This window comes from Mustela nivalis, assembly GCF_964662115.1.
Source record: "Mustela nivalis genome assembly, chromosome: 5".
Classification (NCBI taxonomy): Eukaryota; Metazoa; Chordata; class Mammalia; order Carnivora; family Mustelidae; genus Mustela; species Mustela nivalis.
This window is the reverse complement of record NC_139024.1, coordinates 74,548,075-74,652,402: the sequence shown is the minus strand read 5'-3', so window position 1 is coordinate 74,652,402 and position 104,328 is coordinate 74,548,075. Positions and strand designations below refer to the sequence as shown.

The window sequence follows — 104,328 nt, the reverse complement described above, 5'->3', positions numbered from 1 at the left end:
AGGGCTTATGGGTTCCAAATTAGAAAATATACCCGCAGTTGATGCTTATTATTTGCACACTCCATATCTGTGAATTTTCCTCATTAAGTCATTCCAGACTTAGGCAGAGCCCGGGGAAACTTGGGCTGGCAGGCATGCCTACCTTTCTAGCTGAGGTCAAACAAGGCGAAGCTCTCTCTTGTTTCAGTAAACAACTGCCCTTTTCATACACTACAGATACACCATTTTTGTGCTTTTCAGGGGAGGGGGCTGATTTTGCTATTTAAAATGGCTCACGTGAAATGTTGGTCAGTTCAGTAAGCTCACCGGGTTTCACTCAGGTGTCAGTTCTAATGATGACGGCCCTGAGCTCAAAGTTCATGAGTCAGCAATACCTAAATACGTTATCTTTAAACAGAAACCCACATAAAACAAGGTTTTATATTGATCATTTAACAAAAATATTGAGTACAGAAGGTCACAGGATCCAAACTCCGTATTTCCATCAGGAGCTAGGGTTCTGGTGCTAAATCCAAATGCACCCTCCTTCCTCCCTCCCTGGGGATCTGCCCTTGGCCCCCTGGGCTCGAGGACCCACTACAGCGGGGTCAGGCCTGGGCAGGGCCTGAGAAAGGCGCCCGCGGCCAGGGGTGGGCGCCCTCGGTGCCGCGCGCGGAGCGGCCGGCAGGTGGCGCCCGGCGGCGGGCTCCTTCCCCGCGTGGTCCCGGCCAGGTGGACTGGACGCCGCGGCGCTAACCACAGCGGCAGTGCAGGCGGCCCCCGGTCCCCCACCCCTTCCCCGCAGCGCTCGCGACAAGTGCGCAGGGGAGGGCGAGCGCGTGCGGCGGGGCCAGCTGCGTTCCGAGCCCGGGCACCGCCGCCTGCTTCTCTGGAAGCGCCTGGGAGCCCCGCGGCGCGGAGTCCGAAGACGGCCACCATGGAGGCGCAGGCACAAGGTGAGTGGTCGCCCATCGCCCTGAGGGTCGCGTCCTGGCGCTCAGAGAGGCGTTTCCCGGCACCACGTAACTTTGCTCTCGGACGGAGCGGATGGGTGCCATCTCACACGTCCGCCACTCTCCGCTCCTGCCCGCGCCTGCGGGATAAATCACTGCTCCCCAAACTCGGGATTTGCTGTGAGGCTGGGGCCAGCAGAGATGCTAAGTGGAGAGGTCTCTCCGCTGGAAATGCGCCCACAGAGTGCTCGACTTCTTTTCCCAGCCAATGCCCCCTCCTCCCCCTCCCCCGCGTTCCCAACCTCGCGAGTGCCCGAAGGACCTGTTGTGCAGGGTCTGGAATCCGCGAGGCGTTCCCCTTGCCCCTGGGGGAACAGGAAGGGAGCGCGACTCCTCTTGGCCTGAGCCGTGGGCTGGCGTCCCGTCCCGAGTTCGAGCTGGGCGGCGCGCGCTGGGGTAGGGGCTGCGCGGAGACCCGGGGCTCACGGCTGCGCCAGGGGCTTGCCCAGCCCGGACTTGCCTTCTCAGGAGGGAGAGCGTTACCCGCCCGGGATCTCCAAGCGATAGACGCGTGTGCCCCCGTTTCCCAGGGTCGGGGAGCAACCTCTGCCTCCTCGCCGGGCGGGGCGCGCAGGGTCCCGGGCCTCAGTCCGGCCGCCTCGATCCCCGCTCCTGGGGTCGCCCGCTGTAGGAGCCCCGGCGGCGGCGTCACCAACGGCAGCCTCGGGTCTTGGGGTCATACTGGGACCAGGGGTAGGGAATCCGTATGAAACTGTGCGAAAAGGGGAGTACATGGAGAGAGAAGCAGAGGTGGGCGGATGTCTAGCTGGAGTCTGGTGAGGAAGGACAATGACCGTGGAGTCTACACTGGGAACACCACCAAGGAGGGAGGGATGCGGAGTTCAGCCCTCTTTAGCCTTTAAAACAATCATCACTACCTTTCTTCCACACTGCAAGAAATACTGTGATGGCTTTTAAAATAGAAATTTAACAAAAAAAAAAAAAGGGGGGGGGGCAAAATAAAGGTAAGAAGAGGTTCCAGACCCTTTCCCGAATGAAAGGGATTTGGTGGGTGCTTGGGCCTGGCTGGAGTCGTCCAGCAGGTTTGCTGCCAGGATTACAGTTGCCTGAACAGTACGAACCATCCTGGTGTGTTCCATCAGCCAAGATCCTGCCCATAAAGCTGCTGCTCCCAGTGTTTTTTATTCCCCATTATCTCATAGGAAAGGAGAATTCAACCAAGGGCAGGGATTGTTGGTCAAATTCAAAGGCAGTGGTTGGTCTGGAGGCCTTCTCTCCTGACCTGAAGCAGGTGGGAACAACACGGGAGCTTTCCAGCCTGCCTTGCAGATAAGAATTATTTATTTGCAGAATGTTAAATACCGATCCCAGAGCAGTCGAAATGGAATGATTGGGGCCTGGGCATGGGTGTATTTGAAAGGTTCCCAAGTAATTGGTTATTCATTGAGATTGGAGAAAGACTCATCTGAATTGTTAAGACAGCTAAACTACAGGTCAGAGCCATGCGTGTCGTTGGTTTGTTTTACTTGAAAGATTTACTTGCCAAATATCCCAGTGCTTTCCTTTTGCCAAGTACTGTGCTAGGGGAAGCAAACACAGACTTGGTTTTTGCTTCATGACATTTATAGTAGAGGAAGTAAAAGACATTAATTTGATAGTTACTAATAAATAAAGTGTAAAATCGCAGCTGTGTTAATGTTATAAAAGAGGGCCACATAGTGCCCGTGAGAGCCTGAAAGTCTGGCCTAGTAGGTGATAATCAAAATAGTGACGATTGTTTACCATGTCCCTGCTTCTGTTTGTGCCTTTTCCACTTGTTGACTCACTGCTTCAAACAGTCCCATAAGGTCGTGTTCTCATTCCCGTGCTCCGGAGAGGAGAGAAGCAGAGCATGTGAATTCCTCTAACATCAAGTAGGCAGTGAGTAGCAGAGCCCGTGCGGTGACTGCCTGTCCCCACTCAAGGCCTGCCACTTTTAGGGAAAACTAAAACTGAAGTCCCCATTTATCTCCCCCCTACCCTCTTTGCCACTCTTTCTTCCCTCTCATGAGTGGGTGGACTCTGAAGGGGTGAGGAGCCCAAGATAAAGGGCAAGTGAAGTTATCCTCTGGAGATCAGGACTAGGGTGATGGCCAGCCAGGGAGGAGAGAAATGAACAGGTTTAAGAACTACTTAGGATGAAAAATCAGCTAATTTGGAATGGGCCTGTAAGGATGGGTGTGAAGGTGACTCTAACTTTATACTTTTACAACCAGATGGATGATAATTTGCCTCTTAAATCCTCATTTTCCCAGTACTTGGAGTTCTTCACTTTCAGACTTTTTTGGGTCATTTAAGCAGCAGACCTATTAAGTTCTTTAAGAAAACATTTCATAAAATGTTTATAGTTTAGATGAATGGGAAAATCTTACCCCTTGACACATGTTTCTGGTCAAATGAATTGCCTGTTAGATTCTTAGAGACTCATCTGGTTTCCTAAGGGTGAGTTTCTATCATCGGCACAGTTTATTTTAGAATTACCTCGAGTGGGGATGGCTTATCTTGTTGCCTCTTGATCTAAAAACAAGCAAAATTGAGTGAGATGAAGTAGGCGGTGCCGCTGGGATGTTCCCTTGTACTTCCTAGGAGATCTGCAGGTGCTTAAACATGGTTTGTATGGATAGCTCGGTAAATGCAGCAGCAAGGTCTTTTAGAAATTTTTCCATAAGTGAAAAAAAATTTCCATAAGTGAAATTCTGCAAATATGTACCTTGACTTTATAAAATAATAGATTACTTCCAGCAGAATAAGAAGACATTCTGGGAAGCCGACAGAACAGAAAACATAGAGTTGGGATTATGCACAGAATGATCCAATGAGAAGGAGCTGGAGAACAGTGTGGAATGACAAGCCTACAGGAAGCCAGCATTCTCAGTTGCTTTCCTGGTACTAGAGAATTTTGCATTAATAAAAATGATATATTAGAGAGCGGCTTTGGTTAGGAATGTAGCATTTTTTTTTTTTAAAGACTCTATTTATTTTTTTGACAGACAGAGATCACAAGTAGGCAGAGAGAGAGGAAGAAGCAGGGTCCCTGCTGAGCAGAGAGCCCGATGCGGGGCTCGATCCCAGGACACCGGGATCATGACCCGAGCCGAAGGCAGAGCTCCAACCCACTGAGCCACCCAGGCGCCCCAGGAATGTAGCATTTTTGTGAAACATATGACAATTCTTTGAAATAAAAATTCCTGATTTTTTTAAACTACCTTTCAAGATTTCATGACTTTAGGAAATAACTTTGTTTTTGTCTTTCCGAGTGTCTTTAATGTTAAAAGGAAAATTTTCTCACTTAACACTTGCATCTATTTAGGTTCATAATTGTATTAATTTTGGGGTGCCTGGGTAACTTAGTCACTTTAGCCTCTGCCTCTTGATTTCGGCTCAGGTCATGATCTCCGGGTTCTGAGACTGAGCCAGAGGAGGGCCGTGCAGAGCCTGCTTAAGACTCTCTCCCTCTCCCCTTGCCCTTCCCCTGCTCTAAAAATAATTTTAGAAAATAATTTTATTAGTTTCCTATGACTGCTGTAGCAAATTACTACAAATTTAGTGGCTTAAAACAACAGAAATTTATCCTCACGGTTCAGAAGCCTGGAAGTCCAAAATCACTATCACTGGACCACAACTGAACTGTCAGGTGGGCTTTGTTCCTCTAGAGGCTCTAAGAATTGATTCCTTGCCTCTTCCAGCTTCTTTCTGGTGGCTCTGGCGTTCGTTGGCCACATCACTGCCTTGGAGGTCACATTGCATTCTGTCAGATCTCTCTCTGTCTTTTATAAGAATGCTTGCGATTTCATTTAGAGCTCATCTGAATAATCCAGGATAATCTCCATTTCCCAAGATCCTTAAATAATCATATCTGCAAAGACCCCTTTCCCATATAAAGAAACATTTACGGGTTCCAAGGATGGGGACCTGATACATTGGGGGTCATTATTCAGCCTACTACAGTAATTATTTTTTATATTCAGAGAGTCTACTCAGGAGGATTCTCAGAGATCTGTAAATGACATTAAGTTATAAATGTCAGATAAATCTTACCTGTTTCCAAATTCCATAAAGTGAAAATATCATGTATAACGTCCATTATAATTATACTTTGTTCACAGGACATTTATTGATACCATCATGTTCCAGGAAGAACTTACAGCAGTTTATACATGTGTAAAAAAAACACAGCAAGATAATCTAAATTAGAAACAGGTGAATGAAAATAAACAAGTATCAAAACAGAAAATGAGGCAAGGAATGAAGCCGTAGAAAACTGAATACAGTTATATCCTTTTTCCTTAATATTGCATGGAAGACTAAGTCTTGCTTTGTAAACAAAGTACGTTATTTTGTTAGAAAACAATAAAATAATCCCTCTTCTCCATGCCAAATAGCAACAGGCTAAGTCTCTTATAGTGTAGGGATCATATTACTCGAGGAAAATACTTGTTTTGGATATTTCAGGGGCTATAATCATAAACCTCAAACTATGGGAGGTAGGTGTTACATATTTTAATTTATGATTTTTAAAAATTTTTTATTAAGAGTATTCTTACTGCCTTTAAAGCTACCTCCTGTAGTTTTATTTTCCCTCCAAAAGTGTTAATATAGGGAGTATTGCATCTATAATTAGTCAGTCATTTGCAGCAAACTTCTACTGTTATTTTAATTAAAGTTCTTATAAAATCTAATCATAAAAATGATAGATATTAGAGTATATTGGAACCTATTTTGAATTTTTGCTCTAATATACTTCTTGTTTTCTTAATACTTTGGGTAGGTAGAATCTGAGAAGTTGCTTCAAAAAACTTATAAGCAGGAGAGTCCATTTTTGTGGCCTGTGACAGATTTGATTCTTGGTGAGATGCAGTAAATAATAAATAAGTGCCTTGGCAAATATTGATTTGCTAAATATTTCAACACGTATTTATTGATTACTATAGTAATAACAAATACCCAACAAGCACTTACTACTGAAAGGCAACAGATGTTATAGTTAGGATTCCAGAATCCAAGCAAACTGCCTGAATTTTAGTTCTGTCATTCTTCTCACTCACTATTAATATGACGGGGGACAAGTTTACTTGATCCCTCTGGGCCTTGGTGTTCCCATACTTAAAGTGAGAATAATAATAGTAGCCATGTTGTAGGATTGTGTCAAGGATTTAATGAGTTAATACATGTGAAATGCTTTAAAACAGTTCCTAGCACATGATAAATACTAAATAAATGTTGGCTGTTGCTTTTAGTGGCCAAGAACTTTGCATGCATTATCTTATTGAATTCTTATAGTAATACTATGGGATAGATACCATTACCTTTTTTTTTTTTTAAACATTTTATTTATTTATTTATTTGAGAGAGAGAGAGTGTGCAAGAGGGTGAGGGAGAGAGAGACAGGGAGCACACTCACGTGTGTGCACACATGAGGCAAGGGTTGGCGGGGGGACAGGGAAAAGGGGCAGAGGGAGAGCCAGAAGCAGACTCCCCACTGAGCCGGGAGCTTGATGTGGGGCTCGATCCCAGGACCCTGGGATCTTGATCTGAGCCAAAGGCAGATGCTTAACTGACTGAGCCACCCAGGCACCCAGATACCATTATTTTTTACTCATTTTGTAGACACGGAAATTAAGATCAGAAAAATTAAGTGTGGAAGGAAGAATTCACCACTTCACCCCTACACTAGCCCCGAGGTCATGTGCGGGATGGCATATGCCAGCAGAAGGTGAAGATGAATTTGACACGAGTCATCTTTTTAGGGAGGATCTCTGGGAAGAGCCGTCCCCGTGTGTATGCACACAGAACTGATGAGATCGCACATCTCCATCCCAGGGGGAGTTTTTGAATACTAGAATGCTGATTAGAACTAACTCACACTGAGGGGGACAATAACAATAATATTTTAATGGTGTTTTTTGTTTTAATGCCAGATACCATGTTATACACTACAAAATTGTGTTGTTTAATAAATAAAATGAAATCCCGAGGAAGGTAATGTTATTTCTGTTTTACAAATGAGGACACTGAATGACAGAGTAGTTACCCAACGTTCTCTAACTCATACAGCTTGGACGTGTTGGAGCCCAGATATGAAATCCGGAAGTGTGACTTCATACACTGGGATTTTAATTACTGTTCTGTACCATCTCCTTAAATTGGCATGCATAAGCAGTCAATGTGCAGAGTTACAAATCATAGATTTTGCTTTATATTCATACGGTCAAGGGGGTTTTTAAAAGGGCAGTACTTAGTTGCACTGTCTATCCTACATATGAGCAGGGTCTAGGTGTGAAAGAATATGGCCAGAACTCCTGAGGTCTGCAAGAATAAGCCCCATAATATGGCAAGCTGGGGCCGGGGACCCCGTGGGGTGGGGTGGTAGGGTGCTCCTTTATGAACGAACAACCTACTGTTTTAGTTCTGCTTTCAAGATGAATTCTGTAAGTCACAAGCCATGTGATGCTTAGAACCAGTATAGAATTTTATTATTAACTGCAAAGACACTTCAGATATGGAATGCTTCAGAGATGTTAACTCCACTTGGTGTTCCTTCATATCCGTAATCTCAGGACTGTAGAATAATTGAGAGCCATTAGGATCTGCACGTTTGTTTCCCGAAAGTAGGATGCTGGCTGAAAGGACTAGTTTCTCAAGAAACACCAAAAAGGGAAAGATCTTTACGGTGTCCCCAATATTATTATTACTTGTTAACGCGAATACGTTTCATTTATTTAGCTGGTTCCCAAGCCGTTTTGCATAATGCCTACTTTAACAAGGTACCTAGTGGGAAAAATGAATAGGCAGTGGGTTTGTCCTTAAGGAACTGTAGCAATTTCTTTGTTAAATTTTTGTGGTCTAAAGTGGCCAAAAAAGAAGGTATCAGCCTCGGCTGTCCCCCCCAGCTTGCTCTCCATCTGTGCACATGTTCACTGCAACTGCAGGTCTTGAATTGTCCCCAACACCTGGAAGCTGTCTCTTCCGTTCACTGAGGTAGGATGCAGTGAGGAGCACCAAGAGGGCGATCCCAAACTGTGGATGTTCAAGCCCGTCATTTTATCTCCCATTGGAAGTTTAAGAAATGCAGTGCGGTTTATTTAAAATATATGTATTAAATTAGGAATCATCCTTAATGCACCAGGGAAGGCCGCAGAACATTTTTAAATGAATTTGAGTTGTCTACAAGAAAGCTTTGGGTCCTCAAGGAAAGATAAATTTTAAATAGTTTCTCACAGCATGAGTCGTTTATAAGTGTTGCATTTTGATGCAGAGGAGATGAAATTCCCAAAATACAACCACAAATCTTCAAGAATACCCTTTCGTCACCAACATATTGCTTCCTTCCCCAAAGACAACAATCTGGCACTTAGCTATTTGTGCTATGGCCAGATAATGTACCGCGCGCCGAAAATGTATGTGTGTGTTACGCCTCATCTCCAAATCTACCTGTGGTTATTTGTACCCTACGAATTACATTTTCCTGATGTGTATCTAAAATATAGAATCCTCCAAACCCTTGAAAATTGCAAAACACATTTTTCTTATAATTAGCCTTTTCTTTTGTCAATCGCGAGCAAGCGCCTCATGAAGGATCTTAGAAGCAGAGTGGATTCATTCAAAAGAAAAAGCTTGGGTGGTGGGAGAGGTTCTCTTCAGATCTCTTGATTTCCGAGTCTTGAGCTGTCAGATATTTTTTTCCTATGATTTCCACCCCCTACCACACACATACTGAAAGTAGCAATCATGAGAGCTACAAAGAAAATTGTCTGTATTTTCCCACCATTTTGGCTTCCAAGATGGATTCCTTTGTACCTGAAGGCATCATGGAAAGATGGCTCCCTTACTTAAGAGTTAGGGCAGACCGGGAAGAAAGTGCAGTCTTAGGCCTCTGATAATTCCATTTTTGACACCCCAAGGCCCCTCCTGGAAGTTTCAACATATCTGTGTTTCCTGCAAAGTTTCTTTCAAAAGATCCTCGGTTCCTCACAATTTCCCCAGGCCGAGAAACGCACTGTGGGCAAGGAAAATACCTCTTTGTCATGGGCCTTCTGTGTACCAGGTAGGGTTCATTTATGTGGCGTTTGCTCCTCAGATCCCCAGAGCGTGCTCTCCAGGACACGGGCCTTGAAAGAAGGAAGCATATTGTGAGGATTAGACCTTGCATTTTTTCCACTGCAGCACTTTCGAGAATGTGTGGAAATAAGAACGCACATTCAGAAATTTTTTGAAATGTGATCTTGCTAGTTTGAAAGATCTGCATGCAGAACGTGCTAGGGGGAGTACCCAGCAGCCAGAAGGTGGGTGGTTACTTTCTGGCAGTGCCACACAGGGGCACTCGACATACTCTTTGGCACCTTGGAGAAGAGCCTGGCCCCTCTGGCCAGAAATTGTATTGGCACCCACCAGAGAGGAAGGCCTTGTATTTAACCAATAAACAATCTAATGTGTTTGAAAAGCAAGTATTGTATAGGGAAAAAAAAGCAAGGTGGATTGGGTAACAGTAAGCAGATGGAAAACACATCTGAAAGGAAATTCAGGGATGCTTTTGCGAAGTATTGGCAGCACAGTATTGCCTGCCTCCCCCCACCCCCAAGTAAATTCTTCGGGTTATTGATGCAGGGCCCTTGAGCACAATGGTCAAGAAAGAATTCTTGAGACGTTTTAGGTTCAAAAGGTGCTTTTATTCTAGCACAGGGACAGGACGTGGGCAGAAGCAGCTGCACTGTGACTGTGAGGAGTGACTCATAGAATTTAAAGTTTTGCGGGGTGGGTAGAGATCACGTATGTCTCTAAAAGGATTTCTCCATGTTAAAGAAGTGTTCTAGGATCCTGGAGGTCTGGTACCTCAAGGTAAGGCTGCTTTTAGTCCCTAGTGAAACATCAACATTAAGGCAGCTATGGGTTCTATGAGGAATGTCAGTCACACTCAGCTTGTCTCAAGTTGTAAGGAAATTTAATTTTCACTACATTTCTCTTGCCTTTGTTCTCCTCAACAGTTATGTTATGGGGTAGCTCCTTTCTTCATTAAAGAGTTCTGAGCAAATAGTTGATCTGTGGTATCTAGCACTACCCTTTTATATCCTGCTGTTGATGTGAAATGTTGGGGTCTAGGAGCTAATGGTTCAGAAAGAATTCTTGGGACGTCTTTGTTGCAAAAAAGGTGTTTTTATTAAAGCACGGGGACATGACCCGTGGACAAAAAATGCTGCACTAGAGTTGTAAGGAGTGACTGGTTATATACTTTCAAGTTGGGAGAGATTAGGGATAGTGTAGATCTCTAAGGGATTTGGAAGCAAGGTTTCCAGGACCTTTAAAGGTCATTTATTACTCTCTGGTAAACTTGTGGTCGTGAGACCCTTTAGGTCGTGGACCATATGCTTGGAAGGTGATTGCTAACTTATATCTTGGTGAGGGCGGGGCAGGGGAGGTGGATAGAGGTAAAGGAAGTTTCCAAAGGGATTTTCAGACATTAAAGAAGACTCCTGGTGGGGGGGCGCCTGGGTGGCTCAGTGGGTTAAAGCCTCTGCCTTCCGCTCAGGTCGTGATCCCAGGGTCCTGGAATCGAGCCCCACATCAGGGGGGGTCTCTGCTCAGTAGGGAGCCTGCCTCCCTCTCTCTCTCTCTCTGTGTCTGCCTCTCTGCCTACTTGTGATCTCTGTCAAATAAATAAATAAAATCTTAAAAAAAAAAAAGACTTCCGGGATCTTGGAGGTCAGACTAATGTCAAGCTCAGGTTGGCTTTTGCCTCTAGCAAGGCATTAACATTGAGGCACTTGAGTTCAGGTAGGAAGGTCACTTTGCCCTCTCAAGTACTTGTCAATGGGGTATACGTTGTAAGAAAAGTTAATTATTTTTCTTTCTGCCTTTCTTCTCCACATCATTATCCCAAATCTTACAATCAGATACAGATATAACTTTTGAAGACCTTTGCTAAGGGAGGCTATTATGAAAACAAAATTCAGCTGAGTAAATTTGAAGATCTCATTGACGTGTTTTCAACAATACATGAATTGGGCAGGATCCCAGCTAGCAAGCAGAGAGGGGCTCTGAGGAGCTGTATAAAATGGAAGGCTTTTATAGACAGAAGGGGTTAGGAAAGAAAAAGGAAATTTCTAGCTAAGAGTGGATTGTTTCAGGCAAGGTCACCTTCCCCATCTGTGGGGGTCGGAAGAGGTCCATCGGTCAGATTACCCCACTAGCGCTGAGCTCTGACTCAAGCCTTACTCCTTAGAGGTTACCTTGCTAGACGAGGCTGAGACTGCAGTTAGCTTAGGTATTCCGTCTTGATTTGCTGATGTGGGGTTTAGCAACAGCGACTTCATTTAGGCCTGTCATCTCCTTAACGGCGTATAAACCCATTTCTGTTTGGCTTCATCCCACATTTTGTGAACTTATAGTTAAATACGCTTGTTCGCGAGGAGCCAGGAATTTACAACATACACAGGTACAACAACTACCTTCCTGTGGAGATCTGAGCTCTGGAAAGGAATGAACTTGGTGCCAGTGTTCTGTTTGATTCCCGAGGGGCTCAGTGCCCTCTGTTCTCCAGTGATGCCCTGTGCCCAAATCTGCGGAGCTGGCCTCTGTCCTTCGTAGAGTTTTGTGTTTCTACTCAGCTCTTTTCCAAGGCTGAGGGAAAATAAATACTCTAGATGAATGTAATGGGACCTGTTATATTGCCGGAGGCATAAAGGTCCCATAATAGCTTTGAATTTGGGTTCTAGTTGATTTGAGGAAAAAGGGAACGAGCTCTTCCTCTTTTTTAAAAAATTATTTACGATTTATCTTTTTTTTTTTTAAAGATTTATTTATTTATTTGAGAGGGAGAAAGAGAATGAGAGCAGGCATACATGCCTGTGCCAGTGTGAGCAGGGGAGGAAGCGGGGCAGGGAGAGGGGGAGATGGACGGGAAAATACTGGAGCCTGAGGCAGGACTCAATCCCAGGACCCTGAGATCGTGACCTGAGCTGAGACCAAGCGTTGTTTAACAGACGGAGCCACCAGGTGCCCCAATTAGCTTTCAATCTTAAAATAAATATCCAGTGATCAGTTCTCAGGCCTCATCTTGGTTGACCTACCAGCACAAGCCCTGTCTCAACCTCTTTGCTTTCTGTCTGCCCTCTCTCTTGTGAGTTGCTCAGGACTCATGGTTTTAAAATTCCATCCAAACACTAAGAGCTCCCGAATTTCAGATTCCCTTCAACTTCATGCTACCCACTTGATATGTCTGCATGAATGTCTAATAAGTATCTCGACTTAACATGACTACCACTGAACTTCTGGTGTCCTTCCTCCAAAATATCACTAGTTCTCCCAAAGTTACCCCTTTGTCAGTTAATGGCAACCCCGTTTCAAATGCAGAAGCCCAAAGCCTGAGAGGTTTTTGCCTGGGGCGGGTTTTCCCTATCATAACCCATCTTTAGTCTGTCATGCCAGAGCCACTAACAAAATACATCTCCAGTCAAACAACTTCCCACCCTTCTGTTGATAGGGCCTTGGCCCAGGCTACCATCATCTCAGCCGGTTTCTGCAAGACTTTCCTAGCTGGGCTCCCTGTTTTGGCCCTTGCCTATCTTCAGTCCATTTCCAACATGGTTACCAAAGTGATCTTCTCAAAACATTTGGTCCCGTGCCACTCCTCCTTTCAAAACTCTGCAATAACTCATTTTTCTCACAATGAAGGGCAGAATCCTGACACCAGCCGAAAGGAAGGATGCTGTGTGATCTATATTCCACTTTCTCCCCTGTGACTTGCCTGACTCTGTGTCCCCATGCCCTCCTGCTTAATTCTCTTTACTTGGTCTTCAGCGCCTTTCAATTTACTGATCCTTCTGCCTCAAAAACTCTTCCTTGAATACCTTGCTGGCTTGTGTCCTCATCTTCTTGCCAATCAATGTTACCCTGAGGCCTGGCAACTGGACCCCTGTGGTCAGGAGACCATCCTCCATTGGTTTCTCAAGTTTCTGCACAACTGATCCTCTGAGCAAAGGCCTTAACAGCTAATTTTCTCTGCACAATCTTTTCAGGAATGTTTTGCATAGCAGGCGGCCTTGGAAAGTAGAAACTCTCCCTTATGGGCAGATTGATTTACTGTCCGGGATAATAAAGATCAGGTCTCCCTCTGGATCAGGTCTAGGGCCGATGGGCTAGCAGCCACCTTATGAAATCAGGGCCTCAAAATCTCAGTGTTAAGTTCCTGAAACACACCCCACTGTGTAAACAGGCAACACCTGACCCTCCTCACGTCACCCTTCTGCAGTTAGGGCTCAGGGAACTGATGCAATGATGTACTATGGCCATTGCTATTGCTGTGAATACTTGTCTCTTTTTTTCCCCTTGATCCAGGCGTCTGTGTCTTTCACCACGATCTTTGAAACTGACAGGCTAATTTGCTAGCTTGCAAGTAGGGTAAAATCTGACCCTTCACAATTCTTGACCCCTGTCCTGAGCCATTAATTTAGAGGGCCCTGCTTTAGCCTTTGTCTGAACCCTGTTGAGAATGTCTATAGGCCCACCTAGAACCTATGCCTCCTTTTCTAGACCACCCTCTTGATACCTGGGACTCCGGAACTGTCTGCCCAAAAAACCTTGTGTGTGTTACCAGGCTTGCACGTGCCTTCCTTGGGCAACCGTGCTATCAGGATGTACATTCCTAATCCTGAGGGACTGACAGCTGGCCACTTTGGGAGGCGGCACTGGGAGTGGCTTGGACAGGCTAGGGTACAGGTTCTTGAAGGGTGATCCCTTGACCAGCACCACCAGCCTTGCCTGGGAAGAAATGCCTTGTTAGAAATGCAAATTCCTACCCTAGACCTGCTAAATTAGAAACTTCGGGGTAAGACATAAGACATCTGTGTTTTAGCATACCATCCAGATGATTCTGATGCACACGCCTTGTTTCCAGTTCTGTTGTTAACTCATGGGCCCCCCTACTGGCGCTTGTGGTGGACAAACCCTCAGATGACCCCAGGCATTTCGGACTTCTGGTGTTCACACCCTTGTATAATCCCTCCCCCTAGATTTCTGGCAGGACCTGTGACTTGCTTCTAACCAATAGAATACAACAGACATGATAGGACAGTACTCCCTTGATGATGTTGTTTTAATAAGACTGTTCTAGTGCACTGGAGGCAAGACTCTCCTTGTGGATTGATGAGGTACGTAGCCATGTATTAAGGCGCTGTTCCTGTCTCAATATGGGAAGTTTGTAGTCAGTTAGGTATTTTTATTTTCAAATGCAGGTCCTAAATTTTTACTCCAGAGGCTGGTATTTCCCATTTACTCGATTACTATATACTATTTCCTCCAGTTGGGGAGAGACTGTGGTCCTGTGAGTGGAAGCCAAGAGGAATAAACTAGATGAAAGGAAAAGAAAGGTTGTGTCCTATAAAGGGACTCTAGCCTGGGGGTGGGGAGCATGGATGTAGTCACAAAAATTTGGTTTCATGTCCCATTTCAATCCGTTCTTAGTCATCTTCGTTAACTAGCTCATCTACAAAGTGGTGAAAGTGGCAGCTGCCCTGTGGATTTTGTGACTACTGAGACAATGCATGCAAGGTGCTTGTGACCCTACTTGGGTCCTGTTACAACAAAGTGAGACTCATTTATTAATTCCTCCTGAAATATGCATCGCGCACTCTGAGTGCTGAGCGAGGGGACAGGGAAGCAGGTGAATGAACCAAAGTCCTTCCTCTGTGAACCTACTGCCCTATTTTTGTTACAGCTGTTAGACGTCAAGCTACTACCTTTAATGCATTCCTTTATTGAAAAATTCTTTGGGTTTTGTACACCACCTACCTCAAAGTTAAAAATAGCTTGCTGGAGCTAAGGCAAGATGAGTAGGTTGAAGTTAGAAATATAAATTGATAGAATTTTGGACATCTGGCCCATGTGCAAAGTTGTTTTCTGAAGCACAAGTTGTACCTACTAGAGCACCCTGAAAGTGGTTAAATATTTTATTTATTTTTTTAATTATTTATTTATTTTTTAAAAATTTTATTTATTTGACAGAGACAGAGATCACACGTAGGTAGAGAAGCGGGCAGAGAGAGGTGGGGAAGCAGGCTCCCTGCTAAGCAGAGAGCCTGATGCGGGACTTGATCCCAGGACCACGAGATCATGACCTGAGTCAAAGGCAGAGGCTTAACCCACTGAGCCATCCAGGTGCCCCAGGGGTAAATATTTTAAATGGTTGCTCTTTTGGTCCTTCTTTATTTACGCTGATGAAAGCTTAACGATGTGCATAGCAGACCTACAAAGCAACATTTATTGTTTGGACACATTCTGAGGATGAACAGGTTAAATTTTTGTTGATGTTCCCATGACTTCTCTCATAATAATTTAATAAACCTTTGGGGAACATGCCGCAGCGCTAATCTCTTCAGTTAGCAGATCTCATTTCTGGTCTCTCATAGCTTGGAGGCTAGCTGTTAGCGCACAGCCGTGCTGAAGGAATGCAAAACCATGGAGAGAGGTGTGTGTTCTGGATGGCAGGACTGAAAATTCTGCTGTCTGTTGCTTAGCAGCCTGTTGGAGATTTCTCTGTATTCTGAAAAGCTTCTAATGACAACTGTAGATTTCTGCTCCTGCCATTTTAAATATTAATTTTTAAAAAAGGCACAAATGTAAAGTTTTAATATATAGATGTATATACATAGACACACACACACACACATTACACTTACAAATGTGACCTGTTACTATCTCCTTTACTCTGCCTTATTTTTCTCTGTAGCCCTGTGGCATTTAACGTTATGCATAATTATTTTCTTTTTCTCCCAGTGAGCGTTAAAGTCCTTCTGGTCAGGGTCTTTGACTGTTGTCTTTATGGTCATATCACCAGTGTCTAGAAAATGGCTCTTTCGTGGATAGCACTGTGTCAGTACTTATGGGGAAATGATGAATGAATGGTGTTGAGTAAATACCATCATGTATGACCCTGGCAGGGTGTAATGGGGGGGGGGGTGAACATTTCAACTTTTTATAAAAAATTAACATTTTTAAAAATTGTATTATAACTTCTCATAAAAGCTCCCCAAATTGAAGAAGAGCTGAGATGGTAGTAAGAGGTCTCAGTACTGCTCCGCTGTCTTTCAGTGTCATTCCTGATGTTGACATCCTGGAGATGATCATTAAACTGAGGAGTCGGGCTATGTCACTGTAAACGCAGAAGCGGGAATAGAACTGAGTTGCTCCTCTCAAGGAGAGGGGAGTGACCGGGATCTGGAGTGGGTCAGGGGGATCTAGAGGGACATGGGGTGGAAAGGGCACACCGAAACTTAGTCGTAGAGGGACAAAAAAATAAAGAATGTGAGAGAAGGAGTTGCCTGAGGACTGAGGACGGGAAACTTAGAACAAGAGGTTCTTCTAATGATGTTGGCCCAGGAAACATATAAATGCCATCCTAGCTTCCCCTGTGATAGCGTTAGAAAATTCTGCATTGCTCATTCACATTTAATGTGGGAGTAGAGTTTTGTTATGGGACAGCACAAAAGAAGAGGTCACTGGATACCTGATGTATATTTTACCCAAAAAACGGTATTCCATTTCTCCCAACCTCCCCTCGAACAAATACAGAGCAAATACTGAGACTCTCCGTATGAGATGTGCAGATGAACCATATGCTTGCGTGCCCATGTTTTCCTGGCTGTCCTAGTGTAGGGATTCCAAGAAGGTGGAAGAAGGAGGAGGAGGAGGAGAGCTTCAGCCCAATCCCACGGGGAGTGGTTTGCCTGAGAAGCTGATTTTCAAAGCAGTTGAAAATCTTGGGTCAGCAACACCTGTTCAAGTTATTTTAACTGGACAATTGAGAGTCTCTTATAGAAATAGAAGCTACAGGGCGCCTGGGTGGCTCAGTGGGTTAAAGCCTCTGCCTTTGGCTCAGGTCATGATCTCAGGGTCCTAGGATCGAGCCCCACGTTGGGCTCTCTGCTCAGTGGGGAACCTGCTTCCTCCTCTCTCTCTGCCTGACTACTTGTGATCTCTATCAAATAAATAAATAAAATCTTAAAAAAAAAAAAAGAAATAGAAGCTACAATGATTTGGTGACATTTTCTTTTATAATGTACATGTGGCGTGTATTGCTTAGCAGATTTATAAAGTAAATTTATTTATTTATAAAATTATAAATAAATGTAAAATCTATAAATTTGTTTATGCATATATAAGTTATAATTATAAAGATTTAGGAGAAGATACGTCTGTAATCTTGTATTGCCTAAAAACATTCTGCAGGCTGCAAGTAGTTACTGAATGAAACTTGAAAAATGCTTATTTCCTTCCCTGAATCTGCCACTTCCCTCAAGACCTCACTGATAGCCTGCTAGGGTTTGAAATATTGATGAATATGAGCCCCATTCATCTCCAAATTTCACTGACCTTTCACTGGAGGGTATTTTTAGCTTTGTCGAGAATTTAGGGCAGAGAAAATCTGCAGAAATATCAGGTTATGTGGATATTCTTTCCGTTTCATAGAGCTGAAGATGGATTCTGTAAGATGAATATTTGAGTCATCATTCATCTTAGGCTAATTAAAGTAGCATAGCTCCCTGATAAGTAAGGTGCCAAGAAGTTCCTGAGTAAATTAAAAACATGTCAACATATCCTTCTTGTAAAATCTAATCTTTTTTTTTTTTTTTAAATTTTATTTATTTATTTGACAGACAGAGATCACAAGTAGGCAGAGAGGTAGGCAGAGAGAGAGAGAGAGAGGAGGAAGCAGGCTCACTGCTGAGCAGAGAGCCCGAGGCTAGGCTTGATCCCAGAACCCTGGGATCATGACCTGAGCCGAAGGCAGAGACTTTAACCCACTGAGCCACCCAGGCGCCCCATAAAATCTAATCTTAATACAAATGGATATAATAATTTTGATAACTAATTACTTGTTTAGATCCTATGTAAATACTGTGAATGTGATATTAAACTGTTACTGACATCCTAGCGCATACGGTTAATGTTGCTACTAATACATTAGTTTTTTGAGCCGTGAGACAGATTCCTCAACACATTGGTGGAGTGGTGATGTTCTCTTGACCTGACTTGCTGGCTGGCTCCCCATGGACATTATCCACTGACTCTCCACTTTCCATTTTCCCATGCAAGAGTGTTTGCTCATGTGGTTTCACTCGCCTCAAATGCTGTTCCCCCTCATTTTGACTTGTCACATCCCTCTCCACTGATGAGCTCCTGGTTTTCCCTGTGCAGGCTATCTCCCCTTTTCTCAACCCCTGCTGCATTATGTCCTTTAGAACAGGGTCATCATTTAGGATTCCAGGGACTTTCATGCAATCTCATGTTGTAGATGAAAGCACTCCCAGAGATGAGGGGATTGACCTAGACTAGTTGCTCATAAGTGGGGACACCAGAACAAGGGCTTGAGTTTTCTGAAATTCTCTCTGTGCACATGCAGCCTTTCACCTTCTGCAGCTAGCTACGGTGGTTTGTCCCTCTGTCCTGTTGAAAAGACTTTTTGAAAGTTTATTTTTAATTTAAAAATTAAAAACTTAATTTAAAATTAAAAATGTAATTTAAATTTAGAATTAAAAGTTTAAAATTTAAAATTTATTCATTAAAGTCAGATTCAGAAAACGTACTTCTGAGTACAGCTTGCCAATCTTACTCTATTGGTAAAATTAGCAAATGTTAATAAAGACTTTTATTTATTTTTTTAAAGATTTTTCTTATTTATTTGACAGACAGAGATCACAAGTAGGCAGAGAGAGGGGGGGAAGCAGGCTCCCTGTTGAGCAGAGAGCCCGATGCGGGGCTTGATCCCAGGACCCTGGGATCATGACCTGAGCTGAAGGCAGAGGCTTTAACCCACTGAGCCACCCAGGCACCCCAATGAAGACTTTTAAAGGAACTTTATAACTGGTGTACACATTTAGTTGATCCGCTCAACTTCATATTTAAAGACTTAAGTTTTCTAATTGACTAGCCTTCCTGAGTACTTAAACCTTCTAAATCTAAAAATCAAATACCTAAATATAGTAAATCTAGAATTCTCTTAAATTTCCAAAATCACTTATAAACTTAGCCAAATTTCCACTTAAGTTACATTAAATCAGTTATCTAATCAAACAATTAAAATTGTAATTATAAGCCAAATAGTCTCTCAGTAGACCAAATTCTTTCAAACATGATATAAAATACCAAATATTCAGATGCCATTTACATAAACAGAGTTCTTTGATTTTGGTTTTATTCATTGTTTTTAAATCCATTCATTGCTTCATTCAGTAATCACTTAAACTATCTGTGTACAAGGCATTGTTCTAGGCTCCAAGAAAACATGAATAAAAAAAAAAGAAAATTTCTGCTCTCAGGTAGTTCACGTTTCTGGGAAAAGGCAAAGAATAAACTACAGAAATTAATGAAAGATGTAGCATGCTGGATGTTGTTTTGTGCTAAGGAAAAGAATAACTTGGGAAGGGGAGGCTGTGAAATGAGGGTAAGTGGAACAGTGGTGGTAGTAATTCTCTGGGATTGATACTCTCTGCACAAAGACACTAGGGTTGACTGAGCCTCCTTTCCAGCAGACGGGTGGCTTTCTGAGTGCTCTTGAGAGTGTGTGTACGAAGCCCAGCGATTTGTGTTGAGATGTTGGTGACCCTGGTGAATAATTGTTGGAGTCGTAATTGCCGTGTCTGTAACTCCATGACTTCTCTTGCGAAACCTGCTGCAGCCTCCACATCACTTGATTGCATTGTGCATTTTTTTGGCTCTTACAACTGTGGAGACCTTTGATATACCCCCGAACTCCTTCATATTTACTTCAGGCCACTCCATCTTTACAGACATGTCTGACTGAATTCCAAGCATCCCTTGTGGTTGTGTCCCTGTAGGTTGGACACAATGTCCTCAGTCACTTTCCTGATGAACTTGAGCTCTCCAGGAGACAGTGAAATTCCAGAGGCAAAACACTGTGCGTCAGTCAGCTCTCTTTCTTTCTCCTTTATCACCATGCACTGTGGACCTCCCCAAGCCCATCCTCATTGCTTGCTGTCCAAGGCAGGATAGCACAGCCCAAGGACACATGCTTGTCCCCCTCTGCCTCCCAATTGTAGGCAGCTGCTCAGAGACTAGAGTTTCTCAGTGTGAATCGAAATTATGGTCACCCTCCACCCCCACAGGCCTCAAAGCCCTTGGTCAACTAACCAACAATTTACGAATGCTAATTTTCCTTCATATTAGTGGTTGGACACTTCCTTGAAAACTCGTTCAAAGCATTTTACAAGCAGATCGTCCTTTTCCCATTTCTGTTTCTATTCCTGTCATTTCCCCTTGCATTTCTTTTTTCTTCCTGTTTCGTTATTTACAATAATGAGAATTATACTACTCTTTTGTTTTTTACAGTGCTGGTAATTTCATTGTCCCTGGTATCTATTTAAGGCACAAGTGCTTTTTCATCGGATAAAGTTTCAAGGTAGCAGAATGATCTTCCACTCCCTTCTTTTCACTCTAGGGTACTGACTTACTTTTTTTTTTTTCCTTCTGTTTCTTCCATTTACCCCCTCTGAATACTCATGATCTTTTCATGGACAGAAATGCTGAAAAGTGAGCTCGTATTGGAAGAGTCTTTTCTGCTCTCACGCATGATACCGTTATCTAAGCGTTCTAAGAAATATTTGGTAATGGTTTTAACAGGGCTGTGTCGCTCTGGAGAGCAGCATCTTACGGATGGTCTGGTTAAGAGGGGGCGGGTGGTGTTTGAAAGCCCTTTCAATGAGGAATGCCGCCTTCTCCATGGAGTGTGAACATCCTTGAGTCCAGCCCTGGATCCAGCTCTGGTGCCACCCTGATACCACCTTTTTCCTCACCTTGAACCCATAGCTCCTGGAACTGCTTTTCCTCGGTCTGTGCTCTATCGTGTGGGTGACTGTATACTCAGAGTCTTTGAGAATCAACAGATGGCTCGATTTAACCTCTGTCTTGTAAAATAACCACTGTCCAACCGCTCTACTTTATTTTTATATAATTATTAGTTCCTCATATATAATATTGTAAGCCAGTTTGACTCCTTTAGGAGGGAAGGAAGGGGAAAAGAACAGCAGGCTTGTACTGTTACTCTTTCAAAGACAGATTTATTTGCAAGTGAGTATTTTTCCACCATTACCTGCCACCTGCTGTGGTTAATTGGACACAGTTAGTGCCAAGCATGGTTTATAACTTTTTTTAGTTGAGTAAAATCTTCCTTTAACTTTGAAAGTCCTGAAATTATGGACACATTAGAATTTTCAAATTAAATATGGTACATAATTTTTCAGGAAACAAACAATATATGTATATGTATATATATTTATTCAGTTGTTTCTTGATCAGAGAACATAAAAGAGAGTGTTAATTACCACATTCTGGATAATTCCACTTATAACTGAAAACACAAAATGAGACTGTTTAGCATCTACATGAGACTCCTTCCTGGTCCTTCTAATGATATATTCAGGCATCAAGAATGTTTTGTTTTACTTGCTCAGAGTTCTTTTAAATAAAGAAACAGAATCCTACCAGCTTCTGCTCTGGGGGCCCACAGAATCACAGCCAAATGACTCGCTGTTAGCATAGCCCTTTATATTAGCTGAATGCTTTCTGGTACATCTAATTGTGAGTATTCATGGTACTTTCTGGTAGTATGAAGGAGGCCGGTGTTGCTCTTGTGCAAATTAGAAGGCTAGAACCAGGAAAGGGGAAAATGAGGGCTTAGAGTAATCTTAGAAGTTGGGTTCAAGTCTACTGTTGGTTTTTCTCTTTAAGATCTAGAAAGGTGAGGGGCATCTGGCTAGCTCAGTCCGTGGAGTGTGAGGAGGCTCTTGATCTTAGGGTTATAAATTCAAGCCCCACTTTGGTGTGGGCACCATAATAAAGATACTTAAAAGTATCTTTTTAAATTTTTTTAAAGATTTTATTTATTTGAGAGAGAAAGAGAGAGAGAACACGAGCAGGGTCGGGGACAGATGGAGAGAGAGACGCAGACTCCACACTAGTCAGGGAGCCTGGTGTGGGACTCAATCCCAGGACTTGAGTCAAAGGCAGACGCTTCACCAACTGACCCACCCAAGTGCCCCCAAAACATACATATTTAAAAAGAAGATCCAAAAAGGTGAAGAATCTGATGGCAGTGAACCAAGTAGTGAATATTGTGTCATAATTTTTAAATTTATGCCCTGTAGTAATTAATTAGCAAACCTGATAATGTGTGATCTAAATGATTAGCAGACTTAATGATAACAAGCAGATGTATAATGATACCAAGACCAAAGTTCAGGAAAACAAAGTGGTCAGAATCCAAATCCCTCTTCAGGAAAATTTAGGAATAATCAAGAGAACTAAATAACACATTCGACAGAGAACTAAGGGTTCAACAGGGTTGAACTGAGAACTAAGGCAGCTGGGGAGTTCGGTGATTGTGTCGAGGCCAACAAGCTATTTTACTTTATTATGTACGTGCTGTCTAGTTTCTACAGAAAAAAAGAGGGGGAAGAAACCAAACTGAGATTTAATCAGCATCATGGGATTTAAGTTTTAGACTATGAATCTCTATAGTATTTGGGTATTTTCTGCTAGCACTGAGGGCAGACCTAGTTAAAAGCATGTATTATTTTATGATATTTATTTACTGACAAACATTAGGTGAACATCTTCTGTGAGCTATGCAATATATAGATTTTGGGGATATGATGAACTAGAATAGACTCTCTCTTCTCCCAAGTTGGCAAAGGCCAAGATTCTCTGGGAGACCTAGAGTGAGTCAGTATTGGATAGGCTACTGATTCCTGGGTCTAAGGAGTCCCTGGGACATTAGGAAGATTCGGGGAGCACTTTGGAGTCATTTGGAAAGTTGACTTTGGACTGCCCCTTTTCTGGTGACTCTTGGCTAGATCACCCACTCGGGGCAATTCTTATGGACAAGGCTACCTTTAGGACACTGATGTAGGAAAGATGTTGGGTTTCAGAGCTAACTGCCAAGAAAGAATTGCTAGCTATTGTTAGGAAAAAGTTATTTATTACTGTCTAAGAAAAGCTTAGTCATGAGACTCCTCAGATGAATATTAGTGGGTCATATGCTTGGGGAATGGTTACCAACCTATATCTTGGTATGGGGTAGATATAAAGGAAGTTTCCAAAGGAATTTTTAAAAGATTTTATTTATTTATTTGACAGAGAGAGAAAGATCACAAGTAGGCAGAGATTCAGGCAGAGAGAGAAGGGAAAGCAGGCTTCCCGCTGAGCAGAGAGCCTGATGTGGGGCTCAATCCCAGAACACTGAGATCATGACCTGAGCCGAAGGCAGCGGCTTAATCCACTGAGCTACCCAGGTGCCCCATCCAAAGGAATTTTTTTATGTTAAAGTAGACTTACAGGATTTTAGGGGGTTGGGATAATGTTAAGCTAAGGTTGCCTCTTGCAAAGTATTGCCACCGAGACAACTGAGTTCCTAGAGGAATGTCACTCTGCCTGTCTTAAGGACTTGTCAGTGGGCTGTAAGTAATAAGGAAATTTAATTTTAATTTTTGCCTTTGTTTCCCACATCGGACAGGCCTGGGTTTAGGGAGGTACTACAGTGCTCCTCTGCAGCTGGACATTCTAGAAACCAGTTAAGCATAATGACCAGCGTCGCAAGGCAGGTAGGCGGGCAGAGATGCTGAGTCACTGCCAGGGACTTTTCTTTTTAGCCAATATTTGCGAATGTGTGTTCCTTGGCTGGGCGTTGTACAATCCAATTTAAACAGCAACTGTGACTTCTCTGAGGCAGATGTGCAAACATCAAAGCCTATACAGACGTGGGGAAAGTCTGTAAGCCCCGATCAAATGCACAGTACTGTGTCACTTTTGGCCACGTTGAAATCCAAGCTGCCTTTTTTGGAAGTCGTGAGCTGAAGTCGTGAGCGAAGTGTTGTAGGAGTGCAGTTTGAGAGGGTGAAGTGGAAAGAAGTGGCTCCCTCTGTAATAGAAGATTGTTGAGGGGGTGGTTTTTGAGAGTTGGTTGAAGGTAGAAGGGGAGGGAACCTGCCATCTGGATCTGTGATGACATTCCAGGTGTTGGTATGGCTGCTTCTTAAAGTAGCCTTTGCTTTTGGAGTACCTCAGAGCATGAAATTAATTTGGCTGAGGCAGCTGAGGGAGCGGGGTTGGGAGGAGCACTGGCTTGGCTGTCAGATGTCATCATCCCTACAGTTTCCTCTCCTTAGAGCCAGGGACGGTGGCTAAGGACGCATTGTCCTATAGGATCCCATTTAATCTTCTCCAGAACCTAGCTCCACAGTAGGTGACCGTGTCTCCACCTCACAGGTGAGGAAACTGAGGCTGAGAGAATTTAAACATCTTGTGTACCAAGGACTCAAGAATCACTGTGTGGGTGCACTTGTGTTTATATGCCACGTATGAATACACACATTTATGTGGTGGGGATTAAGCATGCAAGGAATGTTATTTTTGAGTACTTCATGCCAATCACTGTGGTAAAAACTATGAGGACAGCCAGAAAGACCACGTCCCCCCCTTTTTTTTCCCAAGTCCCCTTTTTTGAGGGGTTTCTGAAAGAATCTAGCATTTATACAGTAAATAGGAATGAAAAGAAAATAGAAATGAAAAATAGGAGTGAAAAGAATACTTGCAAAGTAGCATTAAAGGTACATGTAGAATGCTAGAGCATCCAGAAGGTTTGGGTCCCTGTGCAGGATAACCTCTTGGAGGGGTGAGCTTGGACCCAGGTTTTTGTAATACGAAATGATGGGATATAAACTTGTGAAAGGGAAAGAGTGCCTCGTGCCTTCTCTATTCAAGGGGGCTTGAAGAGAGAAGCACATCTCGATGTTGTTGAGATATCTCTGTATGACTCCACTTGCAAGACCTTGAAGGAAGTCCTTTTAATAAAAACCATGAGGAAAATGCCACTGAATTGTGTGAGAGGAAAACTGGAAAACATTTATAAAATCTGTGACAGTAGAACAGTGAGACAGGGATCAAGTCTTAGTAGTCTTTTTTTCTGCAAAGCCCATTCCCTGGCCACGTGGTTGACACTCAAATGTTGGTTCAGTGTAAACGAATAATGATAATGATGTTTAACACATGTGCTAAATAAGGATTCTTGACGTAGCAGAGACATTGAAAAGGAAACTTTGCCTAAAACCAAAAGTATTAAATTATTAAGATCTCAGCAAAAATTGGAAGTTGTGTGGGGAGAAAGATCCAGAAGTATCACTCAAGTTCCAATGGCAGAAGACAAAACCCACTCATTTATTTTAAACATGAAGGAATTTGCTACAAAGCCATGGTAAATGGCCACAGAATCTTTGTATTGCTAAGGTAGTAGACTCTCAACTTTCAGGAACAACTCTTAAAGCTACTCCCCAGAACTGGGGCCAGTGTCACTGCTGCCATAGCCACCAGTAAGAAGCAGTTGGGATGAAGAAGCCTCAGACATCGGGTCGTGCCCTGTTACCAAGCTGCTGCTCCTGCTGTTGGCTCTAGAACCCCACTACACCTACTCCTGTTGTACCAGTAAAGTGGATGGGTCACTCCATGAAGTTAGTGGGGAGACTGGTATCTCAGTCACAGAAAGCCAATGACTCCAGACTGTGTTTGGCTGCAGGAACAGCAGAAGTGGCAGAAAAGCAGCCTCTACCTAGCTGTTCCCACAAATCCCCTGAGAGGGGCACCTAGGTGGCTCAGTCAGTTAAGCGTCTGCCTTTGGCTCGGGTCATGATCCCAGGGTCCAGGGATTGGCAGCCATCAGGCTTCTCCCTCTCTCTCTGCAGCTCCCCCTGCTTGTGCTCTCTCACATACATGCTTTCTCTCAGATAAAACAAACAAACACCCAAATCTCCTGAGAAAGTTTCTGACTGACCAAACCGAAGTTACATGGCTCTGAGATCATCAGCTACTGGGATTTTGCAGTCGAGGCAGTCATATCCACATACAGGAGGAATCAAAGCGCAAGGAGGAAACAATGTAAGAATAGTATGTCTGGAAGGAAGAAATAGTTGTCATTTTGTTTGTGTAAGATAGCAAACACTTGCCTTTATCTGATTCCTAATATTAGGCATTTTGTTTTCAGATGATTTTAATACAGGTATCTGTGAAAGGAAAGCAACAACTTGCAGAATTGAGAAGAGTAGTAGGATTTTTAAATTAACAAGGAAAGAAAAAATGGAATGAACAGAAATGCTACCAAGCCAGCAAAATAATAAAATAATAATAATAATAATATGAAAAGTGTAAATATAAAATTAGAAAAAATCAAATGCACCATTGTTACATTAAAAAATTAAAAAATAGGGCGCCTTGGTGGCTCAGTGGGTTAAGCCTCTGCCTTTGGCTCAGGTCATGATCTCAGGGTCCTGGGATCAAGGCCTGCATCAGGCTCTCTGCTTAGTGGGGAGCCTGCTTCCCCCCCACCCACCCACTGCCTGGCTCTCTGCCTACTTGTGACTTCTCTCTCTCTGTCAAATAAATAAAATCTTTTTTAAAAAAGATTTAAAAATTTTTCAAAATAAAAGGTCTAAATGTGCCTATGTAAAGAGAGGGACTGTTGGGTTAACAATAAAAGTGTGGGGCGCCTGGGTGGCTCAGTGGGTTAAGCCGCTGCCTTCGGCTCAGGTCATGATCTCAGGGGTCCTGGGATCGAGGCCCGCATCGGGCTCTCTGCTCAGCAGGGAGCCTGCTTCTCTCTCTCTCTCTCTCTCTGCCTGCCTCTCTGTCTACTTGTGATCTCTCTCTGTCAAATAAATAAATAAAATCTTAAAAAAAAAACATAATAAAAGTGTGGGTGGGAGTTGCCACAAGAAATATACTTAAGCAGTATTTTTTAAGGGTTGAGGGTAAAAAGGGATAAGTATGAGGCAAAATACACAAGGCAAAGAACAAACAAAATAAAAAGATAAAGAATAATAATTACATTGGAAAGAAAGCACCATAAAGTAAAAAGAGGCACAATTTGTAAAGCCACAAACCATGCCCACATGGCAGAGCAACTAGAATACAGAATCAAAGCTCTATGATTGCAGAGAGAACAGTTTGCTTATTCTGTTTTATAGTGGTGATTTTAATGAGTAGGTAGTAGATTAAAGGTAACAACAGAAAGACCTCGAACAATCCAACTAAAATGACTTAACAGGATATAGTATAGGACTTTATGTTCTTTCCCTAACTCCTTTGGTGCCACAAAACCCTTAGAAAAATTAGTGAAGAAAAAAAAATTAGTGAAGTATTTGGCCCAAAGAATAGCTTAAAAAATTAAGAACTTTTATAGACCACATTTTTTAAATTTATTTTTTATTTTTTTATAATCATACAATGTATTTTTATCCCCAGGGGTACAGGTCTGTGAATCACCAGGTTTACACACTTTACAGCACTCACCATAGCACATACCCTCCCCAATGTCCATAACCCCACCCCCCTCCCCCCCAGCAACCCTCAGTTTGTTTTGTGAGATTAAGAGTCACTTATGGTTTGTCTCCCTCCTGATCCCATCTTCTTTCATTTATTCTTTTCCTACCCCCCAAACCCCTGATGTTGCATCTCCACTTCCTCATATCAGGGAGATCATATGATAGTTGTCTTTCTCCAGTTGACTTATTTTGCTAAGAATGATACCCTCTAGTTCCATCCACATCATCGCAAATGGCAAGATTTCATTTCTTTTGATGGCTGCATAGTATTCCATTGTGTATATATACCACATCTTCTTTATCCATTCATCTGTAGATGGACATCTAGGTTCTTTCCATAGTTTGGCTATTGTAGACATTGCTGCTATAAACATTCAGGTGCACGTGCCCCTTCGGATCATTACATTTGTATCTTTAGGGTAAATACCCAGTAGTGCAATTGCTGGGTCATAGGGTAGCTCTATTTTCAACTTTTTGAGGAATCTCCATGCTGTTTTCCAGAGTTGTTGCACCAGCTTGCATTCCCACTAACAGTGTAGGAGGGTTCCCCTTTCTCCACATCCTCTCCAGCATCTGTCATTTCCTGACTTCTTAATTTTAGCCATTCTGACTGGTGTGAGGTGATATCTCCTTGTGGTTTTGATTTGTATTTCCCTGATGCCGAATGATGTGGAGCATTTTTTATGTGTCTGTTGGCCATCTGGATGTCTTCTTTGCAGAAATGTACAGGCCACATTCTTTAATGATTATCCAACAAAAGTGGAAATACTTAAATATAGCGCCAGTTTTTAACAAATTGGTAATTAAGAAACACACTTGGGTCAAAGATAAAATCAAAATGAAGTTCTAAACTACCTAGAAAAGAGTGAGAAGGAGAACTCTGAAATCTGTGAGACACAAAGTAACTAAAATCTATGAGACACAGTAACTACAAATAATGAAAGTTTATAGTTAAGAAGCTGGGGGGGGGGGGTCCACAAAAAGAGAATTTTAAAACCTGAAAGCAGAAATTAATGAAATCGAAAACAACAATACCAAAAATAGTATAAAGGTTAAATATACCCAAAAGTGAATTTTTGGAAAGACACTAATCTTTTGAGAACCTGTTTCCAGAAAAAGGAGAACAAAGAAATGAAAAAAGAAACAGAACTTAAATATTGAAGAACTTTTAGGAGTCGGCAAATGCCACGTATCAGTTTTTGGAAGCTAAATTTTGAACCTAAGACACGGATCTGCCAACATTTTCTATCAAGGGACATAATAGTAAGCATTTTAGGTTTCTGTCACAGCTACTCTGTCCCATCACTATAGCACAAAAGGAGCCATAGACATTATGACAACAAATGGGTATGGCTGTGAACCAATAAAACTTTATTTACAAAAATAGACAGTGGAGTGTGCCTCGGTAGCTCAGTAGGTTAAGCGTACAACTCTTGGTTTCCGCTCAGATCATGATCTCAGGAGTGGTCAGATGGAGCCCAGAGACTAGCTCCTCGCTCAGCATGGAGTGTGCTTGAAATTCTCTCCCTCTCTCTCTCTGCCTCTCCCTCTGCTCATGCTCATGTGTGCACTGTCTTTCTCTCTCAAATAAATAAAATCTTAAAAAAAAAAAAAAAAGGCAGTGGGCCAGATTTGGCCTGCAAGCCATAGTTTCCTGATCCCTGAACCAGAGGAAGTATAGCACTATATAAATTATCAAAATCAACCTAAGGAGAATTTAAAGCTTCAATAGATGAATTAATAACTGTATTTAATGTAAACTCATGTAAAGTCCCAACAAAGATATTTGAGAGTTAGATAAAATGCTCTTAGAGTACCTATGAAAGCTAAATGTGTGAGATTAGACAAAGCGTATGATAAAGACGACTGGGTGGAAGTAGGAGTTGCATTATGGACTGTTACTGTATACCACAAAGTCACTCTTATCAAAGCAGCATGGTATTGGCACCATAGATTAGTACCACAAAGTGGAGTCCAGAGTGGATCTTAGAATATGCCAGAATTTAATGCATGCAGTTTCAGTGAGAAATATGCTTTATTTAATAACAAATGCTGGTACAGGGGCGCCTGGGTGGCTCAGTGGGTTAAAGCCTCTGCCTTCGGCTCGGGTCATGATCCCAGGGTCCTGGGATCGAGCCCCACGTCGGGCTCTCTGCTCTGCAGGGAGCCTGCTTCCTCCTCTCTCTCTGCCTACCTCTCTGCCTACCTGTGATCTCTGTCTGTCAAATAAATAAATAAAATCTTTAAAAAAAAAAAAAATGCTGGTACAGCACTTGTTACGACTATCTCAAAAAAGAAAACTAAACAAAAAAAAGCTTGGTGCTTATTCTGTGCTTTACAAAATTTATATATTTGAGAATTTTTACTAGAAAAATAATACACACAAGTATTAAAAGAAAAATGAGGTGACTTTGTACAATGTAACAACTGGAGAGAAACTGTTTTAACCGAGAGAGGAAACACAGAAGGTCAAAAAGAAAAATAATTAAAAAACCGAAAAATAATAAACATTTTATCCCATATAAAATTTAAAAATATTTGATGGCAAAAGATATTATCAAACCCAATAGGCAAACAGTAGGTGAGGGAAGAATTTCATCATATAAATTAATACCAATAAAAAATGAAAAAATCTAATAATTTTATATGCCAGTAGAAAAATAGGATAAAAAATAATTTGGATTCATTTTATTGAAAAGCAAATCCCGTTTGGCCAACAGCATATAAAGAGGTGCTTAAATTAATTATGCTAGGGAAATGAAGATTTAAGTAACAGTATGATACTGTGTTATACACATTGAACAGGCAAAAGTTAAAAGTTTAGTAAGTAACTCAAATTGTTGAGAAGGATGGAAAAAGTGAATACTTCCAAGTGTTGCTAGTAGAAACATGAATTGTTCCAGTCTTTTTAGAAAACAATCAGGCAACAGCTACTAAAATTTAAATTCTCCTCTTGGAATTTTTGGCATTAAAGCTACCTTACAGAATGACTCATGGACGAGTATATCCCTTGCAGCACTGATGATAGTTGGCACCTCCCCATCCAGAAATACCTGAAATAAATGTCCATTAAATGTGCAATGTTTGAATACATGTGGTATTTGCTTATGATAAAATATTCAGCCATCGCTTAAAAGAGTGAGTGATAGCTGTATTGTTCGGCACATAGATTCATTATGAATTATTAAGTAAGAAAAGCAAGATGCGGGGCACCTGGGTGGCTTAGTGAGTTAGGGTCTGTCTTCAGCTCAGGTCATGATCCCAGGGTCCTGGGATTGAGCCCCGCCTTCCCTTCTCAGCTGGGAATCAGCTTCTCCCTCTCCCTTTGCCCCTCCACACTTGTGTTCTTTCTCTCTTGCTCACTCTCTTTCTCACATAATTGAATAAAATCTTAAAAAAAAAAAAAGCAAGAGACAGAAGTTTATATGAACACAGTGCCATTTTTGTGAAACCATTGGCCACAAAGTGCACCTGTATGTGTAATTCTATAAACGTGCATGGACACACATACATACGTATGCATGTTGCCAAAGAATAAACAAAATCTGGTGTTATCTGAAATCCAGGAACTGTTAGGTGTACCTTTATTTTTATACTTCCTCATAGACCAAGTTTTTTATGGTATTGTGGAGCAAAGGGTTTTAGCTCTCTCCAAAGGGGGTTGGAGAGAGTTAAGATTTCATATTTAAAAATAAGTAAGAGATCCTGTTTGGGAAGTTTCTGTTGAGAAGGTGGCCAAGTTTTTAGGCATCACCTATCAAATAAGCTATCTCCCAATTACCTAATTCTGTTGTACATTCTGCCAAAACCTTCCCAGCTGGTTAGGTTCTGAAACAAGTTAGGATAGCTGAGAAAACCAGTGATTTCAGTGGAAACTTTACAGTGCCTCTCCCTGGTAAGATATCTGCATCATCAACTTGTTATCCAAGTGGAAAGGCACATTTTTATCCTTCAGTGGATCTGTCTTCCCCGTGATAAGTGCTGATTTTTCCTTTCACAGCTGTGTTCTGAGTACAGCTAAAAGTGGATTCATTCATCCTATTTATTCTCCCCCTTACCTTGATGGAAAAGGGGAATTTTATCAGTAGAGTGGGAAAATATGGTTCTTGTATTAAACAGTAGAATTAAATATCCTTCGTGGTAGTGTTTTCTAAAACTTTTCAAACCTTGTTACAGAATAACAAATACATTTTACATTACCTTCTGTTATGCTGGGGGTGTGTGTGCATATATTGTATGTGTATGTGTGTGAGTGTGTGTGTGTGTGTATAAAATGATTAACTGAAACAAAATTTCATAAAATATTACTTGCCCTTATTATATGCATGCCTAATAATTTTCACTCTTTTCTAGTCTACTCTGTTTCTTTAAAAAAAAAAAAAATGGCTGTCACAGCCCATTAAGTTGACTTAATGACTCCCTAAATGGTGTAGTGACCTGCAGTTTGAAAAAAATACCTCATCAAGGGAATCTTATCAAAACTGCATGCATGGCCTTCCATGGTCAGGATATTTCCACTGGGCTGATAAGGCAGTTAACTCAGTGCAGTCCAGGTCCATCCCTAGGCAAGCTTTGCTTCATTTTGTATATGCCAGTATGGCTAGTTTATGCAGAAGACATTCTGATAAATTTCATAAGGTAGTTTTAAATCTTAGGCAAAGCATCATGATACTTTCAGAGAATTAGCTTAAAATGGGGGCATAGACTTTTTCTTATTGGTGATAGATGCCTTAGGTAACTAATTTGGCCCCAACAGTTGGAACTGTCATGAGAAGGTTGGTCATCTAATTATAAATAGAAGTCATCTCAGTTGATTTTACCTCTGTCCTAAGCATTCGTGGATGACCTTTGCCACTTAGACTTTAAAATTCTGTGCTCGAGTTAGAAGAATTTCATACCAAACTAAAGACCAAATAATTCTGTTCTTTAAAGTAATTACCCTAGTTGGGCAAATTGCTAAGTTAATTCTTAGGACCAGTAGAGATCAGGTGTGTGCTCTGTTCCAGAAACAGGATTTATGTGATCAAGAGCACAGAGGTGGCTTCTGTGCAGGCATTTTAAAGTGAAAATATTAAAGTAAAACCCGACTCATACTCTGACTGCAAAGAAACCTGGTCTGTGTTGTATCTACCTGGGTTGGGAGCAAAGAATTTCAAAAAGAAGACAGAAAACAGACTCTGCCTATGGCATCCTTTAAGGCTTTCCTAATTTAAGAGGTGATAGAAAACATTATTAGATATTCATTAAGAAGGAAAGGCTATTTTATCCTGCCATTAACTTGATTTTTCATTCTAAGTTATTTTTTCCTGTAGTGGTTACCATTGATGCCTTTGATTTTGTGGGTGCCGTCAAAAGATAGCTCATTACGTGAGGAAAGAGCCAAGATGAGGACTGGCAATCTCCCTCTTCTTGGTACTTTTCCATAACTCCTTTCACCAATGTCACTGTGATTTCCTTTTCACTCTGAAGTAGGTCCACATCTGATATTGCAGGAACTTGATTTTATTTCCTTTCTACATGAGTATTTAAGATAAATAGAGCCATTTTTTTGGTTTTATTTAGTAAGCCTCACAGAAAGAAGAATATAAAGTAAAAGCAATAGCCACAATAATTTACAGTTGACAAAACACATAACAGAAGGAGTATGCTGAGCTATAGATAGTCACACTGTAGATCCTTCTAAAACTCCCCATCCATTTTCCTTCCCTCACTAGAACTCTCTACCAGCTCAGAAGTAGTGGGGGTTAGGATAGGCAGGAAGGACAGACAGAGCTGTCTGCTCTGAAGACATGAGTCACTTTCTTTCTATAGCCAGAGACAGCTAATGTCAAAGTAAGTGGAAGTGCCAGACTGGAAATAGTTTCTGTGAACTGTATTGGCCATAATTTGAACTCTTTCTACCAGCTGTGACTTTGTAAATGGCAAGAATTAATACGCTTCTCGTGGCTTGTAGGGCTGTCAAAAAGTAAGACCCCAAACTTGGGAGCAGTTCCAAGTGTGGCAGACGATTACCGCTGGTGCTCCATCTTCAGAATAGGTCCTAGGGCATTTTCTCTGAAAACAGTACTGAAGGAGCTGGCACGTGGGGGGTGCCTACCACAGACTAATGACAGGAAGTCAGTGAGACGGAGAGCCATCAACAGTACATCACCATTCTTTAGGGGTTTTATGACGTACTCAATATATTCTCTTTCGTTGTACCAAGGGAACCATATGGAACCATCCATTACGGCTCTCTCCATTCTACTTATTGATTAGGGATTTGTAGTACATTCTGTGATGTTTTGTGGGATCTTGATATGATTTTAAATTCAGTTGTCTTCCAAACTGTAATTAATGTTTTCTTAAAAATTGAATATTCCTCACTGACCATGATATTTTGTTTTGTTCTTGACGTATACTGATGTATGTGTGTGTGGGTTTGGTTATTTTGTTCAAGTTGTATTTTCTCCATTTCTTTATTCACAGTCATATTCCTAGTGGGTGATTTTGCAGAAGAACAAATTGTCCTTTGACACTTGTGTCTCACTTGGTTTATGTGTTTCTGAGGGCACAAGGGGCAGCTTCTCCACACCGCCTTTCTAAATGAAGAAGTGAGAAAACAGATGTCTGTTTCCAGGTTCCGTCAACATACGGATGTAATTCTTTTCCTTTCATTTCAAAAGAAAATGGTGAAGGGATAATGAGGTGTTCACTGCGGGGTGAGTGGTATTATTTCTTGTAACTGAAACAGTGTGGAGTAACCTCACTGCCTTCAGGTATCACTGGTGCGACGTTGGAGGTACCCGAGAACAGCAGTGTTTTCCATTTGGCTGGATGTTGTCACATGTGGTTTGTCAAAATAGAAAAACAGGGCGCGGATACTCTAACTGTAAGACCAGATGTGCTCTGAGCGAGTCTGTCTCCTCATCATCTGAGGGAAGAGAAAGTTCCTAACAAGGGAAGAAGTGAACAACTGTGGGGCATCTCAGTCCTTCGTAGTCTGGAAATGTCAGGTACCTGATTTTTCTCCCTCCATCTGTTCATCAGACTACAGCAAAGCTCATCATGGTGAATATTACTTGCTACTCTAAGGCAGAATTAAGAAGAGTCATGAAAGATTTAGAAAGCAAATTGTGAACGAAGCCTACTGGGTAGCCCCCAGCTTTCCTGATGACTCCTGGAATACGCTGTTGGAGAAGAAAACTTTTCCTCTGGTCATGTTCCCTCAGGGCCTTTGTTGTAGGAAAATAGTGTGTATGTGGAGAGGAGAGGGTGAGGATGGCTTCGCCTCCAAGTGGAAATTTTTGTTTTCCTGAACTTGGCTAGCCCTCAGGACACCAGACATGGTGTTTTGCTCTAGGCATGGGACTGTCACCTGGTCAAGTTGACATCTGCCCTTCGTGCCAAGGGTTTCAGAACTCAGCTGATCCTAGCAGCATGAAGTTCTCTTGGGTTAATCCATAGCAATCAAAATTTTGAGGGGGAAAAAAAAAAGAAAAGAAAATCCTGCTTTCCCTTACCTGGCCATAACCTCAGCAGGATCCCAACTTGTACATACTATTAACTCAAAATAAAACGTACTAAGGGAAGGAGAAACAGACATGCCAATGTGGTGTGGCTCCTTCAGGCTTTGTCCCTCTGATGGAACAAACCCTGCTGCCAGTAGGAGACCTGCCGCTCACACTTCATAGGAAACAAAGAAGGGGTTGGTTTTTGTGCAAAAGCACCTGACATGAGTCTCCCTGCTGCCCATCTTCATTTCTAAGGAAACAGGCATCGATTTTAACCCCCTTCGTTAACTTGTCAGCTAGAGCTGAGTCCACTTTTTTGAGCTTTAATAAGAACCTAGAGAGAAAAGAATCGGTCGTGGTTGCAAGCAGCAGCCAAGCTCTTTGCCCTGGCTGGATCTGCTCTGACCCCATGGGGCTTGCCTCCCCCGTGCATGCGACACACGCATATGCTTACTGACACAGCCTGGCCCATGTGTGGCCACTCCAGGGAGAACTGCATCTGTCACATGTGTCCCTCCTGACTTCTTGAAAGAGTTCATGAGCATCCGTGTCGTCCGTGGCCAACATTTAATTACAAGGGCACTGACAGCAGTTCAGCTCTGCTTGGTGGGTTGTTTACAATAATTGTTGCTAACATCTATTCATTATCCTTACGTGTTAGACGTGGTACCCAACGGTTTACATCCTTTCATCTCATTTAATCCTTCAGCCAAAAGTTAGAGATAGTTTCTGTGATTCTCTCTGTTTTACAGAGGAGGACAGTGAAGCTTCGGGAACCTAAATAAGATACCCAGGATGGCATTGTTAAGACTAGATTCAGGCTGAGCATACTCCAGAGACCATCTTCTTAAATCATCCTGGGGAGGGGGTGTACGGCAGAAGGACTTTGGGAAATTTTCTCCAGGTGCTTGTGTTAATATTCCCCTTTCCCATTCCCATGTTCCCCCTCCCCTCCTTTTCCTTATTCTGAGGGTGCTGGAGGAGGTGGGGGTGGGTGCTGCCTGTTTTTACCATTGAAGGTCATGGCCACACTGAGTCACTATCCTAGAGGGGTGTGGTATTGCCCTCAGGAGTACCGTGATGGGAAAGTAGCTGAGAGCCGTCCCACTGAAGGAAAAGTCTCTGGGATCCAGTGGACTGAAGGGGGGCTGACAAATCCCCAGACCATTTCTTCTGTGATTTCCTGTGCGGAGCATTCTCTCTGCAATGGCGTGACTTCAGGTGGTCCGAGTAGCTGCAGCGTATAAAGAACAGAAGACAACGCCCATGTATATGAAAGACCTCGATGTATAAAAGCTTGAAACATATATGAAAAATGCATATGTGTGGAAACATACATATACAAAACATATACATGAAAAATATATCCATATATGAGAAAATACATATCAAAAATATATTTAGACTCTAGGTATGTATTTCCTCCTCTCTGAGTTCCAGCATCAGTGTTAGTGAGGGTGCAAAGCTATTTCACATTCATTATGCAGCAGCAATTCCTGGAGCCCTGCAGAGTGAGCTGTGGAGTGGGCGGGATGAAGCCGTGGCGGGGCCTTCGAGGAGAGCACGACCCGAGGGCTTTTGTTTTTCTTGAGGATAATAACACTGACAATTCAACTGGCAGAAGAGTTCTCTTAGATCATTATGATTCAGACAGACAGAGAGTTCTGTGGGAAAAAAAAGCTCATACAAGACTTCATGCTTTTTGGCCCGTGAGAGCTGACTGGAACCACCTTTGGAGTTCCAGGTTATTTACTCAGTTATAGGATTAATATTAAGTGTGACTATTTCATGTACCTTAGCAACTTCTAGTTTACAGTCAATTAGAAACGGCAGTTGATGGCAGGGAACAATTTGGAAGAAGTACTAACTCTACATTCTTGGCATTTGGGGGCTTTTTGTTAAAGGGTACAGAGCCTTACAACCTGGTCCCTGAAGTCCTCCATTAAGTAATCCCAGCACCAGGAAAGGACGGGTTTTTTCCTTAAGCGCATCTCTCATCATGTCGTTCTCCTGCTCAGAAACCTTCTACGTTCCTCCATTCCTTGCAGTCAACTTTACATGGAAGTCAAGGCTCTCCTTGATGTAGACCAGATGTCCTTTGAGGCACATTTCTTACCAGTTGGTCAAGCAGCTCTTCATTCTTTTACCATACCCGAGCTTTCTCGGTTTCAGCACTTACCACGGTCCTTCCCTACAGGAACTCCCCTCTCATCTCTCATCAAAAATCCTCTTCACGGGGCACCTGGGTGGCTCGGTGGGTGAAAGCCTCTGCCTTCGACTCGGGTCATGATCCCAGGGTCCTGGGATCAAGCCCCACATTGGGCTCTCTGCTCAGCAGGGAGTCTGCTTCCTCATCTCTCTGCCTGTCTCTCTGCCTACTTGTGATCTCCGTCTGTCAAATAAATAAATAAAATCTTTTAAAAAAACAAAAACAAAAACAAAAAACCTTTTCTCCTGTAAGACTAAACTCAAATAACATTATCTCCATGAAGACCTTCAGGATTAGGTATGGGAATAAAACACTTCTTATCTGTGCTAATGGTGTCCTGTTTAGTTAGACGTTGGCCAAAGTGTTTAATACATTCTTTCTCGACTTATAGTTAGTCGGGTACATTGAGGATATCTACTCTGTTCTTTGAGAGTAAGAAGCTTGTCATGCATTTTCTTTTTTCTTTTTTTTCTTTTTTTGCTTTACCCTTCAATGAAAGAAAGATTTCATAGTAAATGAGTAATTTTTACATAGTGTAACATTAAGTAAACTTTAGCTCTATGGAAAAGGCACTTACAGGGCATTCCCTGATAACAGCAGATTAATCAGCATTGTCACCTTGAGTTGCTCTAATCAATACTTTCATTTTTTTATACTTTGGTGCAACAAGGAGGTTTAAGATTAGGGCTTTGAACTGGCTATTACCTCTCCCTGGAAACCGCTTTTCTTTTGAAGTTTTACATGGCGGCTGTTTCTTGGAGTCAGCACAACTGACCCATTTAAAGAGAGCTGTTGTTGGTCTTGCGTTGCAACAGAAACCCTGTGCCCCGTCACTGCCCCCCTGGTGTACTATAGGCTCTACCATAACTAGGGAAGTTGCTGATCTGCCATCATGTGTCTCAAGCTTCATGAGAGCAGAGGACCTTGTCAGCTCTGATAATCATTGTATTTCCAGGACGTGGAATGGTGCCAGACTCAGGTGGGTGCCATTTAGGTCATATTATTTTATTTAAAAATCTGTGGTCTTCAACGTTGGCTTCCCATCTGTGTCACCTGTGGGACTTAAAAAAAAAAAAAAAAAAAAAAAGCACAGATGTTCAAGGTTGACCTCAAAGATTCCAACTCATTTGGCCTGGAGTGATGCCCTTTAAACTTGGCTCTAAATGTGTGAATCATCAAAGGTTCTGGAAAACAAGGAAAGATAAACTTTCCATAGCTTCCAAAGCTGTGGTTGTTTTTAAGACTTTCTGCATTTTATTTTAAATCCTCATCTCAGATCCTTAATCCTTGTGACTGTCATGGAGAGATAATCAGGAGATCAAACATGAACTCACATGAGCCACAGGAACATCTGGGGCACTTCCCAAGTTTTAATTATGGTTTGAGGGATGTAAGAGCTTAATGATAGTTTCAATGCTGAAACAAGTTTGGGGATGTTGCCCTACAAATAAAGGAAGTGTAAATAATTATACTCTGGACTTCAGTTTCCTTGCAAGACCCGCAATTACCAGATTATTTGAAAGAAATGTACTACATGTTACATGGCTATTTTTCTGTTAGCTCATATAAAGTACATGTCATTGAATACCTTGAAACAATGCTGATTTCATCTATAATATCTACTTTGGTGTTCATCAGAGTCTATTAAAACTGTACCACAGACTTCCCTGAATATACAGTTTTTCTTTTTTCCCCTCACATTTATGTTTTTGATATCGGACTTTCTTCTCAGACTCTTCCTTTCCCTCCTCACCAGAGTATCTAAACAAATTTATGCCGTTCCGTCCCTCTGATTTTAGACATCAGACACAGAGGTGAAAGTGCATAAGAATCTCACGTAGAGCCACACACAGTTTGGTGGCAGAGTCCAGCACTGGAATTCCGCTTCCTTCGTATCAAAGTTGTCCTCATATTCCTAACTCACTAGGCAGGGAAATAAAAACAACAACCTTAAAACTGTTTCTCAGAGATAATTTGGCTGGTTCGGTACTTTTTTTTTTTTTTAAGATTTTTATTTATTTATTTGACAGAGATCACAAGTAAGCAGAGAGTCAGGCTGAGAGGAAGGGAAGCAGGCTCCCTGCTGAGCAGAGAGCAGGATTCGGGGCTCAATCCCAGGACCCTGAGATCAAGACCTGAGCCGAAGGCAGAGAGAGGCTTAACCCACTGAGCCACCCAGACGCCCCGGGTTCGGTCCTTTTAATCAGAACATCCCTATGGTGATCTTCCACTGGTAATCTCCAGAAAAGATTTTCTCAACCTTTTCTAGACCCCAAGGAGCAGCTACATTTAATTTATAACCTGAAAATATTTCCTAAAAAAAAATCATAATCATGCTTTCTGAAATTTTATTTCATCTTTCTTATTGCTTGCTGAGAAAAAAAAAAAAAAGTACTTTTCATTTTTAACACGCCTCCTGATGTGAACAATCTCTAGAGATGTCCCTTTCCCAGAATAAAATCTGTGTTTATGTGTTATCACTCTGACCTTCCAAATCCTTGAATCATTTTACTTTTTCATCTTGGTAGGTCTTTTTCTTCATAATCTGTAATTGAATACTTTAAAACACCTCACATTTACCACTGGCTCCAGTTCAGTAGAGAGCAGTGTGAATCAAGTCCACAAGTTCAGAAACGCAAGAAAGGAAACTTCCCTTATTTTTCTGCATCTCATTGTTATGTCTCCTTTGAGTTCTTTTTCTTCCAAGGAGAATTTTAGAGAAATGTGTGTCCCCCACATCAGGGACACTCCCATCTGTCTCTCCCTGCCTGGCCTGAGAGTAAAGGGTTTTTTGAGTGTCAGGTGCCAAAGTCTTAGAAGGCAGAATAATGGGAAGGATTTTTTTTTTTTTAAAGAAAAGTCTATTTCCTTCCCAAAGTAGGATATAATATAAATTCTAATCAGGTATGCATACTTGGTATTTCTAAAATAACATGTAATTTAATAACTTGTTAAAGTTAGGCCACACTTCAGAAACAAGCAGCGGTACCTTTCAGTGATTCCTCTGAACCAAGCTGTACCCCCAGAAGGTTATAACCACCTGCCGTGTGGCCTTTCCTTTATTCTAGCGCTAAGGATTCAGATGGATGGCAGGAACTGAGTCAGCAAAAGCGGATATAATTGAAGTAGCAGAATCCAAAGGGACGTGAAGCCCACTAAACATCAGAGGGGAAGAGCTGTGCCGTCCAGTCATGAGAGTCTAAAAAAGGTGTTTGGGTGTCCATGGCTGGAAACCGAGTCATTGGTGTCTCCGGAAACAAGGAGCTAAACAGGAAAGATGAGGAGCGTCTGAGCAGAGTGAGGCTCATAGGCTCACTGCCGGCGAGGCTGGCCAGAGCGTCTGCAGCTCGAGGTCAGTGTGCGGTTGGCCAAGAGATCAGTTAGCCCAGCGGCCTCTGAGTGAGCTCCTGGCTCCAGTTCAATAACTAAGGGGTGGTATCTGGGAAGGTCAACACTGTCGATGCCCTACCAGGAACTAGGATTATACGCAGGGCTTCAAGCCCAGATGCTGGCTCTCTGCCCCATCTGAGTGTGATCTTGAACTCTGTTTTGCTTCCTGAAAGAAGGAGTCCAAGGTCTGTCTGCCTTCAGGGACGGAAGATCAGCAGTAAGTTTCCACTGGATTCCAATTACAGCAGGGGCAATGTTCTCAGCCTCTTGGAGGCTCTTCCGGTGCTTTTAACTATCTAAGGCAATTTGAAGCTTCTGTGTCTGCTTAGACAGTAGGTATGTTGTACAGTGTTTGAAAACGGTGGCAGTGGGTTAAGTGAATTTTCACTAGAGATGGAAATATTGCAAAGTTCCCCTCCTTTACATTCCATCCCCACTCCCTTGTAGCAGCTTCCCCGGTGCTCTCCCTGCACACACCTGCTTGCATGCATGGGAGAAGGGAAATGGGTTTACAAACAGATGACAGACTTCCAAAGTTGGGAGGTCCAGGGACACACAAAGATGATAGGTTGCCTGGGGTGCCCGGGTGGCTCAGTGGGTTAAGCCTCTGCCTTCGGCTCAGGTTATGATCTCAGCGTCCTGGGATTGAGCCCCGCATCAGGCTCTCTGCTCAGTTGGGAGCCTGCTTCCCTTCTTCTCTCTCTGTCTGCCTCTCTGTCTACTTGTGATCTCTCTGTCAAATAAATAAATAAAATCTTTAAAAAAAAAAAAAAAGATGATAGGTTGCCTGAATATAGAAAAAGCAGGGGACCCCAGCTCACCACTTTGTCTCTGAATATCAGTGTTCTTCAGTGTATAAGTATAAATCAGGGATAGTGATACCTGACCATATGAATTAATGTACATGACACCCCTGGCTGGCGCCTGACATGTGATGAACATAAGTGTCCACTCCCTACCAGCAGCTGTAATTGTGGATGTTGTCTTTGTGCCCAAACAGAGCTTCCTCAATAGTTCTCATCTGAATATGGGTTTGCCCTGCCGGGAACATTGAACAATGCCTGGAGATGGTTTTATTGTTGTTTTGTTATTGTTTTGTTTTTTAAGACTTTATTTATTTGAGAGAAAGCACCCACAAGCCAGGTGGAAGGGCAGAGGAAGAGGAGAGGGACAAGCAGACTTCCTGCTGAGTGCAGAGCCTGCCAGTTTGATGCGGGGCTGGATCCCAGGTCCCTGGGATTATGACCTGAGCTCAAGTCAGACACCCAACAGACTGAGCTACCTAGTTGCCCCTGGAGACAGTTAATTATCACTGGCGGGGAAGGGTCCTACTGGGATTTGTCTGGCAGAGGCCCTTCATATACTGCTAAACATCTCACAGCACACAGGACAGTCTCCCACAGCAAACAACCCTCTGGCCCAAAATGTCCAATAGTGTCAGTGTTGAGAAACCTGTCGAGGGACGAGGAGGTTGACTTTATCCTTAGGGAAAAGAACATGTTAACCTACTAACAATTACTGACCTCTTCTGGCATTTAGAAACAAAGAGCCTGTCGAATCTAGACCTGCTGTGAAACTGAATCTCATTCTGATGAAAGAACACTTCTTAATTGTAACCAGAAAGTAAAGTTTTTGTTTGTGTTTTGTGTTCTTATTTAAATAAGCAGTTCTAACCACTCAACTCATTTGTTGAACTATGGATCGAAAGATCTAAGGCCGGATTTTGTTCATTTTAATCTTTACCAATAATACAGCCTAAAAACTATTTTGCTAGATTTGTATGATTGACTAAATAATTATGTCTGCATGACACCTACAACCAAAGTGTTAAATTCTGTGTGTAGAGACTTAATGTCAACTGAAATGCAACTCTAAAGGAAGAAGAAACCAAGTTTAGCTTGCCTTAAGTATACAAGTGAAATGTGCTAGAATCGAGTTCTTATGTCACAAGATATTAGAAATCAGATATTGATGTACATTTTAAAATATTTAATTTATAAGATTGCTTTGGAGTCAAGGGCCAGTTTTAAAGGTCGACTTTCGTTGTATGTTTATGTTGTTCTGTTGTTAGGCGAAGCCTCCCTGGTGGGGAGATTACCACCTAACTGCCTTGTCGGGCTACCTGGAACACGGGAGAGCCCGCGGTCATTGCCAAGTGTAACAGCTGCTAGTCTGTGTTAACCTCTGAGATCCCACCTTTCTAAAGGAACATGCATTTCAAAGCCACTGGTTATTATTACAACCCATTTTAGTTTTAGACTTTTGGTTTGTTAGTTTTGTTTCCTAACTGGGAAGGATTTTAAAAGAGGACCCAGGCCCCTTCCCGCTTCTATGTTTAGCATGCCATAAATTCCATTAATAAATTCTTGAGAGTTTGCTCTTCTGTTTTTTAAAAAATAGTACTAGTGTTAGTCATCTGTTAAAAACATGTCGAAAATGGATTGCATGTGTATAAAACTATACTAGATTTGAAGACATATTTTCTTTGAAAAAACTTGCACTCAAAATACCAAATATTTTCAGAGAAGAGAGACAGAAGGTATACACAGTTTCTTAGCGTGAGATGGGTCATTTAACGTGACCTCATTTTTAAAGTTCCTTGGTAATCCTTTTATCTCGGGTGAATAAAGGCTGTGTGTCTGTGAGGGTAGGTAGTCAAGAAGCTTCTGGTGACTTCTGATTGCAGTGGGGATGGGAGCACTGAGAGACACAGAGGGCGGGAACTTTAGGGCTGTGTGTCTCTGCCTACCTGGTCACCAAGCACACGGTCCCTTGAGCCACCTTCTAAAATCTTTGGTTAGATCTGGTTTGCTTGGTTTGTATCACCCACTAAGTATCTGAAATAAAATCGTCATCAGTGATTTAGAAGATTGTACATTTGCCTCCCATTTGTACCAAAACAGTTTAAAATGAAATGAATTAATGCTTTGTCCATATTTTGTACCTATGTTGTCCTTTGGTGATAATATTGAGAGTTAAAAAGATTCATCTAATTCTTTCTACTCTTGTTTATATAAAAATCTATCTTGGGACGCCTGGGTGGCTCAGTTGGTTAAGCGGCTGCCTTCGGCTCAGGTTATGAGCCCAGTGTCCTGGGATCGAGTCCCACATCGGGCTCCTTGCTCGGCAGAGAGCCTGCTTCTCCCTCTGCCTCTGCCTACCACTTTGTCTGTCCATGCTCGCACGCTCTCTCTCTCTAACAAATAAATAAATAAAATCTTTTTTTAAAAAAATCTATCTTTTTGAACTGATTTTGTAAAAATGGTCTTTACTTTCCATTTTAATTGCAATTTATAGTTTCTCTTCCAGAACTGTGATACTCTTGGTCAAAAGGAACTCACTGATCCTTCTTTTTTTTTTTTTATCTGTACTTGGCTGGAGGGTCCAATAATCCTCTGTGATTCATAGACCGTAAAATTGTACTTAATTTTATTCAATGTTACATTTACTTATTCATCAGATAAGTTTGAGCACCTGTTATATGCTACAGCAGTGCTAAGTGCTAGAGATTCCCACAAGATAAAATAGTGTCTCTACACTTGAAGAGGTAGTTCATAGGTGAGTCCTCATCAGCACTAAATTCAATATGGCACATGCTCGAACCAGTGAGAGCAGGTTAAGAGAACGTGAGGAAGCAGTTACTTGAGAGAAAGGCTTCACAATGTAGAAACTATTTGATCTGGGCTTTCAGCATGAAGCCGGGTTGGATACATGAAGATGACAGGAAAAGCCATGACTTGCCAGAGAGTAGTGTGAGTAGAGGAATGGGAGCAGAAAGCCCTCAGTACTTTGAGAGCGATGGTGAACTGGTGTGGCTGGTGAGGAGACTGACGGGAAAGGTTGCAGAACCCTGAGCTCAGGGGCTCTAGCTTATACCCCGCTTTGCTAGGAGGGTTATATTCCATGGGTGCCAAGTGATAAGCCGGCAGAGGCTCTACTGTGATGTAGATAGACCAGGTATTGTCAGTGGGATAGGTGTAACACCCCCCCCCCCCAATCTGGACCCATCTCCCTTTTTTTCTTATCATGTTTACTTTAGAGATTTTGAAGTATACGAGGGAGTTGTTAGGAGTAAATGAAAAAAATTAGCTATAGGTTGATTCACTTACCAGTTACGTTCATTTAAAATTTTTTGTGGCTTTTTCTCCTTGTAGTCTTTTTCTAGGCATAGAAAAATATGCATTTTATATAGTATTTGATACAAAACTTGAAACTAAATATTCACATCTTTTTTTTAGTTAATATGATATTTTGAGCTTGTAATATTATCATTGTTTTTCTGGAAAATGACTTCTTATGATACATAGTGTTCCCTGTATGGACTTAGAAAGTATATAAATAATCCTTGTTTTGGGGAAATACAACATATTTCACCTTGTCATTATTTATCTTCAGTATTTGTCTTCAACGTGGTTTGCTGAATATCCCAGTTAATATGGGTAAAGCAGAATAATCCAACAGTGATATGGTAAATTTGTTTACTAATTCAGCTGGAAAAAAAGGTAATGAATAAATGTTGGTTGACTTGAATGGAAAGGAGGCATTTGCTTGGATGGTAGTGAGGGTAATTTGAGCTAGATGTTAGGAAGGACTCCCTAACTATAACAATTGTGAGACAGTATTTGTGATCACGGGACTCTTGAACCTATAGTCTCATTCTGCAGATATTTTTAAAATAAACAACGAGTATTTAACTACTATCTTTTTTTTTTTTTTTTAACCATGATTGAATAGATAGTATCTTATGGCTGTTCTTGAGATTTTCAACTTTTGTAATCCTTTCCATTTTTGCTTATGTTTAAAATTTAACAAAATAGAAATTTTGAAGAAGTTTAGCAGTTACATGCAATCTTAGTCTATTCAGGGTACTATATCAAAAATACCATAGAGCCGGTGGCTTAAACAATTTATTTCTCAAAGTTCTGGAGGCTGGGAAGTCTTGAGATCAAGGCAGCGGCAGGTTCCATGTCTCATGAGAGCCGGCCTCTTGGTTCGAAGATGGCCTTCTTTTCTCTGTGCTCCTGCTTAGCAGAAGGGGCTGGGGAGCTCTGTGGGGTTTTTTTGTTCTGTTTTGTTTTGTTTTTTAAATAAAGGCATTAATCTCATTCATGAGGTTCATGAGGTTCTACCCTCATGATTTAACCACCTCCGAAAGGCCCCAACTCCAAATACCACCTTGGAGATCATGAGTTCAGCAAATGAATTTTGCAGAAACACATTGTGTCCATTGGGCATGCTCACTGTAATCAGTCTAGTAATCCAGAGGTCTGTAACACAGTTACCGCCTTTTCCCTAGCCAGTCTCACTCTTCTGCAGTAACCAGCATTAACGATTCTGTATGTATCTTTTCTCACAGTTCTCGTGCCTATACAAACATATGGACGTTGATATTTATATGAGAGCACAGTACTGCGTACTGGTTATTCACCCCAGGGGAGCGGAATACTGTGTACTAGTATCCCGGAAAGACTCCAAACACTTCTTTTCATTGTGCCTGGGTATTGGAGTTGCAAGGAAAACAACACAGCCAAGCAGTGGATGGAACAACGCTTTACTTACAGAGAAGAGACTGAGCTGGATCAATGTCAAGAACGTGCCTCGCTCCCTCAGCCAGCAGCGCCCCCACCCCCCACCCCGCTGCACCCACTGCCACTGACTCAGGGTGTTGGCCATGTGCAACCCTCTTGTTTATTTCCACCACGACCAGCAACCCCTCCCTTGAGTCTGAAATACTGAAAGTCAGGGTGTGCCTCATGGCCAATGATGTGCAAATTTAGGCAGAGCAAAAGGACACTTCCTGAGCCTAAGATTAGGAAAGATAAAGTGGTAAACCCTAGACAGGCTAAGTGGGGGTCGGAACACTGCATGCTTGAGACTGCCTTTCCCAGCAATTTTTATTGCTCTCCCAGAATGTAGCATGTGTAAACAAAACAGAAGCCACTTGGCTTTACACATTTAGCAACATGCAGTGACCATTCCTTCTGGTCACTGCATGTCAATCCAGTTCATTATTTTTAATAACTGAAAAATAGTATGTGATGTGGGTCTTCTGTCCCTGTTTCAGCTCTTCCCCTTCTGATAGGTGTCCACATTTTTATAGTTTTCTACCACTACCAAGAAGGCTGCGGTTAAGTTTTTAAAACCAATCTAATTAGGTCTGCTTTTTCCCCCCTGTTTCTCAAGAATGGGAAGGCAAGGTCAAAGGCTCTTCCAATCAGCAGCACATTCCAGAAGCTGAAGATGAATTAGAGGACCTATTTCTCTGCAACCTTGCCAACACAGGCTGTTCTCCAACTTTTGCATTTTTGCCAGTCTCTCAGATGAAAAATGGCACACCTTTGCGATTTCATTTTGCATTCTCCTTATTTCTGATAAGGTTGTCTTTTCATATTTTATTTAGCCATTGCATTTTCTTGTATGTGACTTGCCTTAAATTTTTCTAATTCTTGCACATTTTATTTTTGCTGAACATTTCGTGATTCAGAAATGCATATTTCTATCTCCTTTAGCATTTATTTTTCTACCCAGATTTCAGGAGAAAAAGAGATTTTCCTCCAGGGCATTGTCAGTAGCACCTGTTTGAAATGTTAAACATTTGATAAGCAAACCCGGAGAAATGTGGAGGTTACTGAACTGATTGCTTAAAGGGGAAACTGCATGCACAGAACTCTGGCCAGTGCTTTTTATTTATTTATTTATTTATTTGGCCAGTGCTTTTTAAATGGCCAGGCTTCTGACAAGAATGTACAATGGGAAAGGACAGTCTCTTCAATAAATGCTGGGAAGGCTGGACAGCCACATGCAAAAGAATGAAACTGCTTTCTTATAGCATACACACACACACACACACATATAAGCACAAAATGGATTAAACACCTAAATGTGAGACCCGAAACCATAAATTTCCCTAAAGAAGACATAAGCAATAATCTTTTGGACATCAGCCTTACCAACATTTTTCTAGACATGTCTCCTCAGGCAAGGGAAATGAAAGCAAAAATAAACTACTGGGACTACACCAAAATAAAAAAAAAAAAAATTTGCACAACAAAGGAAACCATCAACAAAACAAAAAGGCAACATGATGAATGGAAGAAGATACTTGCAAATGATATAGCTGATAAGGGATTAATATTCAAATCTATAAAGCACTTATACAACTCAGTAACAAAAATAAGCCCTCCAAAAATCTGATTAAAAAATGAGCAGAGGACCTGAAGAGGTATTTCTCCAGACATACAGATGGCAAACAGACACATGAAAAAAATGCTCAACATCACTAATCATCAGGAAAATGTAAATCAAAACCACACTGACATATGACCTCACACCTGTCCAAATAGCTAATATCAAAAAGACAAGAAATAACAAGTATTGGCAAGAATGTGGAGAAAAGGGACCCCTTGTGCTCTATTGGTGGGAATGTAAGTTGGTGCAGCCACTGTGAAAACAGTATGGAGTTTCCTCAAAAAATTAAAAATAGAAATACCATATGATCTAGTAATTCCACTGCTGGGTATTTACCCAAAGAAAATGAAAACACTAATTTGAAAAGATAGTCATTGCAATATTATTTACAATAGCCAAGATATGGAAACCACTCAAGTATCTATCAATAGTTGAATGGGTAAAGAGGATGCGAGGTGTGTATGTGTGTGTGTGTGTGTGTGTATTCATAAAAAAGAACAAGATTTTGCCATTTGCAACGACATGGATGGACCTAGAAAGTATTATGCTGAGTGAAATAAATCAGATAGAGAAAGACAAATATCATATGATTTCACTTAAGTGGAATCTAAAAAACAAATGAACAAATGGAAGCAGAATCATAAATACAGAGAACACACTGGTGGTTGCCAGAAGGGAGGGAAGGGGATCGGTGAAATAGGTGAAAGGGATTAAGAGGTACAGACTTCCTTCCAGGGATGGGTCTAGCAAGAGGTTTCTGTGGCTGAGGTCAAAGAGGTTGCTGCCTGCATTCTCCTCTAGGATTTTGATAGTTTCCTGCCTCATCTTTAGCCCTTCCATTCATTTTGAATTTATTTTTGTGTGTGGTGTAAGAGAATAGTCCAATTTCATTCTTCTGCATGTTGCTGTCCAGTTTTCCCAACACCATTTGTTGAAGAGACTGTCATTTTTCCACTGGATATTCTTTCCTGCTTTGTTGAAGATGAATAGACCACAGAGTTGTGGGTTCATTTCTGGGTTTTCTATTCTACACTTAGAGTGGTAAGCATAACTTAATGTATATAATTGTTGAATTACTAGGTTGTACACCTGAAACTAATATAACACTACATGTCAACTATACTTGATTAAAAATAATAAATAAAACCCAGATGAATAAAAATAAATGAACAGAGTACTGAGAATGGCCAAGGTATCAACTGACAGGGGTCCAAGCTACACCCCCACCTCTTAACCCTCACAGTAGTCTTCATGTTGTGTAAGGACTAGAGAACTCTAAAAAGCTAAGATCCATCTTAGGAGGACTTTCTTACCATCCCTTTCTTTAAATATGCTTTGGGAATGAAAGTTACATTTTGCTGTGCTTCATGTTCACAGCAGATGTCTTCCATTGCAAAGTAATGGTTTTACTATTCTTCCCAAACTCATCCTAAAAGATAACCTAGCACTTAACGAAGACCAGTGGGCAATCAAGGAATGACAGAGGATGAGACTGTAGTTTGTCTAGCAAAGCTGTCTGCATGTACAGCTTGTGTCTGTCTTGCCCCGCTCAGGGACTGGAGGAGTTGAGAAACTGGTCCCAGACTGCTGACTGTATCTTGAGTATCTTAGGACAACTCACCAAGTAAATGATTATTTCTGATGGTGTGAGGGCGGGGGGAGAGAAGACATTTCTTTCTTTTTTTTTTTGCACAGGAGTGCTACTTTCTGTTGATGAATTTGCATTCAGAATAATTTATTACCCTAGAGTTTTCTTATAATAATAATAATAAGGGAGACTTTCTCCCTTGCTCAAGGCAAAAATCTAAGGCTGGGTATAAAATTCAGAGGTTTATCTTCTGTCCAGATTGGCTTCCCTTTTCCACATTCCCTGAGGGATAGATTTGAATATGTGTACATGGGGTGACAGAGGGTGAAGTGAGGGTGTGGATACAGAGAAAAAGATGATTTAAAGGTTAAGATGGTCTGCCAATTTTTGGTCTGTCTATACACATTGCTGCAGTTTTATTTTTCCTCATGTTACGTAGGTGTTTATGCAAAGAAGGAAGTTCCTAGAGTCTATCCATCATAAACTTAGGTGTGTTTTGTTTTTTCACAACTGTTTGTTTAGTTTTTTATTCACAGATTTGTGGCTGCTGTGACTTTATTTTTGGATTGTTTAGGTTGGAGTTCCAGATTTATCCAATGTGCCTCTATTTTCTGTGGGTCAAACTGTGCCTTTAAAGAGTAGCAAATAAAGGTTTGAAATGGGAAGAATATCTCAGGTTCCTTAATCTTATACTTGAAATTAGATGATTAGAGGAGCTGAGATTTGTGATAAGTAGTTTACATCTTTTAATCGAAAATTGGCTTAGTGTTTTTCTCCATGGTTTTGAGTGTGGTTACTGAAATGCTCATAACTAGGAGAAGCCATTAGTGTGGATAAGGCCATGTGACCTCATGTGAAGAATAAAAGGTCAGGTCTGAGCAGCCTGCTCTTTGATTGTGCTTCAGGTTGGCTCCACTTGGAGTGAAAATCAGAAGCAGCCCCTGGAGGAACACATCTACCCCATCTTCTGTAAGAAATTTAAGCTTCTTTATTTCTGGCTTTTATTTCAGAAATCCGGATATCTTCTATATTTGTTTACTTAATCTACTTATAAAATAGTTTTTACATTTTTTTCTACAGTATTCACGTTAATTAAGTTTTCTTTTACTGATATATTCTAAACAGTGTAAGTTAACATGGAGATTGGAAAGTATAACACAATTATATCTTGGTGACATGAAGAGACATCTTTCTAGCACAAACAGTCCCAGATATATATCAGTTTTCAACTTGCCAGTATGTTGGGTAAGTTTCTGCTCTCAGTGTCTATTACCAAACCGCAAGACACATTCTGGCATCACCCATCATGTATTGAAGAACCTAATTCATCTTAATCTTTCTCACTTAACTTATTGTAGCTTTTACAAGGAAGTAGACTGAGATGTAGACTTTCCAAGGCCTTAGAATTTGCTTTATCTGGGAATATAAAGGTCTAAACTCTAGTAGAACATTGACAAAGCAAAGGCTAGTTTTTGGCTTAATGTATTCCTTGAAGGGACTAGATGCAGTAACAAAATGGAACGATAGTACCAGTACAGCTGATGTGTGCTGATTGTTAATTCTCTGTCATGTGTCATTTGCTACTCCTGTCAATGGCCATTACATTGATTGTAAGTTTTGGTCATTTTAACTTCAGCACTACGAAAAGAGAGATGCTTCCCTGGCTGGGTATTAGATTTAATTTGTAGACATTTGAGTAGTACATATGGAAGGTTGATGGCTTGTTAAATTATTCCACAGATGTTTATTGAGCATCTAGAATTAACAGTGCATACAGTACTTCATAATCCAGAGAAAAGAAAGACAGTGAATCATACAACTAAAATATAGTGTAAATGCTACAATACTTGAAGTCGTCTAAGTCTTTATTCTTCCCAATGTCCACTAAATAATCCTTTGCTGTTCATTTTGTTTCTGAAGTAGGTTTTGTTCTTAGTAAGTAAAGAGCACTGAATTTGCCATAAGACATTTGGTCTACTTGGCAAGTCAGTCTCCCAGGAGATCTGTTAGTAGAAACTCATCTAAGAGGCTGACCACCACTATGTGAACTGGTGAAATAAAATTTCTGGACCTAACACCCCACAGATGACAGTTTAGAATATGACATCTCTCAGCTATACAACCAAACTGGGAATTCCAGCCTAAATGACCAGCTGATCTTACACAATAATTGAAGCTGTGTGTGTCCTAATGCAATGACATTTTCTGTAGTTAGCCCAGTAAAATGATGCCATGAAACAAGCCATTCCCAGGGCCCTGGACAGTGCCACCATGGCCATAGGACAAGGAAATTCTGTCCATTGCCCCAAATTACCACAGTTCTCAGTGCCTTCAGGAACACCTAAAAGCATGAGTGGCGCATAAGACCCATAAAGTCTTGGATAGATGGGTCCAGTTCAGGCTCTCTGACATGAGTAGAAGTCCTTGTCAGACCTTAGGCAATAATTCAAGTTTATATGCAAACCTAATTTGTTTGAGTTTCTTGAAGATAGCTTGCCTTCTGGGGCCATGTTCTTAAGCTTTATGCCATCTTTAGTATTTTGGTGACCTCATCAATACACAATGAACCTGAAAATCTTTTATCAATGGTATCTTTCCCCTTGTAGTCAGAAGACATTCACCTTGCATATATGGATGAATGAAAAATGGATGAAAATGTCTTTGTAGATCTCTATCTGTAATGTCACATCACTTCCATCTTTAGCCGAAGATAGGTTTTGGCCAGTCACAGGTTTTTGTTTAGGGGATTAGAGTCAATTTTAATCAGCATCTAACTATGTGGATTGTTACCTAAGTAACATATTTGGAAAAAAAAAAAGTAAACGGATGAAGTATAAGAATTTAATTTAAGCTACTACAACCTCAGAAGCATCTTCAAGTAAAATACTTAGAAAAAAAGCATAAAATCTTTCTTTATGTTTAGTATAGTCTCAAACTGAGCATTACAAAGAAGACTTCTTTTTTTAGCTACATTATTAAATGAAACCAAAGCTTTAGAAAACAATGCTATTAATAGTGGTGACTCATATGTTCTTCATATTTTAAGAAGGACAGTAAACTTTAGAGGACAGAGTCTGAAAGATTTTCTTCACAAAATTGTTTAACTATAATTATGGTAGTATATAGTATCATGTGTCTTCAAGCAACTCATAATGCAAGTTGTAATATAGATTATACTCTGTACAATATTTAGTAGTAATTTATATATAGGAATGTATATAATGACATATATAGAATGCAAAAAAGTAAAAATTTTAGATCAGTTTAAGGCACACAACATGTTACTTATTCTCCTAGTGTCGTTGGCAACTTTGTAGGATTCTTAGAAGGGAAACTGAAGATGAAGGGGGAAGAGGCTTTTGAGGGTGAAAGAATGGCACAAAAGCATAGGACTGAATAGAACATAACCGGGGACATGGCGTATGGCAGCCTGGCTGGTTACAAGACCTTCCTGGGAAAATCATAGTCAGGCTAGCTAGCATCCTTACTTTCAGCCAGCCGCAGGAGGTTTTGGATGCTCGCGTAAGAATTTTCAAATTTAGGCTGGAAGCAGTTCCATCCATTGAATATTTTTTGAACTGAATTTTGACAAGATGAAAGTAATGTGTTCAAAATATTAATTTGAGTGTTGTGTAGATTGGGTTGTGTTGAAAGAGTGCAAGCAAGGTGATAAAATTTAGCTAAGAGGGACGCCTGGGTGGCTCAGTTGGTTAAAATTTAGCTAAGACTGTAGTACTCTTAAGTGTGTAGTGATAAAAGCCTAAATCACTGTCATGACAATGAGAGTTTTTTAAAAGGTTAGACAAATAGGACACATAATGAAAAGATATGGAAAGAGCATCAAGAGGACTTAATAGTTTGACTTTCTATTCCAAGGGATTGATTCAAGAAGCATTAGTTGAGCAATGCCTGCATGAGAGATTTGGGGAGACGAAAGCCCACCCTGGATTCTTCCCAGTGCTTGGTAGTAGGAAGGCTGCATATTTTAAAGTTACAGACCTTGGCCTTTAGTAAACCTCAGTCTTGCTGAGCAGGTTTTATGGCGGTTTTTCTGAGTTGGGATAGAGAGACATTTTAGTTCCTGTCTGACTTGTGCATGAGGTGTTATGGTCAAGTTGAGAAAGTGTGAACTCTGTAACCTGATAGATTAACCTTCAGATCGTAAATCCCTCACTCATCAACCATGTGAGATTGGGTTAACTATTTGACTTTCTGAATAATATTTCTTAATTTGAAAAATGATAAAATACCACCTGTAGAAGATGACTCCCTATATATCTTGCATTCTGCCTGTCTTGCAAACAGAGATGCTGATTGCCTTTTTTTCTGGACAATCTTTTCAAGAATATTTGTACCAGATAGCCTTAGAAAATAGAAATCGTATCTCCCCAGAGCAGAAGACAGGTTTGGGTACTGTCCCATGGAATAAAGATAGTGTCTCCCTCCACGGCAAATATTGGGCAGGTTTGCTAACTGCCAATTATAAGATTTGAATTCCCTGAGAAATTCCCAATGTCGTTTAGCTGTGATTCAAACCCACTGTGTGAGCATTTTCCATCCAGGCACCTCCATGTCACCCCCATGGGACTTATGGCAAGTGGCACAAACCAGAAGGTGATGTTCATGTGTTCATGCTGCCTACTGTGCTATAAGCTTCTGATCAGGAGCCTTGGGTCTTCTGCCAGCGTCTAGGAGACTAGCAACCTAAGTCTTTAGGTTATGAGTCGGATAAAATCTGAGACCTTCTATCCCAGTGCTATCTGCCTAATGTGTTTCTGGGGAGGATGTGACAAGATAAACTGTGTCACACCTGCCATATACCATGTGGTTAGAAAGAAAGCATTTATTCTCCTTCTTCCCTTAAGAGAGTAATTGACCAGCTGCTGAGAGAAGGTTCTCACTGTGACAGCAGCATTTAGTCCCTTTTAAATACGGTTTCCAGGTCAGGGCACACCCTTTGTGTAGTATTGGGACATATTTTGACGTGATTCTGTGAGGGGGACCCCAAAAATGTTTGAGAACAGAAGATGAGTCTGCTGCCTGGTTGCAGTTGACAGTCCGATGTTCTTCACCAACTTCTCTCAAGGCCAAGAGGTGACACAGGGAACAGCAGGAACAGCCTGATAGCAATTCTATGTATAGTTTATTAGGACTGAGCTGGGACAAGCAGAGGTCAATATGGTACATCTAAGATGGTCATCTCTGAGGAAGGAAAAAGGGTGGGGCATGGGGAAGAAGGAGAGAAACTACTGTCTCTCAGAGAATCCGAAGGAGAAGATGGGATAAATTGGCCCTGTGAGAAGAGTTGATTGTTCCCAACAGGGACTGACCAAGGAGAGAGTATCACCCTTGCAGTCATTTGAGTTTCTCTAGTGACTTCTGCATATGTGAGTGTGACATTCAGGTGATTGATCCTAAGTCGCTTTTTGAGAGACATCCTCTCATGGGCAGCTCTAAGCATAGCTTGTACACTCTGCTCTTAGCTGTGGTCCACCCTTAGGAATGCAGGGCTGGAAAGGTAAACAAAACTGGCTTTATGTCATTCACTAGCTTACATTCTGATACAGGAGATAAGACATGGAGTGGAATCAACTCAACACAAGGGGGACAATAGTGAGTGCCTGAGAGTGGTACAGTGTGATGATGAGACCAGTGCTGACAGCATTGCCAAGGGAGAGAGTGGGGCCAGAGCCCTTGTGGTCTTCAGAGTCCACTCTAACCCCTCACTCCAGGCCCCTCAGTCTGACCAAAGATGGCAACATGTAGTGCAGGAAGCTTTTACATCCAGAGGGCATGAAGGAGCAGGCAGGTTTTTGGCTGTGGCCCGAAGCCAGTAGGAACCTCCACAGAGCTGCTGTAGGACACTGCTGAGAACTTCTTCCAGGCTCTCAGAATATGTCCCTCATCTCTGACCCAGCTTTTCTTATTTTCCAGACACAAACTTAAACTGTGATATGGACTTTACCTGTGTCAGAGTAATTGGAAAACAGCCCAACTTGTTTTAGACACTTTCCTTTAGGCTTATCTCTGGCAAGCCCACCACCACCCATGGCTACAGAACAGCATGGAACTGTGGTCCTGACTTGGCCTGTGCTATCAGGAGGCACCAGCTGTGAAGAGGCACCAGCTTTTCTCTGGGCCTGCATGAAGATGTTTTCAGATAAGCTGTGGAAAAGCCAAACCTTATGGACCAGATCTGCCTTCAAAATCCAAATAAAGACCCTAGTCCAACAATTGATAGTTACAGTTGCATCTGTTTCAGAGAATCCTACTGCCTGGAACAGTGCTGCTAGGTTTGTAAGTTCTGGGTTGGGTGTGGCTGAGTGACTGTTGCCCACCCACCCCCCAGCTCACCACCCTCCCACCCCCTAGCGTGAAGGGGGCAGAGCTCTGGATTAGCAGAGTCTAGCTTCCTAGACCATTGATCTAGGGAAGATCTTAGAGACTCTACAGATGACGGAGTGACATCAGGTTTAGAGGAAGCTAGGGGCAAAAATGATTTATCCAACTTTTAATTAAAATTTTTGAGGTCATTGACTGCAAATCATTGACATAATGGAGCTAAAACTTGGTAGAGTTCATAATGATCTCTTTTCCCTGAATTTGATTATATTATTGTCTCTGTTCAATTCAAGAGTTTGTGTGTATGAAAAAGAGAAAGATGTTCAGACTAGGTCAAATGAAAATGAGGTTTATTTTCTTGATGAGGAGGAAGCTCAAGGAAATTCAGAAGTCAAACAACTGGCCTCAGGACAAGCAGGTTTGTAAGTTCCATGAAAGTAAAGACCTGCACAGCACTCCATAGGTGTTCAATAAAGCTTTGTTGAATGGACGGCGAATGACAAACACAGGCAGCTCTGAGGAAGACTTAGGCCCACATTCTACCAGTTCTGCTAGTACCTGATTTAACCTTGATCCACCAACCCATCCATTGTCTCATGGTTTAAAATCTCAAGAGAGGAATTGAGAGGCTGCCTCTGAGTCAGGCATTCATCCTAGCCGGTGAAGCAATGGCCAGAAAGGGTAGTGCTATGTGAACATAGAGCTCCTTCTAGGGAGTGGACTAAAGGATAAGCAGAGCATGGCGACAGGGTTCAATTTTCTCTAGAACATTCACTTTGTGTTTGCGCACTAGCTATACTGGTATTACTTAAGGTACTTATGTGAGTGACTAGTCTCTGCGGTGAAAATTTTCTCACATTTTGAGGACAGAGTAGTAGCTTCTTTTCTCTCTCTCTCTCTCTCATAGCACTGAATTTTCTAAATCTGATCAAGGAAGAATTCAGTCAAGTCTGACCGGACTGAGGGCTAACCAGTGTTAACCAATTATTATTTACCAGCCATTGTGCTAGTATTTTGCAAAACTGTAACTCCTGACAACCAGCTCTTGTGGGCAGACATTATTATCCCTGTCTTACATCTGAAAAGACCAGCTTTCAGACAATCATGGTTAGAATTGAAAGGGGTGGAGCTGGGTTCTTCCTAAGATTAGTTTTCCCCAAAGGGGTCTCTTCCCAATAGACTATATTCTTGCAATCACCTGATGAATCATTAATCAAACTATTGGGATGAATTTGCCAGGACAAAGTCTAGGCCCTTCCACAAGCCATTAAATAGTCAGCTAGAGGAAAAGAGGCTGAAGGAGCATAGCATGTATTTGCGTATCCTCCTGTGGATCAGATAGGGGTTTGGGCAAACCAGTTCCAGACACATCATAGGATCAGTTGGGGACCTTTGATATGGTCGGGTTTCAGTTGCGATTTTAAAAACACGAGAAAGGGGTGCCTGGGTGGCTCAGTGGGTTAAAGCCTCTGCCTTCGGCTCAGGTCATGATCCCAGGGTCCTGGGATCGAGCCCCGCATCAGGCTGTCTGCTCCGCGGATAGCCTGCTTCCTCCTCTCTCTCTTTCTACCTGCCTCTCTGCCTACTTGTGATCTCTGTCTGTCAAATAAATAAATAAAATCTTTAAAAAATAAATAAATAAATAAATAAATAAATAATAAAAACACGAGAAAGTTTTCTGGGGCACCTGCCTGGCTCAGTTGGTGGACCTTGATCCTGGGGTTATGGGTTCGAGCCCCCACATTGAATATAGGGATTACTTAACAATAAAAATTTTTTTTAAAGTCTGGGAAAAAAATCAAGTTGCAAAATAGTGTGATCTCATTTTTTAAAAATACATATTTATTTAAATAATCTCTACATACAACATGGGACTTAAACTCACGGCCCAAAGATGAAGAACAGTATGCTCTTCCAACTAAGAGCCAGCTAGGCACGCCGATCTCATTTTTAATTGTATAGATATATCTAATTATATGTGTATATATGAGATATATTCAATTTTATATGTATATATTCATATGTCAGATTCTTAAAATCTAAGATGTCAAAGATTTTAAGATTCCTATTGTTTTATATCACTACAGGAAAAAATGCTTCTAATTAACGATAAGACACCATTGATTGTAAGAGGCATCCCAGTTTCAAAGATGTTAACATGTGGGGGAAATGTGCTGTAGATACAGGAAGAAATCTGCAAAGATGTACATGAAAATTTTAGGGGTGCCTGGGTGGTTCAGTGGGTTAAGCCTCTGCCTTCAGCTCAAGTCATGATCTCAGGGTCCTGGGATCGAGTCCCACATTGGGCTCTCTGCTCAGCAGTGAACTTGCTTCCCCCTCTCTCTCTGCCTGCCTCTCTGCCTACTTGTGATCTCTGTCTGTCAAATAAATAAATAAAATCTTTAAAAAAAAAAGATGTACAAGAAGATTTTATAGTGGTGATCTCTGGGAGACAAAAGTATTGTCTTTAATCATGGCTTGTCTTTGTATGCAAATTTCCTACATGCCATGCCTTCCCTGCTCCATCCTTCACCCCCACTCAAGGGCCAGGAAGGTGATCTCACCCTTGGCAGAACCAGTTATAAAATCTATTGGCATGTCATGCACCAGGGTTCAAGCCTTGGTTTTATGATGTGGGGGTGTAAAGCTCCCATTATTCTTCTTAGCATTTGAAGCCACTGCCAAAACTGCAGGGCAACAGGAAAAAACACATTTAAAGCCTTATATACGAGATATGTGATTCAATAATAGGCTAGATCCACGTTGCTAGTAAATGAACGGAAGGCGTTCAAAGATGGAGGTGCATAAGAAATCATATTTAGGTTTTGGTGGTGAGTTTAATAAGTGTGCAGAAAGGATTCCAATAAATAAACTTGTTTTATTTATATCTTTAATTTCCACCCCTCCTTGAATGAATATGTTAGTTTTTTGTGCTCTTGAAGATAACCATAAATCCAACAGTGAGAGTAGCTCAATAGTTTTTCCCAGAGAGAATAAATGGAGATATTTTGAAGTTTTATGTGAAAAGAATGCCTGGAGTTATTTTTGCCAAACATCATGATGAAAATATAAGTAAGTAATAAACACTACAGTCTTAGATTTATTATTTAAACCGGAGTGAATTTTCATTTATTTTATTGCATTCTTTCTTTTTATTAAGTCCTGAAATAATTTTATATTCTTTTTGAAAATACGCACTTTTCTTCCTTTGTTTGGTTCCACAGCCATATTTACTCCTTCATTCCTTAGTATGGGTGCATACACACATACGTGCAAAATTATCTTACCATTTAAAAGAAATTTGGCAACTTTTATATATTTGCCAACTACACAGGATAGGGTCGTTCGTTCGAAATTATGGTTTGTAATTATTTTAACTCCTAGCCGTCTGTACTGTTTTAATCACGTGCTTGCAGCCATGACCTACTCCACTGGAGAGCTCTGCAGGATGCTTTGAAAATATATCGATACTGGGGCATCTGGGTGGCACAGTTCGAACCCCCATAGGCTCTGTTCTCTTGGCATCTGCTTGGGACTCTCTCTCCTTCTCCCTCTGCTCCTCCACCTGCTCTCTCTCTCCCTCTCTCTTTCTATCCCAAATGAATAAATAAATCTTAAAAAGAAAGAAAGTATATTGATGCCAGTGGGCGATCTCTCCTCAAGGTTGAAGAAGGCATTTTAATTCAAAGCTCTTTTCTTGATTTGTACTTGCCAACATTTGTCTACTTTACTTCACATAGTTGTAGAACAGGGAAGGACATAGGCCCTGGAGTCAGACTAGTCTGCCTTAGAAGTGAAGATTTTCAAATGAGTCAAACCTTGAACCCAGGATCATAAGTGGGGATCTGCCTCAAGAAGGCTGGGACCAGCCCACAGTCCCTTCTCTGCTGGGTGTGCTTCAGTGGGTTGTGTCATTCAGCCCTACAAGTGGGACCTGAATGAGTCATTGTGGCCATTTGTAGGAGTGGCGAAAGCAGGCATGAGGTAGCATTTGACATCTACCTTGGGACCTGCCTGCTTCCAAATTCTGTGCCTGGCCAATGGAAAAGCACAATTCCTGCTTGACAGTCAGACCTGTGGATATTTGTTTACCCTTATTAAAATATTTGTATATTTTATTGTGTATAAATGAAAGAAAAATGTCTGTCTTTAGGTTAGATCCTATCACAGGATCACAAAATGTATTCACACTATGTTCTTTTTTCTTTGGTGAGTGAGCTTGAGCAGGACAGGGGGTGGGGGGGCAGAGGGAGAGACAGAATTTCAACCAAGCTTCATGCTCAGCACAGAGCCTGACATGGGGCTGCATCTCATGACCCTGAGGTCATGACCTGCACCAAAATCAAAATCAAGAGTTGGACCCTTAACCAGCTGAGCCACCCAGGTGCCCCCACACTCTATCTTGGTGTACATATGTGTAGCTCCTTTTTTTTTTAACCTGATCTGGGTAGGAGCCCTTCAGTTTGGGGTGGTAGAAAAGAAAAATAGGTTTAGTCCATTCCAATGGAATAATTTAAAAAACCCCTTTAAATAATATTTGTTTCCTCAGTTAAATTGCCCTCTAGCTCAGATTTCTCCTTTTTCAGCCCCCTCTTTCCCTTGTCCTGACTAAGGAGGTAGCCAGTATGTGAAAACAGGAAGGGTCCATGTAGGGTTTGTATTCTCTGCTGTCCCATCAACTGGGACCCTGATGTCCTCTGATGCTGACATTTTCTGTGGATATTATTCAGGAGCTTGTCTTCCTCCATGGGGTTTGGGCCCAGTAGCTCTCACAAGCTGATTCAGCCTCAGTTTGCTTCTCGTTGGTGGCAGATTCTCTCCACCTCCTCCCTCCAGACCTCTAGCCAAGGCCAGCAACTCCAGCCCCAGCTGCAGGGGAACCAACCCCTTATCAAGATGACAGCTCCCAGAGTGGGGTGTTCTAGACCCCTTGCATGGTTAACTGACTGCAGAAGTGTGAATCGGGAAAGTAAACACCAGGGGCTGGGGCCCAGCCTCCCAGCCTCTGTTCTTTTACAGGGATGTGGCTACGTGCGGGATGGCCTGAAAGAGATTTTTTCCAGAGCCCAAAAAGGAGATTGGGACAGGCTTCCTGTGCCAGTCAGAGACCAGAAAGAGGCCCATGAATGGCATGCTCAAAAGGGGTGCCTCATTCAAGGGAGTTCAGTGAAGGGACTGTTGGAAAGAGAGGAAGAGTTAAGGGAAGCCAGGAGGGGGCGTTGAAGTACCTCAGAAGGACAGCAGCAGGAAGGCCCTACAAGCCATAGGCTGGAGGAGGGGCTCAAGTTCTAGGAGCTTGACAAGGGCGAGCTGTAGAAGAGGACGATCTAATAGGACTGTGGGCTTTGGTAGTGAAAAAGCTGAAAGGGGCAGAGCAGCCTGGCAGGGAGGGTGGCAGTGCCTACCCCTGTCTTCTGCTGTCCAGTGTCCCTCTGGGGCTCCCCACTGGTCACTATAGGGTAAGGGAATCATATTGATGTCATCCGTAGGTCAGTCTCCCAGGGTGCAGAACAGAGTGGAGAAGAGGAAAGAATGGGTTTGCAGCGGGCCAACAGAATCTCCATCGTTCTGGGCCAAAGCCCAGCAAGAAAGATTGAACATACACATCTCACAGCATCTCTCTCCTCCCCTCCCTCTTCCCACCATCCCCCAGGGATAGAACAAGAGACACATGCATCCTTAGTAAATCCTAATACACTGTGTATTAGGGGAACTCCCTGGCCCGCATGTCCTGGGCTTGGCTTCTGATATATGAAGAGGAAAATAAAAATATAAAGAACATCCCCTTCTTAGAAAATTGCCTATTTTGCAAAACTTTTGTCTTTCTGGCAAATCTAATTTCAAATGCCAACAGTTTAAATGTGAGTCTTTTTTGTGTGTTTCTCTTGCTCTTCTGCCTCACTTCAGATAGGTGGATGCCTTGATTAGGATTTCCTTGCTAGGAAAATACTATATTCTTGGAGAGGCAAAAGAGAATATAAAGATTTTACTTTGATTATTTATTTGACAGAGACACAGAGAGGGACCACAAGCAGGGGAAGTGGGAGAGGGAGAAGCAGGCCTCCCACCAAGCAGGCATCCTGATGCAGGGCTCTATCCCAGGACCCTGGGATCATGACTTGGGCCAAGGCAGATGCTTAACAACTGAGCAGCCCAGGTGCCCCAGCAAAAGAAAATATAGCACATTAATATTTTTTAAAGATTTGTTTATTTCTTTTAGAGAGACAGAGAACAGGTGGGGGGGGGGCGTGGGGAGAGGGAGAGAGAGTCCCAAGCAGACTCCATGCTGAGCAAGGAACTCAACGCAGGGCTCCATCTCCGGACCCAAGATCACGACCTGAGTGGAAACCAAGAGTAGGCCACTTAACTGACTGCACCACCCATGGGTCCCAACATGTTAATATTTTTTAAAATGAGTACTCCAAATTTCATCAATATGCTGGTCTGGTCTCACTTAATGAGGTCTATGTTCTTTTCCTTGGAAACAACTTATTTCCTGGACACGAGGCCTTGCATTTCCCTAAATTCAATAGAGCTTCACATCTCAACCTATTATCAACTAAAATGGGTTTTGCATTACTGCTTTCTCTAGGATATAGGAAGATACTAAAGATATCTGTTGTCTTGAAAGGTCTAAGAAGCTGCCGTCTGTTCCCGGTACATGTCCTCCCACACTGCCAAGAGAGGGGAAGATGGAGAATTTGCGCATTAGCTAAGTTTAAGCAGTACTTGTTCGATTCCTGGGTCCGGCTGAGTGAGGGAGCCAGGGTAATTTAGAGGTACCTACCATGGCTCTTCTTGCTCCCTAACCAGTAGGGCAGGGGGCAGCCGACCTTCTGCACCCATCTCTTAAATCGTGTTTGGAATTGAAGCATTTTTTTTTTTTTTTTTGCTGAGTGTGGAGCCGGAGGTCAGGCTCAATCTCACCACCCAGAGATCACAACCTGAGCTGAGACAAGAGTCAGTCACTTAACCAACTATGCCACCCAGGTGCCTCCTCCTCCCTCCCTTGCTATTTCTCAATGTACATAGTTGTTCTAGGACTTTGACTGAAAATACAACAGCTGCATGTAAGCATAAATATTGACTAGCAGAAATAAATGACAGTATTTCCTCCCTTTCAATAACCTGCTTAACATTATTGTACTGAGTCTACAGATAGTCTCAGGTTGCAGGTGTCTGCATAGAGCTGACACAGTCTTTCTGAGGGATCATTAGTAGTGTTCAAAATGTTCATGTCCTTTGATTCTGGAATCCAGTGTATAAGAAGTCATCCAGATTTTGCCTAATGATTTTACTAGATGTTCACTGTAGCTTCCCAGTAAACAGGGTAAGTTGTCTATCATACATGAGGTAATACACCGTGTAACCATCAAAAATATGTGAATATGGCTGTGTTTTTAGACATAAAGGATATTCATGATATTCTGTGGAATAAATTAAGTTCACAACAGTAAGTGCATACAAATATAACAAGAAAATTTATACATATGCATAGAAGAACTGATCAGAAAGAATGGACCAAACTGAGAGTTATTAATGGGTAGTGTGATCAACAGTCATTTTAATCAATAAGAGATACTTTTATTTTTCTATCTTCTACAATGAACAGGTATTACTCGTGAAAAAGAAAATTACTTAGCTTTGAAACTGGCATCTGGGGTAGGTAGGTGGGACAAGAATCTGATGAACTTGGATCGGCAAGAGGCCACTTTCACTGATGCGTGTCTCTTTATCATCAGTGACACAACTGTTGACTCACACAAAAGGATGTGGGTACAAGGGACTCAGGAGTGGGGCCAGCTTGAGAAGACCTTTGCAGATTGGTTCATATTTTTATTTTCTTTACCTAGAATGTCCTGATAGTGAAGGATAATTATTTACCTTTCCTTTTGACTTTAGATAAAGTCGGTTTTTAATTTCTTTCTCAAATAATAATATCTAGACGAAAGAATATGGACAAAATAAGCTTAAAGTGTAGAAAACACTCCTACATGGAAATCCGGTGTCCCAGAAATGGAGCATTCCCATTAGCCCTGTAGAGATCCTTTGTAAGTTCGCTGTTCCCATCTACACCCACTCTGCCTCAGAGAAAACATTGGACCTGAATTATTTTTATCACTGTCTTGCTTTTCTTTATAATTTTATTTCTAAACAATGTTTTATTTAGTTTTGCATATTTTTGGTCTTTGTACGGGTGAGGTTATACTTTATTCTTCTTCTGCAACTTGTGCGTTTCACTCAGTATCTTTTTCCGGAGTTTCCTCCATGTGGAGTGGCCGCAGCTCACTCACTTTACTGTTGTCAATCGTGCGGGCCTCAGCGTGGTACACTTGTGTATTGTCCTGTTGATGGACTTTGGCATGATCCACAGTTTTTGAACCATGAAAGTTCTTATTGATGGCCTTGGGCGTTCCTGTATGAGTGTCTCAGGTATATCCATCGGTGTAGAAATGAACTTACTCGATCATGTTAGATTATTTTCCAAGTTATTTGTCTCTCTTTATATTCTTGCCGGGAGAGTATGAGAGTTTTCTGTCCTCCATGTAGTCATCAACATTTGGTAATGTCAGACTTTGAACTTTTTACTAATCCAATGGTTGTGAAGTGATTTAATTTGTATTTCCCTGAACATTAGTGGCATTCAGCATGTTTTCTTGGGTAACCATTTGTGATTTCTTCCTATAGCAAATCTGTTTTGGGTCTTTTGGGCTGTGTTTCTGGTGGGTTATTTCCTTTTTCCTTTTTTTTTTTGCCTAGTTTGTAAGAATTCTGTTTATTCTGGGACCTCATCTTTTGCTAGTTATACATATGGGAGATATCTTTTAACTTTCCATTTAGTGTGTGTGATGAAGAGACATTTGTCCTTTTATTCACCTTTTTTCATGATTTGCCTTTTCTGCATCTTGTTTAAGAAGTCCCTTCCTACCTAGAGTTTCATAAACCCTACTCTCTTCTAAAATGCTTATAATTTAATCTCTGAGAATTATGTGAAGGTGTCCAATTTTCTTTTTTCTACACGGATAACAAGTTGTTCTGGGACAGCTTACTAAAAGGTCTTCCTTTCCCCCACAGATGTATATAAACGCTAGCTCCGTCATAGCTCTTGTCCTAAAGGAAGCTTCCATTTATGTGGTGGCCTGTTGCTAGGTCCTTCAGAGAATGTATGCATTTGGGTTTTCTGGATGCCAGGGGAACATCTGCAGGGAATGTCTATTTTTTTTTTAATTTTTATTTTTTATTTAATTAATTTATTTATTTTACAAGAAGGCATTTTTCCTCACATAACAAGTTAGAAGTGGTACTGTTCGGGGTCATTGTGTGGCCCAGTGATGTCCTCAGGAAGCCAGGTGCTTCCCTGTGTCCCTCTACCAGCATCAGCTTGTGATGTCCTCTCACAGCTGCTGCTGGTCCAAGTTCCGTATCCACACGATTTCCACGTGCCAAGTGGAAGTTAAAAAAAGTTACAGTGCTGTCTTCTCTCCAGCTTCTTTTGGACCACCCATGTAGTGTGCATTCAGCTCACACACAGTCCCGCCAGGGTGAGGAGCCTCAGGCAGGCGTGTTTTGTTGCCCACTCAGTGCTGAGGGTCAAGGCTGCTTGCCTCACAGATCCTTATGGGCAGCGATGGCATTGGTTTCCAGTTCACCCTCCTCTCAGGGTGCAGCCCTGTGGGGATGCCGATCCCCTCTCCTTGGGTGGCCCTAGGCTTTGTCCTCTGCCTTCTGCACCCCAGGAGACCGTGAACACCGAAGCCGGAATTCATCTTGGTGGCCAATGTGGAACTAATGAAAACTTCTTCTGTTTACACCTCTGGCTTCCCACTTTGACTTAGATCTTTGGCTTCTTAGTGTTCTTTACTATCTTAGCAGCTCATCACACATTTAGAGAGATTTTTTTTTTCTGGAAGTTTTGGTTGTTTTTTATTTCATTTATATATTTTTTAAAGATCCCATTCAATTATTTGAGAGAGAGAGAGAGTGCTCACGAGCAAAGGCAGGGGTGAAGGGCAGAGGCAGAGGGAGAAGCAGGCATCCCACTGAGCAAGAAGTCCCAACATGGGGCTTGATCCCAGGACCCCAAGATCATGACCCAAGCTGAAGGCAGATGCCTAACCGACTGATGCCCCAGGAATTTTTAATTTTTTTTTTTTTTTTTTAACAGGAGGGTCTGTCAGGATATCTAATTCTCCAGACTGTGGAAACAGAAGTTGGCCAAATTCTTTTTTTTTTTTTAATTGCATTATGTTTTATCTATCTTGCCTAAAGGTTTGTTGGAGACTGAACCATTGCAAGGACGAGATGAAGACACGGTAGCAAGTGCTGACTTCTCTAGCATGCTGTCTGAGGAGGAAAGAGAAGAGTTAAAGGCAGAATTAGTTCAGGTATGTTTCGCCATTTTATTGTCCTTCTGTCTGCCTCAGGATCTTAGGAGTTATTGTTAGTTTTGTATAAGTCCCATGTTTTAGTTATGTTGTCTTTCATGTATTTATTTATTTATTGAGAGAGCACCAGCAAGGGTGGAGGACGGGGCATTGGGGGAAGCAGAGAATCTTAAGCAGGTTCCACACCCGACACGGAGTTTGACGTGGGGCTGGATCTCATGACCCTGAGATCATGACTTGAGATGAAATCAAGAGTTGGAGGCTTAACCGACTGGGCTACCCAGGCACCCCTATTGTCTTTCATTTAATAAAATTTAAATGATATTGTAACAGAATTCATTTTTTTCTAGGGTGTTTTTTGTAAATGCTAGTGGTCCATTATCCACTGGTTATAGTAGAAAAAGGCATAGTTAATGTTTCTGAAGCAACAGTAACAAGTAGCTGTAAATATGCGCCTCTTACTCTTTTTAATTTCACAATATTACGGGAACAGTAATCACTTACGGACCTGATGAATTCCTCCAAGACCTTGGTATAGGTACAGGTACAGGCTCCTTTGTAAGAGCAATTCCTGCTTTAGGTCAGCAGCTTAGCTCAAGCAATACTTCGAAGTGATTTCTTTCTGTAATGAGAGGTCACGGAAGCAACTGGATTGCGTTAAGTCGTGTACTTGTTTGCAGAGGAGTAAAGTTCTGGGGGCAAAGAGGAAAGCTATGGTGAATTTCGGTTGCCTTAAAACTGGTGTAGTCGCTGAGGGCCTCTAGACTTGGAGGCAGGGATGACGCCTGGCTGGTCCGGAATACAACTTCTGTTAAAGCCAGCCCTTTCAGACGTTGCTGCCAAGCGGTTACATTGTAAGAGGAAAGCGCTGGAGAAAGGGAGCTTTTCAAGTAGAAGGAGCAGTTAGGGCCAGAGGAATGAGACCCATATTCCTCCCCATTCTACGTGCCTGGATCCCAGGGCAGGAAGCTCCTGGTCAATCCAGAAGCAAGGCTCTGGGCTCAGTCGCAGGCAGAGGACACGGCTTGGAGCGGCACCTCGCCCTCACCCTGCTCTGTCCGCTCCAGGCCTCAAGCCCGAATGCTGGGGCATTTGTTTCAGACAGCTTATAATAATATTAAAGACTTTTTAGGTGCTTTCACAAAACACACCCAAAAATAACTTCATTATAAAATGGACAGAGCAGCTTGTTCTTCTGGCACAACAGAAATTATTTCAGCAAGCACAGCCTCAAATCAAATAGCCTGGCTCTTGAGCGGAGTCTGTCTGCGGCCACTGATCTACAACCACCCAACCGACTTCCGGTTGGCCACACACGCCAGCAGGCCGGACTGAAGTCAGCCGGGGAAGAAAATGTCCTAGTTCAGTGTTTCCTTACAGCCCAGAACTCTGGTTCATGACCAACTTGTTCATGTCAGTTGTGGTATCCAAGTTATATTCTGCAGACTGTGTCAGCTGATTCTGAGCTGAAATTTAATTCCTGCACTGTTATGGTCCAAGTCTAAGTTCAGACAAAACCTCTGTAGCTGACCACCTTTAGAGAGTGCCTTGAGTTTTGGGGGTTCTAGGACTGCTGGAGTATACACGCACGCATAGAACAGTGTGTTTTTTGAGTGTGTTCTTTACTTTCTAAATGTTCAAGAAAAAGTGAGCCTTGGTTCTAAGTGGATGCCCATGTACTACAAAAACCAGTGGTGTTTCCAGAAATTTCTGTCTCACTTGCCACATTACTAAGCTTCCAACACATCTCATTACTAAGACTCGTGAGCCTGCCTTCTGCAAATAACGCCAGACCCTGTTACCCTGTTCAAGTGACCAGGATTCGTGTTCTCATCCTCTGGATGTGCTGGAGTGCTTCCTGTCTCTTATTTCTGGAGTCTCCAGGAATGAAGAAGTACCACACGTTGCCAGAGAGGCATCGTGACTCCCAGAGGCACACGGGTGCTGCTGCGTGCCCCGGGCCCTGTGAAAAGCAAGGAAATGGTTTTGTTTTTTCTCTTGCTGTTTTTTCTCTTCACATTTCCATTTCTTCATCCACCTCAGGCCACCTCTGCTTAATGCTCAACCTTTTCTTAAATCTGCTTTGCCCGCCCTTCCGTGAATGCCTGCGGCTGTGTGTGTGCACCTGCCGACACTTGCTCCCACACACGCGCATGCACACTCATGCTCACACGCCCACCCCAAACCAGGTTCTTTCCGATCACATAGGCATTCAAATCAACTCAGATGCTGGGGTCTTATTGCAACAAGGACACACAGAGAGCAATCTCAGCAATCCCCCAAGTGGCCCTTCCAAGACCAGAGACAGCTTTTAGAGCTTCCTCAGCTCTCCACAGACGTTCTTCCTGGGCCCCTGTCACAAGCCACCCCTCTCTGTGCCTGAGGGAAGGTCCTATCAGATCCGTTCGCCACCTGGATAACAGGATGCCTCGCAGGCCAGCCTAATAGGTTGCCTTTGAGTCAGACGGTCATTGGGGGCCATGACACAAAGGAAGAGCTTTGTGGATGAGGACTTCTCATCTCTGTCTCCCTTGCTTACAAGGGGTCTTGGAATGTGCCAGGCATCCAGGTTCCTCTTCAGTGTGCTCCTCTCCCTGGGGGGCTTAGGTTCTCCCACAGTTTTGTGACTCTGCCGGATGCCCCCCACCAGCTGCTGTTGTTCATATGGCCCTGAAGATGCCCTTACACTTCGGACAAACTCATAACTCCACTCATCCACACAGCCAGCATGTTGTGTGCTGCCGAGTGCAGGCAATGGAAGATCTGTCCTTGTGTCAGGAGACCTAACATAAGCCAATAGTGTCCAAAAGGCTACATCTCAGATGAAGTTTGCACTTGAAAAGAGGAACCTGATATGAACAGTTTAGTCTTTCGTTTATTACTGTGATCATGCAGTATGTGTGTTTTTAAGTTTCTTCATTGTGAGGCCAACACAACACTGGTGCAGTGGTCTTTGTATAGAAGGTATGCAATTAAGACTTGTCATGATCTCGAATTATTTTATGGCTTAAAGAAATATTTACTTTTTATAAGGTTTTCTTTTTTTTTTTTTTTGGAACCTCCGCACCTAACATGGGGCTCGAACCCATGACCCCAAGAGTCACGTGTTCTGCCATCTGAGCCAGCCAGGTGCCTCATGATATTTGCATTTTTTTTTTAAGATTGCATTTATTTGACAGAGAGAGACACAGGGAGAGAGGGAACATGAGCAGGGGGAGTGGGAGAGGGGAAGCAGACTACCCGCTGAGCAGGGAGCCCGATGTGGGGCTCAATCCCAGGATCCAGGGATCATGACTAGAGCCGAAGGCAGACGCTTTATAATATTTGCATTTTTAAATAACAGTGTTTGAATATGTTTTCTTACAAACCTTACCAGTATACAAAGACATATTATTTTATTTCAGTTATTTGTTCCCTTTAGGTTCTGACATCTTTTTTGAGATTTTACATACATGTTCTTTGGGGTTTTTCTTTTCTTTCTCTCCTTTTTTTTTTTTTTTTCAAGATTTTATTTGTTTGAGAGAAAGAGAAAGAGAGGGAGAAAACACAAGCGGGGGGAGGGGCAGAGGGAGAAGCAAACTCCCTCCTGAGCAGAGGGCCGCCATGCGGGGCTCGATTCCAGGACCCTGAGATCCTGACCTGAGCTGAAGGCAGAGGCTTAACCCACTGAGCTGCCCAGGAGTCCCTCTCTTTCCCCGTCTTTGAATAAACTTGCTCACTATTTCTGTGCTGCTTCCATCCTATTCCACTCTTACATCCCTAAGCTGCATGTTACGCTTTGTATTCCATAATGTGCCTGGGCTTTTGAGAAGGATGAAATGTTGTCATTAGTACTATAAATTTATGATTATATAACCATCAAATACTGCCAGTGTCCTCTAGATAAAATGACTCAAGAAAAATAGGCATTAATAGGAGTAGGAAAAACAACAGGCAGCATGATCCAGTAGGCAAAGCCAATTTTCAGGCTCCCTTCATCTCCCTTTGGGCTCTTCTTCCTTCCTTTTGTGTGTGGTTCCCCAGGAAGAACACAGTACCCTCAAGCCACGTGTCTTATAGACTTAAAAGAAGTGCCTTAGGCTCTGGGTCTTTCTTAGTTACTTCCTTCAAGGCCTTCTTTATTCTTTCTGGACTCAGTAGTGAACAACTGAAGTGTTCATAATCAGTAATATCTTATTGTAATACCCTTCTATATTAGAGTCCTTCAGAGACACAGAACCAGTAATATATATGTATGTATCTATAAAAAGAAATTTTACAAGGAATTGGCTGATGTGATTATAGACGCTGACAATCACAGGATCTATGGTCAGTAAGCTGGAGACCCGGGGTAGCTGATGAAATAGCTCTCGTCTGAAGGCCAGCAGGCTTGAGGCCTAAGAACAGCGGATGTTACAGTTTAAGTCTGAACGAAGAAGAACAACAATGTCCCAACTCAGAAGCAGCCAGGCAAGAAGAGTCCTTATTAACTGAAGGAAGGTCAGCCCTTTTGTTCTATTTTTGACCTTCAACTGATTTGATGAGGCCCACCACCTTGGGAAGGTAATCTGCTCTACTCAGTCTACCAATTCAGTTGTTAATCCTATGCAATAAATAAATAAATAAATAAATAAATACCTCCCGGGTACATGCAGCATGATATTTGACCAAATGGCTGGGCATCCCATGGCCCAGCCAAGTTGATGTATAAAAATAACCATTGCACTCTCTCAAGTAGTATCTGGATTTTGATCTTACTTCCTAGGAGTCTTAGCCAAAGGCATGATTAGCCAGGAGAGGAGTCTAGTCTTGAAGTAGTATATGCAAGAGACCAAATTCTTTTACTCCTAAGCATCATAATGATGCTTTAATAGTTTATGAAAGATTTCTTCACCTGGATATAAATTAGATATTTTATGTAATGTGGCAGATAAAATAGGAAAGTAAATTTTCTATCTTCTAACACAAATTCCATTTTGGAGGTAATTAATTAGCTACTCCAGGTTAATTTATGTTTTTTTATATTTTTAATTGAGGTATAAAATTAGCTATTTTAAAGTGAACAGTTCAGTAGCATTTAGTATACTTACAATGTTGTGTAACTACCACCTCTAGTTCCAAACTATTTTTAGTACCCCAAAAAGTACTGTGACTAGTGCAGTTGTGTATCTGTTCATCCATTGATGGCCATGTCAGCTGTTTTCCCATCTGGCTATTGTGAATGGTGCTATTATGAACATGTGTATGAAGGTATTTGTTCATATTCTTTGGGGAATATACCTGGGAGTGGAATTTTTGGTCATATGGTAATTTTATGTTTAACTTTTTAAGAAACTACCAGACTCTTTTCCACAGGGGCCATTTTCCATTCCTACCATTCCCACCCAGCCATGTACAAGGCTTCCAATTTTGCTACATCCTCACCAATATGCACCTGTTAATTCATATTTAAGTAATCAAGTTTCAGTATCTAATCTTAATCATAAATATGGGTCGTCCAAGAGATCTTCTAGGGAGTCAGAAAACCAAAGAACCAGACTATTAGTTTATAATAAAGAAATTATTAAAGTTAAAGCAGAAAGGATATATTAAACACTTCCGTTAATGACTTACCTGCACTCCACCTCATCCCAGAAGGAATTTGCTGTGGCTCAGAGAGGTATTCACGGTATCAGGTTTTCATACCACCAGCCTCAGAGTATCTGGGAGCACGGGTTAAATAATGTATGTAGCCTGGCCCTACCAAGTTGAAAATATCAGAGTCTTAGGACATTAAAATCTGCATCTTAAATATGCCCAGTGAGTAACTCTTATGCGAACTGAAATTGAAAACCACTGGTGTAACCAGACCAAAAAAATCTCATTAGTCAAATGAGGGGTGGACTCTCGTCATGAGCATCATTTAAAATATTTGTGATTAAAGGCTCTGCCGTGAGGCAGAACTCTCTGTTCTGTAGAAAGAGACGGGGTTCTCATTTTCATTCTTGCAAGCTAATATAATTGAAGATTACGTGTTTTTTTTTCAATTTCTGAATTTGCTCATAGATTTTTTGGCATATATTTAGATCACTGATAAATACACTGAAAGCTTGAAGAAATGTGAGGCTCAATGTTTCATTGAAATGATGAGAATTTCATTAAAGAATCGGAGAACAGACCAAACTGAGTAAACCAAGTTCATGTTTCTATCATTAAAAGTCTGTTCCTTACAAATACTTTTTTTTTTTTAATTTGACAGACAGAGATCACAAGCAGGCAGAGAGACAGGTAGAGAGAGGAGGAAGCAGAGAGCCCCATGTGGGGCTCGATCCCAGAGCCCCATGTGGGGCTCGATCCCAGATCCCAGGACGCTGGGATCATGACCTGAGCAGAAGGCAGAGGCTTTAACCCACCGAGCCACCCAGGCGCCCCCTTACAAATACTTTTTAATGTGTGCTTCCATGTCTAGAATATTAGGTGTGGGACTTCATTGTTCTTTCTTTAGGTTGGTGTTTGGTAAATTGATCACTTCAGTGTTTCTCTTCACTTCTGGGGGATTAAGGATTTCATTAGAAAACTACGAATCTCTTGCCTCCCTCAAATAACTAATGAATCTCTTATTGCCCCCCAATATTGAATACATTTCTAGGGTCCCATAGATAGGAGGTTGAGAATATCAAGATGTTTGAGCCTTCTTCCTCTTCTCTACATCTGTAAGTTCTTACTGCCAGTTAAAAATTGTCCCCTTATTTTTATTACAGAGTGAAAACCGCAGTCTTACCCAATGGATAAAAAACCCCAAGATTCCCAATAATTTCAGTCACTCAGAACATATTATTGATGCAAAAGAAAGCAGAAAATGTCTTTTTTACAGAATAAAAGGCTGCTACAGAAAGACAGCTAGAGATACAACCTTGAGAAATAGTAGACCACAGATTAAACGCAAGAGACACATTGACAAATATGAAAAAGTGGAATGTGACGGGATAGCGAAAGAATAGAGGGTTTAATTTTAAAATAACCATGTGTTCTCATTTAATGGGGAGACCAAAAGCATGACCCCCTTTGGTGGTCCTGAAGTGGACTCCTTTTGCAGCAGTGAGTATATGTCTGCATACTGAAGACCTGCTCCTCAAGACTGTGCTACTGACTAGAACATGTTTGTGGAATGGGTAATCATGTTAGAAAGATTCCTGTGAACACTGGAAAACTGTCCCATAAACATAAGAAATGACTAATGTGAGATTACTAGGATATTTGCTGATATTAAAAACTCCAAGAGATTGGGGTTTTTTTTTTCCCCACCATAGTATTTAAGATGCTTCCAACTTAGAATTTTGCCTTTTTACAGAAGTGATTATTTATGTCCGTGAAGCTTTACACTATTCCGATCTTCCTTGCACTAGTAAAAAGTCTAATCTGTGCCAAGGTGCCTGTCTTTCTCGAGAGGCATTTTTAGCAGCTGTATCTCCAGTAACCTGAGGAGCACTTCTGCTCCTCATGACTGATGGTGTTAGTGTAAATGTGGTTTGTGGTCAGAAGTAGAGCTAGATATTCTGACTGTAAATGAGACACGGCGGCCACATTTGTAAAAATAAGAAATCTGGTGAAAATGTCAGGCTTTTTATGACCCCTGTGCATGTGGGAGGCTAAGGGAGTACTGATAGTTCTCTTCTGGCTTCACAAAGGAAGTCAGGATCATTTTGTACATTTAAGCAATATTACCAGGGCAATACATTATAAAACATGACAACAGAATAAAATACGACAATGAGAATCAAAGACTTCATGGAGTTTCAAATTGATTTTCACAGGTTATAGCACCACTCTCGAAAATCTGAGCATTTTACAAGAGCTGCTTTGTTAGAAATTACATTTGCAGGGGCAGTTTTTGTGTGTGTGACTTGCCTATTTTATAACTGTAAGTTTGTACATTTTGACCTTCTTCACCCATTTCATCCACGCCCTCCCCACACCCCTCCCACTGGCAATCACCAGTCTCTTCTCTGTATCTATGAGCTTGTTTTCATTTGCTTTGTTTTTTAGATTCCACATATAAATGACATCTTATGGTATTTGTTTTTCTCTGTCTGATAACATTTCACTTAGCATAATACCCTCAAGTTCCATCCATGCCATAAATGGCAACATTTCCATCTTTTTTATGGCTGAATAATATTTCTGTGTGTGTGTGTGTGTGTGTGTGTGTGTGTGTGACATTTTCTTTCTCCATTCTTCCATCAGTGGACGCTTAGCTTGTTTCCATATTTTGGCTATTGTAAATAATGTTGCAGTGAACACGGGGGTGTATGCACCTTTTTGAGTTAATGTTTTCATTTTCTTTGAATAAATACCCAGAAGGAAAATTGCTGGGTGGTATGGTAGTTCTATTTTTAATCTTTTGAGGGATCTCCATACTGTTTTACATAGTGAACAAAAGCAGTTTTATGAGATTTGCTTTTCTTCTTATTCAGTGGAAAGAGGAAATATATCCTCGCTATACCCTTGTACATTAGTGGTCATGGCAGCTTTATTTGCATTGGCCAAACCCAAATGTCCTTCACCAGGTGAATAGGTAACAAACTGTCCATACAAGGAATACTGCTCTTCAATAAAACGGGTAGAACCTGTGATAATGCAGCAACATGGATAAGTCCCCAAAACCTCAAGTAATGAGACCGAGTGAACAAAGGCACACAAAATGAGTATGTGCTGTGGAGTGAAAGAAAGACCAGCGAGCGGCTACCCGGGAGGCGGGGTGGGGGAAGGAAGAGGGAGGAACGACAACGAAGACCTAGAAGATTTTTGGAGGTGATGGGCATGTTCCCTTTCTTGGTAGCAGTGATGCCTTCACCAGAGTAACACGCATGTCAAAACTTACAGGCTATACACTTTAAATATGGGTGGTTTATTATACATCAATTATTTGTCAGTACATTGTTAAAAAGAAAAAGACCCACGAATCACATTCTTGCATACATCCTCTCCCCCCTTGTTCTCCCCTCCTGAGGCACTAGCTTGGCAAAACCAGTGTCTGCCCAGTCAGTGTCCGCATCAATGCAGTGATGTGTGATGGGCAAAAAATACGCACACAGGGGTGGGGGGCTGGGTGAGCCCGGTGGTGGGTATTACGGAGGGCACGTGTTGCATGGAGCACCGGGTGTGGTGCATAAACAATGAATCTTGGGACACTGAAAAAATAAAATTAAATTTAATTAAGATGTTAAAAAAATAAATAAAAATAAGATAAACAAACAAAAAAATAATAATAAAAATAAACACACAGTACTGACCAGTGACACATGAAGTTGCTCTTAGGAGCAAATTAAATGTTAAAAAAAAAAAGAAGAAGAAAAGAAAACATTTTGGGAGGTGGGCACCTGGGTGGCTCAGTTGATTAAGTGTCCAACTCTTGATCTCAGCTCAGCTCTTGATCTCCGGGCTGTGAGTTCAAGCCCTGCGTTTTTGGGGGGGGGGGGGGGAATTGGAAGATGAGAAGCCAAAAAGTTAAGTAGCCGCTATTTTCTAGTGGATTAGAGGTAATCATTCTTGTTTATATTTTGCTGTCTGAATTTTTTATAAGGAGCAATGATTGCTTTTATAATCATTAAAACTAAAGAAATCTGCTTCTACTTCAACATATCAGACCGTCATCGCTGTAGGATGTGTTGGCTAGAAGTAAACATGGGCCTGGAATACAGTGGTGCGCCGGGCGGCTTTGGAGCACCGAGCACTTTGCAGGTGTGTGTTTCAACTGCCCTCACATCTTTCCGCACCGCTTTCCCTCCTACCTATAGCTCGAAGACGAAATCACAACATTACGGCAAGTTTTATCGGCTAAAGAAAGGCATCTGGTTGAGATAAAGCAAAAACTCGGCATGAACCTGATGAACGAATTGAAGCAGAATTTCAGCAGAAGCTGGCACGACATGCAGACCTCGACTGCGTAAGTCTAGCCACGGAATTTCTAAAAAATCACTTCTTGCTGTCTCTCACTTCTTCTGTTTTGGGTTTTGTGCTTTTTCTATGAGACTGATTTGGAACTTGTGGCTAGGAAAAATATTTTCTCTAGAAATAAAATAAATATGAATAATCATTAAATACACTGTCTGGTGTAGACTCTGAAAAGTAACTTCATGAAATTAAACTGTCCACCAGATGACTTTTATGGGTTTGTATTTTTTCTCTGAATTAGATACTTCTAAACATTCCTGAAGTAGATATTTCTCTCTTTATGTTTTCTCATACAGTTCTAAACGGACAGGTGCTTTTTCCTCAAATACTCAGCATTCACTACAGATTTTCAGTTTCTATACCAAATGGTTGGCAGGTTTAGTACAGACTTGTTGCCCACTGATTTAAAAAGGAATGCTTATACTTTGGGGGTATACTTTTCATCTACTCTGGGGAGTATTTAGAGCTGCGGTAAGGCCATGTGAGATCATAGAAGTGTGTGTGTGTGTGTGTGTGTGTGTGTGTGTGTGTGTGCACGCACGCACGCGCTTGTGTGCTCTCTGTCCCTGGATCCTGACACAGACTCCCTAAATCTCTTGGAATTTCCAGAGTAGTGGTAGTATTCTTTGTTCTAATGAGGTAATTCTCAGTGACTCTGGGATGGGGGAGCCGGTCACAGGAAAGACCACGCCATGATTAGTAGCTTGGACTTGGAATGCGTGCCCTTTCCTCCAGAGAGAGAAGAGGGGGCTGGAAATGGAGTTAATGATGGGTCGTACCTCACATCCCCAAAACATGGTCTCCAGAGAGCTTCTGGGTTGATGGACACAGGACAATGCTGGGGGAGGGGCACACCAAGAGAGAGCATGGAAGCCCCACAGCCCTCCCTATACACCTTGCCCTGTCTGTACCCTTTGTCATATCCTTTTATATAAACCAGTCATCTAGTAAGGAAACCATTTTCCGGAGTTCTGAAACCACTCTGGCAAATTAATCAAACTTGAGGAGGAGGTTATAGGCACCTCCAATTTATGGCCCATTGGCCAGAAGCACACGGGCGATAACCTGCACTTGCCATTGGTATCTGAAGGGGGGTGAGGGCGGCGGTGTTGTAGGATTGACCCTGTGGGAGCTGACACTGTCACCCAGTATGCAGTGCCTTAAATTTTAGGACACCCAGCTGGTGTCCCAGATTTGCTTGGTGAGGGAAAAACTATGTGTCTGGTGTCCAATGTGTTGTGAGTGTGGGGGTCGGCCCAACAGCAAAGGAGACACACAGGAAAAGTGGGTTTTTCCTGCTCACACCACCAGAAATGGTTTAGGCTCCCCCATTATCTTTTTGTCTGATATTAGGCAAGATACAAAATAACTTTGGATATTCTACAATCATACTTTCATTGGATTACTCTTTAAATTACATGAGTTACTCAACTACGGTGGTGCTTTTCTAATGATTTAAAATATTTTGCTTGCCAGGTATTCTTGTATCAAAGGGAAGAAGGTGCCCACCTCATGATGTAATTTTTCTTTTTCTTTGAGTTGGGGGGTAAGGGCCGATAGAGAAAGTTCCTATCCCTGACCCTAACATTAGCCCCCAGTTTTTGTCTTTGTATTATGCATTTTCTTCCCTGGCATTATCCACTGGATGGTAAAGATTGCATTCCTAATATTTTAGTGGAAATCAATTTTTCTCTTTGCAGGTACTTTTCTCCCAACTTAGATAGGCCTGGCAGTAGGAACAAGTACCAGTGGACAGCAAGCACTTCAGTTTTGCCGGTGGCCAGCTCTGCCTGCTGGCTGCAGAAAACTAAGCCCTAAGACCCAGTGAAGGGGCCCTTTGTATGAAGAGTTACATCTAAACGAACTTGGTGTCTCCCCACTCTGCTTCCCCTAGGTTCCATGTTCAGAAGAATGTTCTCTTCCCCTGCCACAGCCTCTTAGTCTTATCCGCTCCTATGCTGGTGTCCCCCAAGGGCTCATCCCAGCAGCATCAGAGCACAGCCCAGAGTAGGGCAGGATGGAACCAGGGAGCCCATGGAGTTATCTCCGGGGGCAAATTAACCTTCCCCAACCCAATGGTGACAATTATGGAAGACCTTAAGAGAACGCATGGTGGTGTTTATCAATGTAAATTATATATGGCAACACTACTAAGTGAGCTTCTCTGTCAGTAGTCTGGGCTTCCGTCTTTGCACTTTGGTGGCTTAAACCACTTAATGGCCCTGACAGAGTGAGGAGGAACAAGCTCCAGCATCCTGGTCCTGGGCGCCTCCTGTCATGCTGATCTGAACCTCCTTTGAGGGTGTAAGACCCAGGCAGGATCTTGCTGCTTGGCCTCCCTAAGCACACTGCAGGAGTGGGCTAACCCAACAGAGGGCAGGATGACTCCGGCGCTCCTGTTGCTGAAGGGAGGGACGGAGCAGCCCATGTCTGGGCAGAGGCTATGTCAGGTGTGCCCTGGTCTGAGGGGGCTGGGTGGGGAGAGATTCACAGTCATGGGAGACACGGAATTAGAGGGAGCAAGTTCAAGGAGGGTGGGTAGCCTCCTCCCACACGGGAAAATATATAGTCTCCGGTTTCCTCGTGCTTGAAAAACAAGTTGGTTTTGTAGTCAGGCAGTCTAGTTAGTAGCAAGCCTTTTGTTAAATGAATAGATTCTATTCCCTAGGGTTACAGAGCTGAAAGACTAGTCAGGACAACAGAGTTTGGTTTTTGTTTTTGTGTATTTTATAAGATATTCCAAATAAGTAGTTAAAGAGTAAATATGAGGAGTGACGTGAAGGAAAATAGTGTTGTGTGTGAAGCAGGAGACTGAACCTTGCCTAGGGCCTCAGGGAAGGTTTTTCAAGGCAGGAGATGGATGCTTCAGCAGAGCTCTGACGGATGAGTGGGAACTTCATCAGGCCTGGAGGGGCAGGGGGAGCCTCCTGAGGGAGGCGCAGCCTGCTGATGGCCAGAAGGAGAGAAGGCTCCCTCTCCCCGCCACCCCCCGGGAAAGCAGTCCAGTTCATTAATGCTTCAGAGACAGCAGGGAAAAGTGGCCAGGGGTTACACAGGGCCTTGTGGTTCCTGTTAATAGAGTTACTCTTACTCCACAGGCACTAGAAAGCCATTAAAAGGGTCATGACATTTCATTTGCCCACCATGTCTTAAGTGTTGTTATTACCCAGGAGCTAATCTAAGCCCTCAGGATATGGGATTCAACAAGATGAACAAAGTTCTTAGCTTCGTAGAGTGTTGAAAAGAGCACGAAACTGTGACAAAGCCACGATGGGAGGAGCTGTCAGAAGTCCTGTGATAAGAAAGCAGAGGCTGACGGGCTAGAGGACAGGGCAGAAGCTGCTGTGACAGAGTCCCAGGCAGGGGAGTCCTGTCCTAGTGCTGTCCTGGGAGGTTACTCTGAGCTGACATCTGAATGACCAGAAGGATCCCGTCTTGTGATGATGTAAGAGAGACCTTTGGGGTTGAGGCAAAAGTTGCTGCAAAGACCCCGAGGCTGGAAGCCGTTTTGAAATGGAGAGATGGGGGTAGAGGTCAGGTCCTCGGGGGCCTCCCAGACCAAGGGGAGAACTGGGACTCTTATTCCAAGGGCTCTGGAGGCCACTGTAAGGTTTGAAGCAGGAAGTAATCTGTTCCGATTCACCTTAAAAAAAAAAAAAAAAATCACTCTGGTTTCTTTGTGTTCTACAGAATGGAGAGAGGCAGGAGTGGAGACTGGAAAATCATTTCTGAGACGACTGTCGTAGTCCACTTTGGTGAGGATAGTGAGGGACAGAGAGGGGACAGGATTTAGAGGCCACGCCAGGGGGGGTTCCCAAAGGTTTGGGGGTGGGAGAGGAGGGAAATGCAAGGATCAAATGTGACTGTCTGGTCTTTGACGGTGGCAGCCCGTCGAGCACGGGGACGGTTTACAGCAGCGGGCATTCCTTGCATCAGGCTAAGCCCGTGGGCTGTGGACTCCATTTGCGTGGATTGAACTCCAGGTCCCCAGCATCGGTGAGATGAGATCATATTAGTACCTATGTCATAGGTAGTGAGGATTCAGTGAGCCAATTGTAAAGCAGGCAGAATGGTGTCATACTTCGTAGGCCTGTTTGCTGTTCTAGAAAACAAGTCTAGCAGGGAGACTCAAGAATTGGTTTTGGTGACACACAAGTTTCTCTCTGTCGAGAGGTCCACTCAGGGGACGGGGCAGAGATGGAAATAAACAGGGGGAGTCGTCTGCATATTGATCTCATCGCAAGCTACAGGACTACGCAAAAGTTCCTCAGAGATTGTTTAATCAGTGTGGATGATCATGGACTCCTCACTCTTTTAGGAATGATGTGAGCCTCCCTTTGTAAGGAAGAATCAATCCTTTTCTTAAGAAGGAGGCATAAGTATATCAGTAACATAATTTCAGGAGAGCTCCTTTCTCCCACCCTCTCTTCTTGGCTGCCGAGGGAGGGGGAAAGGTCCTAATGACATGGGGGGGGGGGGCTTGGTTACAGAATCTGTTTTCACCCTTGAATTAATTAAATCCCTGCTGTTAGTGCCATGATACCCGTTCTAGAACAAGATCTATACCGCATAGGATGAAAATGTTGATGGGAGGAAATGAGGAGCTGGGTAGGGTTAGGTTGGGTAGAATTAAATTTCAAAGCACTAAAAAAAATTCTAGCTGTCAGAGGAATGAAGGTGATTCCCAGAGGCAATACTTTGCATACTGATTAAGCAATCATGACCTATTTAGTTTGATTTATACTGAAAAGAAAATCTATGATATGTTAATGAAGAAGGATCTTGGCATATTTTAGCCTGTGGTAGGATTCAAGTAGGAATAGGATGGAATGAGTAGAAATAATTACACAGCATACTGAAATTATCTCCTTTATGGAAAGATAACGGTACAGTAGCAGGTCAAAAGATCATCTGTATTCGGGGTTTGTTGTTGCTGTTGTTTCTGTCATAGTTCTGTCTTGCTTTGATTTGAGAGACTTTAAGAACACACACCAGAATTCCTATCACCTCCCTTTTTTATTATAGTCTTAAGGGTTTTTGTTATTGTTTGTTCTCTGCTGCTTTTTTGTGTTGTCTTTTTAGGCTTTAAAGAGGCAGCGGGGAGGTGGGAGACTTTGAAGTATTAGAGGTAGGGAGGCTACAGGAGAAGAAACTGAACCTCTTCTGTAGGTAGAAGGAGTAGGAATTCAGAAATCTGACATTCTTGTGGGCTATTCAAACTGATAGGCTTCATTTTAATAAGTCTGCAGCCTCTGCTAACCCTTTCTCTACTAGTAAGCCCCTATGAGCTCTACTGCAAACCAGACAGTAGGTCTGCCAAGGGGAGAAGGTTTTGGGACAATCCCCTCCCTTTGGAACAATTAATAACTTCATCCTTATAAAGAGCAGGAAAATGCAGCCATAAAAAAAAATGTGCAGTCCTTGAAAATTGAAGTTTAGTTTATGATTTATTTACTCTTTGATTTTGTGCTTCTAAGACTTCCAAACCATTATAGTCGGTAATGATTGTTACCTCTTCTTTTATGAGAAGCCTGTCGTAATACCGTTGAGTTGGGAAGTGCCAGTGAAGATTAAAGACCCCATTTCAAAAGACACACACAGTCAATCTCTCAGACAGCTGTTTATTCTGCTTACCTTTTGCCTTTCATCTTACCACACAAAGCAGGAGATAGACTCTTCTCTTCCAGGTTCAAGTGGTAAATCTTTTTTGGTTACATGTTTAGGGAACCTCCTGAAGAAAATAAGCCTAAACACTTCTGCATCTCTGGTGAGATGCTGCCTGGGCAACTGTTAAAATGATAATCTTCTTAAAATCCCGTAACAGAAGATGTATCTATGCTATAAAATATCTTCTTGTAAAAGGACTCTGGATTTTTAATTCTTCTATTGGAGTGTTAAAAAAAAAATGCTTTAAGTCAAAACATTTTAGAAGACATGCTTTCTCCTTTTGATTATGAATACTACTTTCAAATCGGTAAGGCATGACAAGGGGAACTGCATGAAAAATCAGTAGAATAATAGAATGTCTTTTATTTGGTTTGCAGAGAGTTGTACCTCTCCCTGCTGAAGATCCCCTTGTCAGTGTGCTGGCCAGCCTGTTCTGGCCAGTAAATGTTATCCATTCCTTAAAGAAGATGTGGTGTAGGGGTGCGTGGTGGCTCAGTCAGTTAAGCGCCCAACTCTTGGTCTTGGCTCAGCCCCTGAACTCAGAGGCATCATCAGATCGAGCCCCACACTGGGCACTGTGCTCAGCAGGGAGTCTGCTTGAGAATCTTTCTCCTTTTCCCTCTGCCTTCACTGCTGCTTGTGTTCTCTCTCTCTCAAAATAAATAAATAAATCTTAAAAAAAGAAAAGAAAAAGATGTGGCATATATATACGCCGTGGAATAGCATTCAGCCATGACAAAGAAGGAAATCCTGCCTTTGGACAACAAGGACAAATCTCAAGGGCATTAGGCTAAGTGAAATAAGTCAGAGAATGACAGATACTGTGTGGCATCACTCATATGTGGAATCTAAAAAAGATTTAAAAAGAAGTCAAATTCTTAGAGGCAGAGAGTAGAAGGGTGACTGCTAGGGGCAGTGGAGTAGGGGACATAGGGAAATTTTGGCAAATGCAAACTTCCCTTTATAAGATGAATAAAAGTCTGAGGCTCTGACCTGTAACGGTGACTCTGGTTGGTACCTGCATTGTGTAATCGAAATTTGCAAAGGGAGTAGGTCTTAAATGTTCTCACCAAAATAGATATAAAAACATGCGAGGTGATGGATGTGTATTAACTAGGTGAGAGGAGTTCTCGCAATGTGTGTGTCTATCAAATCATCACGATGTACATTTTAAATATCTTACAATTTTGCCATTCATACCTCAGTAAAGCTGAAAAAAAAAAAAAAGGACTATCCGTTCCAGCCAGATGATCTCTGAAAAGTAAAGCCTGTGTTCCCATTGACTTTCAGTGAAAAGTAGAAGGTTTACTTATACCCTTAATTTAAAAAAATCTCCCAGTCAGAAGTCTTCAGGGAGTTAACGCATAGAGATACGCGGTAAGTGTGAGCTACTGTTTGCTAGCACAGTTACACTTCTACCTAAAAAAGGTTCAGGCCTGGACCAGATGCCAGCCTTGTTGGGACACAGGTTCCCACATAGCTGCTGTTGGCTGGAATCGCTCCAAAGCCCACGAGGACAAATTGCCCTTCCCTCCCCGGCAGGCTTCCGTGGCCTTCCTCCAGAGCCAGGAGCCGCACGCTGCCAAGTCCTGACTGTCTTCTGGAGCTGAAGTCTGGCATTCCGCCTGGACTCTCTTTCCTTCCCCGGGCCTCCTGTGGCCCTCGCTCCGGCTTATCCAGGCCTCGGGGGACACGGGGTGGATGAACGAGATGCAGCCCTTGCCCTCAGGAAGTACACGCAGGTCATGGAGGCAGACTCAAAAACCGTAATTGGAACAAAGTAAAAAATGTGTTAGGAAAGAGCGTCACAGTGTGCAAAGTGCATCACAGGCACACAGAGGATAGGCACCTAACACGGATCGCTGGCATCGCAGGCACACAGAGGATAGGCACCTAACACGGATCGCTGGGAGCATCTGCTCCCCTCTTTCTGCCTCCCCATGCACAACGGACAGCAAGCTGAGCGTCCCGTAACATTCTGACGTTTGTTTCAGGAGAATGTATTCGTTCTCTTTGCATCACATATGTGACTCAGCAATGGTGTAACTCTATATTTAGCTTAAAATAAGAGACATCATCTAAAATGCTAAATACCATTTCCATTTAAATTACAAGGTCGTCAGGTGAACCAGAAGGTTGGTGTTTAAGTTGTTTTTCATTATTTGAATATTACTGAATGTAATTTGATGTGATAAGGTTGAGAGCTTGTTTTAAGCATTAGGAGTCCGGACTGTGCGCCAAATTCCATGGCACAGTTAAGGGAGTAAGGTATAAATGGAATGACATCCTTCAGGGTTTTCAGTGGCCTGCCAGGAGGGTCTTTTTTCAAGATGTGAGCGCCTCGCCTCCGGTAGGGATGTGTATGACTTCATTCAGTTTTAGGATCGAGCCCAATTAGAACGCAGTGTAAGCGTACAGGGTCTGTGTGGTACACAGCTCCAGGGGGACCCTTGGCTTACGCTGTGCTGTGAGTAGTGCTTCTTAGAGCTTTTAAGTGCTCTGAGCCCACTGGCCTATTTCTCACGGGATCCCTGGTTACTTTGTTCAGGAAGCCACTTTTTCCCATACCACCCTGTCTCATTGCCTCCCACCCCCCCAATCTCTGTCCCTCTATTATCGGTCTCTAATGTATGTAGGATGTCTAGTGATTGTTTTTAAGAAATGCGGTCATTAGTTTCGGGAGGAGAGGTGTAAAAATGTGGGGAAAGAGGTGCATCTTAGAAGTCTTCAGATGCGCACTATTACTACTTTTCTCCACAAATACTTGAGCTATAGACAGCTGACCTAACCTACCTTCCAAAGTCTGTCATCTCCAAGGTGAGAAGACATCCGGCCGGAAGGCCTGCACACTAGTCCTAGCCCTGTCTCTGTCTCTAAAAGGTCACACAGTTCTTCCGGGCCTCAGCCCCGTCATCTGTAGTCTGAAGAAATTGCATTCTAGTGCCTTTCAGATTTAACATTATGTAATCCTTAGAAATAAAGACTTTAACAGATCTGGAATGCCTGGGTGGCTCCTTTGGTGTAAGCGTCTGCCTTTGGCTGAGGTCATGATCCCGGGGTCCTGGGATCAAGTCCCAAATCAGGCTCCTCGCTCAGCAGGGAGCTTGCTTCTCCCTCTGCCTACCACACCCCCTGTTTGTAAGCTTTCTCTCTCTGACAAATAAATAAAATCTTAAAAAAAAAAAAAATATTGGGCGCCTGGGTGGCTCAGTGGGTTAAGCCGCTGCCTTCGGCTCAGGTCATGATCTCAGGGTCCTGGGATCGAGTCCCGCATCGGGCTCTCTGCTCAGCAGGGAGCCTGCTTCCGTCTCTCTCTCTCTCTCTCTGCCTGCCTCTCCAACTACTTGTGATTTCTCTCTGTCAAATAAATAAATAAAATCTTTAAAAAAAAAAATATTGAACAGTCCTAAAAGTCTCTCTTCAACAGGCCTTTGAGTTCTCCATATGGTTGGTTTTAAACTTTGAAATTTCACCTAAGTATGGAGTTGCACTTTTCATGGTGAGGACTTAATGTCACTAATACTTCACTACAGTAGTTGGAAGCCTGTGTATACCCACCACACTTTGTTCTAGACGAGTGTGTTTAAAACATAATGCAGCTAGCTAACCCGAACCCTAACTTACTGCGGACTAGATGTGCTTCCCTCTGGTTATTTTGAAATTAAGCCGTCAGATTCAGAATGTGATATATACACACGTGTCCAAAAGTCACCTCATCTCAAAATGCAAAGCGTTCTCCAGTATATAAACTACAGGGAACAGTTTACAAGGAACAGGTACAAGCAGAAGTTAAATATTTGCTCTAATTGCAAGAAATTCCTGTAGAAATGCAAGAGCAACGGAAGCAGGAATTCCCTAGCTAGTCTCCGGTCCCAGCTTCACACAGAGGTCATAGATGCTGCAGGGTCTTTCTTTACTTTGCCCTTGAGCCCCCTTTTAGGCTGTACAGAGTCAGTGCTAGGTGGGGGCTCGGTGCTCCTTCTTCCCTTGCTTCCCTTTCCCCAACCCCCAGAACCCAACTGTATGCTCTATGCTGCTGACACCCACGTGGCCAAGGCCCCAGGGGTCTCTGGCCCTGATCGACAGCAAAAGGTGACTTTCACAATCTGACTAAGGCTGCCCGCTTTGCTCTTTTTAATTTTTCAAAGTGGGACATTTACAAGACAACAAAACCCTCCCCTCCTTTTTTTTCCTGCCAGATATGATGGGATCATGTGACAGAGCAGCCAGATCAAAAGCTTTAAGGCAGGATGGGGCCTAGTAGGTCCATGGACCGGTGAGAAGGTCTGGGGCCTGGAGCAGGGGGCTGAGAGGACAAGCTTGTGTACAATCATCGTGAGGCCGTTGTATGGACTTTGGCTTTTACTCCAAGTCCTCAAGGAGTCAGTCTAGTGGGAACATTGGCCAATGAACAGACCATTGCTGAATTATCTTCCTAAAACTCTTTGAAAAAAGGTCACTATGTTTTCTTAAGATCATGTGCCCTTCTAGCCTATTCCCAGGCATAAATGCTAGAAAAATAAGCGAAATACTAGTTATATTTTGCCCCTTTCTGGTTAATTTGACCCCTGAACAATAAAAGTTGATTCTTCTCCTTGAAATACACACTATCTCGTTTCTGTGTTACCTTCATTGGCTGTTTTCTGGAGAATGTCTCTTCAAAGAGTTTGAACGCACACTTCAAGAACAACTGTAGTCTGAGAGCATGTCTGTTTGCGGTTACACGACTGATCGGCATGTTACACTTGCCTATGGATATTTTCCCTGAATTCAGATTGAGCAGTCTGACTTTCCCACCGATGGGCAGCCATCCATCCCTCATCCCCAGACAATGAATAGAACCACTAACTTCTGTGGATCATTGTCTTCATAAAGCTGTTTAGAAAAGGAATTTTTAAAGTAAGGAGGGAGAAGGATGGGGAATGTTCTGTGGGCGATCATCACGTATAAGCTGTGTTTCTATGGTTCTGTTTACTTCCAGCTACAAGAAAACACACGAAACGCTGAGTCACGCAGGGCAGAAGGCAACTGCAGCTTTCAGCAACGTGGGGACGGCCATCAGCAAGAAGTTTGGAGATATGAGGTAGTGTGGAGCAGAACCATGGGGATGCTGCTAAGCCCTGGGCCTTCTGAGGGAAGGGGAGCTTTCTCTATGGGCTCCTCTTCCTAACACATTCTTTTTAAATTGGATTAACATGTTTTGTGGCTGATAATGATTGGCGACTGAGATCGATTTTTATAATGGGGAGTTTTCTGCTTGTTGGTCTGCTTAGTGAGCCTGGTCCCGAACATGCCCTTTCTACGAGGACATTACCTAGTAAAAGTAGAAGATCCAGGGCTCCTTTAATTACTGGTAATAAGGGGGGGTTTCAAACGAAGGCAGCACATACTGATTTTTCTTCATTAAAATTTAAACAGTAAGTTAAAATATGCATTCAGTGGACTAGGCTCTGATAAACCATTCCAGGTTACATTTTCGTATTCATCCATCTAGGATTTTTTTCTATGCTGAATACATACCTATTTATTCTTTTATTCCAAAAAGGGGCCATGGTATATAGTCCTTGCACATTTGGGTTATTTTCAATATTACATTTTATATCCCATTAGGGTGAACATCAGGATTTTGAACTGAGAACCAAGTGTCCTCCCTATAGGCGCCAGAGGAACTAGTGCAGTTTTGACCATTTTTATTTTCTATAGTATTTTTAGTAAGTTATCTCATAGAGAGTTGTTACTTTAATTTTTTAAAAAAACTTTTGATGTATACATTTCAAATGTCTTTTTTTTAAAAACTGCATATAAATTTTCATTGGATTCTGAAACCATTTCTTAATTACCCTACAAACTTGATACCTAGAGGCAAATATTTATATCATTCTGTTTAAGTTATTTTTGGTTTCATACACTACTGGATTGTGCCCCTCTACTACCTTAACAAGTTGGCATTTGTACAGCTAGAGTTAAGTAACTCCATATGCATGAGTCTGAATACATTGTTTTATCTTCATATTTGTTGATAATGTGATAAGAAAAGCAACTGAAATTTTTCAGAGGTTGCATGTAATGAATAGGTAAACCTTCTGGATTATTAATTAACCCTCATTTTATTACAAATAAAATTTGCTGTCATGTCAATGGCATTAAAACATTTATCTAAACTAATTAAATAATTTCTCAGAACAGAAAATCCCTTCTTACCTGCTGTCTCCAAGAAAATATATTTTGCCATATTTATAAAATTTGTCCTCCACGTACTTAGTTGAAACCTTCACTGGAACTCTAGAACCACAGCATTGTACTAGAGTGTTATTTCTCCAAATTCAGGAGGCTTTACAAACACCTCTGAAGCCTGTTTACAATACATATTCCAGACTCCACCTCTTGGAGATCATGCCTCAGTGGGTCCTGGATCAAGGAATCTGCATTTGTAACAAGCTCTTAAGTGATTTGGTGTCAGGCGGTCAGGTTATGAGGAGGACCCATGTAACTTAGCTCACCTGTACCTAGGTGTTCTCAGTTACGAAACCAGGTAAGAGTAACATGATCATCAGGTTATTATGAAAGTTGTAGAAGAGAGCTTGCCATTGATTAAGCACTCAATAAATGCTAGTTTTTATCCTAAGTGACCATCTCATTCACAAGGTGACTCCCACGTGTGGAAATGAGGGAGTGTACATCAGCACGAGGGCACTGTGGTATTTCACAAAGATTTTGTTCATTTTGCTAAGAGGACGAAAATGAAGACCGTTCATTAACTCAATATGTTAACACATTCCTGTTCATACACGCACTGGTTGTAACATCAAAATTGTGTTAACTTCTTTTTCTTCTGTTTCAATGTGGCTTTATTTAGGGTAATGAATGATCTGTTTTCCAGAAGTTTCAAACTTTCCATTAATTGTTTCTCTATATAGAGGATACAGTACTTTCATTATAAACTGTGGCTAGAAATACTGGAGACTCAATGAGGGTCCTGTAATATGTTGTAGAGTTTGCAAAATTCAGACCTGTATTTTTCTCAAACTAAAACATCTAACATATATAACTGAGGATCAGTCACTATGAAAGCAACGAGTATTACAAAAAATTTTTAGTTTTCAATTACGCTAGAACAAGTAACATATGGGAAACTCATATTTGAAAATTACTTGAATTTTGATTAGTAAAGATTCTTAACTGAGAAAAAGTAAGTTTTTAATTTTTCATTTAAATTGATTTGCCAATTTATAAAACAATAGAGAAATTTAGAGTTGTATCACATTTTACTTTGAACCCCTTTTGCATTCTGGGAAAAAATTTCTGAACTTGTTAAAAAAGATTGCCAGCAAAGTTCGGATACCAGTCATTTTTTTTTAAATTATTGCAAGTTAAAACTTACAGATTTTAAAAACTTAGAACTTGTACCAGTCATTTTTTTAAAAAAATTATTACAAGTTAAAACTTACAGATTTTAAAAACTTAGAACTTGGGCCTTTTAATATGTTAATAAAAAGCACTCTGTGAGGATTTAAATTGATGTGTTTTATAAAAACAAGTCATATTTTTCAAGCTAAGATTCTCATTTTATCCCAATTGCCGTTGACTGCGTCCCCATCACCCCGTCAGGGAACTGCCCCCTCTCTTTCTCTACCGGTAAGATAACATTGTTCACAGCTACCTAACTAAAACGCTTCCTGCAAAGTTAAAACGGGGACACATTTATGAAAGTACTCTGAAGTGATGAAAGCTCTTGGAATCGTTTTTGTAAGAATGCCAGCATCTTTTTGGAACTTCTCAGTCAATCATTTGTTCAAACCACGTGTGAACAAGGAGATGAGGCTCTTTGGAGGAAGCATGGAACTGCTGTTAGAGTCCAACCCTCTCTCTGTAGTCATGAGAACAATAGTTAGAAGTGCAGCTTATAACAGGTTGGTACAGTGATTGTTAAGACACATTAAAAATATACTCCTAGAGAGTAATGAATGGAGTCAATGTCATCTTTGCTCCTGGGTTCTTGAGAGGGGGCACAAGGGTACTGCAGTGCTGATATGCTAACTCTGGTCCTGCTCTCTCCTATGCTGCCTGGGCTGCAGGTCTCACTCGATCGGGTAAGCAATGCCTCTAGGGCCCTACCGGCCCCTTGCGGCTCCCTTCCTTCCCAGAACCCACTGCTTTCTTCACACCGTGGGTGTTTCTCAGCCAAAACACTGGGTCTCTTTTCCTGAGTGTGTTCGTGCCCAGGGAGTCACAGAGCGTAGGGCATCTAATGTGTTTGAATTTATTTAAGCATATCATTATCTCACTTCTGAATCATTTATACCAGCTTTCACTTGCTGAGCAGTCTCTTAGGAATACCTTCCTACATTCTCAGTTCTTCCCGCATTGGCAGAGGTCCTCAGAACTGAAAGGAGAAAAAAGGAAAAGCAGAAGTTGAGAGATATATGTTTTTATGAGACTTGTAAAGGTACAATCGAGAAACAGGAAATTATTTTCTCTAGATGGTTGTGTTTTTCTGAACGTCTTGTAACGGTTATGGGGATGGTTCACCTTCAACTTTCTGTACCTTCTGAAGTTGAAGAGGGAAAAGGTTACCAGAGCACCACACACATTTGAAAGTGTGCAATTTCCAGTTAAACCCTCCTTTAGCTGGAATCTTACTATATACTTTGGGGAGAGGTGGTGGATTTTTTTCTTAAGAATACTGCCTGTATTTAAAGGGATGAATAGATTGATAATGCTGATGGATTTCTTTTAGTAATTTCCTTTTTAAATATAATTTCTGGGGAAATATTTGCCTATATTTTCAAAGCAGAGTGGTGTCTAAGTAAGACCATAAGTACTCCCTGAATTTCTTTGTCCTTTTCTTTCTGAGTTCTAGTAAAGTACTGCCAATACTGGTGACCTCAGTGATGTTGTTGGGGAAGGGTGAGGCGTGTGATCCCTTCCTGTTAGCTTCTTGGGAGGAGAGACGCAGGGATGGTGTTGGAAGGTGTGATGGGGGAGCGCTGTCGCAGGACATGGACCCTTACGTAGGGCTTCCTCCCTCAGCCCAGCCTGGTTTCTGAGTGGAACTCACAAAGGAGTCACAGTTGATCCCTCAGAGGGAAGATGAGCCAGCCATAGGATCAGTAGAGTGAGGAGGCTGGAACTCTTACAATTCTCAGAAATGTACAGATGTCCTAGAATGGATGCGGAGGTCCCTGCTGCCGGTGGGACTGTGTGGATTACAGTAGCCTGCTCTGTGTTTCCTTGAATGTCTTAAGTGAACTACCTATATTCCTCTGGAGAGTTTCTCTACAACAGAATGATTAGCTTTTACCTGCCTTTGTGCCTTCCTAGGTACAGCTCTTCCTCTCTCCCTGAAAGAAGAAAGAAGGGAAGGGAGTGGGAGTTGAACCTGGGGAGGATGTCCACGGGCTGCTGGGCACACCTGGAAAAACCAGACATTCTCCTCAGATTTCCTGGCCTACCGGGAACCCACAGGAAGTAAAATAACACCCAACTTGGACAGTGTACTCTTCCTTTATAATCTTGAAAGCTGGATGGGCTGGCCCATCCTACCCAGCGAAAACAAATGTCATCTTGGTGGGGCGGGCAAGGAATATTTCCGACAGTTGAAATTGCTGTTTTAGAACTGGGAATAGGGAGTTTCTCATGTACTTATGTTGTGCTATCTTCTTTTTTCTTTCTTTTTTTTTTCTTTTAATCTGCTTTTGCCCTGAAGCTACTCCATTCGCCATTCCATAAGTATGCCTGCTATGAGGTAATGTGTGTATAAATTACTTTATATAATATCAATGCAGAATGTGTATGTATGAAGTATTACTTTTTATTGATAGTTACTTTGCGGAGCTCCCCTCCCCCCCCCAATAGGAAAGGAAATGCATTGACCTTACTGACCCAAAGACCTTACTGTCTTTCCCGACAGCCTTCAGGAGAAAAGCTAGACAGTTCTGTGGAAGTAGGGTGTAATGGGCTTCAGCTTCTTAAGTCCAGTGTCTCCTGATTTGTGTGACCTGAGACATGTTACTTACCTAGCTCAATCTCCATTCTCTTACCTGTTGTGTGACACAAAGTAACCTGTGTGACGCACATTCTTAGCTTAGGGCCTGGAGCCACCACACCTCCAAAGGCAGAAATATGTGCCTTATTTCAGCAGAATTAAATGCAAGCCTGGGAGAAGGGTTACACTGAAGGGAACAGCAGACTACAGCTGTAGAAAGGATACCACCACGATTTTTTAAGGTAGATGTTAAGGTGAGGTGTCTGTTAGGCAATGAAAATGTTATTAAAATCACTAGCTGGATGAAAACTTCTGAGAAAGACATTTCCCACATGTTATTAAAATCACTAGCTGGATGAAAACTTCTGAGAAAGACATTTCCCACTTCTGGTTTGTGTAGCTTAGTGAGGCAATCAGATAAAAGCACACAAATAGTAACAAGGTATGGAAGAATGAATGTCAGATTGCAGGGGCCTGGCGGTGGGGAGGGATCAGGAGATGCAGATTGTAGACCAGCTCTGCCAAGGATGAGCTTTGCAGCCTTGGGAAAGACATCTTACTGGTATCAGTATCTTCATGTTTAAAATAAGAAGCTAAAACCAGATTTACTGCTCTTCCCATTGCTCTTGCCCTGGACTTCCGTTGTGGGGGATATGGAGTGGGGGAGGGGGGCCCATGAGCCTTCCAAGACCCTTCCCTGCTTCAGTCCAAACTGTGCCTCTTCTACCTGCTTTATAGTATGTATTGTGGTGTGATGTGTTAGAGAGGGGGTTCGGTTGCTCTAAATGGTTTGAGACCACCACAGCCAAATTCTTTCCAGGGTCATTTGTAGCTGTAGTGATCTGATTAAATCGGAGTGAACAGTTTCTCCCTGTTCTCCAGTACACTGTCTAGTGTAACTGAATTAGAGGAATGTCTGTTTTATTATCATGAGGATGTTTCTTCCACACTGAGGTTATATGGCTACTTTGGAAATTTTAGCCACCGTATTTGATTTCCCTAATTTGGTGCTAAATAGGGAGCACAGATTCAAGATTACTTAGTCCATCTTTGAATGACTTGCACCCCCTAGCATAAAAACACTCAGACTGAATAGTGCAACCTACAGCTCTGAGCTTCTTTATATGTCATCTTTTTTTTATTAACTAGTTTTTTAAAGATTCTATTTATTTATTTATTTTGTCAGAGAGAGAGAGACACAAGCAGAGGGAAAAGCAGGATCCCCACTGAGCAAGTAGCCTAATGTGGGATTCGATCCCAGGACATGGGATCACAGCCTGAACCAAAGGCAGACGTTTAACCAACTGTCTGTTAGCTTTTAAGTCTGGGTGTCCAAAGAAGTTCTTGCAAAAAATTAACACAGCTTTGCTTTGTGAATCCATTTAGTGGCTTATGGGTCAAATGTAGTCCTCATAATCTTGCCTGAAACTAACTTAAAAAAAAATTTTTTTTTTCTTACTCATCTAACATATACCCATGAACCCTTCAGCTGAACTGTCTGGCCAGGGCTTGTGTCATTAATCAATGACAGGCAGGCACGTGAGCAGGCTTTCCCATATAAAACCTGCAGTGGAAGTAAGGGGCCAATAAATACATAAACTTGAGTCATTGAGGTAAAAATTCACTAATATTTCATCATGAAACAGCAATAGGAGGGAGGATTACTCATAGAAATTTGACTTCTGCTTGAGTTGTTTACAAGGTGTGGGGTCACCCATGGGCTCTCTGAACTCACCATGGTGAATCCCTACAGCAGAGATGCAGATACCTTTCTGACCATCTGGAGTGTCAGAGTCTCTGGAGGTAGTCTCTAACAAAGCCAAATTCAGTCCAAAACATATTACGGACATTGGTTTCCTCTTGATAGTATTAGAGCCTGCTTCATTCCACACCATACAAATACCCATCTATTAGAACAGTTCTCCCTTAACAAAATTCCTCTAGGCCATTCGTCCTATTTCATTTCACCTGCACTCAAGAGTGAATAACAGGTGGCTTATCAAATAAGTAACATTCAGTTGAATTATTTGACCTGAAATTGATGGCAATCATTGTTGCTGAAAGCTGACATTGATACAAGATTTAAGATACATTTTTAGTTTCTTCTTGGCTCCTGTTTCATTAGCTGGATCTGGGGATATTCTTTTTAATGGTGATGATGTCATGAAATCATGTCATGTGGCCAAATCCAGTCCAGGAAACCAACACGTACTAAAATGAAGCATCTCATTCTTAAGGTAACAAGATGATGTATATAGAGTGTTTAACATAATGAATGAGTCACCAATAAATTGTCGATAGACTGCAAAGATTTTGTAGGTAAGAGAACAAAGGTGTATCCTCTTCAGGAGGAAGAATAACATGCTCATAACACCATTTTGACCAAGCGTTAGACAAGTAATAGGTATATTTCAACTTAAAATATTGAAAGCATTGACTCCCAGAAACACTACTTCATGGAAATTGACCAAATGATTACTTTTTAAGGCATGGAAGAGAAAAATTCATGAACCTTTTTTGTTCCCCCTTGAGTTATTTCTGAAATAAATAACTTCAAAATTCCAAGTGGGAAAATTCTAACATGACATTCTTCAGACAGACTTTCCATTGCTCACCAAAAACAAAAACAAACAAACAAAAAACAAAACAAAAAATGAGTTGGGAAAAGGAGTGCTACAATAGAAACAGTTAATTAGCAAGTGACAAATTAAGCTATCACTCCTTTGACTCATTGGGAATGATTTCCAGTGCACCTTGGAATTATTACGGTGGTGTCATTAGCAAATGCTGTCCTGTTTATTATAGGAATCTTTTACTTAGAAAATTTCCATGTCAGGTTATGGTTTGTGGCTCTGACCTAGCAGAAAGGAAAACATACTTTAAAAGCATGCTTGTCGTAGGTGGAGAACCGACAGCTGGCTCTGGTGCAGAGATGATGTTTACAGTTGAGAGCAGAAAGCCAGGCAGCTCGGTTGCTAAGACAGCTGGGTCTTTGGAGCTGACCTCTCTTTTTTTGTTATTTTAGGAATTCTCCTACTTTCAAATCATTTGAGGAGAGGGTTGAGACAACTGTCACAAGCCTTAAGGTACAGATGAAGTGAATTTTGTGTCATGGGGTCCTGTGAATCAGGACAGCTTAGTCACTGTGGTGGTTAATTCTGAAGGTGGGACCGCCAGCATTCGGGGCAGCCGGGAAGGCAGTCTGCCCAGAATCTGTCTTTTTCTTCACATCTGAATCTGTCCGTCAGTCAAACTGGTATTGGAGAACGTTGATGGACCCTCACAGAGTTGTTCCCATAAACCATTCGAGGGTGATGACTTGTGAACATGAACTGGGATGTGTGTTCACATCTTTGCAGGCTTGAACTCTCTCGGGCTGTCCTCTCCAAAACTGGTATCTGAGAGAGGATTGTGGTTAGGATTGAGGGTATGTGAATTCTGAATTTAGAAGATAAGTGGAGGGTCGCCCACAGCTCATAGACCCTCTGGTTTGCACATGGACTAGCAAAAACGAACTTGGCCCCTGCATTGCGCTGCTTCCCTTCTCCCGTCAGCTACCCCAACCCGTTTACTCCATTCCCAGACTGAGCACAGCACAGCATGGTGATCAAGGAGGGAAAATCAAACTGAGTCACAACGAGCATTCTTTTGCAATAACACATTCAATCCCAGGTTTTCAAATGAAAATATGCCTGTGTCATGGGAGGTGTTAAAAAAAAAAGAACTTCATATTGGATTTGTCGTTTGAGTGTAGTTGAGTTCATCCACAAAGGAAGAAAGTACAAATAAAATCAGTCTAGTCCCAAAATGCACACAACTTCCAATGCAGGAGAAGTCTTTGAAATGACTAAGATTATTTTTTTAAAGAGAGCAGTTAAATGGTGACTTACAGAGTCTTGATATTCTTAGCGCTATTTTGTAGACAGTCCGTTTCCGTATTTCCTTATCTGGTAAAATGAAGAACGCAGATGATCTTGAAGCAGAGCAAAAGCGGGTGTGTGCACGTGCTGATCACCCCGCTGCTGCTGAAGGCTCGCCCCCGTGCGCATTCATGAGCCTGGAGGATGTCGGGCATCCCTCGCTAGGGCTCCCGCGTGCTCTGATTGTGACTTGGAGAGTCTTTCCTCTTAGGGGCGGTTCGTTCATACAGTCTCCTACTTCTGCTTTATCGGGCCTGGGATGTGATGTTTAAGGCGCAAGAATGAGATGATGACTCAGCATTTCCCAGGCCTTGCTTTCATTTACCAACATCATTGCTTATTGAGTATCTGAGGACCCTTAGGAGCCATTGAATTGCCCCCACGTAGAGGGAAAACTTTTCATAAGGAGGGATGCGCAGCGCCTTGAACATTTCTCTTGCTAGAGTATCCAGTTTCAAAAGAAAGGGTTCAGAAAATCCTGGGAGTTAATTTCTCAGCATTTAGTTCTCAGCCTTAGAGAGTGGAGGGAAGATAGATTTTGTTGCTTATTAGACCAGTTCTGACATAGGGGAAGTTGTACTTTTTAGGTTTTCTTTAGAAGAAGGAGATACGAAGAAGCAAAAGAAGAATAAAGAACAACCTATTTCGCTTTGCTTTTAGGAAGCGCTGGTAAGCTCACAGCTCACGTGTCGTTTTAGCGTTTGATCCAGCACTCTGCGCTTCTTCCTTTTCTCTCTCCACTGGGACGGAAGGTGTAGAGCCCGCCTCCGCCTTCAGACATGAACAAAACGAACTCAGCCGACCAGATCCTAGCCTGTGTCAAGACTTCCTGAACATGGATTCAGTGTCTGCATGATTATCCCCGCGGTTTAACAAGACTCACATCCCACCCACCTCCTATGTCACAGCCAATGCCTACTTCCTCTTCTTCTGCCCACCCAGGCAACGGAAAATAAATAGCTAATAATTGTGCTTTGTATAAAACTTCCCACTCACTCAGTCACTGCAAATTCCTCATTCTTTTTCTTTCTCCAGGCTAAATAATAGATGTTTAACCCTTCTTTATATAGTTTATTTGCCGCATAGTTTTTTGTTCTAAATTTTCTTCAAAATTTCTATAACATTCTTCAATTTTGGGTCCCAGGCTGTTTCCGGCTGACTCACAAGTCAGTAAGGATGAATCAGTAAGGAAATGCCTCACAGGTCTTGTGCTGTGGTTCTATCACACGTTTTAAGCCCAGTTTTTAAAAACATCGCTCAAAAGGAATCATATTCATATTTGTATTCTATTAGAAATAATGTTCTGCTGGGAAGGGAGGTCCATTCTTGCCATCTCCTCACACAATCTGTCACACACCTTGTGGGATTTATACCCAACTGATAGTTCTTCCTTTAGACAACTTGGTTTTCCAGGAAAAATTTTCCATTTCATCACCATTATATAAAATTTAGTCCTGTTTGCCTTGGTCCTCGTAATACATCACTGTCTCAGCTGGTTTCACCTCTGCGCTCAATGAGCACACTTTCTGTTGCCTCTAAAATAAACAAGCATAGCAAGAACCAGCTCCTATGAAACCATAATTTGTTGTGCTTCACCATGTTCCAGTGAATCAGGAACAACTACATCCCTTCCAGCCGTTCTGGTCAGTCAGCCTTCCAGCCATTCTCTGAACCATGTCAAGCAGACCATAGTTCTAGTGCACCTATTTTTGAAGAATTCTTTGCAGGGCCTGACTTAAAATCTTAAGAAAAAGATAAGATATATTTATTACTTCTTTGTGTCTTCTCAACGAGCCATATTATTATGAGAGATTAGGCAGCCCAACTCAATAATTCAAATAGAATTCTATACAACCAACAATCATAGTTTTGGGGATAAAGTGACAAATGCCTGAATGAAGAGCCATAATGAAGGGAAGGGTCCAGAAAAGGTTTATTGTTCACATCTTTCCCGAAGCAACTCCTGACCTCAGTAATTGCTGTGGACAGTCATTCAACTCACGTCATTAGGAAACCCCTTTATTCCACTCAACCCTCTCGGTTAGAAAACCCCTTCATTGTGCTCCCTTTTTTTTGCCAAATTCCTTTATTTTAAAACGATTTCCTCTTTTATTTTTCTATTCTGATTTGAGAAAAATCAAGAACTAGGAGAAGATAAAACAACAAAGCCCGAAAGAAAACATCAGTGATTGGTATTCACTTGACTCAAAGCTGTGTGTGACTTCTGCTGCAAAACAAAGTGCAAGTACAACAAAGAGGAGAATGGTATCTCTTAATAGAGTAGATTACATTGAATTGATCTTGTTTCTCTCCAGAAAGAAATAAACATAGTGAAAAGTCACATAGTTGAAAGCAACCCCTGCTTCCCAGTGCTGGGATTACACAGAGTAGAGGAGGAATCAGTCAGTGCTCAGTGCCCGAGGTCTGCAAATCAAGGCCTGTGGGCCAAATCCAGCTAGCTGGCTATTCTTGAATGGCCTGTAAGCTAAGAATGGTTTTTATATATATTTTTTAAAGATTTTATTTATGTGGCAGAGAAGGAGTGATCACAAGTAGGCAGAGCAGCAGGCAGAGAGAGAGGAGGAAGCAGGCTCCCCGATGTGGGGCTCGATCCCAGGACCATGAGACCATGACTTGGGACGAAGGCAGAGGTTTAACCAACTGAGCCATCCAGGCACCCCGGCTTTTATATTTTTTAATGGTTGAAAAAAAATCAAAGGAAGAATGCTATTTTGTGACATGTTAAAATTAAACTACGTGAAATTCAGTGTCCATACATACAGTCTTCTGGAAACACAGCCATGCTCATTCACTTAAGGGTTATTTTTGGTTTCTTTGCACAATGGTTGATTTGAGTATTCGTGACAGAGACTATGTGAATCCTAAGCTTAAAATATGTATTATCTGTCACTTTCCAGAATAAGTTTCCTGACCCCAAGCAGAGTAGAAAATTCGAGTTAGGAATTGAATTTAAAGAGGCAGAGAGGGGTTTTAGTGACAATTGGAGAAAAGCATATCCTTGTTTTGGAATGATTTAACTGCTTTTAAAACCTGGTTAGGTTTTTTAAAGGGCAGACCAGGCAGTAAGTGGTTATATCCCCTAGCATGAATGGTTCTGTGAGTGATCACTTTGGTGGCACCAAGGAGTAGAGAGCACTTTGGGAATAGCAGCATTTTCTATTTTGTACCTTTCTTTTCTTCAACATGTTTTTCCATATTGGTAATGGCTAAAGGAAAACCAATGTCACGTTAATAAGACTTGCATTAAACATTAGATATTCTGTTGAAGGACTTTTTGAATAAGGAATTTTCCAAAACATTTTAACAATGTTTCTTAATATATTTCTTATAAATTGATTTCTTCCTGATTTTATTCTTATTACCAATAAAAAGCTGACATAAAGGGAGCCCCCTCAAGCATCATAACTTTGCATTTCAAGTCAGGATAATCTTTTAGGGGCAGCTGCCTAAAAAGATGTGAAGTAGCTAGCGCTTAAGATTTGAGTCCTGTCTACCTCTCAGAACAGAGACCAGAAAGCATATTCAGTGGAGCTGCTCAGTCTTCAAAAGCCATTTGTCAGGGATCCAGATAGCCTTTCTAAGTCCCAGTAGGAAGCCTAAATTGGAGTCACTTAAAGATGTTTATACCCTTTTTAAAAAAAGATTTTATCTATTTGACAGAGACAGAGCGAGAGAGGGAACACAAGCAAGGGGAGTGGGGGAGAGAGAGAAGCAGGCTTCCTCCCAGCGGTAAGCCAGATGTGGGGCTTGATCACAGGAACCTGGGATCATGACATCAGCCAAAGGCAGACCCTTAACGACTGAGGCCACCCAGGTGCCCTATACACTTTTTTTTTTTTTTAAGATTTTATTTATTTATTTGACAGAGATCACAAGTGGGATAGAGAGAGAGGCAGGCAGAGAGAGGGGCAGACAGAGAGGGGAGGAAGCAAGCTCTGCTGTGCAGAGAGCCAGATAGGGGGCTCGATCCCAGGATTCTGCGATCACGACCTGAGCCTAAGGCAGAGGCTTTAACCCGTGGAGCCACCCAGGCGCCCCCCCCCCATACTTTTTAAGTTGAGAGAATTTATCTAAAATCCGGTTCTGTTTTGATTACATCTGTTCTCAGGGTCATGTGTAGACGAATGCACAGATCCGGATATGCTTCTGAAGGAACTGAGATTTTTAGAAGTTAGGAGGAATGAAGAGAGCACCGCTAAAATTGTACCGCATTGAAGTTTTGGGTCTCATCCCAGATCCCAGTATGAATGGCATGCTAACACTCTGCTAAAGGAAACCAACTTCTCTACACCCCTTTACGTTCCCTTTCAAGAAAAAAATTATCCCTGAACTTAAGAGTGCTCCGTCTCACACAAACATTGCAGACCTGATGAACTAACTATGTTTGCACCTCTGCCCTTTCAGACGAAAGTAGGCGGGGCGAACCACGGCGGAGGCAGCTTCGAGGAGGTGCTCAGCTCCACAGCGCACGCCAGCGCGCAGAGCTCGGGGGGCGGGCCCCGGCGGGCCGAGGAGGAGGAGCTGCAGTGCTAGGCCCGCCCCCTGCGGCCGCCGCGGAGCCCCGGCCCCGCCCAGCGTGCAGGCGGCTGGGCCGACCAAAATCCCGCCCGGAAAAGCCCGCGCCTTCATGTTCTTCAAATGGCCCCTCCACGGAGTTTAATAAAATGATTTCCATTTTGTATTTGTGTTAATGATAGACCACGTGACCATCACAGTCCGTATCCGTAGATTGTCATAATTTAAAATGTCCCCACTCGAGCAGGTGGGGACAACAATTGGTTATTACCCTTGTCTTTGTGTAATGATTCGGCGTATATTTTCCAATCTTGTAGCTATTAATGATCGGTTTTGGTTTTCGCTTGGATTCTTTTATGTTGTGCATGTCTTTGAAGGCTTAGAGTGAACCCTTCCAGTTCGGTCATGTAGGTGGGATGGAGTTTTTTCTGACCTTCTAAAGCAACCCGGTGGGCTCACTGCAAATTTCATCAAACTGCTTGTGATCACCCTCACTGGTATCAATTATGTATGTTTGTTTAAGCAATTAAAATGATCTGTTTTAATGAAGACTTTGAATTCTTTATTTTTTTTTAGATTTTATTTATTTGACAGACAGAGATCACAAGCAGGCAGAGAGGCAGGCAGAGAGAGAGAGAGAGGAGAAAGCAGGCTCCCGGCTGAGCAGAGAGCCCGACGCAGGGCTCGAACCCAGGACCCTAAGATCATGACCTGAACCGAAGGCAGAGGCTCAACCCACTGAGCCACCCAGGCGCCCCTAGACTTTGAATTCTTAATTTCTTTATATCTTAAGGACTGGTAATGACTTTAGGATGGTAGCTATGAATCTGCAGATGCTATTTTATTTTATAATTTTAAGATTTTATTTGAGAGAGAGCACGAGCAGAAGGAGAGGGAGAAGCAGATTCCTCGCTGAACAGGGAGCCAGAATCCAAGCTGGGGTCCTGCCCCTCTGTAATGCTATTTTAAATCAACGTCTACTGCTAACTTGGTGAACATTAAAATGTGTTAAGTAATTACAACCTCAGCGGCCCTACCGATTCTAAAATTCTATCTACCTAGAGTAGTAAACTTGGGTTAGGGAGATCTGAAAGGGGATGGTCAGAAAATAGGAGAAACCCAGTTCTGCTTCCCCTTCCATTTTTCAAATTGCTCACATGAAGGAGAAAAGCCTCATATTAATACAATCAGATTTCTGCAGGAATTTTTACCTTCCACAACATTCGCTTCACTTTTCTTCTAAATGGTGCCATACATTTGTTACTAGGTAGCAGACACACATCCTATAGATGCAATTTTTAAGTGAACACAGAATTGACCCATTAACTTAAAATAGCAGTTTGATATATGTATATTATATAGCATATATAATATAATATGCTATGCTAGCTTTTATTCATGGTTTAATAAAGCCAGTCTGAAAAATTCTATTCAGATTAATGGGGCAGGACAATCCGCACATCTAACAGAAAATCAAGCTAGTTCAAAGCCACATAATCTCTGAGGCTTGTAATCTTAACAGAGACAGGTATGGGGCTATAATCTTGAACCAGAGTGGACAACAAAGTCTTGCCAGTGGGATCACTGGCATTCTTCCTAATTTAACCTTCCAGCATGTTGCTTGAAGCCAAACCCTGTCCAGCAGGTTGGTAATTTGCTTACCCACTGCTGCATGTGGCTGTCAAGCTCTGTGCTTAGTTTGGCTTTGCCTACTGTGTTTAAAATGGTCACCTTGTAGAAACTCGCTTCTTGGCCACATTCTTTTTGACTGCACTGTATTAGAAAAAGCAGTTACGTTGCTCTACACAAGTATCTTCATTCACCAACCGATTTCTGCTGAGAGAAGTCTCACCTGAAAACATAGTATTAACAATGGACAGAGAATCAAGATAATTCGTGTTCATGTCTCAAAGCTTCAAATACGTTTTAGCCTCTCATTTTAAACCAGTCTTCAAAACTTGAATTGCATCAGTTTTATAAAAACTGTATTTGTGTCAGCTCTATTAATTGAAAGGGGTTTTATTATTATTATTCACTCTAATCTGGGAGATAAGGGATCATGACTTGAGTACTCTTTCGTCATACAGTGTGTGAAGCAGTCCCATCACTCCAGTCGTCAATAGATAGGTGGCCTTAGCATAGACATTTCAGTTCCTCATTGTCTAATCCCAAGAGCTGCTTGTTTCTCCCTTACTTTGCCTGTGCGAGCTCCTCCTGACTTGACTTTCCCCAGGTTCCCCTATTGTGTCCCACTGGTTTCAGTTCACATGCAGTAGTTTAAAGTGTTCCCACAAGTGCTAAAGGTATTTGCACACCATGGGCTTAACCATTTACAAAAAATCACAAGGACTTCAGGTCAACAGCATGTATACAAAATTTTATCACAACCTCCCAAAATTATATCACAACCCCAATAACCTAGAATTCCAATGTGAATTGTGATTACAAAATAAACGGGCTTTAAAAAAAAAGTAAGCATTTCTATAATGTAACCATTTGCCACTTTTTAAATAGTGTTGCTTGATGGTAAATACTCATAAATTTATGCTTCAACTTTATCTGAGAACTCCCATCTCATGAGGACTATGGCTCTGGTAGGTCATGGCAGCAAAGCATTCTGCCTCTTACTCTTACATCTTCTTACAAAGCTGCTCTTGAGCCACAGAGAACAAAACAAACTGCATGCTTTATCACAGAACGTCTTGACAAACCATGCCATTCACGGTGGCCAACATGAAGAGGAAACACGGGAAGTCTAAGCTGCTGCTCAGTCGGTGTTCACTGTTCCAGAGTTACCCGTCGGGCCCGGAAGGCGGCTGCACTTCACTGCAGAATGGTGCATAAGGTGGTTGTGAACTTGAACTGCAACACCCCCTCTTGCTTATTATCAAATTCAAGTGGGGGCAGGTGCGGGGAAGAGGATGTTGGGTGAAGAAGTGATTTTCACACGAAATGTAAAAAAATGACTTCAAACCTGGTAGTTGGATACAATCTCAAACCGTGATATTTGGTAACATCTTATGGTTATTCGATAATCTCTAAGAATGGTAAAATTCTTTATTCTACACGTCTGACTTTTTAGTTCATACCATGAAGTATATGTATCAAGGCAGTAAAAATAAGATAATCCTAAATCCCCTGTGGGAATCATCCCAGTCTCACTTAGAATATGAAGACTGGCAAACCACGTAAGTAAAACTGTGGGGTACAGACGCTGCTTTTCCGCACAACCTCATCAGTCATTCATCACAGAGTGCATTATCACCACCAGACTTGAGAGGAGCAGGTTGGACATTCTGTTAGAATTGACATTTTTCAAATAGAAGGGCACTGAGACTTATGTAACAGCTGGTGAAATGCCAGTCTACAAGGGAGAAACAAGGAACTGTTTTAACAAAGAACACCCCGTCCCACCCCAGTCATCTTCCCCGCCTGAACTGTGCCCCCTGCATCTTCCCCTGCGGCCCTGCCTTTCCACTCTCTCCTTTTGAGTGGAGTAGTCTCTCTTCCTCGCTGCAAGGAGGTAACACATTCTTTTTTGTTGAGTTCAACCCAATAATAATTTTCTGCACCATATCCTAATTTAAGGATTTGTCATTCAGATCAATTCCAGGCAAGTAGCATGTATCTCCCAAGAGGAAAAAAAAATTTTTTAAAGTGATAATTTAACGATTTGGCTAGTGAATTCAATAGCTATCTTTTTCTTTTTTTTCTTTTTTTTTTTTTTAAAGATTTTATTTATTTATTTGACAGAGAGAAATCACAAGTAGATGGAGAGGCAGGCAGAGAGAGAGAGAGAGGGAAGCAGGCTCCCCGCTGAGCAGAGAGCCCGATGCGGGACTCGATCCCAGGACCCTGAGATCATGACCTGAGCCGAAGGCAGCGGCTCAACCCACTGAGCCACCCAGGCGCCCAATAGCTATCTTTTTCTATTGCTCTTCATTGTGTTATTAAATGGTATTGATAGCACCATTACATTTTCTCTTCTTAAACCTATCGCCCCAGTAAGGAAGATTTAGAACTAAGTATAAACTTGGTAGGTCGATGGAAAATGGAGATAATTATGACCAGTGACCAGCCGTATTAAGTCTGACCCAGTAGAGGCTTCCTACTCTGAATTTATGAAAATTACAGCAGGCAAAAGCATCCCAGGTAAAGCTTCAGAGCCCCAGAAAATCTTCTGGTTATAAATATTTGAATTTTTATCTGTGATTATTTTATGGATATATGTTCATGCCAGGAGAAAAAAAAAAAAAACCTCCAAAGTTCTGATATGATGCAACGGTATGTTGAAACTAAGCAGCATGGCTCTTTTCAATGCAGAGTAGCTCTATGTACATGTGTGT

At 42.0% G+C, this 104,328-nt stretch overlaps 1 protein-coding gene across 7 annotated transcripts; it reads left to right on the top strand.

Moving 5' to 3' along the window:
* The first annotated feature begins 684 nt into the window (after nucleotides 1–684).
* On the top strand, nucleotides 685–100,531 carry TPD52L1 (TPD52 like 1). 7 transcript variants are annotated; one of them, XM_082729994.1, is made up of 8 exons: nucleotides 685–935; nucleotides 65,847–65,962; nucleotides 75,718–75,866; nucleotides 86,523–86,624; nucleotides 89,617–89,631; nucleotides 91,248–91,286; nucleotides 94,552–94,612; nucleotides 96,107–96,441. In XM_082729994.1, the coding sequence occupies exons 1-8, from the start codon at nucleotides 917–919 to the stop codon at nucleotides 96,149–96,151; spliced, it is 546 nt and encodes a 181-aa protein (XP_082586120.1). In that variant the 5' UTR covers nucleotides 685–916; the 3' UTR covers nucleotides 96,152–96,441. The 7 variants fall into 7 exon arrangements, with proteins under 7 accessions (XP_082586120.1, XP_082586117.1, XP_082586118.1 ...); XM_082729991.1 differs by lacking the exon at nucleotides 96,107–96,441 and adding an exon at nucleotides 99,872–100,531 and having other exon boundaries at nucleotides 687–935; XM_082729995.1 differs by lacking the exons at nucleotides 685–935; nucleotides 96,107–96,441 and adding exons at nucleotides 14,113–14,134; nucleotides 99,872–100,531.
* The last annotated feature ends 3,797 nt before the right edge of the window (nucleotides 100,532–104,328 follow it).

Bases quoted from the DNA above. Each gene is read 5' to 3' on its own strand.
- TPD52L1 (XM_082729991.1), top strand. The intron at 75,867-86,522 runs GTAAGTCTAGCC...GTTTACTTCCAG, and splicing joins GACATGCAGACCTCGACTGC to CTACAAGAAAACACACGAAA. The intron at 94,613-99,871 runs GTACAGATGAAG...CTGCCCTTTCAG, and splicing joins CAACTGTCACAAGCCTTAAG to ACGAAAGTAGGCGGGGCGAA.